Genomic DNA, 144179 nt, shown 5'->3' on the forward strand with positions numbered 1-144179 from the left:
GGAGAGGTGGGAGGTTTGGGATGTCAAGGGAAAACATTGTAAGGAGCGAGAATAAAGAGAGGAAGATAGAGAGCGTTTTAATGTTAGTAGCTCATGGTCTAGCAGCAATGCATGTATGTTTAACTCTTTCACATGCACTCATATGGTCAGCATGGAGCTGCATAAACTGAGCTAGATTTGTTATAGTTCGCTTTGGGCAGTGGTGTCGAGTTGGGTGGGTCCGTGGGACCGTCTGAGAGGTGTATTCAATATCAGTGACCCTTCACTTTTACTGCAAGATGGGTGAAAAACACAACCTCATAGGGCCCATGGTACCTGGGGTTGTTCCATTTCCTCACAAAGCTTCTGACATAGACCAGCCCCCCCAGCAGCAGTGGCTGTGTGGGTGAAGAGTCAGTTTGTGGGGCAGTTGATGTTTGTGCATCCTCTGTGTAAGGCGGAGCCATTTGTTTTTACATACACATGATCACTCAGGTTAATTGAGACAGATACTGCTTGAATTCTGTCCCTATAATTGCTGCTGTTCTGTGGGCATCTGTCACCCTTCTCACAAGGGCGATGGGTGTTGCATGTGTCTGGCAATTACAATTTAATGGGGGAGAGGTGGTTGTATTTGCTGGGTTGTGTGCACAAATGGAACAGGACTAGGGGCAGGCAATACATCCAATTCTTTTTTAGGGTGTTGCATAGTTTGGAGAGTCTGCTTTTGAGCAGGCCGTTTATTCGTTCCACCACCTCATTTTCTTGTGGGAAGTAAATTGAACACATAAGGTGCTTTATGCCTAATCGTGTTGTGATCTCCCTGAAGAGTTAATTGAAGAAGTGTGTGCCATTATCTGACCTCAAAACGTCACACATTGCCCATTGGGGGGAAAGCCTCACATATGAAGAATTTTGCAGCACACTTGGCATCTGGGTAGGCACAGCGGCCAGCTTCAACCCACCTAGAGAACAGACACACCACCACAATCAGATAGGGAGCTCCATTCCATCTTTCTCCCATGTCTGCATAGTCAATATGCAGTTCACAAAATGGTCTCATTGGGGCGGGGCAGTGTGTCGTGGGTGTCATTCATGTGTTAATCTCTTGGCAGGTAGTGCATTGAACAACCATCATTGAGAGAGTGTTCCTATAGACTGGGAATGAACCAGTCTTCCTGGATATCTGCTGCAACGTGCTGCTTGGAGAGAATGCAATGGTTTGAATGCCGTGGGCAGTAATTTCACAGGCATTACTACTACCCATATACTTTGCATAAGAGATTAGTTGGGTATTGCACACAACTATGTTTGAGCCATGTGACTTTCTCTTCCGGTGGTGCCGTATGCTGCAGGTCAATTATTTGTGCTATTGGAAGGGCTGTGTACGCGTCTGTTTGTGGCCTGCCGGTTACTGCTGTCACAACATATTCAGCAGAGGTGGGAACCGGGAGGTATGCCATAACTTTTGCTGCCGTTCCGTAATGAAATGTTGTCAGTGTTGTCGGTATGTGCTGTGCATTTGACGGCCGCCACTATAGATGGTTCTGCAATGGCAGAATTGAGTGTGTTTAGCAGGGTGGCATGTTGTACTGGTGAGCCGTCTGCCTGCCTAGAGCCCCTCCTTCTCCAGCGCGACAGACCTGCGTGCGCCATGATGGTGACATAAGCAGAAGGTGAATACATGGTGACATAAATATTCCAAGATCACATCATATCTCTGAGGTGAAACGTAACCTGAATTGGCTCTCGATCAAACAAAGGATTGCATACAAAACACTCTCCTTGACCCACAACTGTCTTACCAACCTAGCCCCTACTTATCTAACCAAAGATGTCACTCGCAATACTTCTGACCGACCCATGAGATCGGCGCAGGCTCACTGCCTTAAAGTCCCTGGCTTCAAGCTCCAAAAGACAGGAGGCAGCAGTTTCCTCGTACTTGCTGCCAAATTATGGAACTCCGACTTCTCTCACTAAGATCTGAACCTGCCTTCCTTCCTTTTAGAAAGAATGCCAAAACCTGGCTACTTACTCAAATACCTGAAACCCGTCTGCCTTCAGACATACAACTCTGTAACTACCTGCATCTCTGTATATTCCATTTGTAAACTTTGCTCTCTGCTATAAGGGCTGTATAATGTGTTCTCTAGTATATGAATTGTATATTCATGTTCATGTATGATTCCAGTCATCAGAATTATGTTAACTGCAGTTGTGCCTCTCTAATTATGCAAGTGATGTATATATCTGTGATCAGATTGTATAATACCCTATAAATTCATGTAATGTGTTTTCTTTTCACTTTCTTTGCAAACCTTGTAACCTCCTAAGTAAGAAATGCGCCCAAATGACCTCGCGCTTCTTGCGGCATACAAATAAACAAAATACAAATACAAATACAGGCATAACACCCCTTGGATTCCTGGAGAGCTACAATGAGCGCTAGAAGTTCAGATGCTTTGGCCGAATTGTGTATGGGAAACCTTCTCATTGCAAGGGTTTCATATTCCCCTTCCTCTAGGCGGACCACGGCTGCCTCAACATGCCTCTCACCCATTTCCTGATCAATTGATGCTGACCCCACAATAAAAAGGATTTCTCCTTCTTAAAGGGGGCTGTCTTTGGGGATATCATTGTCTTCACCTTCATAAGATGCACAGTCATGCTGTTGCAAATCCTCGGCGGTCTATAGTTGCATGAGGATGATGGCTGGGTTCACTCTTTTGCACCTCGGTGTGTGGGCTTGATAGGATGATCTCCTAGGTGGATCACTGCTGGGTGGTGAGAGTGGACTTCGAGCAATCCAAGATAGCAAACAGTGAGTGCTCCTCATACAGTGTTATTGAGCACCCCATGACAATTATGGAGCTTTTTTCGATTGTAAAGGTCGCGGCTGCAAGAGCTTGTTCATTTGTGAACTGCCCCTTTATTACAGAGTAGAGTCTGCCACTGTAATAGGCCAGGGGCTTGTGGCCCATTGTGCTTTTTTGTGTGAGTACTGCTGTCATGAGTATGCAGTTTGAGTGTGAGAAAATGTAAAATTCCTGTGTGTAGTCTGGGGTGGCAAGGACAGGTGCTGTTGAAATCACTTCTTTTAGGTCATTAAAACTGATCATCTCTGGGGTCCACTTTATCCTGTTACTCTCCTTTTGCACTTCTTAGAAGCCCTGTAATAACTGCACAATCCTAGGAATTTTGGCATGTCTTTCACTTTGAGTGGTTTTGAATGGTACACACTGTTGCTGCTTTGTCAGGGATCTTTCTCTTTCCATCTCTGGGTATGAGTTGCCCCAGGTAAAGTACTTCTAGTTGGCAGTAATGGAGTTTTCCCTTGTCAACCTTGTATCCTTTACGTGCTAGCAACTGTAACAAGGTAATGGAGACTCTTCTGTAGTTCTGTTGACTGTTGCTGCACACCAGTAAATCATCAACATACTGAATTATCATGCTGGGTATCTGGATGTTACCTAGGTGTTCATGCAATATCCTATTGAATATGCTGGGGCTTGCACGGTACCCTTGAGGCAGACGAGTGTGCTCATAGCGCTTTCCACCCAGGCTAAAGGCAGTGAGGTACTGGGTGTCTGGGTGTAGGGGCTCAGAGAAGAATGTATTCTTCGGGTCTACAAAAGTAAAATGAGTGGCCTCTTTGGGGATGCTGCACAAAATGTGCACCAGGTTATGGACAAGTGGAAACTCCTTCTGTACTAAGTCATTAAGTGGGCAGAGATGCTGGATCATCCTCCAACCCCCCCTGTTGCCTTTTTGATAGGGTATATTGTGGCATTGCATGGTGAAGTAGAGGGTACTATGATCCCCTGGTGCAGTTAGGCCTGTATTGGCTCCCTGATCCCCTCCTCTGCTTCCCTGGACAGCGGGTATTGTTTCACCCATGGGAGTACTGCCCCTGCCTTGAATGTGATTTTTACAGGGGTCACTTCTTTTAGCATCCCAACATCATGTGGGTTTGTAATCCATAGGTGTGTGGGAATGTGCTGCAAGACGGCCTGTCAAAATGGGGGTGGTGCAACAAAAGCCATGAGGGGGGTTCTGAACTCTCCTGTATTGCACCATTATATCACAGTCAATCACATTGAGGATAATTTCCCCATCATTGTTGTCATCTTAAAAAGCTTCTGCATCAGACAATTCTTTAAGGGGCCCAGTGGGATCAATACACAACATGGTGCACCGTTGGCACTACAATTCTTTTTGAGGACACCAGCAAACCCTCTAGGTCTAAGGAGAGTATTGTCCCTGCAACTAACTCGAGGAACACCCGATGAAATCAGTGGGCACTCTCCAGGACGTTTAGGTGATCTGGGGTACTGCTCATGCTAGAACTTTAATGGCATAGATGAACATGTTGGGATTTACTGGAATGCCTCTTACCGCTACATCACATGCCATGGCGTGTATCACAAGCATTTCCCTCATTGAACTCATGCCAAGCATGGTGCAGACAATACGATTGTCTGTAAATGAGATTGCCATGTTCAGTTTACTTAGCAGGTCCCTACCGAGCAAGTTGACAGGAGAACTCTCAGAGTATAAGAGGGGGTTCCTCACAACCTTTCCTCCCACCTTTACGCCTAAACATTTGTGTAAAGAATCATTAAAACAGCCCAATAGAATCCCTCCATGTCTAGAATTTCTCCTGAAATGCTTCCCGCGTGTGGCCCAAATGGGTGTCCTGTCCGCAGACCGTCTTGCCCCTTCACTTTAACCCAGGTCGAGCCGACCCGGGGCAGTCCTTATTTGGTCATGCACTTTCCGGTGAAACACAACGCTTTCGCGGGCTTCTGCATGCCTTGTGTGTGCCTCCAGGATGTGGGCTGGGATGTCTTTTCCCAATACACATCTTGGGTGCCAGAGAGTCTAGAGTGTCCTGAATGCCTGGGACCACCGTGGTCCGTGATAGGTCCACGTATGGTTTGAGTGTTTGTGAGCGGATCTCCCAATGGGCCCTCTCCGTTTTGGCGCAAAGGGAACTCTGGATAAGAGGAGGCTGAAAACGCCGCTACCATGTCGATATCCTGAGTTCTCATGAACAAAGGATAAGGAGCCAAGTATCCTGCAACTAAGAAGCTGAGTCAAGGAATTGCTGCTGACCCGCTGGAGGTTTGGCACCCTGCACTGCTGTCGTCCTGCGAGACCACTAGGCCTCTGATCGAACGAGAAGGTCTGCAAAGGCGCTTCGACCCTTTAGAATGGAGGGAACAACTATTCTCGGCATCTTCACCAAATCCTGTACGTAAGCCTTCGGAAGCTTCCCTGGGCCATCCAGTGGACTGACCAGCCTACACAGGAACCTTGCTCTGTCACCACCGTCTGGCTTACTGCTAATCCCGTGTCCTCGGCACTCTCACACGATTCGTACACTTGGCTTTCCCAGGTCTGAAGTGAGACGTGTGCTTTGGGACCGGAATACACACGGTTGCCGAGTTGCCCTGCTGTGGTAACAAACCTGTGCGTGTTCGCTGTATTTGGGACACCCTCGACCCTGACTCCTGCTGTCTCGGAATCTACACGGCGTCGAGACATCCTGCTGATCACATCTGAACCTGCCAGTACCGAAACAGAACCGGAGAAGCCTGGGTCTGCCTGCATCGGAGACCGGTGAGTAGTCAATACCCTAACCGGTCGCCCTCCCGCGGGAGCCTGTGGGTTTCCATCGCTGTCGGAAACAGCAACCTTTTTCCGCACTCACGCCCTGCTTCTGCCCACAAGTGGAGGCCGCGCTTGAGTAGCGGTGATGTGTTCATCATCGTTTTGTTCACCTCTCTGAACTGCCTGATTTCCCTGAAGAGACTCCCCTTTGCCTGTTGGCACCCGCGTGTGAAGGTACTTTTGAGCACAAGGCTCCACTCTTCGTAGGGCTCGGACTTGCTTCTAGTTAGGTGGCCTCTGATGTCAAACTGGGTCTAACGATTACTTGCACTGCCTGTTTTCCTCCCCATCTAGGTGCCTGCATATTTCGTGCTACTAATTCCTTAGACCCCTTGGTCTTGTATATATATTGTATTGCTTGTGATGTGTTGGTTTATTGGAGTTTTACCGTGATTCTTTACTATGGTCGATGTTACAAAGGCCTTGTAATAAATGTGTCTATATTTTTAATATAACACCTGTCTGAAGTAATTTGTGAGCGTCCTTGCTTTGTGTGCTCATTGCAGGCTTTCAGTCACCCTCACACCTCTTGAGACCTAGTCTTGAACGCCGCCATGGCTACCCTGATTGGTCTGGCTTGTCCAGAGGTTACCCTGTTCCAAGAAACTAGGCTGGCCTTTTGAACCTCAGCCTCTCCAGGACAGAGTTCAGAAATCCATTTTAACACTACTTCACCGCAGTTAAAACAGAAATACGTTCAAAGCATATGCAGTTCAGTCCCGTCTCTAGTATATGTCAGTACAGTCAATAAACTCACAGAAAATCCATCAATTGAGTTTCCCCCCACCGCTGTCCCCAATAGAGCTTCTTTCATACACTCACCACACACTCTCCTGATGTACCCACACACACACCACAAACACCTCTTTTTGGGACTCTTCAGTACACTTTAAAATACAGCAACAAACAAACTAAAACAACAAACTGGTTTCTCTGCCGTCTGTCAGGCTCCATGTGGGTCAGCTGGGCTCATCTCGCCGAGGAGTGAAGGTCGTAAGTAACTCATAAGTAACAAATGTGTACATTATTATGCTACTCTAAGCCTTCTACTAGATCACTGTGGCATGCAGGGGGACTGGTGCCAGGGGGAACGGAGGACAAAATACTGTCACGGTGACCCACACATTCTGGGCTTTGCTGGTACCGCGCCTCTCGCACCCAAGGTTTTCCACTCTCCTTTTGATCTATAATGTATCCCTCCTTGTACCTCGATTTACAAAGGATGTATTTTATGTTGAGAGGTGAAACAGTCGGGTATGGTTGTTTGTTTTATGTTAGGGGCTGGGGTCACTCATTATAATGGAGTGCAGGGGTGTGGGGGACAAATCTGTGGTGAGGGCTCTGGCTCTGGGTTGGCTGCGTGGAGGTCAGAGGCCTGCTGGCACCTTGGTTGTGCTGAATATTTGCAACAGTGAAGGGACAAGGGGAAAGTGAGCTTCCGTGAAAACTGGCAGGGTGGACTCATTCTGCCTTAATGGTCTTGTACTCATTGAATACTTTCATGGAGCTAGACTGGTGAAGCATAGCCATGCAAGCCCGTGCCACTCACATAATTACAAAATGGCATTTCTTTCTATGTGCCATCTAAGGTTATGCATCTATTATTCGTGCTTCTCTCCCCCCTTGTACACTAAACGATTTCATATGGGTTTCGCCTTACCTTAAATTGTGTAGGGGGATGGGATAGACTCCTCTCCATCCCATCACCTCCTTGACCTAAAGATTCAGCTCGATCACATCCATGATGCCGGGAGCTTGCCATCCTCCTCCTAGTAAGTCTTACAACGGCCTTCGATCTCATTGACCACACAATTCTGTGTCATCACCTCACTGCCACCTTCACCCTCTCCCTGAACTGGCTAACTGGATCAAGTCTTTCCTGACTGAATGATCCTCCAGGGTCTTCATTGGAACAGAAGCAGCTTACCCAATCCCCGACTCCGACAGTGCACCACAAGGATCCTACCTCTCGCCTACCCTGTATAACATTCCACTAAACCCCTATTTTACCACCTGGAGAGCATCTAAAACCCATACACTAACTTTGTTGATGACACGCAGGTCGTCCTCAAACTCACTGGCAATTACAAACTAGACTCAGCCAACATTAACCACTATACAGCATCATTCAGGCATGGATGGCGACCCACCATTTCTATCTGAATGATGACAAAACAGAGCTCCTTATTGTGGCTCCCCGCACAGCCTCAAACACCTCAACCCTGCCTTTACCTCATTCTGCATAAATGGGAACATTACCCCTGTATCCTCTAACATCAAAACTCTGGGAGTCTATCTTGATGCAGAATTAAACATTCAGAAACATGTCAAGGCATGTTGTGCTATTTCCCGGCCCTTTTTGGGGAATACCTCAGACTTAACATCTCCCGGCCGTTACCACACAATAAACAGATGGACTCAATCTGATAATTATAAAAGGCTTGTTCTAGGTGTTTATTATACCATATACAAATCTAGATGTCTCTATATATCTATATGTATATGTGGTAGTGGCCATGTAGTTAGTTATAAATTGGTGTTTCCATAGGAAGAGCACTTTTTGGGCGGCTTATAACTTCGCTCTCCCTGGACTAATCGTCACCAAACTTTGCAAAAAAGGTATATGGCCCACTCTGAATTTCTTTGCAAAGTTTGGTGAGGATTTGTCCAGGGGGGAAAAAGTTCTAGGGGGGGTCCCGAAATTTCTTTTTTTCCCATAGACTGAATGGGGAAAAAAACTTTGCTCACGCCTACAGCCCAAACCGCTGGACGGATTTTCACCAAATTTGGACCAGGAGCAGCAGCTTGGTCCCGAAAGCGTACTTTTGCATATTTGGTGAAAATCCACCCAGTAGTTTTGTTTAGAATGACCATAAAGTGGGTCATAAAAAATTAGTGATATCTGTGTTCGGTCCGTGGACACACTTCCCTGTTTGATCCGCGGACAGTGTCCTCATTGGCCGATCGGCTTACGTCATGTCCGCAGACATGCAACGTGTTCGCTGATTGGACTGTGTGGAGCGTGAAGCGCGTCAGATTTTCGGTGGCGCCCACCATGTTGGATTTGCAGACGTCCGCGAACAGCGCAGTGAAACTTGGTTCAAAATGTGTATTTAGTAGAGTGTGTTGGTGTGTAGGAGTGTTTGGGGAGGGTGGGAGAGTATGAGATAGGTTGAAATTTGTGTTTTTTCATGTGGTAGACGTTCTTGTTGTGTTTGATTTGTCTGCGGACATCATGGGTGTTCTGAAATGTTCTAAATATATTGAATGGGGGGTGTTTGGAGTACTCAATATGTGTCCGTTTTGTTCGGAAGCAAGCTGAAACTGTTCTAAGAACACTCGCGGTGTCCCGAAATGTTTTTAAATAAACAAAATGGGGTGTCCTGGGGACGCTGTCTGTATTGTTCTCTGGCAAGTTGAATGTGTTCTAAGAACACTTGCGGTGTCCTGAAATGTTCGCAAATCAACAAAATGGGGGTGTCCTGAGGACGCTGTCCGTATTGTTCGTTGTCAAGTTGAAAATGTTCTAAGAACTCTCTCGGTGTCCTGAAATGTTCGCAAATAAACGAAATGGGGGTGTTTTCTGAGGACTCTGTCCGTATTGTTCGATGGTAAGTTGAATGTGTTCTAAGAACTCTCGCGTTGTCCTGAAATGTTCGTAGGGGGTGTCCTGAAGACGCTGTCCGTATTGTTCGTTGTCAAGTTGAAAATGTTCTAAGCACTCTCGCGGTGTCCTGAAATGTTCGTAAATAAACAAAATGGGGGTGTTCTGAGGACGCTGTCCGTATTGTTCATTGTCAAGTTGGAAGTGTTCTAAGAACTCTTGCGTTGTCCTGCAATGTTCGTAGGGGGTGTCCTGAAAACGCTGTCCGTATTGTCCGTTGTCAAGTTGAAAATGTTCTAAGAACTCTCGCAGTGTCCTGAAATGTTCGTAAATAAACAAAATGGGGCTATTCTGAGGACTCTGTTCGTATTGTTCGATGGTAAGTTGAATGTGTTCTGAGAACACTTGCGGTGTCCTGAAATGTTCGCAAATAAACAAAATGGGGGTGTCCTGAGGACGCTGTCCGTATTGTTCGTTGTCAAGTTGAAAATGTTCTAAGAACTCTCTCGGTGTCCTGAAATGTTCGCAAATAAACAAAATGGGGGTGTTTTCTGAGGACTCTGTCCGTATTGTTCGATGGTAAGTTGAATGTGTTCTGAGAACACTCGTGGTGTCCTGAAATGTTTGTAGGGGGTGTTCTGAAGACGCTGTCCGTATTGTTGTTGTCAAGTTGAAAATGTTCTAAGCACTCTCGCGGTGTCCTGAAATGTTCGTAAATAAACAAAATGGGGGTGTTCTGAGGACGCTGTCCGTATTGTTCATTGTCAAGTTGGAAGTGTTCTAAGAACTCTTGCGTTGTCCTGCAATGTTCGAAGGGGGTGTCCTGAAAACGCTGTCCGTATTGTCCGTTGTCAAGTTGAAAATGTTCTAAGAACTCTCGCAGTGTCCTGAAATGTTCGTAAATAAACAAAATGGGGCTATTCTGAGGACTCTGTTCGTATTGTTCGATGGTAAATTGAATGTGTTCTGAGAACACTCGTGGTGTCCTGAAATGTTCGTAGGGGGTGTCCTGAAGACGCTGTCCGTATTGTTTGTTGTCAAGTTGAAAATGTTCTAAGAACTCTCACGGTGTCCTAAAATGTTCGTAAATAAACAAAACGGGGGTGTTCTGAGGACGCTATCCGTATTGTTCGGTGTCAAGTTGGAAGTGTTGTAAGAACTCTCGCGTTGTCCTGAAATGTTCGTAGGGGGTGTCCTGAAGACGCCGTCCGTATTGTTCATTGTCAAGTTGAAAATGTTCTAAGAACTCTTGCGGTGACCTGAAATGTTTGTAAATAAACAAAATGGGGGTGTTCTGAGGACTATGTCCGTATTGTTCGATGGTAAGTTGAATGTGTTCTGAGAACACTCGTGGTGTCCTGAAATGTTCGTAGGGGGTGTCCTGAAGACGCTGTCCGTATTGTTCGTTGTCAAGTTGAAAATGTTCTAAGAACTCTCGCTGTGTCCTGAAATGTTTGTAAATAAACAAAATGGGGGTGTTCTGAGGACGCTGTCCGTATTGTTCGTTGTCAAGTTGGAAGTGTTCTAAGAACTCTCGCGGTGTCCTGAAATGTTCGTAGTGGGTGTCCTGAAGACGCTGTCTGTATTGTTCGTTGTCAAGTTGAAAATGTTCTAAGAACTCTCGCGGTTATCTGAAATGTTTGTAAATAAACAAAATGGGGGTGTTCTGAGGACGCTGTCCGTATTGTTCGTTGACAAGTTGAAAGTGTTCTAAGAACACTCATAATGTCCGCGGACATTAAAAGTTTCCATAGGCAATAGTTGAAATGTTTTAATCTATGGGTGTGATATGCTGCGGTGGTTGTGGCCAGGGCATATTTGGCCATGCACCCAACACTCTATGCCCTGGCCACAACCACCGCACCATATCACACTTATAGTTGCTTATAACTTTGGGTTAAAAAAATGTATAAGGAACAAAGTTATAAGATACTATGGGTGTGATATGCTGTGATGGTTGTGGCCAGAGCTTAGAGTATATAATATACTTACTGGTTGGTTTAGTAACTGGAGTACATGTATTTCTTGTTAATTTCTGTGATAAAAGAAAATAGCATGTTAGTATTAGTATTTTGTATGACTTTTTACATTGTATAATCAACATTTTATTTTTTTTATTTTTTTTGGACCCTCATATTTAGTAGATTAGAAAACAGAATACTGTGCAATTGGCTCAGTTTCTGTGTTTGTTGCTAAAATCATTGGGTCTGTGGGAAAAAAAATCCATGTTGGATTAAAAAAAAACCTTTTTCTGTTATGCTACGGTTTATTTTTGTTTGTTTTCAGTGTTCACTTGTTCTTTCTGGGTAATGCTTTATAAATTGGCTTGTTGCATTTTTTTGGAACAGTAACATATTATTCATTTGTTTGGATATTATAAAATTTTGGAGCAGTTAGATACAAGTAGGTGTATTCTAACTGCCTATTTCTTGATATATTTTAGCGGTATTGATTTATCTGTTTGGATATTGTTAAATTTTGGGACAGTTAGATACCAATTGGCATATTCTAACTGTCTATTTTTTGCTCTAATTTGCTGGTATTCATTTATCTGATTAGTTGTTTTAGAATCTTTGGGCAGTTACATAGCTTTTGGAATATTCTAACAGTTTACTTTTTTTACTACAAGTTTACTTAGGGTTTAAGTACAGTTTAGTTATCAAATTTTCGTTTTAAGAACATTACATAAGAATTTGTAAGATTTGCTGGTAATCTCTGCTTTAGAGTAATGGTACTATCATTACATTGAAACCATCCACATTTCTTTTTTATATATGCAGTGTAGTGCCCTGAATTGGTTGTGGCTCCTGCGTGTTAGATTATACCTATTGTTGTGAAGGTTTTCTTACCAAGTGATATTTGACCATGTGTGAATCCAGTCAGCTTGCAGTTGTTTTTGGTACCATCTGCATTGTAACGTAGAAGCATTGGTATTACGTATTTACTATGTGTTTGTACTAGTGGAGCGATTATCTGAATTGCAGATAGAACATAATCTACCATGGTTTGCATTTTGTACAAGTTGCTGAAATGGAATGGATTCACAATTAGGTATTGATATATATACAAAGCGTTCATTGGGGATTTGTTCTTCTGTCACATTGTTGCAGAGAGTGCATGTATGTTTCCACATGTATGAAATCTGGAAGATTTCATTTATAGCTATGTTTTTGTTTTCCAATACTTGTAGTAAGTACATTAGAAGATCTTGTGGATCTTCCTGTGAGTTTATAGTGAATTTCACCATTCGAGCACAGTAGTCCAATTGTTGTCTTATTCCATAAACACTATATTTGTTATCAGGATTGTTTGCTGCATTTCTGTGAAGTACTAACATTTGCAAACACAATGGGTCTGTAATGTGTAAGTAAATGTTGTCAACACTGGTGGTAATTGAAATAGAATATCCATTGCTACATTTGCATAGCAACTTACATCAACTATATTTGAGAGTTTAAATGGACCAGGTAGTTCTGTATCTGACTGCTTTTTTTGGAGTTTGTCTTTCTTCTTTGAAGAAGTACCTGGTTTACTTTCCCTCATTGATTCTTTGTTGCTTGTGGTAATAGATGAAGTATTAGTTTCTTTTACTGTCTTTGGGGGATTTGCAGTGACATCCTGTTGCATTTCTGTTTGATTTATGTTTCTTTTATAACGTTTTACTTTTTGTGGAACAGAATATGTGTTTAGATGGCGGTGTATAGTGAGCGAAGTCTATTCTATTCTAAAATGCAAGGAATATCAGCGTTTACCCTACTTGCATCAAAGTTGATTAGAAATAGACCGTCAAGTGTACGTAAGCGTGATAGTGCTACGTAGCACATGCCTTCTTTAAAGACTGTGTTACCAACATCTATCATTGCTTTGTCTAGGGTAAGACCTTGTGATTAATGAATTGTGACTGGGTATGCAAGAGTTACAGATAATTGTTCTCTGCGTACATACATGTCTTTGAAGAGAAGGAATTGAGCTGTTGAGCGTCCTATCCTTTTTACTTCTGAAAGTTTGTCAAAGAGAATATAGACAAACTGAATTTTATTGTCACGTGGGTATGTTTGAAAGCCAACAACTGTACGTAGTGCTCCATTAACTAGTCCTTGGTCCACGTCAAGGTTATGTTTAAGCATTACTCTGCAATTTATGGATAATTTTAATATCTTTTCTAAGCCTGCTTTGTTTGATATTGATTTTTCTAAACTATTTAGTCTTGTTGTGGCTTGGTCACACATAGGTAGTGTCATACCATGTACATCTAGTTTGTCTGTGGCGCTAATTTCCATTATTGGTTGCATTTCTTTACTTCACATTATTTCATTGAATTTGAAACAGCTTGCAAGAGTTGGCATTAAGGCCATACAATTGACATTTTTGTGGGCTAATTGTTCCATAACATCTGTAGCACATGCATTATTGCCATAAAGTGGATTAATGTGCCGGGTTTTCAATATTGTTTCTGCTTCTTTAGAAAGTATACCAACTCTGATACTTTTTAAGATGTTGGCATAAGTGAGATCTGCAGATTGCCCTATGTTTTCTGTTAATTCTCTGTATTGGAAATGTATCCAAAGGTTGACATTTCCAATACTGCCAACAGTTTTACGACAGAGTTTGTGTCCTAATGTTTTAAAAATAGGCTCACCTTTTACTGGTGTCAATGGAAGAAGATCTCCGAAAACAGTAATGTGTTTTCCTGCAAAGAGCTCTTCATAGTTTGTTTTGAGTACTTCTTGTAATCTGAGGTGAATCAAAGCCAACGTTAGGTGGAGACCATGCTCACTTCATCTATTACTAGCATTTTCATTTTTTTCAATACTCTGCGAAGTTCCACTGCAGCTTCTGCTGAAAGTTTGTAATAGTCTAATTTGTTCTGGTGTTCTACTGGCAATAGTAGTAATCAGTGTAACGTGACACCACCTATGTTGTAGGCAGCTAAACCTGTGGGGGCAGTGACAACAGCTGACAGTTTGTTATTTGTCAATTGTTGAAGGAACTTACTGATGATTATGATTAGGAATGTTTTGCCAGAACCAGCTTCACCACTGACGTACAGTAGTATAGGTTTATAATTATGGCAGGAACATTCTTCATTTTCATGCTGTACACCATGGGCAATTTGTTTTGTTACTTCTTGAAAAATGCTATGTTGCTCATTGTTTAGTTTTGATTGTAGTATAGTTAAGTCTTCTTTATCTTCCTACTGACACATGGTGTTTTCTACTTCTCTCATAGCTAATTCTGCCTCATTTATTATTAGTGGTTCTCCCAGTGGTTCTTGGCTCTCTGTTACAGAAGGTTGACTAGTGTCAGGAGTTTCTTTATCTAGTTGGGCCTGGAGTTCTTCTTCATGTTGCTGTTCATTGTGCAACATTGTTTTGTACTGTGTAAAGTTTACATCAGTTATAGTGCTTTCATTTGCTTTGAAAGCATCTTCATATGAGTCATAGTTATATAGCATTTATTCTTCTTTTCTCCATGGTTTAAAGAGTTGTAGCAGGGACATGTAATATACTTCTTTATGTTGAGGAGTCTTTAATGACAATTTGATATGATTAATTAAATTTGGTTTAGTGAGTTTAACTAAGCTGCCTTCACAGTTTGTCACTCTGTATTTACCTTTTTTTTCATCAAGTTTTATATTATTTTTGTATGTGTAGTTTTGGGCTATGTGGTATAGACACATGGTTTCCAAAGTATTACTTCAATAAATTGTTTTTTAAAATGTCTTGGCTGTTGGGATCACGTTTGGCTATTGTTTCTATATCTTCGTGGGATTTTAGAACTCTTTTTCTAGATTTAGCTGGACCAAGACTTAGCCATACTATGTTTTCAGATTTACCATACAATGCAGTACCAGTTAAAGGATCAGCTGCTTCATATGATCCGCATTCTCTATGGGAGAGCATTTTTATGCCCAAGCTGTATAATTTCTGAGACACTGTTTTATCTGATGACAGGTCATTCCAGAGGTCTTGGAGCTCTGTCTTTTCTGCTTTGGTTAAGTATGCTGTGACATATCGTGCAACTGCAGTAGAATTGTCTGCAATGTACTGCACATCTATGTTTGCATTCCATAAATGGGCAATGATTGCATTGTAATCATTGATATATTTTTCTTCTTCTTTTTTTATGTAATATGTATTTTTAGGTGACTTACCTTTAACACTATGTCTCACTGAAGACATGAGGTTGTTCACTTGACCTGTTTCCATAACTGGGCTAGGGAAACCAAATCGGCATTTGGTGTAGTATTTCCCTTTGTTTTTGTATTTGCGACGACAATATTTTCCACATTTGTGTCTTTGAAATTGTAAAATTTGTGCATGAAGATCACTATTTGTTGCTTGCAATGGAATTTCACAAGTGACCTATTTTTCAATAAACTGTAAAACATTGGCATCACTGTCTTGACCAAATTTAGGAGTCTTTAATCCATAAAAGCATGTGGATATGTGGTTCTCCTCTGGCTTGGTATTCTTTTCTCCAAAACAAGTGTTGCACTTCTCTGAGGGGAGGAACAGTTTTATTACAAATAAAATTTAGCATAGCAATGAAGCGATGGTGAAAATATCTTGAAACATTAACAGGATCCAAAGAACAAAATTCTCCAGGTGTTAGTATATCTTCATGACGTCGAAACCAGTACTCTTTATTACCATGCATATTTGCTAATAGATTTGTGATATTTGATTGTAAAACCTCATCCTTTTGTTGCACTTTTTGTAATAATTGTGTAGCTGTCATATTTTGAAAGTGTGATCCTGATTTTAATATGTGGGCAACTCCGTAACATAAAGTTGCTAGTTCACTTTCAAAGAGTAGGTGGAATATGTATTCCACATTTTGTCTAAATCTGGGATCTTCAGAATACATCCGTAATGATTGGTATTCTGAAGCTGATATTTGAATAGGTCTATCATCGTACCTTCCTCCTTTGCAAGTAGGAAAGAGTAGAGGAAAAGCACGTGCTTCTATACTTTTTTCCCATATGCTAATTGCTGATCCTTTTGTTTGATGCATTGGTACGTTTCCAGTGCATCTTCTATGGTGTCATTAGAGTGCAAAGGATGAATTGTATAATGGTCTAAAGTATTTGATATTGTAGTAGGATCTAGGAGCTCAAATTGACCAGCTTCTTGTGTTTCTTGAATTATTTCAGTTGTATCCTTCAAGTTTTCTTCAATATTAATTTCTTTGTAATATTCATTATTCTTTTTAAGATATTGCAAGACATATCTAACTTTATGTAAATCTACCAGCTGTTGCCATATTTTTTGTCTTTTTTAGGTACTCCATTTACTAAGATAATTAAAGATTGCTGCATTGGACGTTGCACTCCTAGAGTATGCACATTTTTGCTTAAATCTAATGGTAAATAAACTACTTTTCCACGAATGCCTTTTACCAATTCAGAGGGAGGTAATTTTGCTGTTTTTGGTTGAAGGCGTATTATTGCTTGAAATGGTTGCACTGTTTGAATTATGATGCTCTCATATAAATTCAGTTGTTGTAGGGGTTTTGGTAGTGGGTATAATTCCACATTATAGGTGATAGCACGTGAAGGAGTTTGGTTGTTGTCAAGTTTTGTAGTGCAGTAACTGCAAAGTATTAAGGGGTCAGTTATTTCGTACTTGTTTTCTGCTACAAGGTAGAGAGCTAATTCATACCATTTAGAATCGTCATTGTCTTCTATTTTGTATGATATGATAGGTCTACAGTTTTTGTGTTACTTTTATAAAAAGTTCTGCGGCAACATACACACACATATGGTTTGGTACTTCAGCTGATGTACTTTTAAATTTTAGTATTTCTTTTTTGTATGTGTTTAGTAAAATGTTCCATGTGTAGAATTGTTGTTAATTTGGTTTAAAACTATTTCATTCTGTAAGTGGCTTTCACTTCCGAAATATGTTTTTCTGGATATAGTCAATTTCTTCAAGTAGGTCTTTTGCTGTACCATGTAGAAGAATGTTATTTAAATGTGCTCGTGCTAAAGCAGGACTTTTAGCATAGTACAGTTTATAAACTAGATTTCTTATAGTTGAATGATGTGTTGATATCCTTTTGATATCATGGAAGGTGGTTTTACAAGTAGGTCCTGTAATGCAGGCTAATGAACGTCCTTGTAGTCCTGTGCACTGGACAGGTATCAATATTTTGCAGTAGTTTAATTTTGATTTTGTCTTCGCTTTTTACATATTGATTGAGGAATTGGCGTAAAGACTTGAAAAATTGTTTGGCAATGTTACACATTGACGTGCATGGCCATTTGTACACTAGATGTTCTGATTCAGTTGAATGGAGGGGTAATTCTAAGTTTTCAGGGCATATTTTTGCAAGGAGTACTTCTTGTTCCATTATGGTATTATTCCCTTTTTCATAACCTCGACCACTGCTATATATGGCAATTGTATTTCTTTGCTTTTGTTTGTATGCTTCTTCATTAAAATATGGTTCTGTGCTCGTAGTATGATTCCATTCACCTCCGCAGATACTTAAGAAGTTCTTTCTGTTGACATTTCGTTTATTGAGAAGTGTTTTTTGTAATTTAGTTATTAGTTTTGTTAGTGGTTTCATTTTGTTTAACACTAAAATAAATGCCTTTCTTTTGAGAAGAATTGCACTATCTATCAATGCTTCTAAGATTAATTTCCTACGATAGGTTTTAATGGTTGAAACTGGTTTCTCTCCTGTTTTTATAAGATTTAGAAGGACTCTGTGATGGAACATTTTGGCTAAAATATTTTTCTTGGTATGCTTACTTTGAACTTTATCAAGATTTATAGAAGCAGTTTTATCTGTAGTAATAGCTGATTTTTTGTTGTTTTCTGGTTTGTTTTACATTTTGAAAGAGGAGGCAAAGTTTTTCCACTTGAAACTTCTTTTGTTTCACTAAATGACTGTATTAGCTGTTTTGTTTCAACTTCTTTTACAAATTCCGCTAGATATAGATGCTTATGTTGGACACTTTTATTTTCATTTGCTCTACTTCTGCGTTGCTTTCTACGGACTTGACTTTTGGTAGGCATTCTTTAGGGTCTGTTGAAAAAAATAAAGAAGGTATGGGTTGGGGTGTTCTGCAATGTATGTGTGCTGTGTGCATGAGTGTTTGAGTAAGATTATAAAGATGTATGTAATGGTGTGTGATTGTGCATTGGGAACTACAACTAGTAGGGATGGGTATTCTTGAATTTATATGCTACTAAACTGGGGTTCAGATGACAGAAAAAAGTAAGCTAGTAGTGTGGAGAAGTACAAATAGTAAATCTAATGTATACAATTAAAACAGTTGTTTGCTCTATGATATCCAAATTGTAGCAGTTGATTTGGGTAATTTGTGTGTCCAAAAATAGGAATTTGTGGGCCATTCTGTCTGTAAATCGCTGTTTAAGACATGGGGATTTTTGGACAGAATGGTGCACAATCTCTATTTTTAGGCACAGAAATAGCATGAATTAACTTTACAGTGTGTTTCAGTAATAATACAAATATTATTATGATATTCTACTTACTTTTTTTTCTAAAATGAACAGGTTCATTCTTAGTTCTTCTTTCTTCTTCAAATTCGGTTGCTTCTTTTCAGGAGAATGGTCTTCACTGCAATTGTAAAAGAAACAAATTAGTGATTTTGTTTGTATATAGCACTGTTTTTAATTTAGACATTGATTTTTTTAAGTGAAATCCTCAGAGCCTTCCTCAAAACCATTAAAACTATCATATTTACATAAGATATGTCGCACAAGTTCAATACATATGATATGTTCTTAATGAACACATTGTATTGTAATGACTAACTTTAGCAAACAAAATATCTTTACTATGTTTGTGAAATTGACAATGTAGCACTGAATACCACTATTTCGTTAACTAAGTTCTTCCAGGTAATTATGTCTCAATGTCATGCTTAAATTAAAGTAATTGAATAAATAAAGAAATAAAACAAAAATATTAAGTCAGTTTGAAAATGTGTTCATGTATTGTACAGACAATATGCATACCTGTAGTTTGTGTTCATGCATTTGGATATGCATGGAGCTGCAAGGAGAAATCTTGGAGACTTGTACAGTATTTCTTGTAGATAGTGCTTGCCAATGATATGACACTTGTACTCAGAGAGACTCACAGTACATTTGCAGTGCTGATCTATGATGATGCAGTTAGATGTAGAGGTCTTGAATGTGATTGGCGGATGGTCATGTGACTTCTTAGCTACATCCAATGAGGGAATGGCACAGAAAGTGAAGTGGAAATGGTAGAAGGGCTGTTCAAGTTACGATATGTCCGCGGACATGGCGGTAGTTAGCGGACATCGGGTGTTACATCCGGGGATTTTTGGGTTTAGAAGTCATGCACATGAGAATGAGCACTGAAAGGGATGGGTCAGGAAAGTTTAGTGGGTGTGTTGTGCCAGGAGAGAGTTTCTCAGATACTCTTTTTGCTGAGAGAACAACAGATAGCTATGGCTGTGTGTTTCAGAAAACAGATTGTTTGGATTTGGGAGATTCATAGATACATTGGTTGAAGGTGCATGCAGAAAGCTGTGGAGTAGCTGTAGATCTTGGATTTCCACATGTGGAAGTACACTGGAATGGAGTATGTGGAATGAAGTGGTTGGACTTGCTACCTCTTTGTGCTAGTTTGGAGACAGAGCAACATCCAGACATAATTGTAATTAATTGTGGAGGGAACAGTTTAGGACATGTGTCTGGAATTTCTTTGCAATTTTCTACGAAAGAAGGACTTGGGAAGTTCATGGACATGTTCCCTAATTCTCAAGTAATATTTTCACGGATTGCACGGAGACAAATGTGGCTTCGTTCTTCTTCATTTGGTCCACAAATGGAAAAAGCAAAGCGCAATGTTAATAAGGCTGTTTGTGCCTTTCTAAGAGATTTTGGCATGTCCTCTTTTCACAATGAAAATATTATGTTTCGTAGTACATACATTTTTCACAGAGATGGAGTCCATTTTACTTATGCTGGCAATCAGATTTTTTGGAGAAATAAAAAAAATGAATTACAACCTTTTTTAGAATTACAGCATCCATTTTGAAGTAGGTGTTAAGTATTTATAATTTTTGACATACAAACACCTCCCAAAGGCTCTTTTCAGGGCCACCACTTCCTTCAAGAGAAAATTGCAATGGTTATGATAGGGTAGCAACCCAATTTTTTAGATGTCTGCAGACTGTCCATGGACTTCTAAAAAATACAAAGAGACCTGCTTAATTTATTTCCACTTCTATTTTTTAACTGTGAAAGGCGGCTCTGAAAAGAACCTTATTTTTTTGATTTTTGTAATTTTGTATTTTTTTTTTGTTTTTTATACACGACACACTAGGAGAGGAGGGGAAAGGTTGGTAAAGGGGGGGCACCAACCACAGGGATAAGAAAGGGCGAGCTGAGAGAGGAAGATGTAGAGTGGGTTTTATTTGGGTAGTGAGCAGGTCTTCTCATGCTCTGAGATAGTCTCAAAAGCACTGCGAAGTCGCTCCCCCGGGCAGAGTACTGTGTCTAATAAGAAAACAGTTATCATTTCTCTATTCAACATGGCAAGCTTATCAATATTGCACCTCCATCATGTATGCTGCACACAATCCCTATGTTTCTACATAAGCACCTTAGTATACTGGTTGGACTAATTAGCCCTTGATATTTATTCCAATGATCATTGATACTTTTTTAAAATTAACATTACAATAAGAAACCCTTGTACAGACTTTTCATGAAAGGTAAATGCACATGTGATGTCATCAGTGATGTCATCAATGATATTTGTGATGTCATCTTTGATGTCCTGGGTGTTAGTCTTAGCAGTGCACTTAGCTTACCATAACTGGCGAATTTCAAGGGTTTTTCGGTTTTACTTGAAACCATAACGTCCCTTTAACACATTTTTTTTTCATGGAATTTCATAGGTTTTTAGTAGCACAACTTAACCATAACATCCCTTTAACAAAGTTTTTTCACTGAATATATATATATATATATATATATATATATATATATATATATATCACATGGCCACAGTAGTGGCCATGTAGTTATGGTTCGGTTGCTGTTTCCATATGAAGAGCACTTTTTGGGTGGCTTATAACTTTTCTCCCCCTGGACGAATCCACACCAAACTTTGCAAAAAAGTATATGGCCCACGCTGATTTTTTTTGCAAAGTTTGGTGAGGTTTGGTCCGGGGGGGCAAAGTTAGAGGGGGGGTCCTACATTTTTTTTCCCATAGACTGAAATTTTCTTCCCTGTTCCCCCCACCCCCCGCTCATGCACCCTGGTGTCTCCCCTGTTCCGCACCCCCCGCTCATGCCCTGTGTCTCCCTCTTCTTCCCCCCACCCCCTGCTCATGCCCCGTGTCTCCCTCTTCTTCCCCCCACCCCCTGCTCATGCCCCGTGTCTCCCTCCTGTCCCCCCACCCCCGCTCATGCCCCATGTCTGCTCTGTTACCCCCACCCCCCGCTCATGCCCCGTGTCTCCTTCGTGTTGCCCCCACCCCCCGCTCATGCCCCGTGTCCCCCCTGCCCCCCTCCAACCCCGCTCATGCCCTGTGTCTCCCTCTTCTGCCCCCCTCCCCGGCTCATGCCCCGTGTCTCCCTCCTTTCCCCCACCCCCCGGTCATGCCCTGTGTCTGCCCTGATCCCACCCACCCCTGGCTCATGCCCCGTGTCTCCCTTGTTTTGCCCCCACCCCCTGCTCATGCCCAGTGTCTCCACTGTCCCCCCCACCCCCCGCTAATGCCCCGTGTCTCCCTCCTGTTGCCCCCACCCCCCGCTCATGCCCTGTGTCTCCTCTGTTTCCCCCACCCCTCGCTCATGCCCCGTGTCTCACTCTCCCCTACCCCCTGCTCATGCCCCGTGTCTCCCTCCTGTCCCTCCCACCCCCATTGTGATGTCACTTTGATGTTGTGGGTGTTAGTCTTAGCAGTGCACGGTGGTGGTGCGAGTTATGGTTGCTTAGCTTACCATAACTGGCAAATTTCAAGGGTTTTCGGTTTTACTTGGAACTATAACGTCCCTTTAACAAAGTTTTTTCACTGAATTTCATAGGTTTTTATTAGCGCACCTTAACCATAACGTCCCTTTAACAAAGTTTTTTGATTTAATATATATATATATATATATATATATACATATATATATATATATATATATATCAAAAGGCAAGAGGAGAAGGTGAACCGCACTCCCGCGGGCCAGGCGTGAAAAACGCACTCCAACATACCGGACAAAACTTACAAAGACACTGCCTAGAAAACAGATGTCTTTAATGTTTTTTTATAAAATTTGCATTGTGCAAAATGATTGACAACACATAAACAGCAGCAAGCAGACAGACAAAAAGCAGGACGCCATGGTAAGCAGCCTGCAAAACAACACGTTTCACGCTAACTCGTGATAAATATATAGTAGTGGCCATGTAGTTATGGTTTATTTGCAGTTTCCATATAAATAAAGTTTTGGGACCCCCCCTATAACTTTGCCCCCCTGGACGAATCATCACCACACTTTGCAAAAAAAAAGTATATGGCGCACTCTGAATTTCTTTGCAAAGTTTGGTGAGGATTCGTCCAGGGGGGCAAAGTTATAGGGGGGGTCCCAAAACTTTATTTTTTCCCATAAACTGAATGGGAAAAATGTTTTGCTCGCGCCTACAGCCCAAACTGCTAGATGGATTTTCACCAAATTTGGACCAGGAGCAGCGGCTTGGTCCCGAAAGCGTGCTTTTGCAAATTTGTTGAAAATCCGTCCAGTAGTTTTTTTTTAAATGACCAAAAAGTAGGTAAATAAAAAATAGTGATATCTGTGTTCGGTCCGCGGACACACTTCCCTGTTCGCTCTGCGGACAGTGTCCTGATTGGCCAATCGGCTTGCGTGATGTTCACGAGCATGCAACGTGTTCACTGATTGGACGGTGTTAAGCGTGAAGCACGTCAGATTTTCAGTAGCACCCGCCATCTTGGATTCGCGGACGTCCGCAGACAGTCCGGTGAAAGTTTGTTCAAAATGTGTATTTAGTAGAGTGTGTTGGTGTGTAGAAGTGTTTGAGGATGATGGAAGGGTATGAGATAGGTTAAATGTTGTGCTTTTTTATGTGGTAGACATTCTTTTTATGTTCGATTTGTCTGCGGACATCACAGTTGTTCTGAACTGTTCTAAATAAAATTAATGGGGGGTGTTCGGAGGACTCAATATGTGTCCGTTTTGTTCGCAAGCAAGCTGAAACTGTTCTAAGAACACTCGCGGTGTCCTGAAATGTTCGCAAATAAACAAAATGGGGGTGTTCTGGGGATGCTGTCCGTATTGTTATGTGGCAAGTTGAATGTGTTCTAAGAACACTCCGGGTGTCCTGAAATGTTCGCAAATAAACAAAATGGGGGTGTTCTGGGGACGTTGTCCGTATTGTTCTGTGGCAAGTTGAATGTGTTCTAAGAAAACTCGGGGTGTCCTGAAATGTTCATAAATAAACAAAATGGGGGTGTTCTGATGACGCTGTCCGTATTGTTCGTTATCAAGTTGAAAGTGTTCTAAGAACTCTCGCGTTGTCCTGAAATGTTCGTAGGGGGTGTTCTCAAGACGCTGTCCATATTGTTCGTTATCAAGTTGAAAGTGTACTAAGAACTCTCGCGTTGTCCTGAAATGTTTGTAGGGGGTGTCCTGAAGACGCTGTCCGTATTGTTCGATGGCAAGTTGAATGTGTTCTAAGAACTGTCTCGGTGTCCTGAAATGTTCACAGGGGGTGTCCTGAAGACGCTGTTCGTATTGTTCTATGGCAAGTTGAAAGTGTTCTAAGAACACTCGGGGTGTCCAGAAATGTTCGCAAATAAACAAAATGGGGGTGTTCTGATGATGCTGTCCGTATTGTTCATTGTCAAGTTGAAAGTGTTCTAAGAACTGTCGCGTTGTCCTGAAATGTTCGTAGGGGGTGTCCTGAAGACGCTGTCCGTATTGTTCAATGGCAAGTTGAAAGTGTTCTAAGAACACTCGGGGTGTCCTGAAATGCTCACAAAAAAACTAAATGGGGGTGTTCTGAGGACACTGTCCGTATTGTTCGTTGTCAAGTTGAAAGTGTTCTAAGAACTCTCGCGTTGTCCGGAAATGTTCGCACATAAACAAAATGGGGGTGTGTTCTAAGAACACACGCGTTGTCCTGAAGTGTTCTAAGAACTCTTGCTGTGTCCTGAAATGTTTGTAGGGGGTGTCCTGAAGACGTTGTCCGTATTGTTCGATGGCAAGTTGAAAGTGTTCTAAGAACTGTGTCGGTGTCCTGAAATGTTCGTAAAGAAACAAAATGGGGGTGTGTTCTAAGAACTCACGCGTTGTCCTGAAATGTTTCTAGGGGTTGTCCTGAAGACGCTGTCCGTATTGTTCAATGGCAAGTTGAAAGTGTTCTAAGAAGTGTCTCGGTGTCCTGAAATGTTCGCAAATAAACAAAATGGGGGTGTGTTTTATGAACACACGCGTTGTCCTGAAATGTTCGTAGGGGGTGTCCTGAGTATGGTTCGTTGTCGAGTTGAAAGTGTTCTAAGAACTCTTGCGGTGTCCTGAAATGTTCGTAGGGGGTGTACTGAAGACGCTGTCCGTATTGTTCGATGGCAAGTTGAAAGTGTTCTGAGATCTTTCACGTTGTCCTGAAATGTTCGTAGGGGGTGTTCTGAAGACGCTGTCCATATTGTTCGCTGGCAAGTTGAAAGTGTTCTAAGAACTGTCTTGGTGTCCTGAAATGTTCGCAGAGGGTGTCCTGAAGACGCTGTCTGTATTGTTCGATGGCAAGTTGAAAGTGTTCTAAGAAGACTCGGGGTGTCCTGAAATGTTCACAAATAAACAAAATGGGGGTGTTCTGAGGACGCTGTCCGTATTGTTCGTTTTCAAGTTGAAAGTGTTCTAGGAACTCTCTTGTTGTCCTGAAATGTTCGCACATAAACACAATGGAGGTGTGTTCTAAGAACACACGCGTTGTCCTGAAGTGTTCTAAGAACTCTCGCTGTGTCCTGAAATGTTCGTAGGGGGTGTCCTGAAGGCGCTCTAAGAACACTTGCGGTGTCCTGAAATGTTCGCAAATAAACAAAATGGGGGTGTTCTGGGGACGCTGTCTGTATTGTTCTGTGGCAAGTTTAATGTGTTCTAAGAACACCCAGGGTGTCCTGAAATGTTCGCAAATAACCAAAATGGGGGTGTTCTGATGACGCTGTCCGCATTGTTCGTTGTCAAGTTGAAAGTGTTCTAAGAATTCTCGCGTTGTCATGAAATGTTCGTAGGGGGTGTCCTGAAGACGCTGTCCGTATTTTTCGATGGCAAGTTGAAAGTGTTCTAAGAACTGTCTTGGTGTCCTGAAATGTTCGCAGCGGATGTCCTGAAGACGCTGTCCGTATTGTTTGATGGCAAGTTGAAAGTGTTCTAAGAACACTTGGGGTGTCCTGAAATGTTCGCAAATAGACAAAATGGGGGTGTTCTGAGAACGTTGTCCGTATTGTTCGTTGTCAAGTTGAAAGTGTTCTAAGAACTCTCGCGTTGTCCTGAAAAGTTCGCAAATAAACAAAATGGGGGTGTGTTCTAAGAACACACGCATTGTCCTGAAGTGTTCTAAGAACTCTCGCGGTCTCCTGAAATGTTCGTAGGGGGTATCCTTAAGACGTTGTCCGTATTGTTCGATGGCAAGTTGAAAGTGTTCTAAGAACTGTGTCGGTGTCCTGAAATGTTCGTAAATAAACAAAATGGGGATGTGTTCTAAGAACTCACGCGTTGTCCTGAAATGTTCGTAGGGGTTGTCCTGAAGATGCTGTCCGTATTGTTCGATGGGAAGTTGAAAGTGTTCTAAGAACTGTCTCAGTGTCCTGAAATGTTCGCAAATAAACAAAATGACGCGTTGTCCTGAAATATTCGTAGGGGGTGTCCTGAGGACGCTGTCCGTATTGTTCGTTGTCGAGTTGAAAGTGTTCTAAGAACTCTCGTGGTGTCCTGAAATGTTCGCAGGGGGTGTCCTGAAGACGCTGTCCGTATTGTTCGATGGCAAGTTGAAAGTGTTCTAAGAACACTCGGGGTGTCCTGAAATGTCCACAAATAAACAAAATGGGGGTGCTCTGAGGACGCTGTCCGTATTGTTCGTTGTCAAGTTGAAAGTGTTCTAAGAACTCTCGCGTTGTCCTGAAATGTTCGCACATAAACAAAATGGGGGTGTGTTCTAAGAACACACGTGTTGTCCTGAAATGTTCGTAGGGGGTGTCCTGAGGACGCTGCCTGTATTGTTCATTGTTGAGTTGAAAGTGTTCTAAGAATTCTCGCGGTGTCCTGAAATGTTCATAGGGAGTGTCCTGAAGACGCTGTCCGCATTGTTCGATGGCAAGTTGAAAGTGTTCTAAGAACTTTCGCGTTGTCCTGAAATGTTCGTAGTGGGTGTTCTGAAGAGCTGTCCGTATTGTTCGATGGCAAGTTGAAAGTGTTCTAAGAACACTCGGGGTGTCCTGAAATGTCCACAAATAAACAAAATGGGGGTGTTCTGAGGAGGCTGTCCGTATTGTTCGTTGTCAAGTTGAAAGTGTTCTAACAACTCTTGCGGTGTCCTGAAATGTTCGTAGGGAGTGTCCTGAAGACGTTGTCCGTATTGTTCGATGGCAAGTTGAAAGTGTTCTAAGAACACTGGTAATGTCAGCAGACATTAAAAGTTTCCATAGGCCATAGTTGAAATGTTTTACTCTATGGGTGTGATATGCTGTGATGGTTGTGACCAGGGCATAGAGTGTATAATATACTTACTGTTTGGTTTAGTAACTGGAGTACATGTATTTCTTGTTAATTTCTGTGATAAAAGAAAATAGCATGTTAGTATTAGTATTTTGTAATGACTTTTTAGATTGTATAATCAACATTTTTTTTTGGACCCCCATATTTAGTAGATTACAAACCTGACTACTGTGCAATTTCATTGGGTCTGTGGGAGAAAAAAAATCCATGTTGGATTAAAAAAAAAACTTTTTCTGTTATGCTACAGTTTATTTGTTTGTTTGTTTTCAGTGTTCATTTGTTGTTTCTGGCTAGTGCTTTATACATTGGGTTGTTGCATTTTTTTTGGAGCAGTAACATATTATTTATTTGTTTGGATATTATGAAATTTTGGAGCAGTTAGGTACCAGTAGGCGTATTCTAACTGTCTATTTTTTGATATATTTTAGTGGTATTGATTTATCTGTTTGGATAATGTAACATTTTGGGACAGTTAGATACCAATTGACGTATTCTAACTGTCTATTTTTTAATATATTTTAGTGGTATTGATTTATCTTTTTGGATATTGTTAAATTTTGGAACAGTTAGATACCAATTGGCGTATTCTAATTGTCTATTTTTTGCTCTAATTTAGTGGTATTCATTTATGTGATTAATTGTTGTAGAATCTTTGGGCAGTTAGATAGCTTTTGGAATATTCTAACAGTTTATATTTTTTACTACAAGTTTACTTGAGGTTTAAGTACAGTTCAGTTATCAAATTTTGCTTTTAAGAACATTAAATAATCGTTTTATAAGATGTGCTAGTAATCTCGGCTTTAGAGTAATGGTACAATCATTACATTGAAACCATCCACATTTCTTTTTTATATATTTTAATATATGCAGTGTAGTGCCCTGAATTGGTTGTGGCTCCTGCGTGGTAGATTATACCTATTGTTGTGGAGGTTTTCTTACCAAGTGATATTTGACCATGTGTGAATCCAGTCAGCTTGCAGTTGTTTTTGGTACCATCTGCATTGTAACGTAGAAGCATTAGTATTACGTATTTACTATGTGTTTGTATTACTAACGTGGAGCGATTATCTGAATTGCAGGTAGAACATAATCTACCATGGTTTGCATTTTGTACAAGTTGCTGAAATGGAATGGATTCACAATTAGGTATTGATATATATACAAAGCGTTCATTGGGGATTTCTTCTTGTGTCACATTGTTGCAGAGAGTGCATGTATGTTTCCACATGTATGAAATCTGGAAGATTTCATTTATAGGTATGTTTTTGTTTTCCATTACTTGTAGTAAGTACATTAGACATTCTTGCGGATCTTCCTGTGAGTTTATAGTGAATTTCACCATTCCAGCACAGTAGTCCAATTGTTGTCTTATTCCATAAACACTATACGTGTTGTCAGGATTGTTTGCTGCATTTCTGTGAAGTACTAACATTTGCAAACACAATGGGTCTGTACTGTGTAAGTAAATGTTGTCAACAATTGGTGGTAATTGAAATAGAATATTCATTGCTATATTTGCATAGCAACTTACACCAACTATATTTGAGAGTTTAAATGGACCAGAAAGTTCTGTATCTGACTGCTTTTTTTGGAGTTTGTCTTCCTTCTTTGAAGAAGTACCTGGTTTACTTTCCCTAATTGATTCTTTTTTGCTTGTGGTACTCTATGAAGTATTACTTTCTTATACTCTATTTGGAGGATTTGCAGTGACATCCTGTTGCTTTTCTGTTTGATTTATTTTTCTTTTATAACGTTTTACTTTTTCTGGAACAGAATATGTGTTTAGATGGGGAGTGTGTAGTGAGCAAAGTCTATTGTATTCTAAAATGAAAGGAATATCAGCGTTTATTTTACCTGCCTCAAAGTTGATTAGAAATAGACCGTCAAGTGTACGTAAGCGTGATAGTGCTACGTAGCTCATGCCTTCTTTAAAGACTGTGTTACCAATATCTATCATTGCTTTGTCTAGGATAAGACCTTGTGATTTATGAATCGTGACTGCGTATGCAAGAGTTAGAGAAAATTGTTCTCTGCGTACATACATGTCTTTGAATAGAAGGAATCGAGCTGTTGAGCATTCTATCCTTTTATCTTCTGAAAGTTTGTCAAAGAGTATATTGACAAACTGAATTTTGTTGTCACGTGGGTATGTTTGAAAGCCAACAACTGACTGTACCCAGTGCTCCATTAACTAGTCCTTGGTCCACTTCAAGGTTACGATTAAGCATTACTCTGCAATTTAAGGATAATTTTAATATCTTTTCTAAGCCTGCTGTGTTTGAGATTGATTTTTCTAAACTATTTAGTCTTGTTGTGGCTTGGTCACACATGGGTAGTGTCATATCATGTACATCTAGTTTGTCTGTGGCGCTAATTTCCATGATTGGTTGCATTTCTTTACTTAACATTATTTCATTGAATTTGAAACAGCTTGCAAGAGTTGGCATTAAGGCCATACAATTAACATTTTTGTGGGCTAATTGTTCCATAACATCTGTAGCACATGCATTATCGCCATAAAGTGCATTAATTTGCTGGGCTTTCAATAGTGTTTCTCCTTCTTCAGAGAGTATACCAACTCTGATGCTTTTTAAGATGTTGGCATAAGTGAGATCTGTAGATTGCCACATGTTTTCTGTTAATTCTCTGTATTGGAAATGTTGCCAAAGGTTGACATTTCCAATGCTGCCAACAGTTTTACGGCACAGTTTGTATCCTAATGTTTTAAAAATAGGCTCACCTTTTACTGGTGTCAATTGAAGAAGATCTCCGAAAACAATAATGTGTTTTCCTGCAAAGAGCTCTTCATAGTTTGTTTTCAGTACTTCGTGTAATCTGAGGTGAATCAAAGCTAACATTAGGTTGGAGACCATGCTCATTTCATCTATTAGTAGCATTTTCATTTGTTTCAATACTCTGCGTAGTTCCACTGCAGCTTCTGCAGAAAGTTTGTAATAGTCTAATTTGCTCTGGTGTTCTACTGGCAATAGTAGTCATCGGTGTAAAGTGACAACACCTATGTTGTAGGCAGCTAAACCTGTGGGGGCAGTGACAACAGCTGACAGTTTGTTGTTTGTCAATTGTTGAAGGAATTTACTGATGATTTTGATTAGGAATGTTTTGCCAGAACCAGCTTCACCACTGACGTACAGTAGTATAGGTTTATAATTATGGCAGGAACATTCTTTATTTTCATGTTGTACACCATGTACAATTTGTTTTGTTACTTCTTCAAAAATGCTACGTTGTTCGTTGTTTAGTTTTGATTGTAGTATAGTTAAGTCTTCTTTATCTTCATACTGACACATGTTGTTTTCTACTTCTATCATAGCTAATTCTGCCTAATTTATTATTAGTGGTTCTCCCAGTGGTTTTTGGCTTCCTGTTACAGAAGGTTGACTAGTGTCAGGAGTGTCTTTATCTAGTTGGGCCTGGAGTTCTTCTTCGTGTTGCTGTTCAATGTGCAACATTGTTTTGTATTGTGTAAAGTTTACATCAGTTATAGTGCTTTCATTTACTTTGCAAGCATCTTCATATGAGTCATAGTTTTCTAGTATTTCTTCTTCTTTTCTCCATGGTTTAAAGAGTTGTAGCAGGGACATGTAATATATTTCTTTATGTTGAGGAGTCTTCAATGACAATTTGATATGATTAATTAAATTTGGTTTAGTGAGTTTAACTAAGCTGCCTTCACAGTTTGTTACTCTATATTTACCTTTTTTTTCATCAAGTTTCATATTATTTTTGTATGTGTAGTTTTGGGCTATGTGGTATAGACACATGGTTTCCAAAGTATTACTTCTGTTTTGGGTAGTATGTGTCCAATAAATTGTTTTTTTAAAATGTCTTGGCTGTTGGGATCATGTTTGGCTATTGTTTCTATATCTTTTTCTAGATTTAGCTGGACCAAGACTTAGCCATACAATATTTTCAGATTTACCATACAATGCAGTACCAGTTAAACGATCAGCTGCTTCATATGATCCACATTCCCTATGGGAGAGCATTTTTATGCCCAAGCTGTATAATTTCTGAGACACTGTTTTATCTGATGACAGGTCATTCCAGAGGTCTTGGAGCTCTGTCTTTTCTGCTTTGTTTAAGTATGCTGTGACATATCGTGCAACTGCAGTAGAATTTTCTGCAATGTACTGCACATCTATGTTTGCATTCCATAAGTGGGCAATGATTGCATTATAATCATTGATATATTTTTCTTCTTCTTTTCTTTTTATGTAATATGTATTTTTAGGTGACTTACTTTTAACACTTTGTCTAACTGAAGACATGAGGTTGTTCACTTGACCTGTATTTGTAACTGGTCTAGGGAAACCAAATCAGCATTTGGTGTAGTATTTCCCTTTGTTTTTGTATTTGCGAAGACAATATTTGCCACATTTATGTCTTTGAAATTGTAAAATTTGTGCTTGAAGATCACTTTTTATGGATTCTGATGGAATTTCACAAGTTACATATTTTTCAATAAACTGTAAAACAGTGGCATCACTGTCTTGACCAAATGTAGGAGCATATTTAATCCATAAAAGCATGTGGATACGTGGTGCTCCTCTGGCTTGTTATTCTTTTCTCCAAAAGAAGTGTTGCACTTCTCCAAGGGGAGGAACAGTTTTATTACAAATAAAATGTAGCATAGCAATGAAGCGATGGTGAAAATATCTTGAAACATCAACAGGATCCAAAAAACAAAGTTCTCCTGGTGTTAGTATATCTATGTTTGTTTTGCTTTTATTTGATATGCGTAGGAAATCATGTAAATCTTCCCATGCATATTCTGCACAACTTAATGTAACAAACTAAGTGGGTGGGCCAAGGTTTCTGATCATTCAACGTACATCTCCATGACGTCAAAACCAGTACTCTTTAGTACCACGCATATTTGCTAATAGATTTGTAATATTTGATTGTAAAACCTCATCCTTTTGTTGCACTTTTTGTAATAATTGTGTAGCTGTCATATTTTGAAAGTGGGATCCTCATTTTAATATGTGTGCAACTCTGTAACATAAAGTTGCTAGTTCACTTTCAAAGAGTAGGTGGAATATGTATTCCACATTTTGTCTACATCTGGGATCTTCAGAATACATCCGTAATCAGCGGTATTCTGAAGCTGATATTTGAATAGGTCTATCATCATACCTTCCTCCTTTGCCAGTAGGAAAGAGTAGAGGAAAAGCACTATACTTTTTTGCCATATGCTGATTGGTGATCCTTTTGTTTGACGCATTTGGTATGTTTCCAGTGCATCTTCTATGCTGTCATTAGAGTGCAAAGGATTAATTGTATAATGGTCTAAAGTATTTGATATTGTAGCAGGATCTAGTAGCTCAAATTGACCAGCTTCTTGTGTTTTTTTTAATTATTTCCGTTGTATCTTTCAAGTTTTCTTCAATATTAATTTCTTTGTAATAATCATTTCTCTTTAAGATATTGTAAGGCTTGTCTAACCTTATGTAAATCTACCAGCTGTTGCCATATTATTTTGTCTTTTGTAGGTACTCCATTTACTAAGATAATTAAAGATGGCTGCATTGGATGTTGCACTCCTACAGTATGCACCTAATGGTAAATAAACTACTTTTCCACGAATACCTTTTACCAATTCAGAGGGAGGTAATTTTACTGTTTTTGGTTGAAGGCGTATTATTGCTTGAAATGGGTGTGCTGTTTGAATTATGATACTCATATATAAATTAAGTTGTTGTAAAGGTTTTGGTAGTAGGTATAATTCCAAATTATTTGTGATAGCACGTGAAGGAGTTTGGTTGTTGTCAAGTAACTGCAAAGTATTAAGGGGTCACTTATTTCGTATTTGTTTTCTGCTACAAGGTAGAGAGCTAATTCAAACCATTTAGAATCTTCATTGTCTTCTATTTTATATGATAGGTGTAAAGTTTTCGTGTTACTTTTATAAAAAAAAGTTATGTGGCAACATACACATACATGGTTTGGTGCTTCAGCTGATGTACTTTTAAATTTCAGTATTTCTCCTTTGTATGTGTTGAGCAAAAGGTTACCATGTGTAGAATTGTTGCTAATTTGGTTTAAAGCTATTTCATTCTGTAAATGGCTTTCACTTCCAAAATATTTTTTCTGGATACAGTCAATTTCAATTTCTTGAAGTAGGTCTTTCGCTGTACCATGTAGAAGAATGTTATTTAAATTTGCTAGTGCTAAAGAAGGACTTTTAGCATAGTACAGTTTATAGACTAGATTTCTTATAGTTGAATGATGTGTTGATATTCTTTTGATATTATGGAAGGTGGTTTTACAAGTAGGTCCTGTAATGCAGGCCAATGAATGTCCTTGTAGTCCTGTGTATTTGCGCACTGGGCAGGTATCCATATTTTGCAGTAGTTTAATTTTGATTTTGTCTTTGCTTTTTACATATTGATTGAGGAATTGGCGTAAAGACTTGAAAAATTGTTTAGGAATGTTACATATTGAAAAGTGCATGGCCATTTGTACACTAGACGTTCTGATTCAGTTGAATAGAGGGGTAAATCTAAGTTTTCAGGGCATATTTTTGTAAGGAATACTTCTTGTTCCATTATGATATTATTATTATTAACTTTCTCATAACCTCGACCACTGCTATGTATGGCAATTTTATTTGTTTGCTTTTGTTTGTACGCTTCTTCATTAAAGTATGGTTCTGTGCTCGTAGTGTGACTCCATTCACCTCCGCAGATACTTAAGAAGTTCTTTCTGTTGACATCTCGTTTATTGAGAAGTCTTTTTTGTAATTTAGTTGTTAGTTTTGTTAGTGGTTTCATTTTGTTTAACACTAAAATAAATAACTTTTTTTTTATAAGAATTGCACTATCAACGCTTCTAAAATTAATTTCCTATGATAAGTTTTAAGCATTGAACCTGATTTCTCTCCTGTTTTTATAAGATTTTGAAGGACTTTGTGATGGAACATTTTGGCTAAAATACTTTTCTTGGTATGCTTGCTTTGCACTATATTAAAATTTAAAGAAGTAGTGTTATCTGTAGTGATAGCTGATTTTCTGTTAATTGTTTTCAGGTTTGTTTTACATTTTGATAGAGGAGGCAAAGTTTTTGTACTTGAAACTGCTTGTGTTTCACTAAATGACTGTATTAGCTGTTATGTTTCAACTTTTTTTTACAAATTCTGCTAGAGAAGGATGCTTATGTTGGACACTTTTATTTTCATTTGCTCTACTTCTGTGTTGCTTTCTACGGACGTGACTTTTGGTAGGCATTCTTTAGGGGCTGTTGAAAAAAATAAAGAAGGTATGGGTTGGGGTGTTCTGCAATGTATGTGTGCTGTGTGCATGAGTGAGTAAGATGATGTATGTAATGGTGTCTGATTGTGCATTGGGAACTACAACTAGTAGGTATGTGTATTCTTCAATTAATATGCTAGTGGTGTGGAAAAGTACAAATAGTACATTTAATGTATACAATAAAAACAGTTGTTTGTTCTATAATATGAAAATTCTAGCGGTTGAGTTGGGTAATTTGTGTGTCCAAAAGTAGGAATTTGTGTGCCATTCTGGCTGTAGATCGCTGTTTAAGACACGGGGATTTTTGGACAGAATGGCGCACAATCTCTATATTTAGGCACAGAAATAGCATGAATTAACTTTACAGTATGTTTGAGTAATATTCTACTTACTTTTATTCTAAAATGAGCAGTTTAATTCTTAGTTCTTCTTTGTTCTTGAAATTCGGCTGCTTCTTTTCAGGAGAATGGTCTTCACTGCAATTGTAAAAGAAACACATTAGTAATTTTGTTTGTATAGCATTGTTTTTAATTTAGATATTGATTTTTTTAATTGAAATCTTCAGTGCCTTCCTTAAAACCATTACAACTATTTTATTCACATTAGATACGTCGCACCAGTTCAATACATATGATATGTTCTTAATGAACAAATTGTATTGCAATGAGTAACTGTAACAAACAAAATATCTTTAGTATGTCTTGTGAAATTCATAATATACCACTGAATACCACCATTTCTGTAACTAAGCTGTTCTAGGTAATAGTGCCTTAATGTCATGCTTAAATTAAAGTAATCAAATAAATAAATGTAATTGTATGAGTATTATTTTCTGAGATTGGAACATAGAGTGTGCATGCATGCAATTTTGTTTGAATATATGTAGTCTATAAATTTCATTTAAAAAATGTTAGTTTAACATGATTTAATAGTGTGTGTATAAAGAAAGTAAATAGTATAAAGGTTTATAAGTGATAGTTGATTTTAGGAAATTGGAAAAAAGACAGTAGATTAATTTTACAGATTACACAATCTAAAAGTCAGTTTGAAAATGTGTTCATGTACTGTACAGAAAATATGCATACCTTTAGTTTGTGTTCATGCATATGGATATGCATGGAGCTGCAAGTAGAAATCTAGGAGACTAGTACAGTATTTCTTGTAGATGGTGCTTGCCAATGATATGACACTTGTACTCAGAGAGATTCACAGTACATTTGCAGTGCTGATCTATGATTATGCAGTTAGATGTAGAGGTCTTGAATGTGATTGGTGCATGGTCATGTGATTTCTTAGCTACATCCAATGAGGGAATGGCACAGAGAGTGAAGTGGAAATGGTAGAAGGGCTGTTCATGTTATGATATGTCTGCGGACATGGCGGTAGTTTGCGGACATCGGGAGTTACATCCGGGGATTTTAGGGTTCAGAAGTCATGCATATGAGAATGAGCAGTGAAAGGGATTGGTCAGGAAGGTTTAGTGGGTGTGTTGTGCCAGGAGAGAGTTTCTCAGATACTCTTTTTGCTGAGAGAACAACAGATAGCTATGGCTGTGTTTTTTTAGAAAACAGATTGTTTGGATATTGGGAGATTCGTGGATACATTGGTTGAAGGTGCATGCAGAAAGCTGTGGAGTAGCTGTAGACCTTGGATTTCCACATGTGGAAGTACACTGGCATGGAGTACGTGGAATGAAGTGGTTGGACTTGCTACCTCTCTGTGCTACTTTGGAAACAAAGCAACATCCAGGCATAATTGTAATTCATTGTGGAGGGAATAGTTTAGGACATGTGTCTGGAATTTCTTTGCAGTTTGCTATGAAAGAAGGACTTGGGAAAGTCATGGACATGTTTCCTAATTCTCAAGTAATATTTTCATGGATTGCGCAGAGACAAATGTGGCTTTGTTCTTCTTCATTTGGTCCACAAATGGTAAAAGCAAGGTGCAATGTTAATAAGGTTGTTTGTGCATTTCTAAGAGATTTTGGCATGTCCTCTTTTCACAATGAAAATATTATGTTTCGTAGTACATACATTTTTCGCAGAGATGGAGTCCATCTTACTTATGCTGGCAATCAGATTTTTCTGTGAAATGTACAAATTGCATTGCAACCTTTTTTAGAAATACAGCATCCATTTTGAAGTAGGTGTTAAGTATTTATAATTTTTGACATACAAACACCTCCCAAAGGCTCTTTTGAGAGCCACCACTTCCTCCCAGAGAAAAATGCAATGGTAACAATAGGGTAGCACCCCAATTTTTTTAATGTTTGTGAACTGTCCGCGGACCTTTAAGAAATACAAATGGCCCTGCATTATTTATCTTCACTTCTATTTTTTAACTGCGAAAGGCGGCTCTGAAAAGAGCTTTATTTTTTTTAATTTTTGTAATTTTATATATTTTTTTGGTTTTTAAGACACGACACACTAGGAGAGGAGGGGAAATGAGGGTAAAGGGGGGACACCAACCACAGGGATAAGAAAGGGCGAGCTGAGAGAGGAAGATGTAGAGTGGGTTTTATTTGGGTAGTGAGCAGGTCTTCTCGTGCTCTGAGACGATAGTCTCAAAAGCACTCCAAAGTCGCTCCCCCCTGCAGAGCACTGTGTCATAGTACATACATACAACTGTGACCCTCGAAAGGTAAGGGTCATCAGCATTCTGTATGGCCTGTGAGGCAGCTTGAGGAAAACGCTGTCCCACGGAGGTGGTCCTTGTGGTAACAGGATCAGAAACGGAGAATGAAGTAGGGGAAATCAACCTACTACGTTCTTCGCAAGCTACAACCTTGAGAATAGCCCCAGAGTGAAATGACCTCAGGTGTCGCTTCATGGTCGTGTTCCCAAAGCTGTACGAACGGTGCTTCCCGCGACTGAGTATCATTTTGCACTCATTGCAGATAACACGGTTCGCACAAGCCTTAGGACCATTCCCATAAATGGAAAATAACCGCCACACCCAAGACTCACGTCTAGTGCGGGTAGTAGGGATTTCCTCTACCTCATTCTCGTCATCCTCTTCTTCCTCCTCTGCATCCTCACTCCTGTCCCCCTCTTCAGGCCCTTGGGAAGGTGGTGGTGGTGGAGGGGGTGGGGGTGGAGCTGAAGCAGGTGCAGCACCAGATGGCAGTTCTGCAGCCAGGGATGCCATCTCGATGGTGGAATCAGCAAGTTGCTGGAGAAATAGCTGTGCTCTGAAGAATAGCCAGAAACACAATGAGAATAAGCTCTAGGGCTTGGTCTTTTATAGGGCTGCTTGTACACGGTTCACGGACATGCGCGCTGCCCGTGGATAGATCGAACACAAAAAAGGGTTCAAAAAGTTTCAAAAGATATATAGAAACTCAGGATTACTATGTGGGACTTGTGCCATGATGAGTTTTTATGGAAAAATATTGTGGATTACTCGAAAATGTACTTTTATATTGTTCGGGGACACGAACAGTGTTCGCATTCAGAACACGCGATCAGCATGGGCACGGTCACATGATCCCTTCGCGAACAGGTCTGCGAAGGAAGCTCCTGTCCGCAGGACACCAAATGCACAGACATTGGTTTGTGCATGTGCGTTGATGTTCTACGGACAGTGTTTGGGTCCTGAATTAATTAAAAGTGCTTCACACAACTAATGAACATTTCTGGACATTGCGTATGTTCTGGAACAGTTTAAACCTGCTAGCGAACACTACGGACAGATATAGTGTTCTTTAGGACACTTCAATTTTCGTTTGATTACGAACTTTTCAGGACATCAATTGTGTTCTTAGAACAGTTTAACTTGCTAGCGAACATTACGGACAGGTATAGTGTTCTATAGGACACCTCCATTTTCGTTTAATTACGAACATTTCAGGACACCACTTGTGTTCTTAGAACAGTTGCAACTTGCTAGCGAACATTACGGACAGGTATAGTGTTCTTCAGGACACCTCCATTTCGTTTATTTACGAACATTTCAGAACACCCGCGCTGTCCGCGGACATCTACATTGTTTTAAAAAAAATAAAAAATGGGAAGTAATTACAACACAATATAAAAATTTAACTTTATTTCACATATATTAATAATTTATGACATAGGCAGAAACAGAAACAAAAACAGGAGAATTAGTGGTTTCAACATGATTGGTATCAGGTGAAGAAGGGATGGAAGTCTCATCAAAAAATATTGGATTATGGAGAGGGTTTGGGGATAATTGACTGGGATATGGTGAGGCGGGACAAGTACATGTGGGACAATGGTATGAGGTTTTTGTTTTAAAATGATCCTCAACAAAAGTTTTCAAATTATTAAAATTGCTCAATAATAAATCCATTTTTTCTTTTAAGCTGTCAAGCGTGTTTTCCATAACAGGTTCCTCAGACATATTTTCTATTTTGGTATGCTCTGTACAAAAAGAAATATATATGTTAAATATATATAAAATAATAACAATTAAATGGTTTATATTGTAAAGTGTGTACCATTAGCTTCACTATTTTCTGACATTTCGTCATGTGGGAAGTGCTCCTCTAGCCATTCCAGAGTACTAGACATTTCTGTGAGAAAAAAAAATATATATAATATTTTTTTTTAATCTAATACAGAAAGTTTATAAAGATTGTTGTATATGTCTTGCCTGGGTAAGCAGGAATGTTGTGATGTCATGTGGAGTGTTGATGTCTGAGTGTTGGAATGTGTGAGTGGAGGTTCTAGCCTTGGTCAGTTGGTGAACCTCCTGCCTGGGTGATGGGTTGCCAGTGTTTCTATGTCTTGTATGTAACTTACTAAGAACTATGTAACTGCTTGTCAAGGTGTCACAAGAAGCTGGAATAACCCTTACAAGCTTACCTAAGAAAGCTGTGTGCTACTTTTTAACAATGGCGACGAGGAGGTCTTCCATGGAATCTGTGCAAGGAAAGCTGGTAAACCTGCTGCGGGGGGTGCAGGAGGACGGAGAAGGACAACACTGCCCCCACACCAAGTAAGGCCCATCACCCAGGGCGGGAGGGAAAGTGAGAGAGCTCCACTATAGCTGGGACCATTACCTTTAGCACACCATGAGCGGGAGGGCGAGCTGGGTCCTGGGGCTGAGGACTGATAGCGGGCCATAAGGATGGAATAATGAAACTTAAAGCGGCCCGCATGAGTCCAAAGGGGAAGCGGTGGCCCATACTTAGGAAGACAGAGGTGTCCACGTGCTATGAAGGGAAACCAAGGCCCGTAATTGGGCCGAAATGTGTAACTACCTCCGTGAAGTATTGGGAGGAATGTCCCCTCAATGAAGGATGGCGGTTGGAGCTGGTGAGTTCAGTTAGGTGCGGCAGACAACAAGAGAATGGTGACGTCATGGCAGAGGACGAGGGTGTTGGCGATTTCAAGAATGCGTAGCCCAACGTTCCCTCTGTAAGTGGCTGTTGTCTGCAGTACCAGCGGTGGAAACTGACCATTTTCGTAATAAGGTATGAGCCCCGTGTGGAAGGGAAAGGTCCGTTTCCTGTTGCTTGTGGAAGACAAGAGAAAGGCACTCTGCGACGTGTGACCAGCGTGCGAAGGAAATGGAATGCTGGGGCAGAGAGGAAGTTTCCTCTTATTACGAAGTGCATCTGTCGTGAAAGGGATTCAAGCAATGTCACGTGATGTGCGTCGGATCAGTCAGTGAGGAACTTTCCAATATTTGGAAGCGTCATGGAAGTAATTAGAGCCTGGATTGGCGTTGTGACCAGCTCTATCAACGGATTTGCCCGCTGTGAACTTGTTTTTGTAAGGGTCAAAGCAATTTAAAGCTGGAATGGAGTGAAAGAAGGAAGCAAAACTCATGAGTATTTTTGTTTTTTACAACTATAGTCCAAAATGGTTTGACTTCACTGCCATTATCCGGAGGTATGAAGTGGAGACAAAGCGTATGTATTCTTTTGCTTCAAAGGAGATAGAGAAAGCAGCTTCAATGTGTTGCTGAAGAGCAAGTCTTGGTATAATGCAGGATGGAAAACAGTTGGAATTGTTAACTATAATTCCTGTGTATAACAGTACATGTTGCCTGGTGATGTTTAATGTGTGTTTGCATATTTACAACTATTCTGAGTATTTGCAGGTTAGGGGTGTGCATTCCCACCCATGGACTATTAGTCACATGTGTATGTTTACAGTTGGTAAGAACTGTGTGTTGGTAAAAAGGAAGTCTGACCTCCTATTAACTATAATGTGTTGCACATTTTAGAATACGCAATACTGCACATTTTAGATTTAACCTTTATTGAGACATTTCATTGGGTAATTTGCTTAAAGGCAACATGGTCTTTTGGCAATTGCAATGTTGGTATGGTACGTTTAATGTTGCGTGGTTAATAGACGTTGCCTTTTATGACAAGTTTTAACTAATTTGAGGATTTGCGGCATAGGTCGCATAGCGACATGGACTTTTAGTTTGGGACTTGGGATGGATTTGGCGCACCTAATGTTTTTGAAGACTATATGCTTTAGCCTTCATGATAATACATGGTGTTTATGAAACACATCAATGCAAATGCAAAGAACAATGCTGTGTAATCTACATATTATGATGTGTGATGCTTGGTCAGGTTGGGTGTGGATGGGAGTGGTTATCAGTGCCTTTAATCATGGTTATGGATGGTGCTGACATACATGTTGGAAGCATATATTGGCTGATGGTGAGTGTGCCTAGCCAACATGTTAACCTACCATATGCTGAGATGGGTTGGGATCTCGGCATAGTTTTAAGTATGGTATGGGTGTGTCTATAGTTGGGGCGTACATGGGTTAACGGTTTCTGTTGGATTGTGGTGGTAGCGCCACCAGTTCAGTGAGGTACTATGATTATTCTCATGAAGGGTTAATAGCTAATCTGAATGGTAGTACTCCATTTAGACAGGGTGTGACTGTGAGCACAGTCATGCATGGATTATAGCTATTGTACTGGGTGGTAGCGCCCCCAGTTAGTTGGGATATGACTGTGATGATAGTCATGCATGGGTAAGTAGTAGTAAGTGGTAGTACCCCCGTCATGTGTGTGTGAGAGTGGTATGTGAGATGTGCACTAAGTAGAATCAGAGTTGTATGGTTGGTGAGATTGGGAGAGGTGGTAGTGCACTGTAGTATAAGTCGACTCTTATCTGTTGTAAGGGACAGGTGGTTATGTTCGGGAACTCCCCTAAATGGTGAAAGGGAAAGAATTTGTTTCAGATGACGAGTTGGCTGGTGAGTTGTTTGCTTAGCTTACCATAACTGGCGAATTTCAAGGGTTTTTCAGTTTTACTTGGAACCATAACGTCCCTTTAACAAAGTTTTTTTCACTGAATTTCATAGGTTTTTAGTAGCACAACTTAACCATAACGTCCCTTTAACAAAGTTCTTTCACTGTATATATATATATATATATATATATATATATATATATATATATATATATATATATATATATATATATATATATATAATATATATATATATATATATATATATGTGAATAGGAATATAAAACACCAAGCAAACATATGGTTAGTTATACTAAAACATAGAAAAGAATAGCTTCAGTGTCATTGCTGTTACTGAAGACACCTTCATCTTGTCCACTGCAAAAGGGCTTAGTCCCACAGCAGGTAGGCAAAGAGATCACATGCAATAATGGGGTCTGGAGCAGAGCGTCCTCCCTTCCAGCAAGACTACTTCACCGGAAATCCAAGTTCGGACTCCCTTCCAGCTTACAAGCCTCTTATTTTCATGGGGTTTTATCCCCACCCCCTCAGTTATGGCTGCCCTCGGCTGAAGAGCAAATCATAAGTGAAAGTGTCAAAGAGTGGAAAAAGACAGTCAGAAGTGAAAAAACCCAGCTCTCTTCTCCTCGCCTGCATTCCCAGGACCCCTTATCACTGCACCTGCAATGCGCTCCAACTCCCTTTTTGTTCGTCCTTCAGTGGACAATACCATAATTATTCTCAATGGGAAGTTCCTTCGACAACAATATTTATGTGACCTTGCTCTTCCTTCGCTACTTAGTTATCCGCGTCTTCTGCTGAGCTCACAAATCCTGCCAGAGACATCTGAATTATTAGTCAGATGAGAAGTGAGTGTCCAAAATGGTGGCAGACTAGTGCAAAGTTGTTTTAGCGCATAAGCATTACACTCCACCCTTGGACCATTACTTTATAAAATCCGCCGGAGGAGATAACCATAACTGTTTCATTATACTCCAAAATTGTGGGATACAAGAAACACAACAACAAAGACCTACTACCATGATAGAGGGACCAGAAATCCAAGACAATGCCACCTGCAGGGCTTCTGAAACCCACGCAAACAATTCCTCCCACCAACTACCAGCCCTACTCTGTGTGACTTGGCCGCCAATTCGTGCAGTGTCTTAATATGCTTTTCAATAGACCGAGAATGGACTCCTAAATCAAAACAACACATGCCTTCCATTGCTTCACAACCCAAATTATGTTTTAAAAACAAATAATTTATTGCTGCCATATTTTGTAAAATATCTTTTTGAAAATGTCTATTGTCTAGTAACAGTTCAGTTAAAGTTTGTGATGTTTCATTGAGACCCTTGACTACAAGGCACGCTAACCTAATCATAGTTTTATAGCATCCAGCCTCTATGCCCCCAAATCATGACTATAAAAAATGCTAAAGCTAATTCTTCAGCCCCTGACAGTAAGTGCATCTCCGAATTACAGTCTGGTGAAAGGGTCGTATAGGAAGCAGCATGTATCGATTGCTTAACTGTAGGCTGCAAATAGAACATCATTAAGCCGAGGTGGGTTAACGCGCTAGGACCACCTGTAATATTATCAGGAATATATGAATGAGGAAAATTACCACAGGAAAATATCCATACCGGAGGAAGTTTTACATGATTCAAATGACTAGCAGCTAAAATAGTAAAATTGCATAACATATTGTTAGCCATACACACACTTATTAATCCCATACATAAACTTTGCTCAAATGTTGATATCTTTCATCCTTATCCAGGGTTCGTTGATGACATTTCCCAATAGAATTTGAGTCACACGTCATTTGATAACAAACACCCCCCGGGGCAATGTCATGAGTCAAAATGCAAGTCATTATTTTCCATCTGTGGGATGTTTCCACGCAGAATTTACAGTACTCTTACACAGAGAAAAGACTCCTGATATCTGAATGCTCCACAAAAGAATCATTATGTAATACCCCAAAAACACCTGTAAAACCAGAGTTCGTGTTGGAATGGCTTTTATGCAAGTTAGTATCAAGTTGGCAAAATTATGCACGTCTGCCAAACAGAAATGCAAGATGTTCAGAACTTGCCGTGCCAAATACACCCAAACGTTTTCTGGTTGCTTAACAAAAGCCAAATAACCATGATGGAAAAAGATGTTGAAATTCTAGAAGGGAGTGGGAGTAGAGTATTTTGTCACCGCTCCTGTCAATTCCTCAAAATGCTGTGATAAGTTGCCACAGATGCATCGCCTGGCATGATACTCGTAGCAAGGATTTCAGTTCTTCTCCATATCCCCCCATTCAGTGGGAGAATAGAGACATCTGTCACATCCTCTGATATTCCCCCGGCCCTTACCGAAAGGAATCCATTGGGCTGCACACAGGCATGCAGCATACTCAGGATCTAGACCAACATGATTCAGAAAACAGAGTATCAGCGGGGTATATTACTCACACAAATAACATTTGTCAGCAGGAATGTGAGACCATTTTCTTTTCTCTGGTTCCATTACAAGGACAATTTGATCCTCTCTGGCTGCAGATACATCTGCCGGAGCTGGCGGACCATCTGGTTTTTCAACCCATATTTTTGCACCAGGGATCATTGCATCTGATCAGCCAAAACCTTTGTCCCCATGAATAGTTAATATTGTAGGTGGCTCCCTTTTCTCTACTGTGGGTAATTTAACAGCTATGAAAATTAATTGGCCCACTCGATCCCCTTTATGTACAGGCAGCATGTTTTCACCACTGTTGATAAGAATAACTTTAATCACGCCCTGGTAGTCGGCATCCACAATCACTCCTAACACTTGAATGTCTTATAAAGCCAATCCTGATATGGGGGCAATTAATCCCATATGTTCAGAAGGAATTTGTACCCCAACGCCTGTATCAATCACAACAATGCCTCTTGGTTCAAGACAAATTTCTTCCCTTGCATGCAAATCCACCCTAGCAGACTCAGGAGTGGCACGGTAAGGGGCCAATGCACTGGGAAACGTTTCCCAGTATATTATTGTTTCCATGGCTCTATTAGGTCTTATTTGGATGGCTGGCATCAACATGCACATTAGCAGAGTTTCACCGTTCGCAATGGTATGGTTATTCAAAATCTGCACCGCTTCCAGCACACGTTCTCTCCATCCCTTCAAAGTGCCATTGCCTTTTTTGCGTAACTGTATTTTCAACAATCCATTCATTCTTTCAATGAACCCTGAAGCCTCATGGTGGTATGGGATATGAAAAATCCATTCAATACCTTTTTCTTACCAATAATTTTGCACTATCTTCCCTTTAAAATGGGATCCATTATCACTTTGTATTTGTAATGGAACACCGTAGTACAAGGCTATCTGATCCAACAATTTAATTGTATTCAATTGAGTAGCTCTTTTACATGGTAGTACCATCAAGTAACATGAGTAAGTATCTACAATGGTTCTCACATATTAACATCCTATGATAATGGGCATGGGACCAATGTAATTAATCTGCCAAATTTGGCCAGGTAATTTCTCTCGTTTTAAGGTGCCATGAACGCTATGGAGAATAGCTCACTGTTTCTGGTGTTGACACATAGTGCATTGCATGATAACTGTCTTTACAACTTCTAAAGGAATACTGATCCCTCTATCTTGCGTCCACCTGATAGTAGCCTTCTCTCCAAAATATCCACTTTTCTGGTGGGCCCATTATGCAATCCCCTCCAAATCATCTTCCTGAACCCTTGTGTCCATGCTTGCAATGTTAGCATGTTCGTCTGCAACCAAATGAAACCATCGGTCTAGTGAAACTATTGCACATGTGCCTCCACATGATATACAGTTACTGTGGTATGTATTAGCATCTTAGCAATATCCTGCCACAATTCTATTCCCCACACCTCTTTTGCGTGCATTGTCCATCCATTCTTTTGGCAAGAAGGCAACCACCAACCCATTTGCCACAGACCATGAATCAGTATAAAGTTAACATCTACGAGATGTCTCCTGTTTTAGAGCCTGATAAACAGCACAAAGCTCTGAAAACTGACTACTTTTTCATTTGCCAGATGTTGGCAATACCTGTCTCAACTTGGGATTGTAGGAGAATGCCTTCCAATATCATTCTGTGCCTACATATTTAGCAGAACCATCTGTAAACCATGCATGTTCAACTTGATCACTGGTTAATTCACCATATGGGATTCTCCATTTAACTGGAGATTATTTAACTATTAATTTATTTTCTGGCTCAAAAACCATTAACGGCAATCCTGCCACCTGCTCGTGTAATTTTGCCACACCACTCTTCCCAGTTTTGCCACGGTCTTGTCTGTACCATTTCCATTTAATAACACTTGCTTCTTGAGCATGACCTATTCCATGTGTTGTAGGAGAACTCAATACCCATTGCATAAGTGTCTTCCCTTGAATCTAGAGAGATTCCCACGTATCAAAGAGGCCTCCGCCCTGGTATAAATTAAGGCTTGGACCTCTTGAATATTTCCTGATTGCCAACATAATTTCACTCTTACATGAGGCCGCCTGTCCACCTTAATATGGGCTGTTGTTACCGTAGGTTGGCTTTCATCCTATTTGTACTTGGAGTGCATATATTTAGATTCTCTCTCCACCATCGCACTCACCATGTTCAGTAAGTCTGCATAAGTTGGTTGAGAGGTAGCAGATTCAACCGTACTCTCCTCACTTCCCCTTCCCATCAGAGGTCCAAATGGATCCTCCTCCTTTTTTAATTTTACTGTCTCCTGCCATTTTACTTGTTTGTAACATTCCTTCCTCTCTAACTCCCTCTTTTTATACAATTGATACATTTCACGCATTTCAATTCCATCGATCTCACCCCATGGAACTCCATCTTTCAAAAGGGCAAGAAACATGTCTTTTCTGGATGCGCGAGAGTCTCGGCTATCAAATCGTTTGCCCGGAGTGCATTTTTCACTCCGCCCTCTCTCTCTCGCTCCTTTGGCTGTCCTTCCGACTTGTCCCACTCGCCTAAATTCCATAATTGCCTAATTGCATCCACCACTTCATCCGTCACTTTGCCCATCATTTCCACTAACAAAGACATCATAATACTTTTATATGCTGGGGGGGGGGTTCGGATGAGTGTGTTCCCAGCGGAAACCGATAGGTTTACCATTCCCATAAGTTTGGGAGTCTCCACATGAATGGCTTCTTTCATCGCATGTTCTCTTACTCTTTGAATGGCCTACTTCAATGTATACCATTTTTTCTCCTCAGTTGGCCAATCTGTTGTAATTGGATATTTACAATTACAACCCTGGGCTGCTAACTGTAAGAGGGACATTTGCCCCTCATATCCAATAGTGTTGCATGGCTGACCTACACGTAAGACTTCTTGTATCTGTACTTCTTGAGTTAAGTGTAAAAACCTAGGGGAATCTGTTACATCGACTAGAATACCTGCTGCCCCTCCATCAAACAATGGAACCATCCAGGCCAATAGAGATTCACCCACTTTCTGTTTTAATCGTGTGATGATCTCCCCAACTTCTTGCTGTGAATAATCTTCCAGTGTGGTCATATTTGCTACGCCTCCTTCTGGAAGCAATGGATGACGACCCATCTTCCTACACACTTTTGGTTTAACCCTTAATTCCTTTTTGCTCAAGACTCGTTATAAGACCACCATCAGGTTCTGAACTATTGTCAGTACTGGTACTGTCAAATAAATCCCTGTCCCATCTATCTGGGTCCCAATCTATTCCTGCGGAGGAAAGCACTATTGACACCTTCTTCAAATTCACTCTTCCTCGTCTTTTCCTATATTTATAACAAGCAACTCTAACCACTGCCTGTTCAGCAACTGCTTGATATTTATTTGCCTTATCATGATACAAGTTCATTTGAAGTTGCTGCATTAATGAAATCTGTTTTTCAGCTGCCACTTCCGTTTCTAATCTATCAACTTCTGCCTGCAATTGTATATTCTGATGATGCATTTTTTCGAAAAGGCATGCAGAAAAATCGAACCCCTTCTTCCCAGAGAAGAGCACTATTTCCCGTTTTCGACCAGCACTTGTAACAGGCATTTCATTACTTCTTCCGGACTGGCCTCTCCTATGCAAATATCCCAGGTTTCGCTCAATCCGGCACCACACGCCCACGTTTTTGCAACTTTATCATATGGGCTCTTACTCCATGCTGCGGAACTCCCCTTTTTCCTAAATAGGGAACTCAAGCTCAAATTAATGGTTCACTTATCCCCTGAATGCTTTTAACACACACACACTCGCACTTCACCATATTTACCTAAACCACCACAAATGAAAAGTAGAGGGAAAAAACATGATGTTTGCCAGTCCAAGTCCAAACACCCATTCAAAATGGTTACTTAATAAAGTTTCTTGGCATCAAAATCAGCACAAGAACCCTCCTCACAGTGCCAACATGTTGTGCTATTTCTCTGCCCTTTTTGGGGAATGCCTCAGATTTACCAGCTCCTGGGCGTTACTGCACAATAAGCAGTTGGGCTCAGACAGGTAAAAATAAGACACATAACAACCAATACTGATAATTATAAAAGGCTTGCTATAGGCCGTTTATTATACCATACACAAATCTAGATGTCTCTATATATGTATATGTATGTACATATGTGAATAGGAATATAAAACACCAAGCAAACATATGGTTAGTTATGCTAAAACATAGAAAAGAACAAACTTCACCATCATTGCTGTTACTGAAAACACCTTCATCTTGGCCACTGCAACACGACTTAGTCTCACAGCAGGTAGGCAAAGAGTTCAAGTGCAATAAGAGGGTCTGGAGCTGAGAGTCCTCCTTTCCAGCGAGACTACTTCACTCGGGGATCCAAGTTCTGACTCCCTTCCACCTTACAAGCCTCTTATTTTTATGAGGTCTTATCCCCGCCCAGTTATGGCTGCCCTCGGCCGAAGAGCAGATCATAAGTGAAAGTGGCAAAGAGTGGAAAAAGTCAGTCAGAAGTGGAAAAACCTAGTTCTCTTCTCCTTGCATTCATTCCCAGGACCCCTTATCACTGCACCTGCAATGCACTCTGACTCCCGTTTCAGTTCGTCCTTAAGTGGACAATACCGTAATTATTCTCAATAGTAAGTTCCTTCAACAACAATATTTATGTGACCTTGCTCTGCCTTCGCTACTAAGTTATCTGTGTGTTCTGCTGACCTCACAAAGCCTGCCATAGACATCTGCATTATTATTCATACGAGAAGGGAGTGTCCAAAAGGGCCGTGGACCGGCATCATGTTGCCTCATCCACCACCTATTCAACCAAGCTTATCAAACTCTCTAGAAAATTCCTTACCACTAGCTACTGCCTCAGTTTAGCCAGGGCTATCATTGGAACTAACGTTGATTATTGCAACGCTATCCTGGCTGGAACATCAATGAAAAATATGAGCAAATTATAACTGATCCAAAATAACACCCTCAGAGCAGCCTGGGGCTTGAAACGATCTGACCACATTTCGCTAATTAGACGTGAGGCGCACTGGCTCCCCATTAAGGCGTGCATGGAGTTCAAATTCCTTGCCATCACTCATCACTGAATGCATAACACTGCTCCCCCTAACCTAACCCGGTGCATCACTAAAAAAAACACTATACTTAGCTTACGCTCCTCCTCCTCTACCTCACTTACTGCTCCCCAATTCAACAGAAAGAGAGCTGGAGGCTCCAGTTTCACTGTTATCACTTTCACCTTGTGGAACGCCTTACCTCCCTGTATCCATGAAGAACCCTTATACACTCTTTTCAGAACAAAGTAAAAATGGTTCTGTTTATTAAATATACTTGATTGCCCTACATGTAATGCATGGGCCGAAACCTACAACTGCATCCTCACTATAACGTCCACACTCTACTGCTCTGCCTGTAACCCATTTGTAACACTTACTACTTGTACTGTACCATTCTTCTAGCACCATGATACCTCAGAGTCTGGGCGCTATCAACAAATACAATAAACAAATAAAATAAATGAGACCCCTTTACCAAAGTTTTTTTTTGCTGAATTTCTTAGGTTTTTACCAGTACACTTTTAAGAACTTCTATATTATGTTAAAAATCATGTTATTAGAAATATTGATGATCACTGTCCTGCATGTACCTGTCCACTTTCCCCCAACAATCACCCCAATCAAATTCCCAAAACATAAATCAAACACAGTTTGATGGAACTTCTCCCTCTCCCTCCCCCAATGATGACTTTATAGAAATTCCAAATTCTCCCATTTATGTTTCCCCTCTCAATACCCCATCCGTTTAATAAATAAATTAATTTTTCATACTATAAATATCTTGTATGTTATTGTTTCCTAATTTTTTTCTTTTAAAAAAAAATAAAAACCCAATTGGTAGTACTATTCAGATTCTGGTCTTGCAACTGATGATGTCTGCGGACATCATGCTGTGTCCGGACGTGTCCGATGTCGTGTAACACACCTCCAATAAGTCCTTTGCCAACGCCCATGATTGTGGACAGCCCTTTGCATGGGTCCTGCCTCTCCTGCTGAGTTGGTCATCACACCATCGCAGATATCATCATGTGACTCACGCCCTTCCGACGTGAAGACGTGTCTGCGATTGGTGTTTATTCTTCGTGGACAGTTTGAAATTGCATTTTCAGCCGATCTAGGAAGTTTCAAGTGAAAACTGTCCCAGTCCCTGCTCCTAGCTACATTCTTCACCATTCTATTAACTTTCGACAATGCTTTATGCCATTTTTCTTCAAAGACATTCACAAACATTGGACAGCATTGCGGACGTCCCCCTGACAGTACCACATGACTGTGCCTATGTATCGAGGTGACGTGTCTGCTAACGGGTCTGTGCTTCGTCGACATTTTGAAACTACATTTTCAGCCAAACTAGGACATTTCAAGTTGAAAGTTTACCCTTCCACAGCTTGGAAGGTTTTGGCACACCCACTATTTAACTTAAGAATGGCATCAGTCATGGCCATCCCTCCTCACAAGGGGCCACCACCACCACCAGCTGGCACGCCTGACAGGGGAACAGGTGCAATGATGCAAAGGATGATCAAAAGGACCAGGAAGATGAATCATGGGTGTGGCAGTTCTTTAAAACCGTACGATGGGTACCAAAGGCTCAGGCTGCCCATGTTGAATGCATTGAGTGTACTCAGTCGCAGACAACATGGACATAACTCTTTTGGTACCACATCCATGCACCGCCACACCTGCCCAAACTACCAGGGTGTTCTGAGAAAGGCTGTTCCTTTCTCAATGAGTAATAGGCTGGCCTCCTCTACTTCATCATCCTCAACTGATCCTGCCACCACACAGGCTACTCCTGTGGGATGGAGGATCCCATCAGCTGTCTTGCAGGCCATACAAGAGGCTGTTGATCCACTTCTTTTCAGGACAACCATACTCTGTATATACTATGACACACCACCCTGCAGGGGGGATCAATTTGGAAGTGCTTTCAAGGCTGTGGTCAAGGAGCATGAGAAACACTGCCACATACCTTAGACTTCCCATGTCCACCTGCCCCTCCATCTCTGTGGTTGGTACCCCTTCCCTCACCCCCCCACCTTACTTCCTTGCCTCTCCTGGAAAAAAGAAACAAAATAAAAAAATGCAAAATAAAAAAACACAAATATAAAAGTTTCCTTTTGGAGCCACTTTCCACAGTTAAAAAATAGAAAAAATAATAATCTCATAGGCTCCACTAGCTTTACATTTGTCAGTGAAGTAGTTGGACTCTATAAGATTCTCCAACATTTCCATTAGCATGTTGTACTATTTTAGGCAATAATGGACAATTGTATACTTGTTACGCCCACCTGGTATCCACGGGGGCGCCACACGATACTGGATAGAGGTCTAAGGGCAACCCCAGACCCCTCTCTGCTTGGTTATGTGTCAGACATTGGGTAGCGCCTATAACAGGAGAATGGAGGGTTAAGATACTGGTTCTGTGATGGGTGGACTCCCATCTCCCTCTGGTCCAAATCCCCTCCCTTGGGGTTATTGCTCACCTTAGGGTTTTGTGCGTTGAACTCTCCGTCTTGCATCTCTGTGCAGGGGCACGTGGTTGGTGCGGGTGTTTCGTGGACCTAGTTGCTTCACTGGTCCATGTGCCCTTATGTCGGGTCCAGACATAACAACCACTGTTTTCCTCAAAACATCATAATGATCCTACGTATTCCATCACACCACCACTCCCTTACTCTCTAACACCAGTAGTGCTCAACACATTCCACTATCAATAGTTAGCCCTTTCCCCATGTGTAACATGTATGTTAATACAGTATATCTATGTTGTATCCACTATGGATTGGTTTCCCCATTGACCCAAGGATTATTTCATGTTAAAACAACAACAGTGTACCAAACAATAATGTTGTACCAAACATAGTACATAGAATGTACTATTTGCGATGGTCAAAAAAGTAAATCTATATGTAATCATATGCATTTAAAGGTTTTAAACTATCTTATTTTAGAAAGTATACACTTTTGTTCACATAAAAAGAACCAGAGATTCAATATTTATTACCATATGCAACCAAGTAATCCTACCCAATATTATCCAGTTTTTTTCTCCATAAAGAAACACCTATAGATTCCATAAGCAATATCCTCAATCGTACTATGATCAGATACCATATTCACTTCAATGATATCATTCCACCATATTACAAATACTGTATAGTCCCCCTATAGTACCTATTATTACTTTTCACATATAACTAGAGTGCATGTGACCAGTGGCCAGCCATGCTCCCAAGAATCTGGCCTCTGGCCAAAACCACTGAAATAGAATTAAACCATAATACAAGTAAGAGCAATACACCTTCAAATAACAAGACTCACCCAGAGCCCCCCCAATCCCAACAACGTACTGCAGCCAATAAATGATTGTTGCATATTAATTGATGCATTTAAAAGGAATTTAAAGTCTAAATGTGGTGCCACATTGAATTGTATAGATTTGTCATTATAAGTATTAACAGAGTAAAATGCGTGTCATTGAATTGTGTATATATATCTGAACCTTACGTTTATATAAAGAACTGTGTTAGCACATAACATAGTGTGTGGGCATTCCTTTGTGGGGGCATGGGGACTCACTGTACTTAAGAACCAGGCTGTATCACCTCCTGAGAGCTTACACTGAAAATTTGCAAATGCGTGCTTTAAGGACCAATCCGCCACACCTAATAATACTTTGGGTATATCCATACGGCGTTTTGGGTTTTAGGCGCGAGCAAACTTTTTTTTACCATTATGTCTATGAGGATTTCTAAAGTTTTGGGACCCCTGCTATAACTTTTCCACCCTGAATGAAACCGCGCCAAACTTTGTTTAATTGTTCCAAGGTGAGGATTCATCAAATGGTGTCAAAGTTATAAAATGCCCAAAAAGTGCTCTTTCTATGAATTGAGCGACTTAACCATAACTACACGACCGCTACTGCAGGCTGTGTAATATATTTGTACCATGAGCAAACTCCAGGGTGTGAATAGCAATCACCCCCTTGTGGGGGGCGGGTGTACATGGGTGGTAACTGCCCATAGCCCTCACCGAGGCATTTGCTTCACTCGGATCTGCCTAGGCTTGGGCTGGCAGGCTGTTACTGCCCATGAACCCCCCCCCCCCCGCATGAGGGTGAAAGCTACATTTTAGTGCAGAAGTTACACATTTAATTCTGCCCAGTTAGCATAGGTGTGCCAGATGCCAACTTTCCCAAACTGTAAAATAGTGCCAGATTTTATTCTGCCTTGTTACCAAGGAATTATCAAGTTTTTTGTGCCCATTTAGGAATGTTATGCCAAATACTTTTTGGGGAATCACAAAGAAAAAAAGCAATGGATGGGAAGATGAGAGTAACCAAGCTGCAAACATGTTTTCTTTTGTAAATGATATTCTTCAATACATCTTGCAGCATAGTTTCATTATGGAAGTATGTGATCCTATTATTTCTGGGTTGCTTCCAAATTTGGATTTGTATGTCCTGGATATACATGGTTTAAGTCTCTTCTGATAATGCATTGCACGTGTCATATCTTGACCTGACAATTTCCATCAGCAACAGACCCAACCATGTGTTGTCAATAATGTGTACATGTGGTTGAACTGTTTACTCACAGTCCATTCATCCACACAATTAATGACAAAGACATCTGTGTAAGCCTTCAATATGTGCTCAATTGTTCTATATGATCCGAATCATCAATATAACAATGCCTAGAAAGGTTGATGAAAGATGTAAAGGCCTTTAAAAAAAGAATGTGGTCAGGTCTGCCAGCCAAGTCCAGGAATGCATATACCACTGTGAACATTAAGAATGCATATATATATATATATATATATATATATAAACAGCTGGGAACCGCAAAACACAAACCTATAAAGCGAAGAAAAGAAAACACTCTCAAAGCCTTGTGTAAAGTGAAGCCTCATAAGCCCCAATAACACCATTGTCCATCTGGCATACTCAATGTATGTTAAGAGATAACCTCACGTGAGCAATTGCTGCCATCATGTGCACGGGCACCCTTACATCCTCCCAAAGTGTGCCATACAAAAACCGTCAAACAGAAAAATACATGCATAGTCATTTGAGTAAACTGTGAGTAAAACCAATGGTTTTTTTTCAGATAGTACATTGTTACATTTCTGCCTGACAACATTGTGAGTACAATGCATGATTGACCTGCTACCTAAATAATGTCCGTATCCTGCATGACTTCTCGATTATCATCTTAAATGTCCACGTTTAATACCTCCTCGCGTGGTTTTCAGCACGCCTGTTGTGGCAACAGCAGATTGGCATTAATTATTAAACGTGAAGTGAGGGTAAGGATGGCGTTGGTGGGCAGTGATGAGAACAATGATAAGGAGAGATGGGAAGAGTGGGGTTTGCAGGGTGCTGCCAGTAGACGTGCATACAGGGCGCGAAAGGGTGGTGCAATGCACACAAAGTAAGAAAAACCACCACCCAAATCATCTTAATAGAAGTAGAGGAGATGCACACAAACTCATATGTCAGGGCTGAGTTTGTATATCAAAGTGCATGTTTATGTGTGTGTGATTAAAACTTTAATGTGACACAAATCTGTACTTCACTTTCACAGTGAAATCTTGTCTGAGGTGTTAGTTTATTGTGCTCCTGCCAGGAAAGTGGGGTTGTTCATGTTTTACCTTAATGTGTGGGAATGTTCAGAGGTGTAGTAGTGTATATTTTGTGTGTGTGTGTGTGTGTTTGCAAATGGATAAGTCATATGCTCGTTGATGAGGAAGTATTCTGGTGGTACATCCACACTGGCAGGCATATTTGGAGGTACCCGGATTGCATTTGTGTGCCTGTGTTTGTTTGCATGTGTGATAGACCCACATAGTCCATAGCCATTTTCTCCTCACACGTAACCACGTGAGTTCTGCAAGCTTCAAGACTCTGGAGCTAACTGTTAATAGGCCCTCGTCGTATGTGTGGAATGTTGGCAGGGGACAGAGAGTCTGCAGGATTTGGACCTGCTACCTGGAGTGCCAACGATTGGGGATGCTTACCTTAATATGCAAAGGACCTGGTGGTTCCTGCATGCTCCAAGACACTGGGGTCCAGAGCTAATAGTGCATCAATATGTGAGTGGAATAGTGACAGCGGACAGAGAGTCTGCACAATGTGGACGTGTTGCCTGGAGTTAGGAAGATTGGGAAACGTAGCCTAATATGAATATAATGCCCTCCATGCTTTGTGGCAAAGTGACCTTGTGACAAAGTAGAATTCCTAGGGTGAGTAGGAGCCGACCATTCACAGCCAATGATTAAGATGGACAGGCTCACTGGGAGATCTAGATCAGTCATTAATTAAGCAGTCAATGTAAATGTCCATCTTTCTGTCGTTTTGCACCATGCAGGCATTCATAGCAGTTCATTAAATAAATAGTCATATATTACCCACAAAGTAAAACCCAATATCAGTTACTAATATACTACAATATTCAATTTTCAGTATTGCATGGTTAATTCAATAAAATGATATAGACAACAAATATATGATCACGTTTGATCTAAGTTCCTCCTCAAGGAATAAGAATGTATTAAAAAGGCAGAGACAGCAAAAAACAAAGGCATAGTGGTGTTAGTCTTCAATAGTACAATAGCTTCTCTCCTCGTGCTTATTCCATACGAATTAGACATTGGTTTGAGCTATTTACGTCTAGCAACATCGTGTAGAGACACAATGACAAGACGTGCAGTTCCTCTACTTTATACAGCTTACAAGAAGCAGATTTGCATGAGGTGCTGACACCCCAAAAGTTTGTAAAAGTATTAAGGGGAAATATTACAAAGCGAAGTTTGGCAAAAAGGATGTTCACATTCTTTGAACAAGGAACATCGAGTTAGGTTTCCATAACGAGATGCGTTTTTGCTGTTCATTATTTTGACGGTAGGTGGTGGGAATAAAATGAGTCCAGATATTCTTACAGCACCCAGTTGTCATGATGATTAATTACACTAGATTTCGACAATGCACAATGCTTAGTGGGCTCCTCCCAGAAAATGTTCAGACCGAACTCACAAAACATGAGTTTGACATATTTAAACCTTGGTGTTCACTCACCCTGTGAGGCTGCAAAACATCACAGAGTCCCTGTCTATAGGGAGCTCGGGCATCAGTATTCCATACTTTCAGCCAATTTACCAATGGTTGCACCAGAATATCATATTGAGCCTCAGTTATGCGTCCTTGGGGAACAGGCCTCGTTGATGCCATCCCTTTATTGGATTTGACTATGGTCTATGCCTGTCCTTGAGAAATATTGCAAAGCCTTAACTTATATAATGCACCTTGAAGGGGTGGCGAGCCTGCCTTGGGCGATCCATATAAAATGCACCTTAGTGGCCTTGGATGAGGAAGACCTATGGACGGTTGCAAACACGTTAGCCTCCTTAAGAGTAAAGGAAGCAGCAGTTGCCTCCACTAGAAGAACAAGCATTGGCAATTCCAATAGTTATGGCATTTTATGTTCTTCTTTGCATTATGCATTTATAGGCACCCGGGTGCAAAGAGGAGCGTGCAAAATTTGAAAGGAGGATGTGATAAGGGATGCAGGTGTTCAATCGAACAAGAAGGGGAATCCATTGCACTGGTGAAATGCTAGCCCCGGTGCAAATGCTGGTTAAAATTGAGCTGTGCTGCTGTAAAGCAAGGTACCTTTAATATGGGCTCAGGAAACACATGTCCTAAAATTCCCGATAATGTGTGTGAATGTGGGAAAACGAACAGTAAAGATGTCCATGCCCAAGTCAGTGTCACCGCACTCACAGCACAGTGAGTGCCCATGACCATAACACAGTCAACCGCTGTCTGCCACATTTACATACCAACATTCAATAAGGGGCATGTGAGTGTAAGGGGTGCTACCATTGAACCAATTTGCATATCTGTTCAGAATTAAGCTACTGTATCGGGTCTGCTGGTTTGGAGTAAGAACCGGTTTCATAATATGCATTGTGCAATGGGATGTGTTGCAGCATGAAGTCTCCCATGCAAGAACAAAGAAAAACACTGCGAAAGTGGGAGTCTGCTTTATTACACCTCGTTTTCCTTTACGTGTGTGGCAAAAGAAGCCAGGGGCTCTGATGTGAGGGTGCCCTGGTGCCAGCCTTTGTCCTGTCATCAGCAAGCTATTTTTAAGCCAAGGGGAATATCAGAGCGCTCCATTCTCCTGCTGGTCTCCGGTGGTGGCCAACCTATTTAAAACATCTCCACCCACCTGAGGGACAAGTGCTCCAAGCTCCCACTGCGAGAGCAGCCGGGCAACAAATGCTTTCACCCATGTATGCAGCAAGCACCCTAACTCCCTTACTCCAAGGGAGTCCACCATATTCTAATACCTCTACACCTGCGTGCCACACACCCCCCAACCCCCCGCCATGCTTTGACTGAAAGACCGCATCCAGGGGGCCAAACACCCTTATTGTTCCTCATATGTAATAAGATAGCACCCATACCACTGTTTCACACACATCAGTTCTGCAGCTGGTGAGGGGGGGGGGCAGAAGAAATCCAGCAGCGGGTCTGGGCCCACTGGTGTGATGCTTGGCACCAGGGATCCCCCCAGCCAACTAACTCTTCCCCGCAATATATGCAGCCACACCTTGGTGCATTGTACGTGTGCACTCCATAAGTATACCTCCTTGCACAGGACACAAAGCTCCCTGAGAAAGCTCTATCCTACACACAGTAGATGGACTGCTTATTACATTGATTTGACATTACATGCATGCATTCCCAAGTGTACCACCTTCACTGGCAAAAACGCTCCCTGTGAACGCGCTACCATGCTCACAGAAAATAACGGACTGCAAATTTCATTACGAAAACTGGGAATCGGAGCGGTGCAGCACGTAGCGAACAGTATTGACCAACTGAGCTACCTGACCCGCTTAAGTTTAGTGTACCCCTGCAGGGTTTGGGTGACAGAATGCTCTGGCGCATTTGGAAGACAGAAAACTCCGGTAGCACCCATGTTTATCCAACCCTATCCCAATCATTTAACTCTTTAAACTAACCACAAAACTCATGTTAGGACCCCCAGTCCCTGCTCTTTATTTTAAAGGCTGGTGCGTGCTTGCTTTATAAATAAACCCATGCTGCTGCTGCTGTCTATCAGAAATCAGAGTGCATTACAACCATGATACAGATATGATATATGATATGATAGTTTATTTATATAGCGCCTATACACAATGTGTTTCAAAGCGTTTCAAGACAAGGGAGGGAACAAGGGAAAATGCAATGACATTCTTACAGGCCATGAACAGTAAGGATGTGAAATTAACTATCAGCCTGACTATATTTCAGATAGTGCAAGAGCTAAGACATAGATAAGGAAGGGAGGGGGAGAGTGGGAAGGAAATGGAAACAGACAGGCAACTACCGTTCTAGGCCTGACAACATTTCTGGTAGAGCCGGAGAAAAACAAGAGGTGAGGGAGAGGGGTGCAGAAAGGTAGGGGAGGAACAAAACAAGCAACTATCATACTAGGCCTGATGACAATTCAGATAGTGCTGGAGGGGGGGTGTGGAGAAAAAAACAGTAAGAGGAGGGGGGAGGAGACAGACGAGGTTGCTATCATACTAGGTCCAGGGACAATTCTGATAGAGGAAGTGCACAGAAGAAAGTAAGGGGAGCAGATAGGAAAAGGGAAAAGGGAAAGGAGGAGAGAACAGAGAGTGGAGCAGTCAAAAGAGTGGAGAAGCAAGAGGGGAGAGTGAATAACAATTGCAGAAGTCAGTAATAACACATAATGTTGCAACCAGGATACAAGATGAAGATGGGAACAGTATAATTCCGGCCACCATAAGTACAAGATGTAAAGGAAGTCCAGCATGATTTTTGAGAAAGGGTGACGCACCGTGAATGAATGAATGAAGTCCATAAAGTCAAATTCAGCATTGGCCACAAGACGGTGATGGTGATACCAGAATTTATCAGGACAGACTCCTGCAGAAGTAGGCTTGAGGGGAGTGAGGGGGGAGCAGGGTAGAAGAATCAAGCAAAACAGGCAACACCTGTGTGCGGTAATGGTGGGGGCACAAGGGAAAATCACCGGGGGACCAGAAGGGGTGGGGATGGCCTGTGGGGACAGAGGGAGTAACACATGTTGGTGCATGCTTACCTGCTGTCTAAGCAGGGTGTCGGGCCCTGGGTCCTCCTGGTCGAAACAGGAATTGCCCTTTTCTTCGTCTGCCCTTCGCTACTCTGACACACACCATTGATCTCTCCTTCTTGACTGATGTACACGATAACTGGTGGACTGAGAAAGAAATGCAGGAAAAAAGTTGTAACCACTTGCTGTCCTCGTGTCTAATGACATGGACAGAGATACACATCAGCAAGCCATTCCTTTTCCTGCATAAGGCTGTTTGTCCAAAGAAGGGACAGTAATCCAATAGCCTCCATACTAAAGTAGAACCTGCCTGCTGGCTGTGTCCTGGGATATCGATGCAGAAGGAGCCAAAAAACATGAACCCTGACCTCATTGGACCGCACTGATGCGCAAAGCCCACACATCTCACAAACTGTTCTGCCCACCCCTGCTGTGCCAAAACGAAACCCACCATTGAGAAGGACAACATTGGCTAGGCCCTACTGGGACCAAATCCAGTTCCTGCATCACAACATTGTCCGCCACCAACTCGGCACGGTGGCTCCACGAGCACACTTCCTCAGCCCCTTCAACCCAACAGTTTCGATTGTTGCACTCCCCATCAACAACAACCATGGGTCGCACCCTCCTATACCAATTCCTTGGCATGCCAGCCGACCTGAACAAGAACAAAGGAAAAAACCTCCGTCCAGTCATGGCGCAGACAAACCCATCCGTGCAAGGAACAATCCTTTCGGAAGAACTGTCCTCTCACAGCATACATTATTTGACGTAACTACGGAGAGCAGCCCAGCCTCACAGGAGGGAGGGACCATCCAAAACCAGAATCTAATGCAGTGTTATCCCTTGCCCTAGCAAGTATTGGAAGGGAGAAACCTTGCAGTTGAGGAAACACTGGTAGCCCTAAAGGTGCCATACTAGGGCCAGCGCTTATGGCGCTGCACCCCCTCTACTGCACTCTTACCTGTGACGGAGACACTTGTGGCTCCTCTCCTCTGCTACTTATGCCACTGATGTTAGTCCGGGGTCCGGTCCGAGAAAGGAGGCCTGCCTCAGTCCGCATCTCGAAAAGAGATCACTCCTCAGCTTCAGCGTTGAAATGCATGCAGAGACACGTCATGTGACAGTACTCCTGATTGGGATAAAATACATTTAACAAGCCATTATTGGATTAAATCTGTGTAGTACAACAGGAGTTAACATTTGATGCATTGGCAATTGTATGCAATACAGAAAAGTAAGAACACAAAGGTTTGGAATCTCCCCTCCAAGCACACTGTCAAAGGCTGGGTAATAGCCAAAACATTATTACATACATTTTCTGACATAAAATGTAAATATTTCAAAAAGTTGTTGAAATGAGACATTCAAATGAGTGTTCTCCTGTCAGAAAATGTATATAATAATATTTGGCTATTACCCGGCTTTTGACAGTGTGCAGGGGACGGGAGTTCCAAAACCTATGGGTTCTTACTTTTCTGTATTGAATATATGAACAGTCCATATGTCAGGACTGGGTTTCTCCCCTGCACCTTAAATTTCATGTCTAATTAGTTTTAGTTATACAACTAACTAGATAGAATTCACCAAGCAAATATCCTTACATAGGAGTAGGTTGTGAAGTGTCTTTGTTTGTATCGGCAATTGTATGCTAAAGCATGTTCAGTTGTCATGCCAACCAAAAAAACTGCTTCTTGACTAGGCCACCAAAATGTGGCAACACCAGAAATGGAGGAAGCTTGTGAAGCCTGGCCCTAGGCCCTGGTTATCTTTTGTCCAAACTAGATTTTGGATTAAAAAAAATATCTTAATGTTTTTAGCCCCACATATGTGCATGCATTATACTTAGAATTTAGGATGGGTATGCTCAGATTAGCAATGTTTATACACGACTGGGGAACTACAAACATAAGTAAGTGCCTTATGTGTGAGGCTGATGAAGAAATGGTAGACCCTTTTATGTTGTTTTGCAATGAGCTAAAAACGTTAAGATCCCGGTATCTGAGACCTTTTCTAAGGGTAACATGTATTAGATCCTTTATGGAAGCTTTGGTCTATTGCAAAGGAACCTTGCCTCTAGTGCATCTAGTGGCTAAATACATACCCCCGGCCTGGGTGCAGAGGAGTAAAATGATAAGTAAGTCAACTCCTGCCCTAGATCAAGAGATATATTTGCGGTTTAGGAGCTTTTTAACTTGTTAATAATTTTTAATTAGTGCACAAATTGTTGTGTGCATTGTTCAGGAACCTTTCAGTATTGATGTGGCTAACAATGGTGGGGGTCATGAACTCTGCTAAATACTAAATGTTTTTGGGCATAAGCTGATCTCATCCTTTGTCCCTAGTTGTTTTTAATGAGCATCATGATTTTATGTATTTTATTATTAATTATGATGGGTTTTGCATTTGCACTTTATTCCAAGATTATATCGCTATTGTAAAAAAAAGCGATTTATTCAAAACTAGATGTTCCTGGCCACGCGTTGCTGTGACTCAGTCTGGTTAAATGGAAAAGAAAGAAAAAACAAAGTGTACGTTTCTAATATTTTTAATTTCACAATGCTTGTGGGTAGTTTTTAATGGCTCTGCTGGTTCTCCAAGTTGAGGCAGTTTAATTTTCCTGGCGGTGCAACACATTCCATTCATTTCTCCATTAAATTTCAGAGCCTTGCACTAAGGACACACTTCAGTCATGGTGCCAATGAGAACATGTTGGCTCAAACTATAATCATCAGCTGGGTTGTACCGGAATGCAAGGTGATTGTAATCGCGTGATTGCTGAGCACGGAGTTGTGTTTGATGCTGATCTGCTGTTTCTCATTGACGTCTTTCAGCCACTCTCAGCCTGTTCCGTTCATTCTGTGAACAAAGCAGATCTGAACTCCAGAACGCAATCACTGTGCTCGCAGCCGTGCATCCTGAAGTCTGGCTGCACGTCGCTCTGCTGCTTGCTCGGCACATATTTGAGCCATTCTAAATCGGAAACATTGAAATAGAATCGCAAAATAGCGTGTGTCGCTTTTACGTCCAACAGATGGTGCTGTTTTGCAGTAAAATTTTCAGCATAGCGTGTGTTGCTTTTATGTCCAACAGATGGCGCTGTTTTTCAGAAAAAGCATGTTTTTTCCTGTCACAGGTGTGACATCTATCTATAGTAGGTATATAAAAACACATGCCTATTCAAAGCAACGTTGTGTCAAAATTTCAAAGCAATCGGTGAAGAACTTTCAGAGATTTAAGATTTTGAACAAACAAACATTTACATTTTTATTTATATAGCTAGATTGTATGTACAGTGTGGAAATTGTTATATGATGCAAACATTTATGGCGTAAAGCTGAAATGAAGTGCATTCATACTCATACTTGTTGTGCCTAGTTCCAGAAAAACAAGTGGGAACAGTATATGGTAAGTCCATTATGCATTTTAAAAATGTGTTCTCTCTCACCTGTATTTTTGGACATGGCGTGAAGCCCCATGTTTCTCCCCATAGGTAATTGCAGGAATAGCTTGGGCTCCGAAGACTTTCGTAGCATGTAAAAGCATTTTAGACCCAAAACGGGAAGAAACGCTTGCAACAGCACCATTCCACTTAGCTGCTATTACATCACTCTTGTCTATTTGAGTAGACCAATTTAAGTTGCTAGTTAAGGAAATCCCCAGTTATTTAAACGCAGGAACAAGATCTAAAATCATGTTGTTTAAAAATCATTTGGGGGGGGAATGATGTCCTGTACAGTGATTAGCTTGACATACCATTACTTTAGTTTTGGACATATTAATAGTGAGACTCTTATCTTCGCATTTGTCTAAAATATTTTGAGAGGAGAACTGCATTGTCTGCAAACTATAGCAGTTCCCACTACTTTGCACCTAGGGACGGGGCATCTGCAGATACGTTTTTCACAGTAATGGCTGTGCCATTAATATATAAAAGGTCCAACAAGGAGGCCAGGACACATTCCTGTTTGACTCCTATATTTATATTAACAGGGTCAGAACATTCACCATTTGGACCCCATCCTATCCTGGCACAGTTATTGCTGTATAAAGATTGCACGGGATAGAGCATATTAGATGCAATCTGGGGATTAGCAAAGGTGTGCCATTACAAAGGATGCAGGATGGTGTCAACTGCTGTCTGTAGGTCAATGTAGGTCTGTAGATCAATGCATGTCAAATCCAGAGTTTGACCTTTCAGCTTCACAAACTTCTGGAGGATATGAAACAATCTGAAAAACGGTTCTATTGTTGAAACAACTTCTCAGAATCCAACCTGAGTTCCAGACCAGCAGGCCGATTCATGTAATTCCCCTCAAAAGTGTTGCACGCGGCTGGCGCACAGCGTGCCCGTGCGAATGGCTGCGCCAGCCGCGTGCGATAAAACCAATTCCCGCGCACAGCGTATTCATGGATTCTCGCCTCCAAAAGCAGACATGGCGCAGAGTGGTGCAGCGACCCTGCAGCAGCGCCAGTTACGCCCCCAAGAACGCCCTCACGCAAGGAAAAGCCATCAAGATCGCAAAACCATCGCAAAGGGCTGCGCCAACACTGAACCAGTTTACCGGACTGGCAAAAGCGGGGAACGCGTATTACGGGTGTCGGGAACACACGTGCGTGAGAAGATTCACACGCGATCGGGCCAGGGGGAGCGTGTGCGTGTATTTCAGGGGTGCACGAGAAGTCCTACACGCGAATGGCCTGGGTGCGTGTATTCCAGGGGTGCGCGAGAAGTCCTACACGTGAATGGCCTGGGTGCGTGTATTCCAGGGGTGCGCGAGAAGTTCTACACGCGAATGGCCTGGGTGCGTGTATTCCAGGGGTGCGCGAGAAGTTCTACACGCGAATGGCCTGGGTGCGTGTATTTCAGGGGTGCGCGGGAAGTTCCACACGCGATTGGGCTGCATGCGTGTATTTCAGGGGTGCGCGGGAAGTTCTACACGCGAATGGCCTGGGTGCGTGTATTTCAGGGGTGCGCGGGAAGTTCCACACGCGATTGCCTGGGCGCGTGTATTTCAGGGGTGCGCGGGAAGTTCCACACGCGAATGGCCTGGGTGCGTGTATTCCAGGGGTGCGCGAGAAGTTCTACAGGCGAATGGCCTGTGTGCGTGTATTTCAGGGGTGCGCGGGAAGTTCCAGACGCGATTGCCCTGGGCGTGTGTATTTCAGGGGTTCGCGGGAAGTTCCACACGCGATTGGCCTGGGTGCGTGTATTTCAGGGGTGCGCGGGAAGTTCCACACGCGATTGCCCTGGGCGCGTGTATTTCTGGGGTGCGCGGGAAGTTCCACACGCGATTGGGCTGCGTGCGTGTTTTTCAGGGGTGCGCGGGAAGTTCTACATGCGAATGGCCTGGGTGCGTGTATTTCAGGGGTGCGCGGGAAGTTCCACACGCGATTGCCCTGGGCGCGTGTATTTCAGGGGTGCGCGGGAAGTTCCACACGCGATTGGCCTGGGCGTGTGTATTTCAGGGGTGCGCGGGAAGTTCCACACGCGATTGGCCTGGGCGCGTGTATTTCAGGGGTGCGCGGGAAGTTCCACACGCGATTGGGCTGCATGCGTGTATTTCAGGGGTGCGCGGGAAGTTCCACACGCGATTGGGCTGCGTGCGTGTATTTCAGGGGTGCGCGGGAAGTTTCACACGCGATTGCCCTGGGTGCGTGTATTTCAAGGGTGCGCGGGAAGTTCCACACGCGATTGGGCTGCGTGCGTGTATTTCAGGGGTGCGCGGGAAGTTCCACACGCGATTGGGCTGGGCGCGTGTATTACAGGGGCTCGCGGGTGGTTTCACACGCGATCGGTCCTGGGGGAGCGTGTGCGTGTTTTTCAGGGGCGCGCGAGAAGTTCCACACGCGATTGGCCTGGGCGCGTGTATTACAGGGGCTCGCGGGTGGTTTTACACGCGATCTGGCCTGGGGGAGCGTGTGCGTGTATACCAGGGGTGCGCGGAAAGTTTTACATGCGATTTCAGCAGGGTACGTGTATTTCAGGGGTGCCTGGGAGTCCTACATGTGATTTGCCAGGGTGGGTCCTCCCAGGTGTTCCCTGTACACCCTCCACGGCCCCTGCAGGCAGCCCACACCACAGGGGACTACCCTGCATCCCTTGTCATGTCCCGCAGGCAGCCCACCCAACATGGGCATGCCCCCCAGCAAAGGCACATGTCTCCTTGCACTAATGATCACCAACTCATGTCCCCTTGCACCCCCACCCCCAGAATTGCGGGGCACCTGCCAGCAGGCCCCCACCCATGTCCAACTCATGTTCCCCACCACCCCCACCCCCCAGCAGTGCAGGGGCACCCTCCACCAGGCCCCCACCCATGTCTCCCACCACCCCCACCCCCAGCATTGCGGGGCACCTGCCAGCAGGCCCCCACCCATGTCCAACTCATGTTCCCCACCACCCCCACCCCCCAGCAGTGCAGGAGCAGCCTCCACCAGGCCCCCACCCATGTCTCCCACCACCCCCACCCCCCAGCCACCAGGGGCAGCCTCCACCAGGCCCCCACCCATGTCCCCCACCACCCCCACCCCCCAGCACTGTGGGGCACCCACCACCAGGCCCCCACCCATGTCCAACTCATGTTCCCCAGTACCCCCACCCCCCAGCACTGTGGGGCACCTGCCAGCAGGCCCCCACCCATGTCCAACTCATGTTCCCCACCACCCCCACCCCCCAGCACTGTGGGGCACCTGCCAGCAGGCCCCCACCCATGTCCAACTCATGTTCCCCACCACCCCCACCCCCCAGCACTGTGGGGCACCTGCCAGCAGGCCCTCACCCATGTGCAACTCATGTTCCCCAGCCAACATGTCATCACAATCTAGATCCCTGGTCCCTATGGTCAGCCTCCAAATGCAAAACACCCACCCGAGTATTGCATCCACCCACTCATAATTTGCAATTACATCACAGAACACCAATTGCAAGTTCCGAAACAAACACATCTCCCTCACATACACCCAATGGGTGTCAGTGAATCTCAAAACACATATCATGAAATGCATGAAACCAATGAGATACCACACATTGAAGTTCACCAAAAAAAATATGTATTAAAGGAAACATAAATAGAATAAAAATGAAGAAACAGAAATGTGAATGTACAAAAATTAAAAGAAGCATGTCCGTGAAAAAAAGCAAAACCAAAAATAAAATTCCAAAGTAATGTTGTCCAAAGTCAATGTCCACAAAACAAAATCCAATGGGAAATAAAAAAGAAAGCCATTGCTCCATGGTTAAAAAGTGAAAAAAAAAATACAATCCAACAGTGAACTATGTACATGGGAACAAGCCAGGGTCCATTATCCCAACAAAAGAAAGGAAACCTATCTAACTACACTAACTAATAAAATAAACTATATACAAAAATGTGGCCAATGTCCGAAAGGTCCAAATAAAATCAAAACAAAAATGAAACCTAACACTACCTACATAACTATGTACAAGGGCAGCGGGCTAGTTTCACGGCTCACTTGTGGATGTCCCGGGCCAGGGCATCATCGAACTCCTCCTCAATGTCCCGGAGGCGGTCCTCCTCCTTGTCCCTGAGGGTCCGCAGGGCCGTTGACGTCTCCACCTCCAAACCCCTGCGGATTGCCTCGAGGCACTCGGCCCGCCTCAGGGCCCTCCGCATGGAGTTCTCCGCCCTGACCATTGTGAGCCGTGCCTCTTCCGCCCGCTGCCGCTCCGCATCTATGGCGTGGCCCAACCGCTGCCACACGGAAGACACTCTCTGTCCTGGGTCCTCCTGCCCTCCGGCCGATGCCTGCCCCTCCGATGTTGAAGGCCCCGAGCCTTCATGGCTCCCACCACGTTGCTGCTGCTGCTGTGCCTCTGCCCATGCACTGCCTCCTGCTGCCTGCACATCCTCCGCCGGCTGGGGTGCAGTCGTAGATGTGGCCACCCCTGCTGGACGTCCGACTCCCGACTGTGGCAGGGATGCCACCTCCACCAGCCTGGCCGCACCGTCAGAGGCAGCTCCACAGGGCACCCAGGTGACTGATGGGTGGGAAGATGGCACAGAGGACGACTGGCGCGTAGGGGGTCCAGTTGAGGAGGGGGTCGTAGCAAGCCCCATCAGACAGAGGAATCCGGCCCGGGTGACCTGTCCCAGCAGGCTGACGTGGTCAACGAGCCATTCGAGATGACGTGCAGTCTCTTCATGAAAAGACTGCAGGTCACCTCGCATGGCCCGTTGACGCAACGCCACACCAGCCAGGACAGGCTCAACCCAGACCCGGATAGCCACGTCCGCAGGCAGAGGAAGGCCAGTTGACGTGAGCTCATCCCCTGCCTGAAAACGGGTCTGGACGTAGGCATCCCTGCTGGTGCAAGATGATGCAGGGACAGGATCAGGGACAGGATTGCACACAGGCACCTCCGCGGCGGCCTGTGCTGCCTCCTGTCCCTGGTCCTGCACTGCACCACTAGCACCAGTGGGATTCCCACCTCCAGACCCCGTCTCTGGTGCTTGCACGGCCTCCTCCTCCACCAAACCTCCCACCAACCTGGATGACTCCGTGCCATCTTCCCCTGTTGGGCCCTGTGGGGTCCCAGCTGCCCCTTCTGCTGCCGAGGAGTCCAACTCCAACCTCCGCCTCTTGGACCTCCCCCCGGCAGCTGCAGCCTGGGACGCGGCACCGGACTCCTCACTCCCCGACGAGATCACAACATGGGAGGGGAGCCGGGCCTTGCGTCTCCGGCTGGCGGTGGGATCCCCGCCGCTGTGCTCCACAGCACCTTCTCCGCCCTCTTCATCAGTTGACGCTGCAGACAGGGAGAAACATAACACAGGCATCAGGGCACTGTACAATGGACACATACACACATGACAGTTGTACATGAGTGGCATTGGCAAACCTCAGACATGTCATCACAATCCCCAACACACATGTCATTACAACTCGCACACGTGAGCCATACCACAGCCATATCGCAACTGCCACCACCATCCATACACATACAACAGCATGATCAGCCAAAGGTGAGCCAGACATCACATGCAACACAGGAAGTGCACCACACATGTACACACACCACCACACTTGCATGCATGTGTACACCTCTGCCAAGTGTCGCAGTGTTCAGACGGGCATCCATGTCACATCTGCCAATCAGGCTTCCACATACCGCTGTCACATGCATCCATGCTGCATCACTGTTGCACCCTTGTCAAATACACACACATGCACATGTACACAGTGCTGATACATGCAGCCAAAAACAACATACATGCGTGGCATCACGGACATGTCTACTTACATACACATTCATCCAAACATGTGTGCCCACACAACTGCATTTGGCATGCAAGCCTACACACACAAACACCATCCATGTCTCACACATTCCAGCATTCGCATGTGTCAGCCCCACGGCCCTGTACACCCCCACCCATACTCGACCCCATACAAACAGATGTGCAACCTGCACACTACTGAATAATCACCACACGCACTGCTCACAATCAGGATGCATGTACACTCACCGCTCGACTCCAGACGGGTCTGCCTCTCAAGGACCTGGACGTGGAGCGCTGGGGATATGCGTTCCAGGACCCGCAACTGTTCTTCCGACAAGTGGCCCCGGCGCCCCTTGGCATCCGCTGCCTTCAAGAGGCGCCGGGCCTTGTTCAGGGTCCTGGACCTGAAGTCCTCCCAGCGCTTCTTGACATGTTGTAAGTCGCGGACTGCCACCCCCTCCGCGTTTATGGCAGTCACGATGTCAGTCCATATCCGAGTCCGTCCTTCCTTGTCGGTGCGGGAACTTCCGAAGAGGGCATCATAATGCCCCAGGACTTGCTCCACCAGGACACCAACTTCGGTGGCACTGAAGCTGGTGCCCCTCTGCCTCTCTGGCCGGGGGTTGTCAGTGGTCTCAGATGGTGTTTGCCCCAACATGACAACCCCAGAGGCAGGAGTGGGTGGGCAACTGGGACCTGGGGCTGGGCTGTGGAGCGATGGAATCCCAGTCGGGAGTCTTCGGTTCCAGCAGGGGTGGTCACAGCAACAGCACCCCTGGCTGATGTGCAGGCAGCAAATGGCAGGGCACGTGGGCAGCAGGCAGTCAGGCAGCAGCAGATGGCAGGTGGGAGCGTGCTTGGGGCTCTGGGGGGCAGTAGTTCGGCCTTCTGGGCAGGAGCGTGGTCTTCCGTGTGCTTACGCGTGGCCAGCTTGATACGGAGTGATTTGGCACGTGAAAATTCTGCACGTCAGCGTGTGAATTGAGGAAAGGCCCTTAGCGCGTAAGCACGTCAGCACGCATACGCGATTCCATTGGACCAAAGGCCCTTAGCGCGTATGCGTGTCTGTGACGTATCGCGCACGGGAGTTGCTTTTAGTGGGGTGCGGTGCGTGTGTCTTGCAGGCGTTGGGGTTCACACGCTATTACTTCACAGCGGGTGGGTGTTGGCTATGCGTTCTTCTACACGCAAGGCAGACGGTGAGTGGTATCCTGCTCCCCCAGGCCAGATCGCGTGTGAAAACACCCGCGAGCCCCTGGAATACACGTACCCCGCTCCCCCAGGCCCGATCGTGTGTGAAAACGCACGCGAGCCCCTGAAATACACGCGCCCAGGCCAATCGCGTGTGAAAAGCTTCTCACGCACCCCTGAAATACACGCGCCCATGCCAATCGCGTGTGGAACTTCACGCGCACCCCTGAAATACACGCACACGCTCCCCCAGGCCCAATCGCGTGTGAAAACACCCGCGAGCCCCTGAAATACACGCACCCAGGCCAATCGCGTGTGAGAAGCTTCTCGCGCACCCCTGAAATACACGCGCCCAGGCCAATCGCGTGTGGAACTTCACGCGCACCCCTGAAATTCACGCACATGCTCCCTCAGGCCCGATCACGTGTGAAAACACCCGCGAGCCCCTGAAATACACGCGCCCAGGCCAATCGCGTGTGAGAAGCTTCTCGCGCACCCCTGAAATACACGCGCCCAGGCCAATCACGTGTGGAACTTCACACGCACCCCTGAAATTCACGCACACGCTCCCCCAGGCCTGATCGCGTGTGGGCCTTCTCGCACGTGTAGGACTTTGGCGCACATTTTTTTCCTGCGCAGGGACGCTACCGCCTGCTTTCGTGTGGCGGACATGTATGGGCCTGTGCGGGTCTTTGGCCGTGCGCTGTTTTTCCCTATTCGATTCCATGAATACGTGTTGTAGGCGAGCGTGTGGGCGTTCTGCGCACTTGCCTCCTGTACTTCCCCCGTGACGCCCACATTTTCACGAGTTGTTCCCCATTCTGCGTGTGACGCCCCGTGTTACGCCTACTTTTGTTATGTGCGCCGCGCTATGTGCGAATTCGCTGTGGCCTTATCGCACGGCGTTCGTTGACCTGTGCGCCAGCGTGCACCGTGCACTTTCTCAGCGCACATCCCACATTTCGCGCGTGCACGGACTTCCATGAATTGATGTGTGATGTTTTCTGTGCGATATTCGCACTTGCACTGCGATTTTCGCTGTTTCTCTGCGAATCGCACGTTTTCGCAGGCGTGCGCCGTTTTTTCGCTGCACGTTGATTCCATGAATCGGCCTACAGATGTGGTGTCTAGCAGTCCATCCATCTTGCAGAAAGACCATAAAGAAACTGACCTATAGTTTTAAGGGGCGTCTCTGTCTCGCTTCTAGAATATTGGTATTATTATAGCACCTCTCCAAATGACAGGAAAATTATTCCTTTATTAACTTAATTAAATAATTTTAATAGCAGGGGTACCCAGTTATCTGGGTTGTTCTTAAAAAGATCTGCTGGTGTGTTGTCAGGGCTGGTGGCCTTGTTGTTATGTTGAGACAATAAAGCACTTTCTACTTCTCCAGCCCTCTGATGTTATTTGATAACTGGTGTTTGTCCTTTTTTCCCAATCCTGATTATGTACCTGGAATCCTTAGCCTTTGTCAATCAGGTTGCCTCAATAAGGGATTCCCAGAGAGTTGTGGTGTAATTTGACTTCTTTCTATTAAATAGAGTTTTGTATTAATTCCTCTTACATAATACAGCTTTTGAATATCTATCTTTGATAACTGTTAGCTCCCCCTCAAGGAGTGAGTGTATTGCTTTCCTACATCCAATGCCGAACCAGCCTTTTGTGGTGTTTTTTTTTGTTTTTACTCGCTATGGCTGATCTAGTTAGAAAAGGGGATAGCCCAGCAACCAGTTTGTCATAGAAATCAAGAGGAGTTAAGCAAGAATTACTCATAGAATATTCTTCCAGTAGAGGCAACAAAAGTGCATATATGCATGATTGGACTAGAGGATTGTCAATTGAGGGCCATCTCACCGTTGTCAGGGTGGAATATTGCTCTACGTCCAGTGGAAAATAACAGCACCCCAGTCTAGAATCAATGGTCTCTGTTCAAAACATATTTAAATTTGAACTGATAGGTTAATCCGTTCAAATATATCTGATACAGCCCTGTGACATTCATGGCCACTACAGACCAGCAGCTCAACTTTCACAGTGGGGTTGGAACTGGTGACCTGGCAACAATGTGACTCTCTGTGAGATATTGGAGGGAAATATCCTGCAGTATTACTTGGTCTTGATCAGGGTGAATGACTCCTGCAATCCACAATTTACCAACTCTTGATTGCTCTTTTCTATGTTTAGCAGATGGGTGGCATGGCTTATTATGTGGGGTTTAGTCAAAGGCCCCAAACCAACAGGACTGAAGGGCCCACTGGGATAATGACCTGTCGGCATTCAGAAATATCTACACTGAAAATGTGGCAGAATATGTGGGAGCCTTTCTGCAGTGAAATCCTGAGAAAGCTAAAACAAGAATGTAATATGAGTGCAGATTGAAAAGGCACATCACATTGCTGGCTGAGAAATAAATGCAGCATTTTTCACTGAAACTGTCACCCGTCAAAAGGTGGTGCACTGTGAAAATTCAGGTCCACTTTTTATCATAAAAACAAACAGAAGATCATTAAAAGCGTATTTTATTAATGCCAGAAAGAAACAGCCCTTTACTTTCAGTGCACATGCAAATTGAAACCTGATCAGTAAAACACACTGTATGTCAACAAATATAGGCTGATGTTAGAACATGCAATATGTGAGTTCCATTCAGCCAAGGACAAGCAGTGGGTCTCTAGCCAGAATTTGCAAATGGCTCCAAATGGCTTCAAACCTACTGCAAGCCTGGTTTGTGCATCCCAACTACTTACAACTGCCATAAAATGTGGCCTGCCGAAAGGATGTTGAAAACAAACTTTCCCTAGATATGTTGTCTCTGAAGGCACAGTTCTGTGCAGGCCAAACGTCCTAGCCAGTTTGTGACTGGAATGTGGGAGGGGCTACAATCAAGGGAAGCTTAAACACTCAAAACAATACATGAAAAAGTAGGTTTTCAGATCAAAATGGTGGTCGACTACAAATAAAAGGACAGGATGCCAGATGTCAGCAGGGCATCATGACATCACAGGGCCAGCAAGCTCATTATCTGAAGTGGGGGATCTCTGTGTTGCCAAGGCCTCCCAAGTATTTACTACCGGCAGCCTAACAACTTCAAATAACAAATTGGCAAATGGACAGAAGAAAGGGGAGAACATTTGCAGACATATGAAGATTCCCCATTAGTTTAAATGGACTATTACAATTGTTGCACTTTCTCAGCAACCACAAGTCGTACTGCATACCTGTATGTTTATTTTTTTTTTTAAATGTCAGGGCGATTGGTTGAAATAAAATGTGTCCACCTGTGACTTAGGGAAATGTAATGGCAAGCTAAAATGTGCTTCTGGCTGCTATGAACATGTCCCAAATATCAGAATTAGCATGCTGGTGGAGGGTATAGTTAGGTTTGTGGATATTAAATTGCATGTTCCTTACTACAAAGAAACAGCAGAAAAAATTGCCACACAGCCGTGCAACATGGCGCGGACCCAATTGTCGTGTTCTTAAATTCCCCATGATTAGCAGGATTGCATCTAGGTGGAGGTAAATTCATCTTTGCCTTGTTAAAGTGCCCCTGAGTATTAGGGAGGTGTATAGCTGAAAAATGAAGATTGAGTAGTATTGACATTTAAATGATTGTAATTGAATTAGATGATGCAATGATACATTCCATACTAACTTTTGATTTGTGGTGAGTAAACAGAGGCGGATGAAGGGAGCTGCCAAGCTAAAATGATGCAAGGTAGCACATCATATGGATTTGACATCTGATGTGGAGGTGGGATAATGCACAACACATTAAGGCATTTTATATGACCCAAAATGCTCAAGAAGTACTGAGTCAGATAGCTTATATGCACTTCCACTTGCAGTTAGTGGAAGAGCGGGTGCAGAAGAATGAGGTTTGTGCTTGGAGTCAGAGTTAGATTCTAAAGGAGGCGCAGAAAGAATATAAACAGTTAGAAGATCAAGCACAGCAGAGCCATAATTTTGAGGTAAAACAACAAAGCCTCATGGAACAACTCAAAGATGAATTAAAAACACAGCAACAAGAGAGTGCGGAGCGTGAAACACAATGTTCAGCACTGCAAGATGCACATAAAGAATGTGTAGAAAACATGAGCCCACTGCAAAATAAGGTACTTTATCAGAATATGTATAATAGAGAGCTGTTATATGACCTATGGCCTTTCGATTACAAATAAAGGAGTTAAGAAATTAAACCAGTCAGTTAATAATAAAAGGGAATGATTCCCAAAATGACTTTGATCAGATATACCCAAAGGTACTTACTTTTAAAAAAAAGAAAATTCATCTGGTGAAGGAAAAATACCTCTTGAACCAGGAGAATAGTGTCCTTGCACAGGCGGTGCATCAGTTGAAAATGGATACAGAAAAGAGTCAGTCAGGTTCTCAGGAACTGACTGGAAACTGGCAAGAAAATGTAGAGCTCATGGAGTGTGTGAGGCAAGCAGAAGCTGACCTATGATAGATGGTGCAGTGTAGAAATGTGCAAGATATGATATAATATAACCTATGTTATTCATAATGTGCTTAATACCAAGAGGTTTCTAAGTGCAGACTCAGGGATTGAACCGGTGTTGCTTCGGGTCGTCTTGCTTTCAAGGCGAGCCCATTGCCCCTGAGCTATCCTCCTAGGAAGAGAAAGAGATTGGTGTTTTGAAAGCAAACCGCTTTGAATATGCGCACATAATTCAGGCCACACAAAAAACACAAATGAGTCAAATAAGAATGAAATCAGGGAATTGTAACATTGATTAATGGCCCAGAGTAAAGTGCTCGAGACCAATCAGGTCCTGCTATCAGAATTAAAAAGCCAGCTCACTGAACACCATCAGGAAAAAAGGACAGCGAGAAGCAGGTATGAGAGTTTGACAGGCATCAAGGAACCCTGACAAATCAGGCTATGCGAAAGGGCTCTCTGATCCAGGGGTGATGTCCTCCCCATCAGAAACCTCATGCCAGCAAACCACAACGTCTTATGGGCCAACGGCGACTGACCTCATGCTTTCTATGTACAAAGCCCAAGGAAGCATGAGGCACCTAGATTTACCTACGCCCACCAGAACCAGAAGTTCAGTCCTTATCGAAGATTGAGGAGTACTCACCTCTACCACACAGAAGGGAAAGTGGCCTGACCAGTGGGACCTGGGAAGTTAAGAATAATCCAGTGAGTATTTCAGAGCATGAAAACTCCCTTGATCGAAAAAGAGGTAGTTAAAAACAATGAGATTCCAGAGAGACCGCCTAGCTTGCTTCGATGGAGAAGAAAATTCAAAGCTCTAGCCCAGGAGAGGCATATTAAAAACCTCCTTACATGAGTCAGTCTGATGAAGAGACTGAGTATTATCCTGTGACAAAAGGTGACTACAGTTGAAAATACCCTGAGAGTACACAGCAGCACAGGCAAGAGGACTCCAAACTCAGTGGGGTATTCCCAGTCTCATACAGATAGGGATAATCGAACAAATGAATCGGTCAGCCTCTCCTATACCATTGTCTCAATTATTGGTTCTCTATTAAGTCCAAGACACACCTCGCTGGATTGATAAAAAGTGTATGTATTTAGAGGTAAAGACCTAAAGGTCTATTAGCACCCGTAAATATAGAGTTATCAATTTCAATACATAAAACAAATATGTGATGTTGTCAAAATAGGCAGTTTGAGGTAAATGTGTTAGGTCACAACAGGGGTCAATACAGTGATTACATACATTACAATGAAGCAAATATGAAAATTGCAAGCAGTGTTAACAAATAGGCACTGCACTCATAATAGCAGAATTGTCTACACAACTGTGTTTCGGCCCTCACTGATTGTTGTGCCAGCCAATGTTGTGCGGGCCTTCATCAGGACAGAAAAAGAGAACAGATGGACTGCACTATGTGTGTGCTCTGCCTATGGGAAGAAACAAATAGGCAAGTGTCAATGCTAGGGTACTAAGGTATAGGTAAGGTAATGAACACATTAATAACTTTAATGTCTCTGAATGACCTTCTTACCATGCTGGTAAACCAAATGGATTCTGCATGTATTCAAAAGAAGAGGTGAAGCCTGTGATGATTTGGGTGGCCTCTGGATCTTCTTTGATCAAGAAAGGACAACCTGTGTGGTGAAGGCAGGTGTCAGATATAGATACAATGGGGAGCAATCCCCCTCTTGTGGGGATTACAACATGTGTTAATTAGCCAAGAGCAACTTCAATTGGCTTACCTGTAGGACATACAGTTTCTATTAAAAATGATGTAGGTCTGGTTCAGGATTTAATCTTTCACATCGGGTCGCCGCACGTATCAGGTGTGGTGCTGTGTAATATTTGATTACTGGGGGGCCAAGTGGCCTCACTCTACTTCTATTCCCTGTGGGGTCAAACAGGGAAGATCTATTAGGTGACCGAATGTCATCAGGGCTAACAATTTTTTATTTGCGTGGAAGTAGGTCTGCAAAAGAAAAACACTAGTTACCTGTGTATTGTGCAAACTCAGTAGGTCAGGGGAAGAGCCACAGCGTTAATGCCACTGTCCGAGAAGTATTCCGTGGGACGAGCCCCCATGCGGGAGTATGCTTCTGTGCCGTATCTCCGGACATATCTGTTAGGAGATAAGGCACAAAGCTATAGATTACCTACAGAGAGGGATCCTGGTGCTTCAGCGCAGGCATCTCTGTGTTAGCGGATCATTCCTGTGTCTATGCAGGGAGCAGCTGCTTACATGCGCGGGATTCACTGTACTCAAAAGTGTGGTTGAGCATTGAGAGGTTACCATGGCTACCATTGTATTTATACCCAGTGGCCATTTTGGCTATAAGGCCAGATCGACAGCCGCACTGTGTCGCCAGGTTGCGGTGAGCCGTGTGTCATCGTCATTCGATGATGTGAAAATGACAATTCAATTGACGGTGCCCAAAAAATAATTGTGGAATGAGTGGTAATTGATGTTGTGACGTGGTTGTCATAGCAACGGTAAACCTATTAAGTCTTTCTTCTATGTCAATGTGCGTTGGTGCGAAATAAGAACTTGAAGGCTCCTGCATGTCAGAAGAGGGGCCTATAGCGCCTTTGTAGTGTGTCAAAATTGTGTATGCCACAGGAAAAGGTCACACAAGTGTGGCGGAAGTGTGTATTCGACCTTAAATGGTCACGGTGTGTGCAATTAGGGGGCGGGGGCATTCTTTAAGTATGTGGGACGATGTGGAGGTCCACTGGACCGTAGTTTAATACTAGTGCGGGGACCTTTGGACAAAAGGCTGACAAGTTCGATCCAGTCTACATTGTATTTTGACCTGGCCCCACAAAAAAGATCAAGTTTACTCAAAGTGCCACTGAGGATCATTATTTCCTATACATAACCAGACACACAAGTAAATGACTGTGTTTCATAAATGTCTCTGTCACATGAAACTTTTCCACTCAACTGCCACATTTAGGCCCTCCTTTACAGTGTTCAGCCTATGGACCCATCTCTGCTCAAGTTGTATGAAGGTCTTGTTAATGTCATCTCCTCTAACAGTGGGTTTCAATTTTTGCAAAACAAACCATTTTAAATCTGTATTATTGTATTTTTTTCTGTGTAAAGTGCTCAACTAAGGGTTTGTCTGGAACCTTGTTGTGAAAACATGAGCAGTGTTCAGAGATTGTCATCTTCACAGCTCTGATACTTTTTCCCACGCAGGGCACTCAATCAAGTATATTACCAGTTTAGAATTGCAATTGGTATGTTCAAGTAGTTTCCATTTGATGTTTTTATGTTCAAATGTTTGTATATGTACTGTAAGGTTGCAAGCTACACAGAGTCCACATTTGAAATGTACATGCACAGGAGGGAGATTCCAGAGTGTGTTCGTTGGTGTTGATGGTTCTTGAAAAGTATGGACTAATGACTGCTTCAAATTTTTGTTTTTCTTAAAGGCAAAACAAGGTATTTTGTTTAGAGTTCCAGGGTGTTTAACCAGGTGCCAATGCTTTTTCACTGTCATTTGTATCAGACTGCTCAAAGGACTCTAGGTGGTCACACAAACCAGGCGGGTCATCTCTTCCTTTCTTTTGGTTTCTAGGCATATCTCTCGGGGAGTATTGGCCGCTCTTTTCTTGGCATCTTTTATAGCCTTCTTGGGGTAGCCTCTGTGTACCAACCTGTTTTTCAATTCTGTGGCATGTCTTCGGTACTTCTCAACCATAGAAATTGTCCATAGGGCAGATTATATTTCAATCCCTCCGGGTGGAAGCTTTGTAATTGTAACAGGCTATTTCTTTCTGATGGTTTTCTGTAAAGTGTAGTGGCCAGAGTGTTGCCTGATCTATAGATGTGTAGATCGAGAAAATTAATGCTATGGTGGTTCCATTCTATAGTCAGGTTGATGTGCTGATTGTGCTGATTGAGCCATTCATGAAACTGCATCAATCGTGCCAGAGTACCTTTCCAGATGAGGAGGATATCGTCTATGGAACGTTTCCATGTTGATATATTATCCAAGAAGGGATTGTCAGTCGAGTAGATATTATCCATCTCATATTTGGCCATGTATAAATTGGCGACATGGGGGCGAAGGTCGCCCCCCTACTGACTCCTTTGGTTTGCTTGTATATCTGTGTTTTGAATAAGAAGAAGTTCTCAGACATGGCTATTCTGATGCACTCTAGAATGAAATCGGTAGGTGTAGAGTTAGTGTCATCTCTCTGGTTTAGAAAGAGTTACATTGCTTCAAGACCTTTCTGCTGCGGTATCGAAGTGTAAAGGGCCTCAATGTCCATCGTTGCAAAAATATGGTCATCGTCCATCAGGATGTTGTTTAATAATAGGATGCTGCTGGTGGTGTCCTTCAAGTAGGAGGGCATCTGGTTGACAAATGGTTTTAGAGAAATGTTGCTGTACAGTGACAGAGGCTCCAATAGAGATTTGCATGCCGATACAATGGGTCTTAAAGGTGGGTTGGCTCTGTTCTTGTGCACTTTCGGTAAAATGTAGAATGCCGGTGTGGGTGCATGTGTCCTGTTAAGGAAAGCCAATTTGTCATTGCAGATCCAGCCCTGACATAGGGCATGTGCCGTAAGTCTCTTGATCTCATCGTGTATAATTTTGGTCAGATCGTGAGTCAGCTTCCTGTATGCGTCTTGTTCACTGAGTCGACGTACACATTCAGTGTCCTATTTGTTTGTGTCCATTACAACGATTCCCCCGCCCTTATCGGCGGGTTTTATGATGATGTTGTGATCATCTTGTAAAGTTTTAAGAGCATGTCTCTCTTCTTGGTCTAAGTTGTCTTGATAGTAATTGCTTGTCTTGAAACCGGCCAAAACAGTTTTAGTGACTATTTTTTTGAAGGCCTCTATTTTGCACGGTATTGGGTGAGGTGGTGGAAAAAACGTTGATTTTATTTTGAGGCCAGTGGTATTTTCAGTCTTCGATTGAGTATCTATGGATTTAATCTGATTGGATTTCTGTGATTCGGGAAGATGTATTTTGAAAAAATACTTAAGTCGAATGTTTCTGAAAAACCTCACAAGCTCGAGTTCTGTGTCAAACTGTCTTACCTTTGTCGCCGGAACAAAAGAGAGTCCTTTCTCCAACAGTTTTTGTCCCTGGTTCTGATGTTGATACCATTGGCATGTTCTCAACCAGATTGCCTGAGGGGGTGGGTCTCCTTCTCGGCCGTCCTCACTGGCTGCCCCATTGAAAAAAAGGGTGTTGTTGTAGAGGCCCTGAGGTGCTTGGCAAGTTCGGAGTGCTACCACTTCCACTGCTCGACGAGGAGCCCGAGAAAGTCACACCCCTGTTTCGCCTGTTGAGGCCTTGGTTCTGTTGTAGGTTGGTGTAGTATGTGGGATGCAAATAGGGATAGGTTTGTTCTTCTACATTGTTCTGGAGGTCTGTTCTAAATGTTTGTACCTTCCTGTCTATGGTAATGTTTTTGAATTTTACAATCTCTATCTCCAGTTTGTTGAGTTTGTCTTTGGATTCTTGTATTGTTGCATCCTCTAAGAATTTCTTTTCCAAGTCTTGCAATTCTATCCCTTGTTTTTTACGTTCTTCATTGGCAGTGTCGATGACTAGGATGAGCCAGTCTCTGCTGCATTTGTTCCCGACTCCGCTGAAATTGTTAATATACGTGGGATTGTCTGTGAAGACCCTAGGAATGTTTCTGACTTGCAAACCCTCGGGGATAATGCCTGCCTTCAAATATTTGAGCATACATTTTCCGTGCATCTTGGTACGGATCAGTTTTTTCTTTTTCTGATTGAGGACCTCCAAATTGTCTTTGGAGATACCTCTGTTGATTACTCCTTCATCGTTGCTCAGGGTGGATGGTGTGCCCAAAAGCTTTTTAAAATAATCATCACTGTAGGATACAATGTTGACCTTATCCATTTTGTATCCAGTCTGAGTTATTCTAAATGTGTTAAAGACGCTGATCCTGTTGGGGGTCAGTGGTTTGCCCTCACCCATGGGCTGTGCTATATATGGAGTATATCGGGGCTCCTGGTTAAGAACCCATTCTGCCCAGGGGGGATAAATGATAATCGAACAAATGAATGGGTCTGCCTCTCCTATACCGTTGTCTCAATTGTTGGTTCTCTATTAAGTACAAGACACACCTAGCTGGATTGATACAAAGTGTATGTATTTAGAGGTAAAGACCTACAGGTCTATTAGCACACGTAAATATAGAGTTATCCATCAATAGATAAAACAAATATGTGATGTTGTCAAAACAGGCAGACCCATCGTGTCGGCATGCAAATCTATATTTGTTTTATGTATTGAAATGGATAACTCTATATTTACGTGTACTAATAGACCTTCAGGTCTTTACCTCTAAATGCATACACTTTGTATCAATCCAGCGAGGTGTGTCTTGTACTTAATAGAGAACCAACAATTGAGAAAATGGTATAGGAAAGGCAGACCCATTAATTTGTTTGATTATCAATAGCCCTCCTGGGCAGAATGGGTTCTTTACCAGGACCCCCGATATACTCCTCATACAGATAGGAAGCACCTAGAAGATAGGGAATGGAGTACCAATAGCAGCTCTGAGTCAGACGGTGAATGGACTCAGATGCAGAGAAAAAGGAAAACGGGGAAACAAAGAAAGTGTTTTGTCAAATACCCAATTGGACAGAAAAAGAGCTTCAGGACCCCATACCATACAAACACTAAGGGCCTGATTCACAGAATTGTTTTATAATGGTGCAATACAATAAGAAAATGCTCTGTGAATCAGACCTTATTTATTCAGTGTGGGAACATTAAGGGGCCAATTCATAGAATTCGGCGCACAAGTGGCGCACGCGGCTGGCGCACAGTGTGCGCGTGCGAATCCCTGCGCCAGCCGCGTGCGCCAAAACCCATTTCCGCGCACAGCGTATTCATGGATTCCAGCCACCAAAACCAGCCGTGGCGCATAGTGGCGCAGCGACCTTGCAGCAGCGCCAGTTACGCCCCCAAGAACGCCTTCCGCGCAGGGAAAAGCCATCAAAATCCCCAATCCAGCACAAAGGGCTGCGCTAACCCTGTACCAGCACGGAAAGCGGGCTACGTGTATTCCAGGGGTTCACGTGAAGTCACTCACGCGATCGGACCTGGGGGAGCGGGCTACGTGTATTTCAGGGGTTCGCGTGAACTTTTTCACGCGATCGGGCCTGGGGGAGCGTGCTACGTGTATTTCAGGGGTTCGCGTGAACTTTTTCACGCGATCGGGCCTGGGTGAGCGGGCTACGTGTATTTCAGGGGTTCGCGTGAACTTATTCACGCGATCGGGCCTGGGGGAGCGGGCTACGTGTATTTCAGGGGTTCGCGTGAACTGATTCACGCGATCGGGCCTGGGGGAGCGTGCTACGTGTATTTCAGGGGTTCGCGTGAACTTCTTCACGCGATCGGGCCTGGGGGAGCGTGCTACGTGTATTTCAGGGGTTCGCGTGAAGTTCCACACGCGAATAGCCTGGGCGCGTGTATTTCAGGGGTGCGCGTGAAGTTCCACACGCGATTTCAGCAGGGTACGTGTATTTCAGGGGTGCGCGAGAAATTCTACACGCGAATAGCCTGGGCGCGTGTATTTCAGGGGTGCGCGAGAAATTCTACACGCGATTTCAGCAGGGTACGTGTATCTCAGGGGTGCGCGAGAAATTCTACACGCGATTGGCCTGGGTACGTGGATTTCAGGGGTGCGCGAGAAATTCTACACGCGAATAGCCTGGGCGCGTGTATTTCAGGGGTGCGCGAGAAATTCTACACGCGAATAGCCTGGGCGCGTGTATTTCAGGGGTGCGCAAGAAATTCTACACGCGATTTCAGCAGGGTACGTGTATTTCAGGGGTGCGCGAGAAATTCTACACGCGATTGGCCTGGGTACGTGGATTTCAGGGGTGCGCGAGAAATTCTACACGCGATTGGGCCTGTGCGAGTGGGGCAGTGTATTACGTGGGTGTGCGGGAAGTTGAAGAGGTGAATTGCCAGTGTGGGTCCTCCCAGGTCTCCCCTCTACCCCCTCCACGACCTCTGCAGGCAGCCCACACCACAGGGGACTACCCTGCACCCCTGGTCATGTCCCGCAGGCAGCACATCCACCATGGGCATGCCCCCCAGCCAAGCCACATGTCCCCTTGCACCCCCACCCCCCAGCAGGCCCCCACTCATGTCCCCTTGCACCCCCACCCCCCAGCAGGCCCCCACTCATGTCCCCCTGCACCCCCACCACCCAGCACTGTGGGGCACCTGCCAGCAGGCCCCCAACCATGTCCCACTCATGTCCCCCTGCATCCCCACCCCCCAGCAGGCCCCCACTCATGTCCCCTTGCACCCCCACCCCCCAGCACTGTGGGGCACCTGCCAGCAGGCCCCCAACCATATCCCCTTGCACCCCCACCCCCAGCACTGTGGGGCACCTGCCAGCAGGCCCCCAACCATATCCCCTTGCACCCCCACCCCCCAGCACTGTGGGGCACCTGCCAGCAGGCCCCCAACCATGTCCCACTCATGTCCCCCTGCACCCCCACCCCCCAGCACTGTGGGGCACCTGCCAGCAGGCCCCCACTCATGTCCCCCTGCACCCCCACCCCCCAGAACTGTGGGGCACCTGCCAGCAGGCCCCCAACCATGTCCCACTCATGTCCCCCTGCACCCCCACCCCCCAGCACTGTGGGGCACCTGCCAGCAGGCCCCCAACCATATCCCCCTGCACCCCCACCCCCCAGCAGGCCCCCAACCATGTCCCCTTGCACCCCCACCCCCCAGCACTGTGGGGCACCTGCCAGCAGGCCCCCAACCATGTCCCCTTGCACCCGCACCCCCCAGCACTGTGGGGCACCTGCCAGCAGGCCCCCAACCATGTCCCACTCATGTCCCCCTGCACCCCCACCCCCCAGCACTGTGGGGCACCTGCCAGCAGGCCCCCAACCATGTCCCACTCATGTCCCCCTGCACCCCCACCCCCCAGCACTGTGGGGCACCTGCCAGCAGGCCCCCACTCATGTCCCCTTGCACCCCCACCCCCCAGCACTGTGGGGCACCTGCCAGCAGGCCCCCAACCATGTCCCACTCATGTCCCCCTGCACCCCCACCCCCCAGCAGGCCCCCACTCATGTCCCCTTGCACCCCCACCCCCCAGCACTGTGGGGCACCTGCCAGCAGGCCCCCAACCATATCCCCTTGCACCCCCACCCCCCAGCAGGCCCCCAACCATGTCCCCTTGCACCCCCACCCCCCAGCACTGTGGGGCACCTGCCAGCAGGCCCCCAACCATATCCCCTTGCACCCCCACCCCCCAGCACTGTGGGGCACCTGCCAGCAGGCCCCCAACCATGTCCCCTTGCACCCCCACCCCCCAGCAGGCCCCCACTCATGTCCCCCTGCCCCCAGGTCCTGACGAAACGCAATCATGGCAGTAATGGGCAGCATACCCAGCACAAACACCCAGCCAAGGATTGCATCCACCCACATAGTAGATGCAATTACATGATACAACCCCAATGGCAAGTATGTAAATGAACACATGTCCGTCACACACACATACACAATGGGTGCAAGTGAATGTCAAAACCCATATCATGACATGCATGAAACCAATGAGAAAATACCACAAATGTAAGTAATAAATATATGTATTAAAGATGAAAATGAAGTAAAGAAAAAAAACACACAACAATGGGGATGACAAAACTAATGGTCCATGTCCGAGAACTAATAGAAAAAATCAAAAAACAAAGGAATCCAAAAACTAATGTAGTCCAAAGCAAAATAATGGGGGGAAAAAATAAGGAAAAACCATTGCCTCATGGTGAACGGAAATATAAATCCAACAAATGTTTTCCAAACATCAAACTATGTACAAGAATATCCCAGGGTCCATGAGCCCAACACCATAAATGAAACCTACTACTACTAACTAATGAAAAAAATATATACAGAAAAGTGGCCATTGTCCGAGCGGTCCAAAAAAACTTTAAAAATAAAGGAAACCTAACACTAACTAACTAAAGAACTATATACAATGGCAGCGGGCAAGTCCTGCGGCTCACTCTGTGATGTTGCCGGCCAGGGCATCATCGAACTCCATGTCGATGTCCCGGAGGCGGAACTCTGTCCTGGCCCCGAGGTCTCGCAGGGACAACCCCGTGTCCACCTCAAACTCCCTGCGAGCTTCCTCGAGGCACTCAGCCCGCCTCAACGCCCGACGCATGGAGAACTCCGCCCTGACCATGGTGAGCCGCTCCTCTTCCGCCCGCTGCCGCTCCGCACCTATCCGCTGGACCAACTGCTCCCACACGGAAGACACTGCCATCCCAGGGTTCACCTGCCCTCCGGCCAATGCCTGCCCCTCTGATCTTGATGGCCCCGAGCCATGATGCCTCCCACGTCGAGCCTGCTGCTGCCTCCGACGCCACTGCCTCTGCCAGCACGACGGCATCCAGGCTGATGGAATCCACCGATGCCGTCGTGCACGTGCCCTGCCAGATGATGCCGGCACATCCTCCATCTGCAGGGGGACAGTTGCTGGTGTGTCCACCCCTGCTGGACCTTCGACTCCCGACTGTGGCAGGGATGGGGTCCCCACCGAGCTGGCTGCGTTGGTCGGGGCAGGTCCACAGGGGGCCCTGGTGGCATCTGGGCCGGAAGACGGCATGGAGCACGACTGGCGCATAGCCCCCACAGAGGAGGAGAGGGTCGCCAGAAGGCCACACACATGTAGGAAACCCCCGACCATGGCGGCTCCCAAATGGTTCACGTACGCACGGTGCTCTTCGTGATGATGTGCATGCTCCTCCCGGGAAGCATGCACCTCATCACGAATGCCAGCCGTGCGCAACGCGACACCAATCAGGACCCTCTCCACACGGCCAGGGGTCCCCTCGTCCGCAGGTAGAGGAGTGTCAGATGACATGGACATCTCCCCTACCTGCGGACGGGCCTGGGATGGGGCATCCCTGCTGGTGCATGGTGGTGCAGTCACAGTGTCAGGGACAGTGACATGCACAGGCACCTCCACGGCGACCTGTGCTGCCTCCTGCCCCTGGCCCTGGACTGCACCACTTGCACCAGCGGGGATGCCCCCACCAGGCCCCATGTGTGGCTCAGTAGCGGCCTCCTCCCCCTCTGTGGAAACCACCAACCTGGATGTCTCCACGCCGTCTTCCGCCGGTGCAAGCCCCTGTGGGGGCTCACCCACCCCTTCCGCTGCAGCCGTGGCGGCATCCCCGCCGCTCTGCTCCACAGCGCCTTCTCCGCCCTCTTCTTCACTTGCCACTGTGTAGAGGGAGACATAGAACACAAGCATCAGGGTACTGTACAATGGTCCCCTAGACAGGAAGCAACAGCAGATGAGTGGCACTGTCATACATCACTCCCATCATGTCCCTCCACAACACATGGGTCAGTGCAGGCAAAACACATACAGTAACAGGCATGGGGCAGGCCATGGACATTGGCATACATGACCAAGGGACTCATGATTCATACAATGTTGGTTTCAAACTCACATGCATCATGGGTCTTTCCATCACATGCACACACCTCACCGTAGTTCCATCCATCTGGCCTCGTGCACCACAGACGCAGTGGATACAAGGATGACTAGGCTGCATCAGTGAATCTGAACATTGTCACAGACATGTGTCATGCATCCATGGCGGTGACAAGTCACAGACACGCAGGTCAGACACACACACATGGACACCATACGTGTACATGGGACCAGCACCCATCCCTCACCCCCACCCATGTCCAGGAACAGAGACTGCCATGCTTCCATGTGTCCATTCCGCACAGAGCCCCCCATGTTGCAATAGAACACATCACTGTACTCACATGCCTGACCATGATGTCCCTGCACACACACATACGTACATGGCCTATGTCACACATACAGGCAGGTATCAGACAACCAGCACACTGCAACATGCCCTGTCTCACACAGCAATGCTTGGCCACTTACCGGCCAACTCCAGATGGGTCTGCCTCCGAAGGATCTGGGCGTGGAGCGCTGGGTCTACGCGTTCCAGGACCCTCATCTGGATGTCACTCAGGCGTGCCCGGCCCCCCTCCGCGAGGCGCCGGGCCTTATTGAGGGTCCTGGACCTCAAGTCCTCCCAGCGCTTCTTGATGTGCTTGATGTCGCGGGTTGCCACCCCCTCCGCGTTGATGGCAACCACTACATCGTCCCAGATCCTCTCCCGTCCTTCCTTGTTGGCGCGTGGTCTTCCGAAGAGGGCATCATAATGCCCCAGGACATGCTCCACCAGGACACCAACTTCCTTCTCACTGAAGCTGGTGGCCCTCTGCCTCTCTGGCTGGGGGTCGCCACTGGTCTCAGATGGTGCTTGCCCCGACATGGCGACCCCCGAGGCAGGCGTGGGTGGGCAACTGGGTCCTGGGGCTGGGCTGTGGAGCGATGGTATCCCAGTCGGGAGTCTACTGTTCCAGCAGGGGTGGACACAGCAACTGGACCCCTGCAGATGGCTGATGTGCAGGCACCAAATGGCAGGGCACGGTGGCAGCAGGCAGGCAGGCAGGCAGGCAGGCAGCAGCAGATGGCACGTGGGAGGCTGCTCGGGGCACTGGGGGGGCAGTGATTCGGCCTTCTGGGCAGGAGCGTGGTCTTCCGTGTGTATTCGCGTGGCCAGCTTGATACGGAGTGATTTGGCACGTGAAAAATCTGCACGTCAGCGTGTAATTCGAGGAAAGGCCCTTAGCGCGTAAGCGCGTCTGCACGCATACGCATTTTCATTGGACCAAAGGCCCTCAGCGCGTGAGCGCGTCTGTGACGTGACGTGCGAGGGTGTATCCCTCATTGCACGTGATGACAGAACACACGTGGATTTCAACCAATCGCGTGTGAAAGTTCACGGCACCCCGGAACACACGTACCCAGGCCAATCGCGTGTAGAATTACTCGCGCACCCCTGTAATACACGTACCCAGCCCAATCGCGTGTAGAATTTCTCGCGCACCCCTGTAATACACGTACCCAGCCCAATCGCGTGTAGAATTTCCCGCGCACCCCTGAAATACACGTACCCTGCTGAAATTGCGTGTGGAACTTCACGCGCACCCCTGAAATACACGCGCCCAGGCTATTCGCGTGTGGAACTTCACGCGCACCCGGAAACACACGTACCCAGGCTAATCGCGTGTGGAAAACTGCACGTCCGCATGTGACGTGACGCGCGCGTGCTTTCCCCTCAGCACGGGTTAAAGGTGAGCGGGCCCAGCAGTTCGCTGTACGTGCCTTCCGTGGAGACCGACGTGTGTTGCTGCTTCCAGTTGTTTCGCGCGCCATCTACTTCACAGCTCTCAAGGACGTATCTCTTCTTTTGGCGGGGGTATTGGCTACGTGTGTTTTTCTGCATCGCGCTAGTCAGACGGTGAGTCGCAAACGCTCCTTTTCCCACTGCGGGTGCCCCTGTGTATTGCACCCATTTTCGATGTCATCGTAGCCTGCGTGTCCCACGCGTACGCGTTATTCGTGTTACTGGGTGCCACCGCGTACTGCGGGAGGTTAAATCCACGCACGTAGGCTGCAGGGTTGCGTGCACGGTTTTACTGCAGTTTTGGGGTGCCTGAGCGTTGCGTGACCCGTCACCACATCACCGGGGTCACATACAGCCTTGCAGGTGCAGGGGGGCTGTTAACATCTTGCTTCCCACCCCCTTCACCCCAATTGCCCAGGTCAATTGTGCTGTACACCTCCCATTGGCACCACTCCATCTGTGCCAGCACTATTACATCTGTGCCATGGTTGGGAGGCCACCAAAGGTGAGGGGCGCCTCAGCTGGGCGTACTCCTCGTGGCGGGCGTGGTCGGGGACGTGGCTGTGGTGACCAGGGAGTAGGGGGACTCCAGGGTGTCCAGGGCAGCCACAGAGGGGGAAGAGGCAGGGGTGCGCCACTTGAGCACAATGTTGTGCCATGTGTTGGTGCAGCCATGCCACCACCCCCTGTGGTTCCGGGGGATGCAGCTCCTGCATCTGGCACTGGCACTCGTATGACCCGGCAGTCCGTTCCATCGACTGCCACGGGCCCAAGGGCAGCGGTAGCTGCAGGTGCAGCTGTGGACACCGCCACCCAGGCTCAGGGTCTGCCAGCGCAGGCTGCGTTGGCACTTGAAGAGCCCTTGGTAGATCTCCAACAGGCCAGGGGGGAAACCATAGGGGCACGCCGGGCTGCTCAGACCAAGACACGTGTCCCTGGGGCAGTCATGTCATCTGCTGCCCCGAACAGCCGGGTGTTGGCAAGTGCAGGGGCAGATGCACCCAACAGCACCCCGGTTGTGAGTCTGCCAACCAGGACCGTTGCGGTCAATGACCCTGCCACAGCTGATGTTGCTGCGCAGGGTCCATTAGTGGGCACCCAGCTGCCACTGACACAAGTCAGGCCTTTGGTCATTCCTCCACCTGCCACTCCCTCGGCTCAATCCACCGAACCCACTGGCCATACTGGTCAGGGCGGCATTAGCCAGCCAGGGTCTGCGCCACTGTCCAAGAGGAGGAAGGTTGCACCTGCAGCACAGGCTGGGACCCCACACACAGCCACGACCTCCTGCACGTCGAGGAAGAAGCCTTTCTGTAAGCAGGAACTGGACTTCCTCGTGGACTACGTGCGGGGACACAGCCGTGACATGCTAGTGGGTGCCAATAGTCAGACTACGGCTGCACAACGTGACACCCACTGGAAGCATGTTGCGGAACATGTCAGTTCATTCGGCCATGAGGTGCGCATGGCGCAGGAGTGCAAAAAGCGCTGGAATGACATCAAGCGCAGCACTAAGGCTAAGCGTGCCTCAAATTACAACTTGACTCTGGTGACTGGCGGTGGGCCTGCACCAGAGGAGGAAGAACTCACTCCGCATGAGGCTCTCGTTGCGGAGTTCATACCACCAGAATTGGTCGAAGGTGTGGGAGAGATGCTGGACTTTGATGCCCAGTCCAGTGAGTGTTGATGCGTAGTTGTTGAGGACGTGTGTGTTTCACTTGTGGGATGTGTTGTGCATGATTGCTGCTACATGTGACGTGTACATGGTTCTGATGTGTAAGTAATGCAATGCTACCGTCATGCATGTCTCCTCTGCCTGCATGCGGGACTCCATGTGGGCATGCTCCCTTGCCCCTCCTCCGCCACTCTGCACCCCAGTTCCACCTTTGCACTGGTCTGCTACATTCTTGCCAATGTGTAGTTTCTTGTTCATGTGTCCTGTGTAGATGCTAACTTGCAGCTCAGAAACTGCCAGACATATGCCGTGTGGTACAGCCTTAGTACCCGATGCAGGGTATCCCACTTGTACTGTGCATGGGTCAGATGTCCCGCAGGGACATGAGTGCCCATTCATGCTCCATGTGCATTGCACGCATGCCCCTATGTATCCTTGACTGGATGATCACTGTAATATGATTCCTTGGTTACATAAATTGCCTGCCATATTATCGGCCTCCCCATGTCAACTGTGACTCAGTCCTGCGTTGCACACATGTTTAGGCTCTGACAATCTGTGTGGCTCACAGGCCTCAGCCTGTTCAATGGCCAATGACTCAGTCCAACTCTTGTTGTGTCTTCTTCACACGTGGCCGGCCTCCGGATCTTCCATCATGTGTCCTGCCCACTGTCCCAGCATCATTTGCAGTGTTGTAATTTGAATCACATTAAGCTGTTGATGCCAGTCAACACTGCTTGTCAATACACAGGTGTATGGGCAGCCTTTTGATACCATGCTAGGCATCCCTGCTTTGGTACTGGGGTGGAGGGGTGCTTGGCTGCTAGACATGGTACACATTGAATACACAATGCACGTGATGTCTGAATTTGACATTGCACTGCCTTCACATTTCCTGGCACACACCATGGAGTGCTTGTACATGTAGGTAGTGAGTGGCGTACACATTTTCAGCATTGCATAGACCCACTTCGATGCAAACTGCCACCTTTCAACAGGTCTGATCACAGTAGCTAATCAAAGTAGACCCAGCATGCATGCCAGGTCATATGTTGTGTGTCACATGTCTGCCGGATGCCTTTGCTGTCGGTGTGTGTGTGTGTGTTGTGTGCTTCTGACATGTGTAGTGACCTTTTCCTCTCTATTTTTCAGGTGATGACGCAATGGATGCAGAGGATGGCGTTGTCATGCCAGACACAGGGTTGGTAAGACCACATCAACCCGGCACTAGTGGGGGTCGTGGGGTGGTAGTCCACGAAAACCCCCAAGTGCTGCAGTCCATCCTGTCTCTGGCTGCCTATGAGTCCAGCCTTGATGACGACTCTGACGTCCATGTTGAGTTGGATGAGCATCAAGTCCATGTGTCAGGGGTGAGTGATTCTGATGTGGACACTCCTCTGTCTGCGACACCTGCACTGAGGGATCAGACAGTCTTGGTTCCTCCGCCCGTGGTGGATCGGGACGCAGGGTCACCCTCCACACCGGTCACTGATGTGCCTGGGACATCACGTCGACGGGGGCATGTAGTCGTGCAGCCGCAGGCGGTGCCAACACAGCGAGGACCCCCGGTCCTTGGGTCCCGCAGGGGTCAAGCCCGGCAACGCGGTCGCCGCGCGCAACCGCTGTATACTGAGTGGGAGCAAGACATGACTGCCAATTCCGAACGGCAGGGGGCAGCAATGGAGAACATCGCTGACAGCATGGAGCGTGTGGCCCGATCTGTGCTCCCCCCTGCTAGGCAGGTGCTTCTCCAGCAGCAGGCGGCACGGTCCACGGCCCGCTCGCTCAGGCTGGGCATGGCGGCCTCAGACAGGGCACGCCAGGCTGAAATGTCGTCTCTGCGTCAAGCAATTGCTGCTCACGCAGAGGCGCACATGGATGCCCTGAGGGAGGAGTATGCCTCCCTCAGATCCACTCTGGGTGTCCTTATGATGTCCCAGAGGCAGCAGGCAGAGGAGAGGTTTGCACAGCTTGAGCGCACCATCTCGGCTGAGCTACAGGCTTGCCGGGAGGTGCAGCGGTTGTCCAGCCAGGCCTTGCAGGAGGAACTCCGTGTTACACGTGCTACCTTGCAAGAGGAAGCACGTGTATCACGTGAGGTTCTGCATGCAGACCTATGTAACATCGCCACACAGAACCAGGCTCACCTGTCCGGCAGACTTGCTGCCGACGAGGGGCAAGCTGCGGCTAGGCGTGGCCAGGCTACTGTGTCGCGTCCTCCTTTACAGGATGAGCCAGACTCGGACGACCAACTATCTCCCACATAGGTCGTGCTGTGCAGGCGTTGAGCCCATGGAGGTATTTTTTTTTGGCTCAGCATCATCGCATGTGGATGTTGAGCAGCACCCTGTACCTCCCCCCTCCTGGGTGCCTCCCCTCCCCCCCGGGTCGTATGTGGCCATTTTTGATTTTTCTTTTACTTTAGTTAGTTAAGTTTCTGTTTGATAGTTAGTTTAAATAGGTAATGTAGGTTTTCCATAGTCAGTGTAATTAGTTAATAGTTGAGTTAGTTTAAAATTTGTAGTCTATTGTGCTTTCATGTGACAGTGCGGTGCCTTGTGGTTTTTGAAGGCATCCACTGTCTGTTCCAGCTGGGCCCTTCATGGTTGTCTTGTGTATGTGTTTGCTGCTTGGGTTCCTTGACTCACATATGCCACTCCTGCCTCCCTTATCCATGGGCTCGCAAGGATGGTTCGGTGTTACAGAATTTTACACAAGGGCTTTGGACTGTCATATCTGTGGCATGTCTGGTGCTTTGTGACTTGTGTTGACACCCCTAGTGGGGATGATTTGGGTGTAATTGTCCACTGTTCAGCTTTTGCTAGATGGGGTGTGTCATGATTAATGTGGACATTGATTGCTATGCATTGTGTATTATGTCTCATATCTTTCCTGTACACGTGCCTGTTGCAATTCATGCTGTAGATAGTGTTCCACACTTTGGAAGTCAAAGACGGGCTGATGGTGTGATTTGTGATGTGACTCTCTGACATGGTCAAGTAATGAGATGCCTGATGAGACACACACAGATCACTTTGATGCATTAATCATTTGTTTCATGCACTTTCTGCAGGGGGATGAGGCACCAGAGCACCTTTGGCAGCAGACATGGCCCATTGGACGACGGAATTCCTGACCCGTTTCTTGGTGCCCACATGCACATGTGTGCACAAGCAGAGCCACAGTGATTGCAGACCCACATCCTAGAACTGCTGACATGTTCCAAGGAACTCCTGGCAAGGTGAGCAGCACAGGGGGGCCACGACACAGCAAAGCTTGCACCAGGCGACTTGCACATGGGGGCTTAGTCACAGCACTGAGGGTGAGCTTAGACGAATATTGGTGTTGAAGCACACAATGCAGCTCAGATGTGTTTGTGGACTGATGGCTGTTGATAGTAGGGTTGTCTGGGACACATGCAGGGGCAGTGGCACATACCCTGCGGTACAACAAGGTTCATTGAGGCACTTGTATCAACCATGTAGCCTTCCGAGACATGGAAAGGGGCAGCTCACAGGGACATACAGCAAGGGACATACTTGGGTGCAGTGCATGTCTATTCCACGTACTTCATGATAAATGCACTGCCAACTTTGTTTTGGTCATGGTGGTACGCAACTTGCTCTGTAGTCATGGCTTGCCATATGGGTCTGTCTGCTTACCCAGGGAACATTGCATGTTGTGTGAATTGTGACACATTGGTGTTCCATTTGCCACGCACCCACCAGCGCCTGACTTACTGCATTGACTGTGCATGACCCGTCACAGGGGTGATGTTATATATGGTTACGAAGCATCGAGCACTGATTGTCTGTTTGTAGAGTAGTTTGTTGCTATGGGGCATGTTTTGTGTTGTGTTTTAGTGTAATTGGCACATACAGGTTGTTGACTGTGTCTCTCTTTGCAGCATTGCAGTGCTCCTGTAACCGGCCCTGAGAGTGCGCAGGCAGGAGGCCAGCACTCAAAACCAGAGCTAAGTGTCTTGTTGTTTTCCTTACAAACTGCCCTGCATAGGCTTGCTGTGGAGTGTACTGATGCATGGATGTATGTGTGGTCCGATTTGGTATGTTTTTTTCCCTAATCACCCGTGATCCTATGCAATTATGAAACCTGTGCCCTCTACCCGGTGTTCCTGCTTCCCGTGCCTATCCAAGCAACGTTCCCTGACCCTCTTTCCCCACTGGGGTTGCGGATGCCTGTGTAAGCCCCGAACTTGCAGGCGCCAAAACCCTAGAGGGGGTGGTTGGTTCGTACCACTCCTGAGCCTGGACTACAGAAGGCCATGACAATGATGTCCAAGTTTGTTTGGATTGTGTATGTGTTCATGCAGGTTGTACATATTCGTGCATTCCCTAGTTTCATGTGTCATTCCTCCTCCCCTCACCTGCCACTCATTCCAGTCATCCAGTGTGTCTACACCTGTCCCGACTGCATATCCCTGAACCTCATTCCCCACCATGATCTCAGGGGCCTGTGTGAGTTTGACCTTGCAGGCACCCGGGACATGGTGTGGGTGGTTGTTTCATGAGACTCCCGCGCCTGTACAGGGGACCTGTAACAGTACACATCCATTCATGGTGCATCATCCTATGTCATGTACCACACATGTCTCACATCCTGTCGTGACATTGTTCTGCTGTGCTACCTTGGTTGTTGCATCATTGTGGTAGTACTTGGCGTTTGTGAGGTACTGCTTCGTCAAGTCATCTACTGGAGGGTGTTTGGGTTCGTTTTCATGCCTTGGATTTTGTGATTTTGGAAATGGTTGTGGATTCTGAGGGTTCAGGCATCTTTTTACACACAAGGTGGGAGATGGACACGAAGGGTAAAGGTGATCCTGTGGCCGGGTGGAAATGAGGGTTGGAGGCTCCATGACCCAGGTGCAGTTGTTCAGTGGGCCATGGTCATTTGCGCGGGAGGGGGGGGTTGTTGTTGATAGTTGCATTGCCCTGCAGTGTGATGGGAACTCTGACATTGTAATGTTGTTGTCCTATGTACATGTTGTGTTCTGCTGATCAATGCCTGTTCATGTGTTGTGTTTTCCTTTCAGGTGCGAGGGGATAGTTGTGGTTTGACATGCTGGGGTGTACACATGGTGGATGTTCACATGTGATGTGTAGGGAACACTGATGGTCACTTGAGTGCACATGCATATGTGGAGTGTATGTCCCTGCAGAACCACACACTTGCACTCGGATGCACTCCATGTACTCCCACCCTTGCATATCCACGTGTACACTGTTTGCCTTCTGGTGCCCACTGTGTCCCGGCAGCACATGTTCTGTGACCGATTATGGTTCCAGTACATGCCTAATTTGATGTTTGATGTAGTCTGTCACTTAGATGCGATGCTCAGGGTGTGCATCACACGCAATGGCTGTTCACTGTGCTGTGCGCTGAGCAGTGTGATGCAGGAGTGGGACACTGCACACATGAGCTGCAGTGTTGATTTTGCAATGCATAATGTGCATATAGACAGGCATTCATTGTGATGTTATGTCTACGACTGTTGCAATGCATTTGGAAACAACCTATTTTGGGTGGGACATTTTGTTGGTCTGTCATTTCATCTGATTCCGGGTCAGGCATCATTGTCCGATGCCACTGTACATTTAGGACATGGCAATGTGTACCTTATCGTTACTGCGTCGGTGTATGGGTATTGCTTGCCATGTCATGTTGATGTTTGGGAGGGTTTGACTGACATGACAGTGATGGCCATGGCCCTTTTTGCAGGTGTGTGTGATGCACACCTTGCATGTCCAGGTCATCCGCTTCTCAGAGCAACTAGCTGGGGGTAGGTTTCTCTCCGCAGCAGGGCCCTCCCCCTGGAACAGACTTCCTGCCTGACTTGAACTTGAGGGGAACCATCTCTAGTTCTGGAAGCACCTCAAGACCTTCCTCTTTGCTTCTGCTTACTCTCTGCCTCTCCCTTGCAGAATTCTTCACTGGAACTGCACAGGAGCTGCTACTGGGACACTCTCACCAACCTCGGTCCCTGGCCCAGCCACTGTCCACTTGCACTGCCACCCTGGCAACCCCTGCACTGCAGTACTGTCTCTCCATCCCTACAGCCTTCCCTTCCCAGCACTTGTCTGCACTTACCTTTGCAGTTGCCACCAGGCGACCTATGTATTATTTTTTTGGCCTACTTCCCCTGTACTGGACTCCCCCCCACCCTTCCCCTTGCACTTTTCCCTTCCCCCTACCCCTGCACTTGCACAATCTCAATGACACCTGGCCTAGTAGTACCGTTCTCTGTGTTCCCTTGTTCCCCCCCCCCTGCCTCATTGCGCCTTGGAATACTTGTGTATGGCCCATGTCATCTCACATGTCATATGTGTGCATTTTGGTTGCACAGGATAGCTTGTGTTTAAGTAGCTAGGGATGCAGACGATGTGGCACTTCCATGGCAACTATCTCAGTGTGGTAGGGTTGTGACAGTTGACTGTCACTTTGTCATCATCGATTGTCACCTGGTATGTGCCAGGCCTGTGTGCACTCCGCAGGGGTGGGAGTTTAGGTGAAAAATGTGGCCACAAGCTGGGTCCGGGCTTCCTCGCCACGTGCCCTGTCCCCTCCCATGGGCAGCGCCTGTGCCTGTGGTTGGGGATGTGGGGGCACCACCATGTCCACCGGGACGCCCTGCCGTGTTGCAACATTGTGCAGGACACATGCTGCCACAATGATCCTGCACACTATTGGTGGTGCATAGAGTAGTTGCCCACCAGAGCGGTCAAGGGAGCGGAAACGTGACTTGAGCACTCCGAATGTGCGCTCCACTATGCCCCTGGTTGCAATATGGGCAGTGTTGTATCTTACCTGGGGTGGTGTGGTGGGGTTCCGGATTGGCGTCATCATGTGTTTGCTCAGAGGGTAGGCACTGTCCCCTGGGGAGGTGATAATAATTGAGATTATTAGGGTTTGGATATTTGTCTGTGTGTGACTTGCATGCATGTGCAAGGGCATTTGTACTCACCTAAGAGCTATGTGTCGCCATGCTGCCCAGCTTCCAGGGCCCGGCTCAGGGGGCGGACATTCTGTATATGAAACTGTCATGGGTGGAGCCAGGGTAGTTTGCATAGACAGAGGTGATGATTCCCTTTGCATCGCATACCACCTGTACATTGATGGAATGCCAGTGCTTGCAGTTTCGGTAGATGTGCTCAGTGGCCCTAGGTGGACGTAGGGCCACATGGGTGCAATCTATGGCACCGAGCACTTTGGGGAAGTGTGCCACCCTGTAAAAATCCAGGACAACGGCCTGCCTTTCTGCGGGTGTTCTGGGCATGTATATGTGCCTGCGGACTGAGGGGTGCGCTGTCATGATTGCCAGTACCTGGTGTAGGCAGCGTGACTGCGTGGCCTGTGAGACCCCCCCCACTATGGCAGTGGTCCGCTGAAACGACCCAGTGGCCAAAAAATGCAAGACATTGAGCACCTTCTCCAAGGGGCTCAATGCTTGGGAGCAAAGGGTGGGGGATGTGAGGTCATCTTCCCACTCCCTGACCAGGTCTAGGATGATATGGGGTGGAAACCTATACCTGCCGTAGACCTGGTCGTCAGGCATCCCAAAAAGGCTTGTCCGTGGTGCAAAAATGCGTGCCCTGGCTATTCTCCTCCTCCTGCGGTGCCCCACGATCAGTGCAGCAACAAATGGGGCATTCATCATCGCTGTATATACGCGTTTGTTGTTTGCGCGCACTTTTATGCTGTCCGCGGGACGCCTCCGTCTTTTGCCGTGCACGTGTTTCCCGTATTCGGGTGTCATCGCGTGTGATTGGAGGGGAGCGAGCGTACACGCGATTGGCCTGGGTACGTGTATTACAGGGGTGCGCGAGAAAATCTACACGCGAATGGGCTGGGTACATGTATTCCGGGGGTGCGCGTGAAGTTCCACACGCGAATAGCCTGGGCGCGTGTATTTCAGGGGTGCGCGTGAAGTTCCACACGCGATTTCAGCAGGGTACGTGTATTTCAGGGGTGCGCGTGAAGTTCCACACGCGAATAGCCTGGGCGCGTGTATTTCAGGGGTGCGCGTGAAGTTCCACACGCGATTTCAGCAGGGTACGTGTATTTCAGGGGTGCGCGAGAAATTCTACACGCGATTGGGCTGGGTACGTGTATTACAGGGGTGCGTGAGAAATTCTACACGCGATTGGGCTGGGTACGTGTATTACAGGGGTGCGCGAGTAATTCTACATGCGATTGGCCTGGGTACGTGTGTTCCGGGGTGCCGTGAACTTTCACACGCGATTGGTTGAAATCCACGTGTGTTCTGTCATCACGTGCAATGAGGGATACACCCTCGCACGTCACGTCACAGACGCGCTCACGCGCTGAGGGCCTTTGGTCCAATGAAAATGCGTATGCGTGCAGACGCGCTTACGCGCTAAGGGCCTTTCCTCGAATTACACGCTGACGTGCAGATTTTTCACGTGCCAAATCACTCCGTATCAAGCTGGCCACGCGAATACACACGGAAGACCACGCTCCTGCCCAGAAGGCCGAATCACTGCCCCCCCAGTGCCCCGAGCAGCCTCCCACGTGCCATCTGCTGCTGCCTGCCTGCCTGCCTGCTGCCACCGTGCCCTGCCATTTGGTGCCTGCACATCAGCCATCTGCAGGGGTCCAGTTGCTGTGTCCACCCCTGCTGGAACAGTAGACTCCCGACTGGGATACCATCGCTCCACAGCCCAGCCCCAGGACCCAGTTGCCCACCCACGCCTGCCTCGGGGGTCGCCATGTCGGGGCAAGCACCATCTGAGACCAGTGGCGACCCCCAGCCAGAGAGGCAGAGGGCCACCAGCTTCAGTGAGAAGGAAGTTGGTGTCCTGGTGGAGCATGTCCTGGGGCATTATGATGCCCTCTTCGGAAGACCACGCGCCAACAAGGAAGGACGGGAGAGGATCTGGGACGATGTAGTGGTTGCCATCAACGCGGAGGGGGTGGCAACCCGCGACATCAAGCACATCAAGAAGCGCTGGGAGGACTTGAGGTCCAGGACCCTCAATAAGGCCCGGCGCCTCGCGGAGGGGGGCCGGGCACGCCTGAGTGACATCCAGATGAGGGTCCTGGAACGCGTAGACCCAGCGCTCCACGCCCAGATCCTTCGGAGGCAGACCCATCTGGAGTTGGCCGGTAAGTGGCCAAGCATTGCTGTGTGAGACAGGGCATGTTGCAGTGTGCTGGTTGTCTGATACCTGCCTGTATGTGTGACATAGGCCATGTACGTATGTGTGTGTGCAGGGACATCATGGTCAGGCATGTGAGTACAGTGATGTGTTCTATTGCAACATGGGGGGCTCTGTGCGGAATGGACACATGGAAGTCTCTGTTCCTGGACATGGGTGGGGGTGAGGGATGGGTGCTGGTCCCATGTACACGTATGGTGTCCATGTGTGTGTGTCTGACCTGCGTGTCTGTGACTTGTCACCGCCATGGATGCATGACACATGTCTGTGACAATGTTCAGATTCACTGATGCAGCCTAGTCATCCTTGTATCCACTGCGTCTGTGGTGCACGAGGCCAGATGGATGGAACTACGGTGAGGTGTGTGCATGTGATGGAAAGACCCATGATGCATGTGAGTTTGAAACCAACATTGTATGAATCATGAGTCCCTTGGTCATGTATGCCAATGTCCATGGCCTGCCCCATGCCTGTTACTGTATGTGTTTTGCCTGCACTGACCCATGTGTTGTGGAGGGACATGATGGGAGTGATGTATGACAGTGCCACTCATCTGCTGTTGCTTCCTGTCTAGGGGACCATTGTACAGTACCCTGATGCTTGTGTTCTATGTCTCCCTCTACACAGTGGCAAGTGAAGAAGAGGGCGGAGAAGGCGCTGTGGAGCAGAGCGGCGGGGATGCCGCCACGGCTGCAGCGGAAGGGGTGGGTGAGCCCCCACAGGGGCTTGCACCGGCGGAAGACGGCGTGGAGACATCCAGGTTGGTGGTTTCCACAGAGGGGGAGGAGGCCGCTACTGAGCCACACATGGGGCCTGGTGGGGGCATCCCCGCTGGTGCAAGTGGTGCAGTCCAGGGCCAGGGGCAGGAGGCAGCACAGGTCGCCGTGGAGGTGCCTGTGCATGTCACTGTCCCTGACACTGTGACTGCACCACCATGCACCAGCAGGGATGCCCCATCCCAGGCCCGTCCGCAGGTAGGGGAGATGTCCATGTCATCTGACACTCCTCTACCTGCGGACGAGGGGACCCCTGGCCGTGTGGAGAGGGTCCTGATTGGTGTCGCGTTGCGCACGGCTGGCATTCGTGATGAGGTGCATGCTTCCCGGGAGGAGCATGCACATCATCACGAAGAGCACCGTGCGTACGTGAACCATTTGGGAGCCGCCATGGTCGGGGGTTTCCTACATGTGTGTGGCCTTCTGGCGACCCTCTCCTCCTCTGTGGGGGCTATGCGCCAGTCGTGCTCCATGCCGTCTTCCGGCCCAGATGCCACCAGGGCCCCCTGTGGACCTGCCCCGACCAACGCAGCCAGCTCGGTGGGGACCCCATCCCTGCCACAGTCGGGAGTCGAAGGTCCAGCAGGGGTGGACACACCAGCAACTGTCCCCCTGCAGATGGAGGATGTGCCGGCATCATCTGGCAGGGCACGTGCACGACGGCATCGGTGGATTCCATCAGCCTGGATGCCGTCGTGCTGGCAGAGGCAGTGGCGTCGGAGGCAGCAGCAGGCTCGACGTGGGAGGCATCATGGCTCGGGGCCATCAAGATCAGAGGGGCAGGCATCGGCCGGAGGGCAGGTGAACCCTGGGATGGCAGTGTCTTCCGTGTGGGAGCAGTTGGTCCAGCGGATAGGTGCGGAGCGGCAGCGGGCGGAAGAGGAGCGGCTCACCATGGTCAGGGCGGAGTTCTCCATGCGTCGGGCGTTGAGGCGGGCTGAGTGCCTCGAGGAAGCTCGCAGGGAGTTTGAGGTGGACACAGGGTTGTCCCTGCGAGACCTCGGGGCCAGGACAGAGTCCCGCCTCCGGGACATCGACATGGAGTTCGATGATGCCCTGGCCGGCAACATCACAGAGTGAGCCGCAGGACTTGCCCGCTGCCATTGTATATAGTTCTATAGTTAGTTAGTGTTAGGTTTCCTTTATTTTTAAAGTTTTTTTTGGACCGCTCGGACAATGGCCACTTTTCTGTATATATTTTTTTCATTAGTTAGTAGTAGTAGGTTTCATTTATGGTGTTGGGCTCATGGACCCTGGGATATTCTTGTACATAGTTTGATGTTTGGAAAACATTTGTTGGATTTATATTTCCGTTCACCATGAGGCAATGGTTTTTCCTTATTTTTTCCCCCCATTATTTTGCTTTGGACTACATTAGTTTTTGGATTCCTTTGTTTTTTGATTTTTTCTATTAGTTCTCGGACATGGACCATTAGTTTTGTCATCCCCATTGTTGTGTGTTTTTTTTCTTTACTTCATTTTCATCTTTAATACATATATTTATTACTTACATTTGTGGTATTTTCTCATTGGTTTCATGCATGTCATGATATGGGTTTTGACATTCACTTGCACCCATTGTGTATGTGTGTGTGACGGACATGTGTTCATTTACATACTTGCCATTGGGGTTGTATCATGTAATTGCATCTACTATGTGGGTGGATGCAATCCTTGGCTGGGTGTTTGTGCTGGGTATGCTGCCCATTACTGCCATGATTGCGTTTCGTCAGGACCTGGGGGCAGGGGGACATGAGTGGGGGCCTGCTGGGGGGTGGGGGTGCAAGGGGACATGGTTGGGGGCCTGCTGGCAGGTGCCCCACAGTGCTGGGGGGTGGGGGTGCAAGGGGACATGGTTGGGGGCCTGCTGGGGGGTGGGGGTGCAAGGGGATATGGTTGGGGGCCTGCTGGCAGGTGCCCCACAGTGCTGGGGGGTGGGGGTGCAAGGGGACATGGTTGGGGGCCTGCTGGGGGGTGGGGGTGCAAGGGGATATGGTTGGGGGCCTGCTGGCAGGTGCCCCACAGTGCTGGGGGGTGGGGGTGCAAGGGGACATGAGTGGGGGCCTGCTGGGGGGTGGGGGTGCAGGGGGACATGAGTGGGACATGGTTGGGGGCCTGCTGGCAGGTGCCCCACAGTGCTGGGGGGTGGGGGTGCAAGGGGACATGAGTGGGGGCCTGCTGGGGGGTGGGGGTGCAGGGGGACATGAGTGGGGGCCTGCTGGGGGGTGGGGGTGCAGGGGGACATGAGTGGGGGCCTGCTGGCAGGTGCCCCACAGTGTTGGGGGGTGGGGGTGCAGGGGGACATGAGTGGGACATGGTTGGGGGCCTGCTGGCAGGTGCCCCACAGTGCTGGGGGGTGCGGGTGCAAGGGGACATGGTTGGGGGCCTGCTGGCAGGTGCCCCACAGTGCTGGGGGGTGGGGGTGCAAGGGGACATGGTTGGGGGCCTGCTGGGGGGTGGGGGTGCAGGGGGATATGGTTGGGGGCCTGCTGGCAGGTGCCCCACAGTGCTGGGGGGTGGGGGTGCAAGGGGACATGAGTGGGGGCCTGCTGGGGGGTGGGGGTGCAGGGGGACATGAGTGGGACATGGTTGGGGGCCTGCTGGCAGGTGCCCCACAGTGCTGGGGGGTGGGGGTGCAGGGGGACATGAGTGGGACATGGTTGGGGGCCTGCTGGCAGGTGCCCCACAGTGCTGGGGGGTGGGGGTGCAAGGGGACATGAGTGGGGGCCTGCTGGGGGGTGGGGGTGCAGGGGGACATGAGTGGGGGCCTGCTGGGGGGTGGGGGTGCAGGGGGGACATGAGTGGGGGCCTGCTGGCAGGTGCCCCACAGTGCTGGGGGGTGGGGGTGCAGGGGGACATGAGTGGGACATGGTTGGGGGCCTGCTGGCAGGTGCCCCACAGTGCTGGGGGGTGGGGGTGCAAGGGGATATGGTTGGGGGCCTGCTGGCAGGTGCCCCACAGTGCTGGGGGGTGGGGGTGCAAGGGGACATGGTTGGGGGCCTGCTGGGGGGTGGGGGTTCAGGGGGATATGGTTGGGGGCCTGCTGGCAGGTGCCCCACAGTGCTGGGGGGTGGGGGTGCAAGGGGACATGAGTGGGGGCCTGCTGGGGGGTGGGGGTGCAGGGGGACATGAGTGGGACATGGTTGGGGGCCTGCTGGCAGGTGCCCCACAGTGCTGGGGGGTGGGGGTGCAGGGGGACATGAGTGGGACATGGTTGGGGGCCTGCTGGCAGGTGCCCCACAGTGCTGGGGGGTGGGGGTGCAGGGGGACATGAGTGGGACATGGTTGGGGGCCTGCTGGCAGGTGCCCCACAGTGCTGGGGGGTGGGGGTGCAAGGGGACATGAGTGGGGGCCTGCTGGGGGGTGGGGGTGCAGGGGGACATGAGTGGGGGCCTGCTGGGGGGTGGAGGTGCAGGGGGACGAATGGGACATGGTTGGGGGCCTGCTGGCAGGTGCCCCACAGTGCTGGGGGGTGGGGGCGCAGGGGGACATGAGTGGGACATGGTTGGGGGCCTGCTGGCAGGTGCCCCACAGTGCTGGGGGGTGGGGGTGCAAGGGGACATGAGTGGGGGCCTGCTGGGGGGTGGGGGTGCAGGGGGACATGAGTGGGGGCCTGCTGGGGGGTGGGGGTGCAGGGGGACATGAGTGGGGGCCTGCTGGCAGGTGCCCCACAGTGCGGGGGGGTGGGGGTGCAGGGGGACATGAGTGGGACATGGTTGGGGTCCTGCTGGCAGGTGCCCCACAGTGCTGGGGGGTGGGGGTGCAAGGGGACATGGTTGGGGGCCTGCTGGCAGGTGCCCCACAGTGCTGGGGGGTGGGGGGCAAGGGGACATGGTTGGGGGCCTGCTGGGGGGTGGGGGTGCAGGGGGATATGGTTGGGGGCCTGCTGGCAGGTGCCCCACAGTGCTGGGGGGTGGGGGTGCAAGGGGACATGAGTGGGGGCCTGCTGGGGGGTGGGGGTGCAGGGGGACATGAGTGGGACATGGTTGGGGGCCTGCTGGCAGGTGCCCCACAGTGCTGGGGGGTGGGGGTGCAGGGGGACATGAGTGGGACATGGTTGGGGGCCTGCTGGCAGGTGCCCCACAGTGCTGGGGGGTGGGGGTGCAGGGGGACATGAGTGGGACATGGTTGGGGGCCTGCTGGCAGGTGCCCCACAGTGCTGGGGGGTGGGGGTGCAGGGGGACATGTGGCTTGGCTGGGGGGCATGCCCATGGTGGATGGGCTGCCTGCGGGACATGACCAGGGGTGCAGGCTAGTCCCCTGTGGTGTGGGCTGCCTGCAGAGGTCGTGGAGGGGGTAGAGGGGAGACCTGGGAGGACCCACACTGGCAATTCACCTCTTCAACTTCCCGCACACCCACGTAATACACTGCCCCACTCGCACAGGCCCAATCGCGTGTAGGATTTCTCGCGCACCCCTGTAATACACGTACCCAGGCCAATCGCGTGTAGCATTTCTCGCGCACCCCTGAAATCCACGTACCCAGCCCATTCGCGTGTAGATTTTCTCGCGCACCCCTGTAATACACGTACCCAGCCCAATCGCGTGTACATTTTCTCGCGCACCCCTGAAATACACGTACCCTGCTGAAATCGCGTGTGGAACTTCACGCGCACCCCTGAAATACACGCGCCCAGGCTATTCGCGTGTGGAACTTCACGCGCACCCCCGGAATACATGTACCCAGCCCATTCGCGTGTAGATTTTCTCGCGCACCCCTGTAATACACGTACCCAGCCCAATCGCGTGTAGCATTCCTCGCGCACCCCTGAAATCCACGTACCCAGCCCAATCGCGTGTACATTTTCTCGCGCACCCCTGTAATAGACGTACCCAGGCCAATCGCGTGTAGCATTTCTCGCGCACCCCTGAAATCCACGTACCCCGCTCAATCGCGTATTTGACTTCCCGCGCGCCACTTTTTTGATGCGCTGGGACTCTACCGCCTGCCTTCGTGTGGCGGCCGTGTTTCAGCTTGTGCGTGTCTTTGCCTGTGCGTGGCTTTGCCCTATTCGATTCCATGAATACGTGTGGTTCGAGTGCGTGTGGGCGTTCCGTCTGCTTCCCTGCAGTACATCCCCAGTTACGCCCTTATTTTCCCGTGTTGTTCCCCATGTCCCGCCCACTTTCTGGTGTGTGCGCTGAGGTTGTGCGCTTTCACTGTGCGCGTCGCGCACGCCTTTCGCGATGTTGCAGTGACTTGTGCGCCATGCATGGGTTTGGCGCACATCCCGCGGTGAACACGCGCAGGGACTTCCATGAATCGCACGCGCACGTGCCTGTTTTTTTCCGCTTGCGCATGCTTGCGCGAAGATTTTCGGCGCACGTTTGTTCCATGAATCGGCCCCTAAGAGTTGTATGAACAAATTATATCCTCATTTGAAGTTAAAAAATCTCTCCTGAGAACTCCAGTTTCTTTTCAGGACTGGAGGATCAGAATCATTATAAATGGTCCACCTTTAAGGCGGCCCTTTTGAAGAATGTTTCCACACATAGGAACCCACAAGAGGCCCGTAAGGCTGCATATAATTTGCAGTGTGTGGAGGATCAGGCGCCCAGGGAGTTTGTGCAGGAGTTAAAGCAGGCATTTGCTCAGACTGCCCGGTGGGTTGACACTAAAAGTAGAGTTCATAACTACATATTTCCATGCGTTCCCCAAATACATAATGACTCAGTTGGTGCTTGAGTTTTCGTGAGCAGAGGACCCCAGAATCCATGAGGTCCAGAAGCCCACTGAGAGTAAAAACACCCCCCAAAACCCCAAGCCATTTTACACCCCTGCTGCACGAAGGGGGACATGAGTGGGACATGGTTGGGGGCCTGCTGGCAGGTGCCCCACAGTGCTGGGGGGTGGGGGTGCAAGGGGACATGGTTGGGGGCCTGCTGGCAGGTGCCCCACAGTGCTGGGGGGTGGGGGTGCAAGGGGACATGGTTGGGGGCCTGCTGGGGGGTGGGTGTTCAGGGGGATATGGTTGGGGGCCTGCTGGCAGGTGCCCCACAGTGCTGGGGGGTGGGGGTGCAAGGGGACATGAGTGGGGGCCTGCTGGGGGGTGGGGGTGCAGGGGGACATGAGTGGGACATGGTTGGGGGCCTGCTGGCAGGTGCCCCACAGTGCTGGGGGGTGGGGGTGCAGGGGGACATGAGTGGGACATGGTTGGGGGCCTGCTGGCAGGTGCCCCACAGTGCTGGGGGGTGGGGGTGCAGGGGGACATGAGTGGGACATGGTTGGGGGCCTGCTGGCAGGTGCCCCACAGTGCTGGGGGGTGGGGGTGCAAGGGGACATGAGTGGGGGCCTGCTGGGGGGTGGGGGTGCAGGGGGACATGAGTGGGGGCCTGCTGGGGGGTGGAGGTGCAGGGGGACATGAGTGGGACATGGTTGGGGGCCTGCTGGCAGGTGCCCCACAGTGCTGGGGGGTGGGGGTGCAGGGGGACATGAGTGGGACATGGTTGGGGGCCTGCTGGCAGGTGCCCCACAGTGCTGGGGGGTGGGGGTGCAAGGGGACATGAGTGGGGGCCTGCTGGGGGGTGGGGGTGCAGGGGGACATGAGTGGGGGCCTGCTGGGGGGTGGGGGTGCAGGGGGACATGAGTGGGGGCCTGCTGGCAGGTGCCCCACAGTGCGGGGGGGTGGGGGTGCAGGGGGACATGAGTGGGACATGGTTGGGGTCCTGCTGGCAGGTGCCCCACAGTGCTGGGGGGTGGGGGTGCAAGGGGACATGGTTGGGGGCCTGCTGGCAGGTGCCCCACAGTGCTGGGGGGTGGGGGGCAAGGGGACATGGTTGGGGGCCTGCTGGGGGGTGGGGGTGCAGGGGGATATGGTTGGGGGCCTGCTGGCAGGTGCCCCACAGTGCTGGGGGGTGGGGGTGCAAGGGGACATGAGTGGGGGCCTGCTGGGGGGTGGGGGTGCAGGGGGACATGAGTGGGACATGGTTGGGGGCCTGCTGGCAGGTGCCCCACAGTGCTGGGGGGTGGGGGTGCAGGGGGACATGAGTGGGACATGGTTGGGGGCCTGCTGGCAGGTGCCCCACAGTGCTGGGGGGTGGGGGTGCAGGGGGACATGAGTGGGACATGGTTGGGGGCCTGCTGGCAGGTGCCCCACAGTGCTGGGGGGTGGGGGTGCAGGGGGACATGTGGCTTGGCTGGGGGGCATGCCCATGGTGGATGGGCTGCCTGCGGGACATGACCAGGGGTGCAGGCTAGTCCCCTGTGGTGTGGGCTGCCTGCAGAGGTCGTGGAGGGGGTAGAGGGGAGACCTGGGAGGACCCACACTGGCAATTCACCTCTTCAACTTCCCGCACACCCACGTAATACACTGCCCCACTCGCACAGGCCCAATCGCGTGTAGGATTTCTCGCGCACCCCTGTAATACACGTACCCAGGCCAATCGCGTGTAGCATTTCTCGCGCACCCCTGAAATCCACGTACCCAGCCCATTCGCGTGTAGATTTTCTCGCGCACCCCTGTAATACACGTACCCAGCCCAATCGCGTGTACATTTTCTCGCGCACCCCTGAAATACACGTACCCTGCTGAAATCGCGTGTGGAACTTCACGCGCACCCCTGAAATACACGCGCCCAGGCTATTCGCGTGTGGAACTTCACGCGCACCCCCGGAATACATGTACCCAGCCCATTCGCGTGTAGATTTTCTCGCGCACCCCTGTAATACACGTACCCAGCCCAATCGCGTGTAGCATTCCTCGCGCACCCCTGAAATCCACGTACCCAGCCCAATCGCGTGTACATTTTCTCGCGCACCCCTGTAATAGACGTACCCAGGCCAATCGCGTGTAGCATTTCTCGCGCACCCCTGAAATCCACGTACCCCGCTCAATCGCGTATTTGACTTCCCGCGCGCCACTTTTTTGATGCGCTGGGACTCTACCGCCTGCCTTCGTGTGGCGGCCGTGTTTCAGCTTGTGCGTGTCTTTGCCTGTGCGTGGCTTTGCCCTATTCGATTCCATGAATACGTGTGGTTCGAGTGCGTGTGGGCGTTCCGTCTGCTTCCCTGCAGTACATCCCCAGTTACGCCCTTATTTTCCCGTGTTGTTCCCCATGTCCCGCCCACTTTCTGGTGTGTGCGCTGAGGTTGTGCGCTTTCACTGTGCGCGTCGCGCACGCCTTTCGCGATGTTGCAGTGACTTGTGCGCCATGCATGGGTTTGGCGCACATCCCGCGGTGAACACGCGCAGGGACTTCCATGAATCGCACGCGCACGTGCCTGTTTTTTTCCGCTTGCGCATGCTTGCGCGAAGATTTTCGGCGCACGTTTGTTCCATGAATCGGCCCCTAAGAGTTGTATGAACAAATTATATCCTCATTTGAAGTTAAAAAATCTCTCCTGAGAACTCCAGTTTCTTTTCAGGACTGGAGGATCAGAATCATTATAAATGGTCCACCTTTAAGGCGGCCCTTTTGAAGAATGTTTCCACACATAGGAACCCACAAGAGGCCCGTAAGGCTGCATATAATTTGCAGTGTGTGGAGGATCAGGCGCCCAGGGAGGTTGTGCAGGAGTTAAAGCAGGCATTTGCTCAGACTGCCCGGTGGGTTGACACTAAAAGTAGAGTTCATAACTACATATTTCCATGCGTTCCCCAAATACATAATGACTCAGTTGGTGCTTGAGTTTTCGTGAGCAGAGGACCCCAGAATCCATGAGGTCCAGAAGCCCACTGAGAGTAAAAACACCCCCCAAAACCCCAAGCCATTTTACACCCCTGCTGCACGAAGGTTGCAGAGGTAAAAACTACCCCTGCATTGGATCTGGATATGGGGTGGGTTAAAAATACTCTTTCTGCAGAATGAAAGGCAGTGGAAACCCTAGGACCCAGCCCAATGGAAGGGTAGTCAGGTAGAGGTACAGAACAATGATCCCTCAGACCCTGCCACTTATGTAAGCCCTAGCTACAAGGTTACCGAACCAATCCTGTGGTAAATGTACACTCTAGAAAATGTATGAATCGCATGAAATTGATGAATATTCCGCTCTTGACGAAGGGATTATATTCCCGAAGCACTTCAAACTCATTTTTAATTGTTTGACTGTCTAAATGTATGATGTGTGCTAGTAATACCTCAAAAGTACAATTTATGTATTAAAAATCCTGCTATAATTTTGTTACAACTTGAATGAACTGTGGATAACCATTTGAAAGGATTACATTGCTGTGACCTAATTAACTGGATCACAATTTATTTGCAACAAGATTTGACTGATCTACATCAGTAAATATAGTGTGCAGGGAACACGAGTACACTTATCCTCCTGTATGTATGCACTAGCCAGGCCCAAGGGGGGGACCAATCAGTTTAGTACCACCGCAGGAAACTTCCCTCCAAACTTCCCCCAGAGAGAAGTATCACTCCACCTCCCAACCTGAACTTTTTCACCAAATAATCCTCCGAACCAGAATTTCCAAAATAATCCTCCTACCTCTCCCTGATTACAGGACAATATACTCCTGAACCCCGGGAGAAAGGATTTTCAGGATGGAAAATGATAGTGGGAATTTCCAGTACCCAAGCTACTCCAGGAGAAGGGACAGTTTCCCTTTTACAGAGCAGCACAGATTTGACTCGAGGCCTGCCTAAAACCCAGAAAATGTCTTTCAGCTGGAGCGACAGGTCCAGCAACAGACCGACAATCTGGGGCATATGTTGAGGGCTCAGTCCAACTCTCAACCTAACCCATCTTCCCAGAATTCCTCAACACCCAGGGCTGATGCCTTGGGGTGGGGGGAATGATTAGAGGAAACATCTGACAAACCACAAGTTCCCGAGGAGAGGGCCCGGGTGCAGGGGAGATGTCAAGCCCTTGAGGAAGCTTCCTTTCTCACACAGACAGAACCCCTAGAAACCTCTCAGCCTAGAAGTGACTATTCTACACCAGAAATCTTAAAATCCGAAGAGAAAATGGTAAGTAGGAGATGCCAAAGAAGAATCTACCTTGTGGATGAACTCCAGAGCATCCGCTTTGAAAAAGAAGAATCCCTGAAGGATTCAAGTAAGGATATCCCTCCCAGGAAAATGGGTGCCAAAAGACCCTGAATTCAACTGGGTATGAATTGAAACTGACTCAGATCAAGAAACTATTCTACCCCAAAATTGTGAGCCAGATAAGGTAGAAATGGAGGTGTCCTCCCCAAACAGATTCTGAGAACTGCCTCCACAAAAAGGGGGACAGCAAAGAATTGGCAGAGAAAGAGGATTCCCCACATCCACCCATTGTTTGTTGTAACATTTTCTTTACAAATTCCCTAACTCCAACATGAAAAATCACCCAAGATCAAATGGTGTTGGAGTTCAATATTAAGAAAATGACCACCGGGCTGGCAAATAACTCACACTTTCTTTGCACCCTGGAGGAGAAAGAAGGCTGATGGTACGTTATGGAATAATAAAGGTGCTATTCCTAATTTGTGCACATCAAAACATACTTGGCATAGAGGGCCATATAGCTCCAGGATTGACTTTGTCTTTATTGCCTATGGACTGAAGAAAGCCTGTAGCTATTTGAGACATATTCAGGCTAACTTAGGGGATCATAACCCTTTGTCTTTCACATTGACTCTATCTACTCCTACTCTCCATTTTAGGCCAGATTTGATGGGGCTTACTATTAGCAAACAAGGGTGAACAGTCATTTGGAATAGAAACACTATCCTGAGGTTTACACGTCTCCTTATGGACTCTTTGTCGGATCCTGCCTATGCCTTTGGGGCACGGCCTCGTATTCATAGGCCATTTAATTCTTACCACAATATTATATTTGCCTGTGCCTTCAAGGTTAGAAAACTGGCTGCTAATGTCTGCCGCAAGTTCAGGGGTCCACTCAGTGACACCAGAATTCATAAGTCTAAGCACTCTAAACGAAGGGATATGGTCGCTCTTAAAAAACAGGGCCTCACTTCAATTGAGTTTGGGGTCACAAAAAGAAAAATCATTCTCAGGCACAACAATTATATTAACTCTCTGAAGATGGACCAATATCTTAAACAGCAACAGAATATGATGGAACATCTATGTAAGGGAAAGGATGGGAAATGTTTGTCCACAGTAAACAGGACCCTAGATTCTAATGAGGAGGGATTAGATTGCCATATACAAGCTGGAGTATGGATGAGCTTTATGCACTACCCAGGGTGCAGGGTCAGTGTGCATTATCTGCTGTAGTGGATACTGGAACCCAAGCCACTTTCCTGTCCAAAAAGATCTTTGACCAACTTAACTCCGGATGGGGGAGGGTCACCAAACTCCCCTCAAACAACTTCCCAGACAACTCAAAAATGTTGATGGGAATAACATTTCCGTCAAAGGGACTGCAGCTCTGGAAATTAAAATTGGGTGAAATCAATTAAAACATCTGATGATAGTCATGGCTCCAGAGGGCACACCTTGTTTACTGGGGAACGATCTCCTGAAGAGGTTATCACCTCTGATCGACTTTGTAAACAAGGTCCTCTGGACCGATAACATTTAAAATGAGTACCAATCTTGAATGGAGCATGAATGGTACCTTCCATTTGATGGATCGACTTTCTGAGAAAGTAGAATTCCATTTCAAGAATAAGGAGAAGTCGTAAGTGGCCTCATTCAGTAGTTTCTTGTTGTGTGAGAGGTGTGGCTTGACTTCGTAACTATGAGTTCTGAGGTCCTTTCCTCAAACCTTTCAGCATTCAGCTCTGAGAGAGAGAGATTCAATAGTCTAGGTGTAGCTGGTGACATGCAAACGAAAAGCTGAGGACGGCGTTGGTTTGGTCAATGCTTGACGAGGAGAGGGTCCGGAGGTGGCCTGTTGGTAAGGACCTCCTTGTGTTAGCCTGTGTGTCCTAGTGTCGCTTAGTGCTACCCTAGTGTTAGCTGGAGCTTAGAAGCGCCCATAGCCACTGGAGCTGCCAAGTGCATCTAGTGTTTTTTGGAACACATGCACAGCGGCAAAAGCATTGCAAAGTATTACATTGCATTTAAGACACATTTAAGATTCAACGGAAACAGTCGGCTTGTCACTTCAGCCTATCAGCGGTTGATTTTTTGTATGGCCGGTGGATTAATAATCTGCCATTGTCGGTCCGCCGCAGTAAATAGGATGATTGCGGCCATTCAGCATTCGAAAGTAATATTATTCTTATCTTCTTTTCTGTCCGAATTCACTGTGAACGTTTGTAGAGAGCTTGGATATTCTCTGCTTCCAAGCATTCTCCGCATACTACTCTTACTTTAATCACCCGGTAGGTATCGTTGTTTTGAGCTGGTCCGGGGATTGCTGCTACGCAGTGTAGAGGCTGAATGTGCACTCATTCGACACTGGAATAGCTGGTCTCTGCTATCTCCATCGTGTATGCACATGATATTTTCTGTATTGGTATTTATGTACATTGGTGAATTCGGCAAAGCAGGAACTTTATGCAAATAACCTCCAAGCTGTCTACTTCAAAAGAAGTGTTTAAATCCCGGAGAGGAATGGAGTCTACCTCTATAATTTGTTCTTCCGACCCGGAGGAGAGGAGCTGATAAACTATGGCATTTCCCTAGCGAGATACTTTGCTGTTTAAAGCTCTTCTTTTTCAAAGGAGACGACTGGGGGCCTTGAGCCTTTGAGTCATTTCATGTTTTCTTAAGCAACTATTGAGTGTTTCACTAAATACTTTATACACAGTTTACAGCGATTTTTGTTCACTGCTGCTACCAATCACTGATTATTAGAGGTAACTGCGGACCTTGTGCCTTTCAACCTCGCCACTGGTTGGAATAACTTTGTAAAAATACCCAAGAGGTTATTTGCGAGAGATTATACCTTCTGCCTTTTGTTGGTAATTACTGCAGACTAATGCCTGATCTAAGAAGTGGTTTTGGTTCCATTGAAGAAGCCGGCAATAAGCAGTGGGCTCCTTACCTACTAAAGTGATCACTATGAAGGGAATGAGTCTGATGATCAAATAGAGGGGTTGAAGCCTCCTCCCAGCACCCAACTACAGGGGTTGAATAAGCAACTGTCTAAAAAAAGGCCTAGTGTGACTACTGAGTCTGATGTCATGGTTGCAAATGTAAATCTGGGAAATGTATCACTTTCTACATCACTATTTGAAAAAGATAAGAGGGGGACACTGTCAGAGTGCTTGCACCATGTTAACACTAATGATGCTATATTAGAAAATTCCCTTGTTACTTTGGGTTCACATGAGTTAACGGATGCAGAGTGTCTACAGGAATGTGTACCCGCTTTAAGAAGGGTTGTACGCTTCAATGCTTCAACGCTTCAACGCCAATGCAAATTAACAATTTAAGGGGCAGAACAGAGAAAGTGAAATCTACAGGACTCTAAAATTCATTTAATGTTGGTGGTGCAAGAATGTACAACAGTGAACAGTGTCCTACAAAGGGTATATCTGACTTTGAGTCATCTAATATTTTTGTATTTGGAGGATCTGGTGCTGTTTCTGGGTTTGAACCTGAACTTCTTGGCATATCCAGATTAGGATGCTCCTCCAAGCGTCTGACATGGTTTAAATCAGAGCCAGGATATACATTTGAAAATGTATTTGAGTCAGAAACAGGAGGGAGTGTGTTTAGATTACTCATTCTATCAAGCTGCAGATGCTACAGGGGGTTTGCTTAAAGAAATATTAGATATGGATATGCCGTTGAGGTCACCCAAATCTACTAATACTAATGGAAAAAGGAGTCCGTCTGAGAGTGGTATTTCCTCAAATGTTTCTACGAGTCGTAATCATCATTTTGGGCCCTCTTTTTCTGGTGCTCCACAGAATCAACCTAATGAATTAAATCGGCCATTTCAAACTAAAGATCCTATCCCTGTTATAGGTGGGCAAAAGGTGTTTGATTTAGCTGACAAACATACTCCTCCAATGTATGTTCCAGCTGAATGCAAAGTAAGCAGAGTCTGCTATATCCCAAAGATAAATGAAGGACCCTTACAGACACGGCCACTTCAGAATGAACGTTTGCCTGAACTAAGTGCTGATTCTGCCCCTATTGTTGTTCCTGATGCAAGGACGGGACTGGTGCCCCAAGGCCAGATTGATCACAAAACATCTTATGATATGTTGGGTGTTTGTGAATTGATATCTCGTCATAATGTCAAAAAAATAATGTCGACTTACAAAAAAGTCGAAAACGTAATGTTGAAAAAAAAATGTGAATGCTTTGGTAAAAAATAAAAAAAAAAAGTAAAAAAGACATTCCAATTTTTTTTTTGACATTCTTTTTTCGACTTTATTACTTTCGACATTATTTTATTTGACTTTATGACTATAAACCGATATCTCCCTTGCTGTCCAATTTACATGTTAGTTTGAATTCGGCCCTTAGGACTTTGGGAGAATACAAGAGAATTTTGGAGGGATCTTGGTGGGTCAACAAACAGCCTTCAATGAGCTAACCTCCCGTTTGGCATTTTTGGTGGGTGTTATTGGAGGTAAAGCTCAGAATGATCCTAAACCCAGAGAGGATTGTAGGTTGATGGCTGATCAAAATTGTAAATTATCTACTATTAATGCTAAACTAATAACGTTGCTGGAATTCCTGACCTCTGGCAAGCAGGCATCCTCCTCCAACTTTAGGGAAATGAAAGGTGGGACAGCTAACCCTGTCCAAACCTCTAGTGAATTTATACAAGAAGAGGGTATTCACTACCTACTTGACAGCCCAATGACTTTGGTGGATGCATTGGGACGGGGGGGACCAAAAGTAAGAAAAAATCTAAATTTGTTAGGAAAGCTTGTGAACAAGTCGGGGAGGATGGACCTCAACATGAGGCTGAGATTCCAACTTGGAAGGTATTCTTGAATGTGTCCATTGAAAAGATTACAGAGGCACTCAAATCCTGTCCCCTGAAGGGGAAAACATGCAAGAAAAAGGCTATATTTGTTAGAAAAACAGAGAATATGCCTGGGACTAACATTAAGGGGAGGAACTAAAATCTCAAGGTTATTAGACAAATATCTGACCATGAGGAACAAGCTATTGTCATAAGTCCTTGTAAACCCAGACATAGAGGGGATGAGCCCAACTGTATGGGGCTGCCAAATAGTTTGGGTATCCCACACGATAGGTCAGGAAATGGTGGTGAGTTACCAAGCATAATGGATGGTTCTAATTCAGTTATTAGGGTGGAGAGCTTACATGACTGCCCTCAAACCAAACAAACTAAAATGATCACATTTGGGAAGGTAATCAGTACGATGCATGCCAAGGTCACTACAGGTTCACAGTCTATAGCTGTTTCTCCCATTTTGGGCCCACAAGCTTCAGCTACTCAACCCATTGGGGATGACGAAAGAGCATTGCTTGGCTCTAATGAGGGTTGGGAGGTGGTTGTACAGGGGCCTGTCCTCCCCTCTGATGGTACTTTGCCTGTGTCAGATAACTGTAATACTAAGGTCTCCATAGGCTTCGGACAACATGCAGTGATGACTGTCCCGAAGGGGCTGGAACCTAGTAACTCCAAAGGTAAATCCATTGGGTGGATAAATAATCACAAAGGTGATCTAGTGTCTAGCCTCAATAGGACTAACCTGCTAAATATCTTTAAGAAGATTCTGCTCTTAAGATCCATAACTATGGATGATATAGATGCTATTTCCTTGCCAACCTTTAATAATTTCCGTATGGTAAGTAATTTCCATTCGGAAATGGCGGCGGACATGGTGAGAGGCCGAGAGAAAAACCTAGAGTCACTGGGTTTTAATCTGGTTCCACTCCATAGTGCTAATGAGGCTAATACTTTTCTTGCAAATAAAGAACCTGGAACTCCTAATTTTAACCAGACGAGCGATTCAACTATATCACTGTTGCTTACTTCCAACCACCTTAATAATGGAGGACACTGGTCTTGGTCACTACCAGCTCTCAAGACTTTGGAGAATATAAGACAGGAAACAGGGTGTGCATGACATCATTGATATAGAAATCATTGCTAGGAACGTGTGTGGTGGTGAGAATTTGATTAAATACCTAGCTAATCCATGTACTAATAGCCTACCTTGTATCTACATGTTCCAGGAAACTATGAATCTCTGTCAATCTGTTATAGAAGTCTCCCACACCTTCTCTTGTCCAGCAGAAAGGGATATGGGGGGGTGAGTGGAGGCTTAACCATTGTGGTAGACTGTAATTTAGGGCTTAATGGCGAATGAGCCTATAGTAAGGAATGGCTCTTAGGCATTGTGTTGACTGGCGAGAACTCTTTGGAGCCTATTTTACTTCTCAATCTGTATTGGAATAAACTCAGAGTCCACATTGACAATATTGAAGATGGCTTAAGTGAGATTCTCTGCAAATGGTGTGAGAAGGGCCACGGGAACCGAGTGGTGTTGGGTGATGACTTCAATTCTTTTTGTGCTGATGGTACGTTATGGCATAATAAAGGTGCTATTCCTAATTTGTGCACATCAAAACATACTTGACATAGAGGGCCAAATAGCTCCAGGATTGACTTTGTCTTTATTGCCTATGGACTGAAGAAAGACTGTAGCTATTTGAGACATATTCAGGGTAATTTAGGGCATCATAACGCTTTGTCTTTCACCTTGACTCTATCTACTCCTACTCTCCATTTTAGGCTGGATTTGATGGGGCTTGCTATTAGCAAACAAGGGAGAACAGTCATTTGGAATAGAAACACTATCCTGAGGTTTAAACGTCTCCTTATGGACTCTTTGTCGGATCCTGCCTATTCATTTGGGGCACGGACTAGTATTCATAGGACATTTGATTCTTACCACAATGTTATACTTGCCTGTGCCTTCAAGGGTAGAAAACTGGCCGCTAATGCCTGCTGTAAGTTCAGGGCTCCACTCAGTGACACCAGAATTCATAAGTCTAAGCACTCTAAACAAAGGGATATGGCCACTCTTAAAAAACAGGGCCTCACTTCAATTGAGTCTGGGGTCACAAAAAGAAAAATCATTCTAAGGCACAAAAATTATATTAACTCTCTGAAGATGGACCAATATCTTAAACAGCACCAGAATATGATGGAACATCTATGTAAGAGAAAGGATGGGAAATGTTTGTCCACAGTAAACAGGACCCTAGATTCTAATAAGGAGGGATTAGATTGCCATATACAAGCTGGAGTATGGATGAGCTATTACTGTAATAAATTTGCTTTATCCCCAAAAAATTCTGATTTAGGAATTTCGGACTTAGGACCTCCTGTTTCTGGTAAAACCAGGTGTGCTTTCCGGGTCCCGCGAGGGGTCCTGCGAGGGGAAGAGGCTGGCAAAAATGGGCCAGATGTAATCTGCCCGTTATTACCTCCCTCCCCATTCCCATTGCGCCCTGTGGAATGGGGATGGGTTCCTGCAAGGAGGAATTACCAGGTCCTCCTATGTCGGAGTAACCCGGTAAATCCCCATTGCAGGAACCCGGTAATGGAGCCCGGAACGGAGGCAGCCATGGAGCTAATAGCTCCATGGCTACCTCCATTCTCGTAATGAGGCCCATACTGTTCCTGTTTCTTGGGTTCAATCTATCATTGTGCCCATACATAAAAGGGGTGATGTTCTTGACCCCAACAATTATATCCCACATCACTCACTGATGCTACGAGTAATGTATTCTCCATCTTGCTTCTCAGGGACCTTAGCTGTGTGGTCAAGGGCAGCTCACTTTTGAGTACATTTAAAGTTGGCCACAGAGAAGATCTGGGTACAACCTTGAATGTAACAGGACTTGCTCACTTGAGACATTATGTACATAACACGCAATCTGGTGACATATTTCTGACCTTTTTGGACCTTCCTAACACATTAGATTGCGTTATTAGATCCAGGCTTTGGTCTAAGATGCTGGCTATGAACATTCCTAGTAAGATGGTTCAGCTTCTAGCACTTTTATATACCCATGCTACTATGTGGGTTTGTTTGACCAAGGAGGGGTCTCTTTTTCAAGAGATTGCTACCTATGTTGGGGTCAAACAGGGCTGTACATTGGCTCCTATGCTCTTCAACCTGTAGGTGTGCAATGTGGAGGGATTGTGTCAGGAACCTTCCATCGCACCCGCCAGGCTGAGGAGCATTAGGATAGAATGGATTGTCTTTGCGGAAGATTTTATTCTGCTAGATCGTACTCCGTGAGGCCTTAGGATGAAAATGTAGTTATTCTTCCAATATGCTGTTGCCAATAATCTTATGCCCAATGCGTACAAATCCCAGGTTCTTGTCTTCTCCAGAAGAACTAAGGTGCAGTTGTATGAATGGTCTATGGGTCAGGAATAAGTCAACCTGTTTAACGCAGTCACTATATCTTGGCTACATACTTACCAACAGGGCTATCATTCAATTTTGGAAATCTGGCCTAATTGACAAAGCCTCTAAACTTAAAATTCAACAAAAATTTCTGAGGCAGAAAGTATGTAAATTCTCTTTACTTCCTACAAGGCGTTATTATCTTGCTAAAATTGAGCCTGTTCTCCTCTATGGTCTGGACCTTTCTATTCATGATATGGGCCCTACCCTAAATGTCATACAAGGAGAACTCTGGAAGGAGATGTTGGTTTTGTCATTGGCTGTGCCCAATGCGGTCATACAATGTGACCTCTGTTTAATATCTCTTAAAGCAAGGTGCCTGTGGAAACAACTCAGTACATTTAGGAAAATAAGTGACCCTCCGAAAAATACACTGTATGTGATTATGCATGCTGATTCTGTCATTTCAATGCAGGAGTTTTCATCTAGAATGAATTTGGTCCTGGTTTCTTTAGGGGTAACGGTGGAAGATATTATCCAACAACCAGGGATAGTGAAGAGGACTCTCTTTAGGGCCGACTGGGTGGAGACTGCTGATCCTATTGCCACCTAGTCGACCTACAGGGAATAATTTTTGGCATGCTAGGGAATGTATACCACTCTATCTCCAAAGGTTTCCATGTATGAAGGGTCGACTGAGCTACTTGCGATTTAGGCTTAGTCAGATGCCTATTCTTGAAATATTTAGGCATTGGAAAAACGCTCACACTCAACCATCTTGAGAACCAGTGTAGATTCTGTGGTGTCAAAGATTCCTGCAAGAGCTTGAGACACATAGTTACCATGTGTGACACACGGAGAGCTTCAAGGACAGATTTAATAGTGATTTGGAAGTCTCAAAAATCTTTTCTGGTGTAGTTGCATTTGGGGCACGAACATCTCTTTGATCTTGGCCCTGAATGAGTTGTTGATGCTGGTAACTATAGAACTGGATACCAAGAATCTTGTTCTTTGATGAGCTACTACTAGATCCACTGATTGATCATGTCAATATTTTGAAATTATTTCTTTTTCTGTATTTTAATTTCTTGTGTATTTATTATAATGTATGTCAAAAACTTTTTTATGGTTGTTATATTTTAATATTTTAAGGAGTTTAATTAGATATTGTAAGAGATGTTTCCCTTTTTTTTGTTTTCTGTCATAATTTAGCTTTTTTCTTTTTTTCTTTCTATTTGTATATTTTTGTATGTTGTGCACTTGTCTTTTTGTAAACTATGAACACAACAATAAAATAAATAAAAAAATAATAATAATTTCAAGAATAACCAAGTCCCAGACATCGCTGTCATTCATCTTGGTGGGAGAACAAACTGGGAATCTCTCTCCATTCTTGAAAATCAACCTTCCTCCCAGTTTTAAGCGGAAATCCACACTGGAAGGGAACACCCTAACATTTTACACCAGTTCAAAATCAGAAGAAACCTTGAGTCCCAGACAAGGAAGAACCCGCTCCAAGTCTGATGGACATTTTGAAAAAGGATGTAGAGTTCTTTTTCCCCATTCAGTTAAATGAATGGGAGGAGCCGTTGCTCACCATAGTATGCCTGTACAATGGAAGGAGCCTCATCAGCAAAGGATTATTCAGGCAACTCCCAAACGATCAGACCATTCCCACATTTAAATTTATTGACAGATGGGAAGTAGGTCTGGAAACTCCAAACTCCAAACATCTCCTGCCTAGCAGCTTTATGCCCAAACATTCCATTGGCAACAAAAGAATAGAGCATAATTGTTGGGTCGTGAAATATGTCCCATCTGCTTTTATCTGGGAAGGGACATTCTCAAACGATTTGCAATCAGTTTGGACCTAATTAATAATAAAGGCTGGTCCCCACTAGGGGATAACCCCATGGACTTAGACAACAAAGAAAAAGCATTCTGTTCAGCTCAATTACTGCCGTATGTGGTTGAACTTCAAATGTGAGAAGAGGTTATGATCCCAGTCACGTGCGAACATTCACTAATCTCTTCAAAATAAAGCAATGACAGAATGTCAAACATCAGGAAGCCTATATACATTTAAATTCATATCTCCAACAACAAGGTTTTTATTTAAATCTCACTCCTCTAGTAGACCAGGAGCACGATACCATTCAAATGTTGGTGGATAACAGCAACCCTCAAAATATCACTTTGGGCATCAACAGCTTTGTCAGAATGGCAGTTGATGCCCAACATTATTCTATTGATTTAGGTAATGAAGTCATGGGACCAATCCCAAATGAATGTTTCGACATCAGCAACGGTATTCCTCCAGAAAAGATTTTTACTACGGATGGAGGTAATTTCATGGTGTACTCTTCCTGCCCCTATGGGGTGGAAGAGGTGACCTTTGACCTCAGGGGGAGGACATAGTGTCCAGAGTCAAGGACCACTACTTCGAATCCTAGGAATCTACTGTCAAAGTCAACACCATCAAAGAGATCTCTCCACCCAATACTGCCAAAATTGCCAAGCCTGAGGTCTTTCCAGGTTTCAAGCAGATGGTCGAGGAAAGGAGCAATCTTGCTGATGTTTGTGAGACCGAGGAGCAGAGATAAAAGCTGAAACAGATCTTCTTGTAATTCTAAGATGTCTTTTCAGTGGACTCATATGAATGTGGACGCATCTCTATTCATTCAAACACCATACCCACCGGCCCCGAGATGGCTCCTGTATTTGTAAAACAATTTTGATTATCGCTCATGTCCATGGAATCACTCACAATTTAGGTTCCCATGGGATAATTTGTCCGATCCACAGTACCTTCAACAATCCGGTACTGGGGATGCCAAACGGCCAATGGAGACTTGTGCAGACTTGATGGAATTGAACAAATTAGTCCACATGTCAAGATGGCCACTTCCCTTCATCGATTAGGGGCTGGCACAGATCAAAAGGCCAAAGGTGCATACTGACATTGACCGTACCAATGGCTATTGGAAAGTACCCGTGAGTAGGGAACATCAGTACAAGCTTCGCTTGACCTTCGAGGGGGCAGCAGTACACATGGACCTGAACTCTCTATGAATACATAAACTCCGGCAATGAGTTCAATGTCTTTCTACATAATGCCATGCCCGACGTGGGTCAAAGGTGAAACCTGGCCTATCTAAATGATGTTCTGATCAAGAGCTCAACTGTGGAGGAACATATAGCAGAAATCTGCTATGTTCTAACACAGTTGCAGAAAGCTAGAGCAAAACTGTCCTTTCAGAAGGCCCAGTGATATCAAACCTGGGTGAACTTTTTTGTGCACAAGATCACTCCTGAGGGCCATAATCCCCAGGCGATCATGGTGGCAGCCTTAATGAAATTAAAAATCCCTACCACACTGGGAGAATTAAGAAGCCTTCTTGGACTCACTAATTATAATCGGAAGTTCATTGAAGACTACACAGAGGTCACTCAACCTTTCTTCCATTTATTAAAGGCCGGAGTCAAGGCTCATTGTTTGGCTTACCCCAAAAAGAACAAGGATACCTTCTTAGAAATGGGTTTCTCAGATACTTGCCTAACAGCGGTGTTGTATCAAATGCATGACAAGGTCAACAAAGTCATCTTGTATGCAAGTAAGACTTTGTCCTCCATGGAGGGAAAATTCAATGACTGCGAAAAGGTATTCTTGGCAAAGGGGTGGGCATTGAAATTGACCACCCTTTCATCCAAGGGGGGCACATAATTGTTGTGATGCCTCACCATCCCTTGCAATATCTCCAAAGTGACAGAATCTGGGTAGGGAACGTCATTAATTCCAGAATTACTTCCTGAATTGTATCCATGCAAGGCTTTCCTATGGAATTCAGATATGACCAAAACAAGAGGAATCCCCTAGCTCAAGGATTGGCAGAATTGCATGATTATGCTCAAGAAGAAACTGTCTCAAGGATGGAAGTCTAATGATCAACAACAACATGGAGACTTACTTAACTCCCCCACGTAATGTCTATGAAGAAGACACGTGTCAGAGAATACCCACAGTTTATGTGGACAGGTGCTCCTAACATGTTGATAACAACAGGGAAAAATAACTAGTGGCTATCAATGGGAATGCCTGGGTGAATGATACCACAGAACCCTCTGCTGGTCACAAAATAGGACCCTGAAGCAGTCAGGTTACAGAGTTGATGGCCATTCATCAAGTCATCCTCTCTGCAGTGCACCACCACTTCAATGAATTGGTCATAATCACTGACTCTGATTATGTCAGGAATGGTTTTGTGGAACACCTTTGATTAACTGGAAGAATTGAGGCACGCTTTGTGCCAACATACCCAGTCAATTGATAATCTGGTGACCTCCAATGAGATGACCATCTATTGGAAGAAGATAAGAGGTCATTCCAAAATAGAGGCACCAGACAAGACTGGGAATGACCTGGCTGACCAGCTGGCTAAAACGAGAGCCCTGCAGGGGGATTTCATAGACACAGAATCCCTGCTGTAGGAAATCCAAGTTGCCGCTGTCAGCAGGTCTCAACCTCATGTGAATAGTGAACTCTTGATTGCCCAGTAGAGTAAAGATACCCCAGGTGCAGATTTGATAGCTGCAAAGAAAGAGGACCAGATCATTGGAAAATTCTATCAACAGATAGAAGACCCTGTGAGTTTTCCTCTAACAGAGTCAGATTATACCGGTAAAGAGGATATCTGGGTGTTGAGGACGTTTTCCAAGATGTTCTGGATCCAAGACAGTTTGTTGGTAAGGAGAGCCCTATCTGGCTCTGACCAGTGGGTGGTATCTATGTAATTTCGAAGCCTTATGTTGAACATGCCAACAAAGTGGCCACTGCTGGTCATTGGGGTTTCACAAAGCATTAGAAATCATGCTTGAGATTGCCTACTGGCCACACATGTTCACTGTGAAATGTTTCTTCACAAAGTGGGTAGAATGTCTTCCAGCCCCAGATTGTAATGCGGAGACAGCTGCCACACTAATAATTAACCACATCTTCTCTCGTTTCGGCATCCCACAAAGGATTCATTCAGATCGAGGAAGTCATTTTACCAGTAAGGTGATGGCAAAGATGTGGCAGAATCTAGGGGCAAAAAGAAAACTCCACATTGCCTACATACAACATACTGAACCCCTAGCTAGTGATTTCGATGTCCGCGGACTACAGCCATGTCCGCGGACATATCAAAAATCTGAGCGTGGTGAATGTAAATTTAAATAGTGTGCCCCATTTCCCCTTTGAGGTTGGCTCTGAAAAGAGCCATTTTTTGGGGGGTTTTTGCAGATGCTTGACAGACACCTGTTATTTTGTATTTTTTTTTATTTTTCTTACTTTACTCCTAAAATCTTCACATAACCTTCTCCAAAGCAACCCTTACATTCCAAAACAGAATGGCATTTCCCATAAAAGATACGGAAATGCCATCTTCTTTAAAATAAACAGCATTACTGCAATCAATATTCTCATTATTACAGAAGAACATACCAGCTCTAAGCATGAAGGCACACAAGCCTCGGTTGATTACACACCTAGCATTGTTTTGCTGAGGAAAAAAAACTGAACTATTGTCTCATATTGCCCTAGGTACTAATCCAGAAAAAATTACTTTGGCATTTGAAAGGATGTTCATTACTGCTTGAACCAAGTGCTCCAAATCTGCCAACAAAGTAGGGGCACTGACATAGCCCAAATGGAAAGCACCATAGTGCAAAACTACCACATGGGGACTGTTGATCCTGCCCATATCTTCACAAACTTGTACAATTCCCTGTACATTGCAATCAGGCACAGTGCTCCACACCACCTCCACTCCTTTAGCATCAAAATTCTTTGCAACATGCCTGCATTGAGCATACTGTTGTAAACCATGCACAAACATATCTCCAAGCACCAACACCCTGACTTTCTCCACTTCTGCCATCTTCACTACACACCGTCTCTTTGAACACAAATCCACAACCTCAACATCTGATTGGCTGATCCCTACAGTCTTCTTTCCATGCTGGATTTGCTGGATAACCCCGGATGTAGCATGCCCTGTCCGCAGACCGCATAACTCTTAGACAGCCCTTCTACCATTTCCACTTCATTCCCTGTGCCATTCCCTCATTGGATACAGCTAAGCAGGCACACAATACGGAGAACGTCCTCAGAACACCCCCATTTTGTTTATTTTCAAACATTTCAGGATACCATGAGTGTTCTTAGAACACATTCAACTTGCCAGCAAACAATACGGACAACGTCCTCAGAACACCCCCATTTTCTTTATGTACGAACATTTCAGGACACCGCAAGTGTTCTTAGAACACTTTCAGCTTGACAACGAGCAATACAGACAACGTCTTCAGGACACCCCCTGCAAACATTCCAGGACCCCACGAGTCTTCTTAGAACACTTTCATCTTGACACCGAATCCATTCTGTTTATTTACGAACATTTCAGAACAGCCGTGTTGTCCGCAGAAAAATCAAACACAACAAAAGTGTCTAGCACATGAAAAAAAGAACATTGAACCTATCTCATACTCCCCCTCCCTCCCCAAACCCTCTTACACACCAACACACTCCACTAAATACAATTTTTAATCCATGTTTCACCGCGCTGTCCGCGGTCGTCCACGAAAGCAAGATGGCGGGTGCCACAGAAAATCTGACGCGCTTCACGCATCACGCCGTCCAATCAGTGAACACGTTGCAAAGCGGGAAGTCTGTCCGCGGAGCGGACAGAGATATCACTAATTTTTTTGCCTTATATTTTGGTCATTTTAAAAAATAAACGACTGGATGGATTTACACCAAATTTGCAAAAGCTCGCTTTTGGGACCAAGCCCCCGCTCCTGCCGCAAATTTGGTGTAAATCCGTCCAGCGGTTTGGGCTGTAGGCATGCGCAAAGTTTTTTCCCATTATGTCTATGGAAAAAAACAAAAGTTTTGGGAGCCCCCCTATAACTTTGCCCCCCCGGACCAAAAAAATTCAGAGTGGGCCATATAATGTTTTTGCAAAGTTTGGTGAGGATTCATCCAGAGAGAGCGAAGTTATAAGCCACCCAAAAGATGCTCTTCCTATGGAAACACCAACTTAACCATAACTACATGGACGCTACCGTATCCATGTAATATATATATTGGAAGAACGGGGGGATTTGGAGTTTAATCAAAGACTCAAAACCAACAGAACTGAAGGGCCCATTGGGAAAATGACCTGTCAGCATTCAGAAACATGTATGCTGAAAATGGGCACATTTAGCCAGACTATTTGAGTGTCTTTATGCAGTGAAATCAAGAGAAAGGTAAAACAAAAATGTAATCTGAGTGCAGACTGGAAAACCACATCACATTGCTGGCTTAAAAATAAATGCAGTATTTTGCACTGAAACTGTCACCCATCAAAAGGTGTTGCACTGTGACAATTCAGAGTCACTTTTCAGCATAAAAACAAACGGCAGATAATTAAAAGTGTATTTTATTAATGACTGAAAGAAACAACCCTGTACTTTCAGTTCAAAAGCAAAGTGAACCCTGATCAGTAAAACCACTCTATGTCAAGGAATAAAGGCTAATGTTAGAAAATGCAATATGCAAGTTCCTTTCAGCCAAGGACAATCAGTGGGTCTCTGGGCAGAATTCACAAATGGCTTCTCCCACTTCAAACCTGGTTCATGCATCCCAGCTATTAACAACTGCTGTAAAATGTGGCCTGCCTGAGCTGTGTTGAAAACAATCCATTACCAGACCTGTCGCCAAATGTCCTAGCCAGTGCATGACTGGAATGTGGGAGGTACTGCAATCAAGGGAAGCTGAAATTCTGAAAAAATACAAGAAAAATAAGCGTTTCAGATCGAAATGGTGGTGCACTATAGATAACAGGACTGTATGCCAGAAATCAGCATGGCATTGTAATGCAAATGTCCGGAAGAAAGGAGAGAACATTTGCAGACATATGTAAATTCCCCATTAGTTTAAATGGACTGTCACAATTATTGCATTTTCTCAGCATACATGTATGTTTCATTTTTTAGATAATTCCAAGGCGAATTTGAAGAAATAAAATGTGGAAACCTGCGATTTAAGGAAATGTAATGTTATGCAAAAATGTGTTCATGGCTGCTCTCGAATTTCAGAAATGTGTGTTGCAGGAGGGTAAATTAGGTATGTGGAGAGTACATTTCATGTTCCTAACTAGAAATGGTAGACAATTGCCACACTGCTGTGCAACATGGTGTAGACCTGGTGGTCATTTTATTAAATTCCTCATGATTAGCTGAAGCGTATGAAGTATTTGACTCATACTTAGATTTTTGCTAAAGGTTGACTTGAAAATAAAAGGGGATTTCAAACGGAAGTTGCCATATTTATGATCTAGACTCACCTGAGAGAGAGACTGGACCCGGGGAGAGAGAAATTGTCCAAACCTGGTTGTAGGAATTCTTGTTGTGTGTCACCCAATATTGAAATCTTGATGGTGTCATCACTGGTATATAAAGTGGATGCACTATGAGAGAAGGAGAAATATGCTAACAATTACCATCTGACAGCTGCAAGGAAACACCAAAGGAGATTGCTGAGATTGCACCTGGGAGGAGCTGTCTATTGCTGGAGAGGCCTAAACATGAATGTGCCCTATGGTGAAGAGTTGGGGGCCATCCTTGAGAGTGGTTTCAGAAGACCCCTGCCCTGTCCTCCAAGAAGGTCCTGAAATGCAGGCTGGGTTTCCTGAACTTTTAACAGGGGTTTAAATGTAAGTAGAATTGAGCCATTTGAATCCAAAAAGTGGGATAGTCTGCTTGCCTTAAATCAGTCCCCTTCGTAGTGGGTGCAGTGGAGGGGGCTGTGTAGATCTGTAGTCTATTTAACTAAAAATATCCATTTGGTGGAACACTACAGAGTGATATGTGTTAACATTCGAAATTGACAAATCTCCTGCACAGTCTACGTTGAAAGCTATAGTGTAGAGGAGCAGCTCAATGCCTCTGCAGGAGGTCCCACCCCCATTCTGCCTATATGTTGGAAGCCATAAATTGTGACATGCACAACACCAGCGATGGTGCCTATGACACGATGAGCCTTTGAGACTAGGTATCAATTGAGAAGACCCTATATGATGTATCCCCGTAGACATAACAGTCTCTTGGAGGAGATCCCGAAGGAATATGAAGATGAGAGAAAGATGAGAGAAAGAAAAGCTGGTGATGCCACTAGAAGTAAGCGTGACACACTGAGAAGAGTGGTCTATGAAGAGAATGCCTAGACCTTATAGAATCTGATGACAAAATACAGAATTGCATGAACTTTCATATCAGGAATGAAGATTGCGTGTGTGAAGAGCACTGCAGAAAATGCAAGCCGTTTTAAAACTGTACAGATGCTATAATGCAAGTAGACTAAGTAATCATTAAGGCTGGGTATATGTAGTGAATAGACTGCAGGCGTGCCACCATTATATAGATGGCATTATTTAGACGCCATTCTATAGAAATCGGGATATTGATGTCATATATTTAGTAAGCTCAGACCCACAGAGAAAGAAGGATCAGAAAGCTGTGTCGCACCAAGAAAACAGCGGAAGATCGAGGAAAGACCTGGAATAGCTGTCTGGCCTGGTGTCAAGGATGGTAACCAAGAACCAGTTATCTATCCTTGAAGAACGCGTGAATGTGAGAAGCTGAATCAGCCCTTGTTAAGGTGCGAGGAAAAGAACACCATGGCCCTCATTCCGAGTAGGGTGGTAAGGGATACCGGGCACCGGTAAAGACATGAGTCTCCTCCCTGACTAAGCATGTGGCCAAAGAAACAAGCCCGTACTAACAGAGGCCCTTTCTAAAGTCATGCCCGAGGCAGGAGGGAGAAATCAGGTTTTTTTTTTATTTTATTTTTTTATAAAGGACTGTAACATAGGGGCAATCTTACTCTGGATGTTAAAACATGACCATAACTAGTAATCCTTTGAAGCCATAGAAGAGTAGTCCTAGAGTTGGCTTGCTGCCACTTATCAAGGAGTCAGAAAGATTCAGAGTAAAGTTGTGTCAACATTCTTTTGGGAAGGGGTGTTTGCTGACGCAAAGAATTTTTGTCAGAAAGTTGCAGCTACCCCAGTTATGCCAGCCCCTTTACAATTGTTCCCTATAATCAACATTTGTTTATTCTGCATTTCAGTGGATATCATGGGAACCCAGAACCATCTAAATTGGGGAATCGATTAATTCTGGTAATTGCCGATGACACCACTTGATATTGTGAAGCGTTTCTATTGAGAAACAACACCAGCCAACAAATCCCAAAATGCCTCATTATTTTCCTCCCATCCCTTGTAGGATTTCTTAGGGAAATATTGACAGATCAAGGTAACACCTTTATGTCCCAGCGCATGCCTGAGCTAAAGAAAATCCTCCACATAAGACCCTGAGGACCTCAGTCTATCACCCCCAGACAGATGGTCTTGTCAAGCACTGTAAGCAGACCCTCTAGAGGAAGAAACTTGTAAAGGCAGATGGTAAGAACTGGACACCATGAACCTGTGGCCCCATCTCACCATGAGAAAGACACCTCAAACCTCTTTAGGTTATCCCCCATTTGAGTTGTTGTATGGAAGAGAGCCACCGCATGTCCTCAACATGCTTAGAGAGACATGCAAGGAGAGGGAAAAAAACATTTTATACATTTCCCAGATGACTAAAACATTGAAAAAACATATAACCACTGTTGACATTTCCCGCTACTTTTCCGGAAGACAACCAGTTTTGGTGCTATTACCAACAAAGGACAACAAAATGCTGTTGGGGAGAACCCCCAGGTATGCCAGAGCGATACTGGAAGTTCACAGACTTGGAGGGCCCAACACCCTCCCCAGAATAAACAGGGGACTCTGTCAACGGCAAATTCAAACTGCAGTTTATTACAGCCAAAACTGACAGGGATCGATGCACGAACTCAGAAAGATTTCAGCATGTCACCCAGTAAATGGAGCGCATTCTACTTTTGTCTGCAAAACACATCACTGCTCCGTCATTACATTGGCCTCTCTCCAAAAACCTATTGCAGTGTGGGATTGGCCAACGGGAGCATAATAACTTTTATGTGTTCATATATATGTTATTCTACTGACTGTTCCAGGTCAGATGGCTGGCCTGTTCCTTCCCCAATTCACTGACTATAATATTGTTGCAAAGTTATTGGTTCTTGCCCAACCCTACCCACCATTAGGGTACAAAATTATGATTGGATAGAGCTGCTGACCCCAGGCCTGGGACCCGAAATGGTTCTCAGCTCACTGTGTACCTTCTCAAGGTAATGAGAATGATTATGTGTCTATATTGTATCTTGTGTGAACAACCTTTGAGATATTCTCCTGCTCGGTGCACCGCTTGTTGCATACTTGTTGCAGTCTGTGTCTGGCTGCCTGGGATCATCTCTCCTTTCTCACCACCGATCACTGTCCATTGTCTGTTTCGGCTGCATCACGTGTTTGGAGACCATGAAATTGAGCCCTGCTGCTTTGAATTATAAGGATTGTATTTCCCTTTTCTGCAGTTGATCCCTTTGCCGTCTTGGGATTGGAATGTCTTCTGTTTCTCAATGACCTTGGCTGTGGTTCCTGTGGTTCCTGTCTCACAAAACTTGCTCTCTGTCCAGCCTGAATCATCTCAATTTGCCCCTTGCTCATTGGTCCGAGGCCTGTTGTAATTTTCCTTAACCTTATAATGCGGTTTCTACACTGTTCATACTATACTATATGCTCTATAGGTTAGTCACACTTGGCTCTGCCAGGTCCCATAGGTGCTCCTGCAGTTCCCTAGCGTTACTTCGCGTTAAGCATCTGCAAGCTTTGTTCAGGATCCCTTGTGCCTTGCGATTTCTGCATTTCTGCATTTGATTAGTGCTAAAAATAATAAAAGCAATGATAGTATGTATATGTATCTGTCCTTTGGCTATAGAACTCTACGCTCGTGTTCTTCATGTATTTGAGTGTGTGTTTGTGTCCTGAAGTACGGATGGCACGTGTGCTTCATGTCTAATGCTGGTATGTCGTCATGTCTCTAATGACGTCAGCAACATGGCTTATTGCTGCTTTAGTCCAGGCTGTCCATATAGGTGTCTCTGACCATGGCTTGCAGATCTTCATCCACACAAGGATAGATCTGTACCACATGTGTTCTGTATGGCTGGCTGAGGGATACCTCGACATATTTTTGAATCATTGGTGCACTTGGGATTTGTCCAAAATAGAATGGGTGATTACAGTGTTTTCTGGCCTTCTGTCTTGTCATGAATTTAATGGGAGGGGAGAGGTTAGCAGGATCCCATCTCCCTCTTTAATGCTGTCCAAATGGTTTGGCCCATACAAAATCCTGGAAAGAAAAGACCCTTCAGACTACTGAGTTTCCCAACCCAATAGGAAACAGAAAACACAACTACATCATGTTAGCCTCTTGCAATAGTGGAGGTTAGATTCCAACGAAAACTCTACTATGACAATAGACGCACTACTCATATAAATAGGGCAATAAAACACGTTGATCTCCCTTGAGCGGATGCTTTCTCAACAGGTAGATATTGGAGATCTATTGGTCCAATTCACTGATGTTTTTGTGGATCAGCCAGTGAGAGTTAACAACTTTTTTTCACAAAATAAAAACACCACAATGGAAAATTCGAAATCTTAGGTCCTATCAGATTCCTGAGTCCCAAAAGAAAATAATAGAAAAGGAGGTAGAAATCATGATTCAGGCAGGCATTATAGAATCTTCAGAAAGCCCCTGGCCTTTAACAATCATCCTAGTTGCAAAACCTGATCAATCATGGAGATTTTGCATTGACTTCTGGAAGCTGAATTTTATCTGGCAATTTGACAACTATCCAATCCCGCCACCTTTATCTGTATGATTGATCTCACTAAGGGCTTTTGGCAAGTCCCCCTCAATCCAACAAATAGAGATAAATCTGCCTTCTTAACCCCTCAGAGGTTATTTCACTTTAAAGTGTTACCCTTCGGGTTTCATGGGTATGTTACATTGATTTATATCATGCACCCCTAAGATGTCCAATGTCTCCAGGCATTCGCGGGGCTCTGTAAGAAAGTGGGAGGGGTCCGTTAGTGGGGGAAGAGGGATAGGGTAGAGGTTGTGCTCGTCTATTGGTTCTTACAGAACCAGGAGAAACTGGAATCTGTGCATGTCGGCTTTCTGAGTGTGCTTTGATTGTGTGCACTGTGTTTATTGTTTCCGGAAGGGCAACGTCCAGTGTCTGGGTTGTTTGTTATGTTTTCTGTGGTAGTTTGATGGATGTGTGCCTTGTATTATTTCTTTGTGGTAAGGCTAGCCTATATGGGTGCGTGTGGTACATGGGAGGTATATAGGAGAGGAGCGAGGAGTGGGGTGGTTGGTGGCTAGTAGCATGTGTTTTTTTGTTTTTTTTTGGTTACTTTATTAAGTTAATAAATTGCAGTTTTTTTACTATGCTTTTCACTTGCTGGCAAACAACGAAACTAAGTTAATATGCACAGTGGTTTTCATCACTTACATGCTTTTTGACCATTTAGCACCATGATATTTTTCTCGGTAGAATCCTACTTGTTGCATGTCTTAATGAACTAAAACACCTGCTTTGTTGATGAAAAAGGATTCCATTGTTTGATGAACAGTTCGACCAGCTTGACGTTGGAATGTGTCTGCTATTGTCATTGCTCTGGGAATATTGTGTGTGTGAATCACAGCAGTTCATGGTTACATACATCTGCTGTTGACTACTTGTGTATGCACTACCTGATGCATGTGTGTAAAATCTGTGTTCTGTAGTGTAGCTGTTTCATTTAAAAGTCGAGTTCATAAAAAATATAGTTCCCTATTTCCGAAATATGCATTGGGGATCTGAGTAAAATGCATAAGCAGAAGTGTGCCTGTTCTGACTTGATTTGCACAATAACAATTAAATATAGTAGCCTATATGAAATTATTTGGATTTACAAAGGCAGCTGTGGAAAAAGTGTCGCATATTGCACATCCAAAAACCCAGTTCTGCTTTTAGATTGCCTATTTCATAATGTGCCACTCATTGTGGTATGGAAACCGCAGTTACTTTTCAGGGCTGGGTTCAAAATGCAATTGCATTGCAAAGTTGCAAGTAGAGGCACAGGTCTATCTAATGGCCGCATCCCTGCTTTCCTTGGTAACACAATGGAGAAAAAAGTCAAAACGTGTTTCATTACTATTCATTATGTGGGATTTGTGCAGCTCTTTGAGTTTACGTTTTTTCCCTTTGCTTGTCAAACAATCTGGCTGTGTTTCAGCACTGTGCTAGAGTTCGACACGGCCAGTTCCATATATCTAGAAATGTGTTTTTTTCAGCACATCAATTGTTGTGTTTCCTTTTAGGTCTCGCTTTGGAGTGCATTCTCGTACGATATAATGCATGCCAATTTTAAATGTGCACTATTTGTAATCAGTGGAACGACTAACCACAAGATGCTTCTGATTGGGCTGTATGGTAGGCCCAAAACCTCATTGGGAAAATCAATCCGAGGAAGCAATAATGGAGTGCATGATTTGCAAGAAAAACAGCTTCAATGCATCCAGATTACGTCCGGAAGAGTCAGTCAGCTCCTTGAAACTGAAAACTGAAAACTCTCTCAACCCGCCCACATTGAGTTACAGTATTTAAAGACAAAAAACACAGAATTTGAATACATTCCAAGTATCGAGTACATTTTAATCCCACATTCCCTATTGGCGCCCAATTATATATAGGAATCTAAAGACAATATACATAAGTACACCCCATTTGAGTGTACTTTATCTGTTACCATCCTAAGTGCAGCCTCCTACGAACAACCTAATTGTGCAGTCAGCAGAAAATATTCCATCCTGATTGGCTAAAGTTATGCATTTAACATTTACTAAAATGGCATACCCTCATTGGTCAAAACAAATTCATGTAACTTCTGATGTGCAATCTCACCGAAATACCCAATCTTGTAGAAGTGTGAACAGTGAAGTCAGCAAATTAGACACAGTAATATGCTCTGCCATGAGCTCAGCCAATTTGGCAATCCAGACAGTTCTCTGGCCTTGTGGTAGTGTACTCTCAAACACTTTTTGCAATTCCCGTCTTGAAACTTGTTGCTATCCCTAGCTCTTTGTCTATCTCTTGGGGACCAGGTGGCTCCATAAAAAAACATAACTGAGGCTCCACTAATTGGAAATGAATTACTCATATATATTAATACTACCACGTCATTCTATTGCAGACCGGGTTGCTCCAACACTCAGTATAACCACAATCTAGTGTTGATGCTTTGGCAACGTCTCAACTCAAAATTCATTCACACAAAAACATGTCCTTCACAATGATCGTACTTTATCTATCGTCAGGAACACAAACCGTTATTCTACAATTCACTCAAAGCTCCTGATAAGAGCTAGACCCTCTAACTATAACTAATATGTGTGCTGCACCACACACTTCTTCCAAGGACCTTGGCATGCTGAATACTCGCTGGGGAAAGCAGAAATACAATTTAATTAAATTGAAGGACGAGGCTCAGAACTGAGGCCCTGCACCCTAAATGACAGAAATCTACAGCCTCTGACAGAGCCTAGTTCAAAATAGCAGGACTCCGGCTAATGTGGTAAAAAAACCCTATGCTAATGAAAACCAGTAATAATATATTGTACTGCCCATCATGTCAGCCTAGTGCTCTCTAGAATCTGGCAAAAACTAAATGTAATTTGAGAATGGCCTGAAATGCTGTGACAAATGACAGAAACATTGACACTAGAAATTACCAAATCATCAAGCTAACAGAATTTCTGCAGCTTGTACTTCCCTCCATGTTAGGGCCTTGGACCTGCAGCCTAGCATTCCTCCCTTTAGTTAATGCATCAAATACCTTACATGTTTCTTTCTCTTGTCAAAATCAGGCTGTGGTACCCATACCTTACTAACATTAACGTAAGTTGCCTCCTTGCACCGCATATTTCTCTGGGGCAAACATCAGGAAACAGCAACCCCAATCCTCTGTGCACTCAACTTATTCTTCCCATTAGTTCTCTGGGTCAGAAGGGGGATAAGAAAGTGTTCCTGGATGACCACTTGGGTCCGATATTCTAACCATGCAGTGTTCAATCTCGCCATTGCATTTGTCTGTCTGTGTGTGTATATGTTTCAAAAGGGAGGTGGTCTCACCTGCTATAAGTGTAAGTGACATCATAGGCATTCCCTTGGCCACAGTTTTTCTGAGGCAACGCATAACCAGCTGGCATGTACAAATAAGGGTAAGCAACAGAACAAGGGCAGGAATAAGTACTTTGATTACATTACCTATGCCCAATGATACCCATGAAAACAATGATGCAAACAAATCTTGCTCTGTGAACCCCCTTCCTCTTCCATCCTAGTGTGTAAAGTATGTAGTGTGTGAATAGCTTCCGTTAAGGTTCAGTTCTCTGCATTATTGGAAGGTAAATAAGTACAACAGGAACTTCCTATTAGCAAATCAAGTCCATCGCTATTTTGGAGAGTGGTCAATCGAATTGCTCTCATTTCCTCTCAAACAGTGTTTAGTCCATGCTCAATTTAGTTTGTGAGCGGTATTATCTCTGAATGTGTTATTTGGAGCGATTTCACATTTGCTGCTGCCTGTACACCGGGAGCAAGAAGAGATGAAAAGAATGTCTCAGCTTAACTGTACAGCCTTCAGAGAATAGTATTTAGTCTATCACTGTAGTTCTGGGAGGGAACATTGCTGTGTCACTGATGTTGCAAGCTCAAAGATTGCCGGGCCTGCTGATGCTTGAGGTGCACTGGTTTGGACATGGGGTGCTCGCTGATTGTGGTGAGATTGACAACTGGGACAAAGAACACTTTCCAGAGTGGCAGCAATTGGGTGTAGGCTAGGCCCCCACAAATCCAATATAAGTCCATGAGGGCGCTGTCCCCCCTCGATGGTTTTATCGTGGGATTCAGTCACTCTCCCCGGGAGTATCCTTTCCCTGTGAGGCTAGGGAGGTGAGGTAATGTTTCTTATTGTGCTATAGAAACATTATATGAACCTGAGAAGGAAAAAGTGTGCAATACTGAGAAGAAGAAGATTGTGCGAGTAATAAAGAGGACTCACGTAACAGAGAAAAAGGACTTTGATGTTCAGCCCGGGAAGGCCCAGCAATGCATCATAAATGAAAGAAGCCCAGGAGTTTCGAATCACCTCTGTGAAGAGAGTTTAGGGAGACTGCGATGCACAGCTTTCCAGTGTAGAAGAAAGCTGGTGTGTGAAGACTACCTGAGAGAAGCCTGGAGAGAAAGAAGCTGAGGGAAGGAAACCTCAGAAGAGTTACCTAGGTATAGGTGGTGGCATGGCCGAGAGTCGACGGACTGCTAAATCCATCAACTACACCAAGACCACAGACCTGTTTGAAGCACGGAGCGGGTATGGTGAGAGAGAGAGAGAGAGAGAGAGAGAGAGAGAGAGAGAGAGAGAGAGAGAGAGAGAGAGAAAGGGAGAAGCCAGAAGACAACCTGAGGAACCAAGGAAAGAATTTCATCCTGAATGTAGGACCAGTGACGCTAACCCTAAGAGAAAGCAGTAATGGGGAAGGTGGAGGACCCGGGAGGGATACCGGACATAACGAGTGTAAGAACCCTACTCATCCCAGTAAGGACCTAAAGTTAACATTCCCTAGGAACAGTGGGAGGTCATATGGGAACACTCCAACGCATCTCAGCAACAACGAAATAACAGAGAACAATACAAATTATTATATGAACCTTGATATTAATACCATGAACGACAGAGCAGTAAAGAACCCAGAGAATCATTAAATGTACCGTCATACTTGTCCCAGTAAGACCAACGCGGGGAAGAAAAAAGTGAGAATCTTTATTGGAACATTCATACTCATCCCAGCAACAGTAAAGCAGTGGAGACACCTGAGAATCATTATTGGAACCCTCATACTAGTCCCAATAACTGTCAATTAGAAAAGGAAAGCGAGAACACTTTTGGAACATCTCTAGCAGCTCCAGCCCAGGAAAAGAGTGGACATTGTGTAAAGAACAAGTAGCATGTGTGATAATCAGAGAGAGAGAGAGAGAGAGAGAAAGAGAGTGAGAGAGAGAGAGAGAGAGAGAGAGAGAGAGAGAGAGAGAGAGAGAGAGAGAGAGAGAGATGAATAATGTCAGAATGGAAAACCAAGGTATCAAAGACCCGATTGAGATACTGAAGAGCCCTATTGCTGATCTGTAAGAACTGTTCAAAGTAGTTGCCAATAACTACCTGCAAATAGGTTGCTACAGTGACTGTGCTGAGAAACAGACCACAGGAGACGGGAGTCATTCTCCTGTGCCTTAGTTGGCTTTGATAGTGGTAGGGACAGGAAAGGTTAGCATTGGACAGATGACAGACCTTCTTTTTGCATTCACAGACGACTGACCATGCACCCTTGTTAGTTTGTTATAGGTAGAGAAAACTCATAATTTAGGCATAGTCGCGATTGTGAACCATTTAATGTGTTCAATAAAGTCCTTAACATTGAAGATACATGTGTCTCTCCTTCTTTTGACCTGCCACAGCCTCCATCCACAAGGTCAGACATTAATGGTGATGACATAATTGATGATCAAGATAATGATGATGCTGATTCAGATGGGAATAAACATGTATAATTAAACACAGCGAGACTGATATGTGAGAGGAGAATGATACCACAGATGCAGAGGCTATAGTTTTAATAGAAGGTCCAGATATATCAGCATCATGTACAGATATGGGAAGAAGAAAAAAGATCTGAGGTACATTCATCCCTATAACACCAGACAAGCAACATAAACCCACCAGTCTTCATGATGAATGCAGAGAATATTGTAGCTGTATCAGTTCTTGGGAGTAGGACACTAATCTCTACCCCCTGTACATCGGTAGCAAATATGAGTGATTACCCACTGTGCTAAGGCTGTGTAACCGAAGTGTTTGAGCATGCTGAAAATTGTCACACAAGTCTCATGACAGACAGCACCTAATTGTTGTTAACCTGGACATAATATTGCTAATAGGTTTCATTTGTTGAAAATCCGGGATTCCTGCAATTTATGGGAAAAGTTGATAATCAATGGGAAATATCTGGCCTGGTTAGCACATTTCTCTCGAAAATTGGTACCGTAATCTTACAACAAGGTTATGGCTATAGTGGATGGCTACATTAGCAGCCGGTGAAGCAACATTTCTCTTCATCCTAGATATGTGGTCCAGTCATCAGAGCTTTGGCTACATTGTTGTCACAAAAAACGGGATGCCCTTTTCTTCCTCCAACATCCAAGACTATTCCAAGAGTAATTCAAGGGGATACACTCTGAATGCAATTCCACAAGATCAAAGAAGGCTTTCAGGTCAGCCAAAGAGGAGTTGATATCTGGGAGAAAATTGGACAGTGTAAACACAGTGGCAATGGCCTTATAATTTTCATTTGGTCTTTGTGGCAGCAGACAATGAATAACATGATCCAGCCTCAGGCTTGGTCCATGCCCAAAAGGAACAGTCACACCAGAACTGCTTAGTCAAATCCCTTCTGCGTAAGAACACAAGCAAACCCAGGCATGGTTCAGACTCTTTACCCATTATAAGTGATGTGCAGCTTAGGTTTCAAAGCCCAACAGGCTCAGGACCCACATCTGGGCATATCCTTTCCACCAGGGGTTACTTCAACAAAACAAAGTGATGGCTGGAAGGCTTAGAATTTAACATAACCTCTGCCATTGTTCTGGTCAACCCCCTAAACCATCATTCTTCAGACTGCACATCCTTTATGAATATGCCCTTCGCCTCATGGCCAGGCACTTTATCAGCAATTAGGGGCCTGTGAAAACAAATTGTTGCTGTGACCCTGAAGATCAGCTTCCCTTGCTACCATGCTTGTTATGCCAAAAATGCACCGTGCCAAATGCAAGTGTGGCACAAGTTGCCACTACACAATATGAAGACCACAGTAGCAACATGTTTGAAATCGTATTTGCACTTGCTGGCTAGGCATTGTGAGCAGTGCAATGTCGTCACAGATTGCTGCAATGCTCAGAGCAGAGTTCTATGTTTGGAATTTAGAAACATGTATCAGTGGGAGCTTTTTAATAATGTCTGCCAGTTGAGTAGGGCAGACAGGTAGGTACAGCTATTCCATTTTCGCCTGTGATTGCATGCCGTCTGGGAGTTTGGATTGAGATATTTTGTAGATTCTGGGTTTGACTTCTGGGAGAAACAACTAGGGATTCTGGCCCCTGCTGAAACCGACTAAAAATGCCTCAGAAATGTTATGTAATGTAAATGAAAGTGGTCTGATGTATTACGCCCTTCTGCTGTATTTCCCGAAAGCATTTGGGCAATGGTCAAAGGTCTCAGAAGGACCCACAGAGTACAGCACCCGAGTGAGTTTTTTAAGGCTCTCAGGAAAATACGGTGGAAGGTGGGTTTCCATATCTCAGGCAGCCTGTTTAATAAGCCATAACTGTGTACCTCTCATATCCCTTAGCACTCTATTTATGATGAGGGGTGGTCACAAGACGGTCCCATCCCCTCAACTACCAATTCCCAGATAATTGCTGTACACATTACACAATGGGGCTAGTTTTTGTGTACGGTTGTAATTTGGCGGCGGGGACCTTTATATTTACACTTTTGTGTAAATGGGTCCCCGCTGTCAACAATTCCTCATTTGCAAGGCAGAATGCAAAAGGGGGGGGCACAAAGGTGGTGTACAAGCTTCTATGCCACTCCTTTTACACTCCGTTGTGCAATTTGAGTAAACACTGCTTGTCATGTACGTAAAAAGCAGGAAAACTCCATAGGAATCCCCAGAATTTGGGCTGGCATGAAACTCTAAGTGGACTGGGAACCAAGTGGACTGGGAACCAAAAGAGGCCCTGGAAATAATGTTCAAAAGTGGCCCCATGTTACACATTTTCAGCCAGCCCAACGCTTTTCCTATGGGAAAAATTGGAAATACCCCAAAAAAGAGGCCCAGGATGCAGAGGCCTACCAGGAAATCTCCAGAGTTCCCTATAGGCCAGTCCACCCCTGGATAGCCACACAAAAGAAGCCCCTGGTGCAGAGGCCTACCAGGAAATCTCCAGAGTTCCCTATAGGCCAGTACACCCCTGGATAGCCACACAAAGAGGCCCCTGGTGCAGAGGCCTACCAGGAAATCTCCAGAGTTCCCTATAGGCCAGTCCACCCCTGGATAGCCACACAAAAGAAGCCCCTGGTGCAGAGGCCTACCAGGAAATCTCCAGAGTTCCCGAGAGGCCAGTACACCCCTGGGTGGTTGCCAGGGATCAGCCCTGGCCTTTATTTCTGAGTCCTGCCACTTATTGTCTCAGGCACAGTTTCATTATGATGTGGTGTTTTGGCAACTTTATTATTTTAACGGGCAGTCGCATAATAGAAACCTATAGAATCAGAGCAAAATGTAAATGAGGGTTGTGTTTAAAGACACACTTAAAAATGTGTCTCACGTGAAGCCACACCGAGTATGTTATTGTATGTGTATGTTGATTGGAATTTGTAAATCACATTTCTGCCGCAGTAAGTACATCGATCAACCATACTAAGATGGTGGGAGTTGTAGCTTGAACCCCTTATATGTTGACAGCATGGGGAGCAGCCGTTGGCGGTGGCAACAGTGGGCGGGGGACTGCTCCCATCCTTGACATGTCATGGGAGTGTTAGAATATTTTTGAACGCCAGAAACCTATTTTATTTTTGTTACAAATGAAACACTGCACTAAGGGCTCTAACTCGCTATGCAAGCTTTCTAACGGACTCAGCAGCGGCTTATGGGATTTTTAACTTTGCAGTACATGGGGTGAGGGAGTTTTTAAAAAAAACAGGAATTGTGATTTTTATATATCGCTTGCTACCATATTTTGATATTTCGTAGCACTGGTGTTATTACCGCCCGATTTACAGACAAAAGCGCCGATTGCACTCTGCCAGGATTCAAACTCGTGAGTACGGGGCAGCCACACAAAGATGAGTGTGCCCAGTGAGTATTCCTGTACAAGGCACGGGCACACGCTTCCGGCCGCAATGAGCAGTCAAGAACGCACCTGGCATCGCACCCTTTGCACAACCTGGGAAACTGGATGCCCAGCAACTTGTCAAATGGACTTCCATTCCCGTATTGATTTAATAATGTAGATCAGGCTTCCCATTAGAGAGCCCCCCTTAAGGCCGAACCCACCACGGTACCAATTGACTACCCCAAATGTTGCCGACAGAAGCTCTAGAGGAACAGATGAGACATTAATGATTTCGTTTAAAAAACTAATAGAATTATAGAATGCATTCGGTTTGTGAGAGAGGGTCGAGATTACTGTTTTTTGTCTGTTGCGCGTGCTAACGAGAAAGGCAATTAGCGCAGCATTATAGCTCCTTCTGGTCTTGGTTTACAAGTGGTAGATTTGGGGAGGCACGGCCCTGCCCCATTGGCGACTAAGGGGTCCGCTGCTGTGTGTCTCACAGCGAATCTGTTACCATGTCCGCATTTCAACGAGGCCGAATACCCCGCCAATGCTCGCTCTTTGGGATTTGCTCTTCCTTCCCTTATCATTTCCCAGTGTTTCTCTCTCTGGTGGTTCCCGGAGGGGTTATCATGTATCGGACCTAAAACTGCCCATTTATCATGTAATATCACTCATGTAGTACTGTAGACCCCAGCTCTGTGCTCCGAATGTTCAGTGCCTCTGGATGTTTAAACCCGGTGCACAACCCTTTCAGGACAACAACCCTTTCAGGACGTTTCCTGGCGGTGAGGGTGAAACCAGTGGTCTTCAAGCTGTGGGCCTGGGAAGGGGGGAGTGGCGGGGGGCGTGTATATATTACATGGGGGTTGTGGGCGTGCGTGAGGCTCTTCCAAAACGGAGTACAGGGAATTTGGGGGTTTGTGGGGGGGCAGCAAGTCATGCCTAAGCAGTGAGTATGCGGCCCAGGCTGCTCACCTTGTCAATCGTCGTAGTACTCCCTCAGTCAGCACAGCAGCACCAAGGTTTACCAGCGCCTGCTGAGCAGCCTGCACCTGCGCAATGTGTGCATGTGATGGGAGCACACCAGTCAGCAGACAGTCTGGCTGCAGGGTACGAACGTTTCCCCAGGGTGTGCAGTGCCCCTCAAAAAATGCAGAGGGGCGATCTTGGCGTATCAGCTCATGGCATACAAATGCAGCAGCCAATGTGATGCTAAACATCCAGGCTGGCTCGGCTGTTCGTTCAGGATGTATGTATCCTTCTGCCACGACCCAAAAGAGGCCCTATGCCCCGAGGCCTACCAGGGGAAGTACCGGTGTCCCAGTGGGCCAGTCCAGCACTTGGTGGCGAGGAAGGGAGCAGAAGAAACTTAAGCTACGCTCTGCCCCTTCTCTCCGCCATAACAATATATGAAAATTGGGTTAATGTAAATAACATGCATAAAAGCTTTACGCAAGGCATTTACACATGTTGTTTATGTTATAATGTGCCAAAAATGAGCTCTGGTGTATCTATTTGAGAGACTGAGAAAGAGGGAGAGCAGGATAAAGAAAGAGGGAACGAGAGAGAGAGGCTGACAAAGTAAAAGTGAGGAAGTGAAATTGTAACTGTTTGCAGAGGCCACTGATAGGAGATTGGGGAGGAGATCGGGCTGCTTTACAATGTTAGGTCTATGAATGATTTGCTACAACTTCTAACGCATAATATGATGTGTCATGAACTTCGTGCCACGCTAGCCCATGTTATACCTTTCTTTATGTCATTTGATTGTTTGAGACCCTCACTCACTTGATTCTGCTTGCTGGAATTTGCAACCATGTGTTCCACTGTAATTTTGTTGTTCTGCTTTCCACTGGAATGTTCCCTCTCTGGGGTTTTTCTCCCTGCTGTCCCACTGTGATTTGTTTCACCTGGTATCCCACATAATTAGTGCTCTCCTGTGTTTTTTCTCTTCATTGCAAAAACGAATTGGCATGACTGGCTCCTAGATATCACACCTTGACCTTGAAGAATGCTGAGCTCTTCCTAGGAACCCCTTAAGGACGCTGCCCTCTCTGGAATACCTATAGTGAACTTCATTCAGGAACTATTCTCACTCCCTGCCTAGTTGGTAGCAGATCATGCATATACCTTTCACTCCTAAATGTCTACTTGGTACTGCCATGGGTTTTGACCCATGTTGAATCAATAGACTGGGTAGATGTGGGGATGAGCTGTCGCCGCCCATTATTCTATCCCAGAACAAACTAAATCAATAGACTGGGTGGATGTGGGGATGAGCTATCGCCGCCCACATTCACGCCAGAATAGGAGAACTGCGCAGTTGGCACGAGACCACTCCAAAGATACAACCTTCTTGTGGGGAATTCATTTTCTTAATCCCAAAAAAGGTTGCATTACCAGTACTCACCATTATCAGAAAGCCGGCGTTTTAAAACCACCAGACTTTTGTGTAAAACTGAACAAATGAAACAAAACCAGACCAAGGAAAGACTTGCTAAGAGGTGGATACAATGTAAAACTATATTCTGAAATGACTTGAAGGAAGTAATTATTTAATGTATATGTAAAAATTGTCAGTTTGATTTGAATGTAGAAAACTGGGAACAAAAAGTGACATTTAGCTGAAACCTGGCTTAATGAAACTGAATTCTGCCTGACAACTACCCCCGACAGGAGTTGATACTGGATCAACAGCTGTGTTCCCAGGCCTGGCTGCCAGGCCTGGCTGCATCCTGAGGTCACATGGCCATGTTGATTTGATTAGGGGTGGAGCAGCTGGGGACTACAGGGAGTTGAACAAAGGCCTGTCCTGGACTCAGGCAAATGTTATATTGGGGGGCCGTAAAGTGACTTCCTCTTAGGGGAAACTGGGAGGGGCAGTGCCTCTGCTAGCAGCTGAGCTTGGGGGAAGTGGATAAACCAGTTATTTCACCCTGTGATGTGGGAAGCCACACCCCTTTTTGACCAGGGCATAATTCTAAAAAGATAGATAACTCAAAGTGCGGACTTGTCAGAATTATATAAGTAATATCATTATTTTTGTGATTTTTCTGTGAACATTTTGAGATGCGTTAGGACCCTGTGGTGTATGCTGGGGGGTTGCTAGCGGAAAATAGGGTCTCACTCCAAATGTCTGCATGTTAAAAATCTGACACTTCATCAATTAATGTCCATACTCCTTGCGCACATGTGTGTAAATTTGGGTAAATGTCCGATATTGCAAAACCAGTTAAAAAGCGCAAAATGTCATTTTTGAATGCAAGCCCACAGGAAGATCAGAGGCGGACAAGCATGGACCATAAGGAATATATGATGTGCACATGTAATTTCAACAAATTGTATATCTGGGAAGGATGTATTTGAATCAAATATAGATTTGTGGGCAAACTGACCAGGGGAGGATCCTCTGACCCATAAAACCTACAGCATCACTCTGACTCACATTTCCTTCCCCCAATCAGGGGAGAGGGGAGAATTGGGCCAATGACAAGTAGAGAGGGGCAGGCTTAGCTAGGCCCAGGCACACACCCATTTTCAAAACACATAAAAAGAGACTGCTGGGACAGGTAGAGAGATTCAAATCCAGTTGCTGCGGAGCGTTTTGCCGGACCACACAACATCCAGAAGATACCAGTTCCAGACTGACTCCAGCTACATACTCCAGAACCTATAACTTATACTTTAGAACCTAAATCAGAGGCCTAAAACCACAAGCTGAGTTCTCTGCAGCAGGCATCAAATCATTGCAAGCTACTCACAACCGGGCGAGCTGCTTGAATCCCTTGCCAAGAACTTTTGCCAGGACCAGTGCAGAGATCCAGGAGCCGTGCAGAGACCGCTGTATCCGGACCAGACCAGTGCCAGACCAGACCAGACCAGACCGTGCAGAACCACAGAACCAGTGACCCAGATCGCTGTGAAGTGCCGAGACCAGAACTGGAGTCCAGTCCAAAACCTGACCAGATCCGTGGCGAGGCCTATTTCAAATTTATATTGTGAGTACCTAGCAGAACTGTGCAGAACCAATCTCTTAGTTAAAATAATCTAATCCAAACTATTTTAACCTAAGTAGAACAGCCTCCTAGAAATCGTGTCATCTGTCATTTGTAAAGCTGCACAACTGTCACCTGTCAATTCTGAAGCTGCAAGCTGTCACCTGTCATTTTGAGTTTACTTTAAATCCGAAAAACTACCTTTATTTAATCGTCCGTATCTCTGGAACCGAAATTTAACTTTCCTCTGAAAGCTTAGAATCTCAGCTTTCCAACGAACCTAGAACCGACTTGCTACTCCTTATACTTTTGCCGTAATCACGATTCACGCACTCGCGAATTTCACCGCGATTTGCGATTTGGTTAAAAATCCAGCCATGTGTAACCATCAGCAGTCATTTCTTTCCTTGCTAAAAATTCTTTTGCCTCTTAATCACCATCTCTGAATCATTGCTAAAGTGAGCCTGAACTCATCCCAAGTATCTCTCACTCACCCTGAACCTCCTAAAGGGAATTAAAACCATTTTCGGCATATTTTTCACTTCCTTGCCACCACATTCAAAGCACTTGGGCCGGTGTTTTAAAACTCATACCTGATTTCTCTAAGTTGCTGGGGGGGGAATTGAACTGAATTATATTTCATTGCATTTCTAAGAACTGTGTGCTCTCCTCTTCATCTCCTTACATTGCATAAAGGGGGGGTGAATTGTCAAAGAAAAGTGATTGCTTGTTTTGTTGAAATCATAAAAGTATTTTTGCTACTTTATCCATCCTATACTAACTCCTCATTGATTATAAAGAAGTGTGCTAGTGTCAGATTACCCATTGTTGATTAACATTATATTTATAAGGGCGATATCGATTATTAATTTATTATAAAAGTGTGGTATCTATATTTTGTTTTATTTCTCAAATAAACCTTTTAAACTTGCAAAACAGAACTACTTCTTGGCTCAGTGGGGTCAGGGGGATTCTAAGAGAGGGGTGTTATATAGGGGTAGTCATCCAGAACTCAT

This window comes from Ambystoma mexicanum, chromosome 9, assembly GCF_040938575.1.
Source record: "Ambystoma mexicanum isolate Mex_15411 chromosome 9, UKY_AmexF1_1, whole genome shotgun sequence".
In the NCBI taxonomy this organism is placed as follows: Eukaryota; Metazoa; Chordata; class Amphibia; order Caudata; family Ambystomatidae; genus Ambystoma; species Ambystoma mexicanum.